Source organism: Ailuropoda melanoleuca, chromosome 4, assembly GCF_002007445.2.
Source record: "Ailuropoda melanoleuca isolate Jingjing chromosome 4, ASM200744v2, whole genome shotgun sequence".
NCBI classification, from domain to species: domain Eukaryota; kingdom Metazoa; phylum Chordata; class Mammalia; order Carnivora; family Ursidae; genus Ailuropoda; species Ailuropoda melanoleuca.
Window position 1 is genome coordinate 7,359,717 of NC_048221.1, and position 133,344 is coordinate 7,493,060.

The 133,344-nt window shown below is 55.3% G+C and overlaps 12 protein-coding genes and 1 long non-coding RNA gene across 30 annotated transcripts in view; 5 read left to right on the forward strand and 8 right to left on the reverse strand.

The window, feature by feature from the left end:
• Positions 1-11,750: 11,750 nt before the first annotated feature.
• On the reverse strand, positions 11,751-19,300 carry S1PR2 (sphingosine-1-phosphate receptor 2). The gene is made up of 2 exons (XM_011227658.3): positions 19,147-19,300; positions 11,751-14,278 (listed from the first exon to the last, which is right to left on the reverse strand). The coding sequence occupies exon 2, from the start codon at positions 14,234-14,236 to the stop codon at positions 13,178-13,180; it is 1,059 nt and encodes a 352-aa protein (XP_011225960.1). The 5' UTR covers positions 14,237-14,278; positions 19,147-19,300; the 3' UTR covers positions 11,751-13,177.
• Positions 19,301-29,824: 10,524 nt separating this feature from the next.
• MRPL4 (mitochondrial ribosomal protein L4) lies at positions 29,825-36,898 on the forward strand. 4 transcript variants are annotated; one of them, XM_034657755.1, is made up of 11 exons: positions 29,825-30,053; positions 30,184-30,250; positions 30,337-30,487; positions 32,428-32,479; positions 33,476-33,593; positions 34,493-34,599; positions 34,704-34,813; positions 34,893-34,969; positions 35,085-35,152; positions 35,269-35,422; positions 35,873-36,028. In XM_034657755.1, exons 1-11 carry the CDS (start codon positions 30,042-30,044, stop codon positions 35,887-35,889), a joined length of 933 nt encoding a protein of 310 aa, XP_034513646.1. In that variant the 5' UTR covers positions 29,825-30,041; the 3' UTR covers positions 35,890-36,028. The 4 variants fall into 4 exon arrangements, with proteins under 4 accessions (XP_034513646.1, XP_034513645.1, XP_019657490.1 ...); XM_034657754.1 differs by having other exon boundaries at positions 29,831-30,098; positions 35,873-36,026; XM_019801931.2 differs by lacking the exon at positions 35,269-35,422 and having other exon boundaries at positions 29,833-30,098; positions 35,873-36,049.
• An 845-nt stretch (positions 36,899-37,743) lies between these two features.
• On the reverse strand, positions 37,744-45,010 carry LOC117801848. Of its 3 annotated transcripts, XM_034657753.1 has the most exons (4): positions 44,843-45,010; positions 43,447-44,636; positions 40,370-40,501; positions 37,744-38,531 (listed from the first exon to the last, which is right to left on the reverse strand). In XM_034657753.1, exons 2-4 carry the CDS (start codon positions 43,995-43,997, stop codon positions 38,120-38,122), a joined length of 1,095 nt encoding a protein of 364 aa, XP_034513644.1. In that variant the 5' UTR covers positions 43,998-44,636; positions 44,843-45,010; the 3' UTR covers positions 37,744-38,119. The 3 variants fall into 3 exon arrangements, 2 of the variants coding, with proteins under 2 accessions (XP_034513644.1, XP_034513643.1); XM_034657752.1 differs by having other exon boundaries at positions 43,447-45,010; XR_004624596.1 differs by lacking the exons at positions 37,744-38,531; positions 40,370-40,501 and adding an exon at positions 41,613-41,643 and having other exon boundaries at positions 43,447-45,010.
• Positions 45,011-45,145: 135 nt separating this feature from the next.
• On the forward strand, positions 45,146-53,916 carry ICAM1 (intercellular adhesion molecule 1). Its single transcript, XM_019801930.2, has 7 exons — positions 45,146-45,301; positions 46,911-47,168; positions 50,679-50,984; positions 51,342-51,629; positions 51,710-51,964; positions 52,156-52,404; positions 52,487-53,916. The coding sequence occupies exons 1-7, from the start codon at positions 45,235-45,237 to the stop codon at positions 52,657-52,659; spliced, it is 1,596 nt and encodes a 531-aa protein (XP_019657489.2). The 5' UTR covers positions 45,146-45,234; the 3' UTR covers positions 52,660-53,916.
• A 90-nt stretch (positions 53,917-54,006) lies between these two features.
• Positions 54,007-55,283, forward strand: ICAM4 (intercellular adhesion molecule 4 (Landsteiner-Wiener blood group)). Its single transcript, XM_034657756.1, has 3 exons — positions 54,007-54,520; positions 54,637-54,942; positions 55,062-55,283. Exons 1-3 carry the CDS (start codon positions 54,127-54,129, stop codon positions 55,244-55,246), a joined length of 885 nt encoding a protein of 294 aa, XP_034513647.1. The 5' UTR covers positions 54,007-54,126; the 3' UTR covers positions 55,247-55,283.
• A 127-nt stretch (positions 55,284-55,410) lies between these two features.
• Positions 55,411-63,425, forward strand: ICAM5 (intercellular adhesion molecule 5). Of its 4 annotated transcripts, XM_034657748.1 has the most exons (12): positions 55,709-55,723; positions 56,678-56,919; positions 57,860-58,129; positions 58,323-58,643; positions 58,868-59,155; positions 59,559-59,813; positions 59,948-60,196; positions 60,660-60,902; positions 60,991-61,269; positions 61,352-61,591; positions 62,004-62,270; positions 62,984-63,419. In XM_034657748.1, exons 2-12 carry the CDS (start codon positions 56,838-56,840, stop codon positions 63,256-63,258), a joined length of 2,769 nt encoding a protein of 922 aa, XP_034513639.1. In that variant the 5' UTR covers positions 55,709-55,723; positions 56,678-56,837; the 3' UTR covers positions 63,259-63,419. The 4 variants fall into 4 exon arrangements, with proteins under 4 accessions (XP_034513640.1, XP_034513641.1, XP_034513642.1 ...); XM_034657749.1 differs by having other exon boundaries at positions 55,411-56,919; positions 63,378-63,425; XM_034657750.1 differs by lacking the exon at positions 57,860-58,129 and having other exon boundaries at positions 55,411-56,919.
• A 2,913-nt stretch (positions 63,426-66,338) lies between these two features.
• On the reverse strand, positions 66,339-68,831 carry ZGLP1 (zinc finger GATA like protein 1). Its single transcript, XM_019801887.2, has 6 exons — positions 68,695-68,831; positions 68,081-68,455; positions 67,367-67,452; positions 66,924-67,017; positions 66,649-66,774; positions 66,339-66,501 (listed from the first exon to the last, which is right to left on the reverse strand). The coding sequence occupies exons 1-6, from the start codon at positions 68,829-68,831 to the stop codon at positions 66,372-66,374; spliced, it is 948 nt and encodes a 315-aa protein (XP_019657446.1). The 3' UTR covers positions 66,339-66,371.
• Positions 68,832-69,348: 517 nt separating this feature from the next.
• Positions 69,349-73,555, reverse strand: FDX2 (ferredoxin 2). The gene is made up of 5 exons (XM_002921375.4): positions 73,162-73,555; positions 73,021-73,075; positions 72,716-72,822; positions 70,033-70,120; positions 69,349-69,763 (listed from the first exon to the last, which is right to left on the reverse strand). Exons 1-5 carry the CDS (start codon positions 73,514-73,516, stop codon positions 69,607-69,609), a joined length of 762 nt encoding a protein of 253 aa, XP_002921421.2. The 5' UTR covers positions 73,517-73,555; the 3' UTR covers positions 69,349-69,606.
• Positions 73,556-74,045: 490 nt separating this feature from the next.
• RAVER1 (ribonucleoprotein, PTB binding 1) lies at positions 74,046-87,700 on the reverse strand. Of its 5 annotated transcripts, XM_002921374.4 has the most exons (14): positions 87,456-87,700; positions 85,860-85,926; positions 83,107-83,576; positions 79,566-79,757; positions 79,267-79,396; positions 78,831-78,925; positions 77,872-77,959; positions 77,365-77,576; positions 77,174-77,267; positions 76,962-77,098; positions 76,129-76,203; positions 75,496-75,636; positions 75,017-75,100; positions 74,046-74,920 (listed from the first exon to the last, which is right to left on the reverse strand). In XM_002921374.4, the coding sequence occupies exons 1-14, from the start codon at positions 87,672-87,674 to the stop codon at positions 74,774-74,776; spliced, it is 2,151 nt and encodes a 716-aa protein (XP_002921420.2). In that variant the 5' UTR covers positions 87,675-87,700; the 3' UTR covers positions 74,046-74,773. The 5 variants fall into 5 exon arrangements, with proteins under 5 accessions (XP_002921420.2, XP_011225954.2, XP_034513649.1 ...); XM_011227652.3 differs by having other exon boundaries at positions 76,962-77,267; XM_034657758.1 differs by lacking the exons at positions 75,496-75,636; positions 76,962-77,098.
• Positions 87,701-87,939: 239 nt separating this feature from the next.
• ICAM3 (intercellular adhesion molecule 3) lies at positions 87,940-96,050 on the reverse strand. 5 transcript variants are annotated; one of them, XM_034657762.1, is made up of 10 exons: positions 96,024-96,050; positions 95,150-95,235; positions 94,391-94,482; positions 93,588-93,854; positions 92,581-92,709; positions 89,873-90,178; positions 89,269-89,550; positions 88,675-88,932; positions 88,317-88,565; positions 87,940-88,222 (listed from the first exon to the last, which is right to left on the reverse strand). In XM_034657762.1, the coding sequence occupies exons 1-10, from the start codon at positions 96,033-96,035 to the stop codon at positions 88,029-88,031; spliced, it is 1,875 nt and encodes a 624-aa protein (XP_034513653.1). In that variant the 5' UTR covers positions 96,036-96,050; the 3' UTR covers positions 87,940-88,028. The 5 variants fall into 5 exon arrangements, with proteins under 5 accessions (XP_034513653.1, XP_034513651.1, XP_034513652.1 ...); XM_034657760.1 differs by lacking the exon at positions 96,024-96,050 and adding an exon at positions 95,964-95,981; XM_034657761.1 differs by lacking the exon at positions 96,024-96,050 and adding an exon at positions 95,372-95,440.
• Positions 94,371-100,244, forward strand: LOC105238564. 2 transcript variants are annotated; one of them, XR_004624601.1, is made up of 3 exons: positions 94,371-94,508; positions 95,689-96,162; positions 98,041-100,244. It is a non-coding gene; the product is annotated as an uncharacterized LOC105238564 (long non-coding RNA). The 2 variants fall into 2 exon arrangements; XR_002143146.2 differs by lacking the exon at positions 98,041-100,244 and having other exon boundaries at positions 95,689-95,913; positions 96,009-96,162.
• A 260-nt stretch (positions 100,245-100,504) lies between these two features.
• TYK2 (tyrosine kinase 2) lies at positions 100,505-118,823 on the reverse strand. Its single transcript, XM_011227650.3, is given in 26 exon segments — positions 100,505-101,408; positions 101,491-101,601; positions 102,464-102,581; positions 102,792-102,964; positions 103,280-103,398; positions 103,724-103,916; positions 104,156-104,253; positions 104,696-104,846; positions 105,569-105,723; positions 105,808-105,943; positions 106,822-106,949; positions 107,872-107,959; positions 108,042-108,224; positions 108,320-108,423; positions 108,522-108,711; positions 108,798-108,906; positions 110,559-110,716; positions 110,805-111,005; positions 111,460-111,792; positions 111,794-111,827; positions 113,429-113,592; positions 113,943-114,090; positions 114,220-114,343; positions 117,271-117,486; positions 117,709-117,876; positions 118,700-118,823. Coding segments are annotated over 24 exon segments (3,549 nt in total). The 5' UTR covers positions 117,467-117,486; positions 117,709-117,876; positions 118,700-118,823; the 3' UTR covers positions 100,505-101,273.
• A 7,741-nt stretch (positions 118,824-126,564) lies between these two features.
• Positions 126,565-133,344, reverse strand: part of CDC37 (cell division cycle 37, HSP90 cochaperone) — a 9,042-nt gene continuing 2,262 nt past the window's right edge. Inside the window, exons 2-8 of the mRNA XM_002921372.4 lie at positions 129,966-130,247; positions 129,539-129,647; positions 129,316-129,431; positions 129,108-129,230; positions 128,423-128,605; positions 128,248-128,319; positions 126,565-127,149 (exon numbers count right to left, since the gene is read on the reverse strand). Coding sequence (XP_002921418.1) covers positions 126,994-127,149; positions 128,248-128,319; positions 128,423-128,605; positions 129,108-129,230; positions 129,316-129,431; positions 129,539-129,647; positions 129,966-130,247 — 1,041 coding nt within the window. The 3' untranslated portion in view covers positions 126,565-126,993. The remainder of the gene's footprint in view (positions 127,150-128,247; positions 128,320-128,422; positions 128,606-129,107; positions 129,231-129,315; positions 129,432-129,538; positions 129,648-129,965; positions 130,248-133,344) is intronic.

The window sequence follows — 133,344 nt, forward strand, 5'->3', positions numbered from 1 at the left end:
TTGGTACCAAGCCCAGCAGGTTTTTCCTTCAAACAGCCCTTGAATCAGTTTGCTGTTCTACCCCTCCAAGGATACCACCCCAACCTAGATCATCCTCACCTCTTTCCCAGATGACCGGCCCAGCCTCCTTCCTGGGCTGCCATTCAGGCCTCTCACCACATACCCAGCTATTGAATCCCATGGCAGTGGAAGGAATCTTCTCAGAATCCGTCTGATCAGGTCACCTCCTCCCTAACCCATTGAATGAGCCTGAATGGCTTCTCAGTGCTCTTAAAGTAAACCCAACCCTTAAGCGCTTAGCCCCACCCACATCAGCTGTTGCCATCACTCCTTTGCTTATCCCAGTTGAGCCCCTTCCTGGTCATTCCTGGCCCTTTCATGCCTAAGGCCTGTGGTAGCCAGCCTCCAAGAGGCCCCCAACCTTCTTTGCCTTTTGGTATTCATCCCCTTGTGGGGTCTTCTCCCACTTGGAACCAGGGCCAAAGGAATACGGTAGAAGTGAAAGTGCAGGATTTCCGAAGCTAGATTATAAAAGACATCACACCTTGCTTTTGTGGGGGAAGCTACAGCCATATTGTGAGGATGCTCAAGCAGCCAGGTGGTGAGGTCCAGGGCAAGAGGAACCAATCTGCCAGCCATGTGAGTGAGCCACTTTGGAAGTGGCTCTTCCAGCCCCAGCCAAGCTTTCTGACAGCTGCAGCCCTAGCCAATACCTGACTGTAATATATGAGAGACCCTCAAGCTGGAATTGCTCACTTTGTTCCTCAATTCCCAACTCACAGCAACAATGAGGCATAATACATGGGAGTTGTTCTAAGCCACCAGACTTTGGGTTTTTTGGTTCTATAACCACAGGTAATTGTTGCAAGGTTTCCACATTTGCTGTTGCCTTAGCCTGGAAAGCCCTGCTGCCTTACACACCCATTTCTCCTGCTTGGAAAATCTTTAATCCATTCTTTCTATTTTGACTCAACCATCACCTCCGTCAAGGAGACTTTCCTGATCTCCCCCAGCCCAACAGGTGTGTCATACCTCCCCATGCCCAACATCTAGTAAAGTGCCTGGATACAGTTGGCACACAATAAAGACTCATGGAGGGACACCTGGTTGGTTCAGGCAGTAGAGTATGTGACTCAATCTTGGGGTAAGCTCAAGCCCCATGTTGGGCATAGGGATTACTTTTTTAAAAGTTGGGGGGGGACGGGTGCCTGGGTGGGCAGTCAGTTGAGTATCTGACTTCGGCTCAGGTAATGGTCTCAGGGTCCTCATGGTCTCAGGATCGAGCCCTGTGTCTGGATCCCACTCAGCGTGAAGTCTACTTGTCCCCTTCCCCCTTCCCCTTCCCCTCACCCTCCCCCCATTCATGCACATGCACTCTTTCTCTTTCAAATAAAAATAAAATCTTAAAAAGAAGACAATGACAACTCATGGAACCCTGCATAGGTGAGGCTGTGATGCCTGTTCCTCCCCCTCCCAGCATTAAATGTTCAGTCCACAAACATTCATCAAAATGACAAATGCACACGCTCTTATTCAGCTATTCTACTTCCAGAAATCTCATAAGATTCAGTCATGCACATGTGCAAAATGAGAAGTGGACACAGCTATTCACTAAGTTTTGTCTGTAGCAAAAGACTGGAAAGAATCTAGTTCTCCATCAGTGAGATTTAGCTAAAGAAAGTGTATTTCAGTCACATAGTGACAGATCTCACAGTAACAAAAAACAAAAGGGTATTTTTCCATATAATACCTTAGAGGTTTATTTTTATTTATTTATTTTTAAAGATTTTATTTATTTATTTGACAGAGAGAGAGACAGCCAGCGAGAGAAGGAACACAGGCAGGGGGAGTGGGAGAGGAAGCAGCAGGCTCCCAGCGGAGGAGCCTGATGTGGGGCTCGATCCCAGGACTCTGGGATCACACCCTGAGCCGAATGCAGCCACTTAATGACTGAGCCACCCACGTGCCCCTTAGAGGTTTATTTTTAATTGCTAGTAGGAAACAAAGCAAGATGTAGAACGGAATGCATAGTAGGATACAGCTTATGTGGGAAAAAAAGGGGGGGGAGAATTCTGGGTATTTACTTGTTTATACATAAAGCCTTGGGAAAGAAACAAGAAATGGTTAACTTCCTGGAGATAAGGAATGTTAACTAGAGGGTAGGAGCTTTGGGCAGGAAGAGGAGTTTTTCGGAAGATTTCTTTGCCTTTTTGGAATGCTGATGCTGGAGCATGTGATTATTTATGTCAAACAAAAACAACTGGCAGAGCAGCAAGAAAAGCCTGGTCTTTTCAATAAATGATGCTGGGCCCATTGTATGGCTATACGGAAGAAGGTAAATCTTGATCTCTACCTCACACCATATACAAAACTCAATTCCCAGAGGTCTTCCACATTTAAATGTGAAAGCAAAGTCAAGAAAGCTTTTAAAATAAAATATACAACATCTTTGTGACTTTAGGATAAGCAATTGTTTCTTTAACAGGACCTAAAGCACATTAATCATAAAGGAAAATGTTAGGTTGTATTAAGAGGATTTTTTTTTATCAAAAGATACCACTAAAAGACAAGCCATAGATATATGTCCACTGACCAAGGACTCATATCTACAATACGCAATGAATGCCTTCAAATTAATAGAGAATTATCTGTCTCTTTAAGTGGACAAGAGTTGAACAGGTACTTCACAAAAGAGGATATCCAAATGGCCAAAACTCCTATGAAAAGCTGCTTAACATTAGTCATCAAGGAAATGCAAAGTGAAACCTCAGTGCAATATCAGCTTACACACGTGCATACACACACACACACACACACACACACACACACACACACCCTGGGATGGCTAAAATGAAAAAAGAAAAATTTGCAAGTGCTAAAAAAAAAAATGCAAGTGTTAGCAACACCAGAACACTCCTGGAGAAGTCCAAAATGGCATGGCCACTTTGGAAAATGATTTGACAATGTCCAAAGCTAAATGTACCCCTGCCCTAATGACCCAGTAACTCTACTCCTGCAATGAGTGCTTCTATCCACCAAAGGACATGTACAAAAATATTCATAGCAGCTTTGTTCACAATAGCCAGTAACTGAAGACCACGCAACGTCTAACAACAATGAAACAAATAATTACATATTCATACAATGGAATACTAAACCTAGAGGTCACAGGCTTTTTTCTGGGAAAGGTCACATAATAAATATTTCAGGACACGTGGGCCATATTCTCTGTCACAACAATTCTACTGTGCAGTTGTAAAGTGAAAACAGCCATAGATAATTATGTAACTGAGTGGACACAGCTGTGTTCCAATAAAACTTTATTAGTGGACACTGAAATTTGAATCATCTCATACTATTTTCACACGTCCCAAAATGTTGTTTCCCCCCAACAATTAAGACGTGTAAAAACCTTTCTTAACTTGTAGTTCCTACAAAAGCAGGCTGCGAGGTGAATTTGGCCTTCAAACTATAGCTTACAGAACCCTGCTATTCAGTATTGAGAATAAGCACTGTATGTTGGCTAATTGAATTTAAATTTTTGAAAAAAGCACTCTGTAACTCCATGCAAAAATACACACAAATCTCAAAAACATTAGGCCATGTGGAAGAATCCAGGCATAGAGGAGGACCAACCACATGATTCCGTTTATGTAAATCACCAGAGTACTTCTCCCCACTTCTCTAACCCACTTCAAGCTTGGGCCTCCTTCCTTCCTTCCTTAAGACACTTAAGTCCTGTCTTGCCTCGCTCAGCCCACCCCAGGCTTCCTCGGTGTGCCTGAGTCCTGTGGCCACCACCCATTGTAGCCCCCGCCCCCCACCCTAAAGGAAAACAGTGGACGACCCCGGGGAATCACCCACCTCGCACAAAGCGAAAACACACAGCATCCGCTCCGGAACTGCAAAGAAAACCTGCCTCACCACACTGAGCAGGAATGAGAAGTGGGCCTTCCTTGGCCATTAAATCGGAGGGACTTCACGTGAAGCACCTCCTTCCCGGAAGTGACCACTAATTAACCACAACTGCCTCTCCAAAGGCAATCACAAGTTATTAAAAGTACCTGGCAAAGAGACGCGACCTGACAATCTCTGATGAGGGCATTGGGGATGCCTCTAGAAGTTCCTCACACTCCCGACTGTGCCTAGGAGTCCTGAACCAGTCGATCAGGTGGAAGGAGCCAGGAGGGCACACGGGGCTGTACCTCCACCTGGGCAATGCTGACATTTGGGGCCCAATAGTCCTTGATCACGGGGGACTGTCATCTGCAGGGCACGATGATCAGCCCCATCCCATCTCCACCTGCAGGTGAGGCAACCAAAAATGTCTCCAGACATTGCCAAACATCCCCCCGAGGGTGTGGATCACCCTGGATGAGAACGATTTCTACGTAGACGGGACAAAGCAATGGCCTTGTCCGAGCCAGTATCTTACAGACTAAAATCAGCCCCAAGCCAGCACTCTGAAAATTCTAAGTAACGGATGGGTCACATTAGGAGCAGCTCAGAGTAAAGATGCAGAGTCCTGGGCTGGGCATCAGATTCTGTCAGCCCTGGTAGGGTCCAGGAAGCTGTACTCTTCACAAGCTCCCCACTTCTGGAAGTTTCAGAAGCATTATCCCCAGCTTCATTGAGGTGTAATCAGCAATTAAAAGCTGCATGTAGGGGCGCCTGGGTGGCTCAGTTGTTAAGCGTCTACCTTCAGCTCAGGTCATGATCCCGGGGGTCCTGGGATCGAGCCCCACATCGGGCTTCCTGCTCAGTGAGCCTGCTTCTCCCTATCCCTCTGCCTGCTGCTCCCCCTGCTGTGCTCTCTCTCTCTGTCAAATAAATAAATAAAATCTTAAAAAAAAAAGATTTATTTATTTGAGAGAGAGAGAGAGAGCAAGTTGTGGGGAGGGGCAGAGGGAGAGAGAGAAAGTCTTCAGCAGGCTCTGTACCTGGCGCAGAGCCCAACGTGGGGCTTGATCTCAAGACCCTGAGATCACGACCTAAGCTGAAAACCAGGAGTCAGACGTTGAACCAACTGCACCACCCAGGCACCCAGAACTTACTCATCTTGGAGCGCCTGGGTGGCACAGCGGTTAAGCGTCTGCCTTTGGCTCAGGGCGTGATCCCGGCGTTATGGGATCGAGCCCCACATCAGGCTCCTCCACTATGAGCCTGCTTCTTCCTCTCCCACTCCCCCTGCTTGTGTTCCCTCTCTCGCTGGCTGTCTCCATCTCTGTCGAATAAATAAATAAAATCTTTAAAAAAAAAAAAAGAATCTTAAAAAAAAAGAACTTACTCATCTTATAACTGAAAGTTATGTACCCTTTGACCAACATCTCCCCATTTTCCCCACTTCCCAGCCCCTGGAAACCACCATTCCACTTTCTGCTTCTGTGAGTTCCATTTTTTTAGATTCCACATATAAGCAAAATTGTATAGTATTTGCCTGTGTCTGGTTTATTTCACCCAGCATTGTGTCCTCCAGGTTCATCCGTATTGTTGCAAATGGCAGGATTCTCTTCTTTATGGCTGAATAATATTCCATTGTGATTACATATATGTGCATCTCTCTCACACATTTTGTTATATATGTAATTTATAAGTATATATGTAGTACATATATATGTATACAAACATTATATATATCTCACGTTTTCTTTATTCATTCATCCTTTGATGAACACTTGGGTTGTTTTGGTATCTTGGCTACTATGAATAATGCTACAACGAACATGGGAGCACAGATATCTCTTCAAGATACTGATTTTTTTTTCAAGTAGGCTCTACGCCCAGCATGGACCCCACCGTGGGCTTGAACTCATGACCCTGAGATTAAGACCTAAGAGGAGATCAAGAGTCAGACACTTAACTGACTGAGCCACCCAGGCTCCCCCAGGATACTGATTTCATTTCCCTTGGATATATACCCAGAACTGGGGTTAATAGATCATATGGTAGTTCTATTTTTACTCTTATAAGGAACCTGGGTACTGTTTCTCCATGATGGAAACTTCCTAACACTGTATTATATATTTATTTTTATAGACTGTCTCCCCTACTAGAATGTAAGATCTCTGAGGGTAGGAATCAAATAGAGCACTCATATGTATTTAGAGAAGTTGGGTTTCTTTTTTAATAAGCTTATTAAAGTAAAATTTACATGCCATAAAATTTTCACCCGTTAAGTATAAATCAATGGTTTTTAGTAAATTTACCAACTTGTTCAACTATCATCACAATCCACATGATTTTAGAATATTTCCATCACCCCAATAACAGCCCTCATGCCTGCTCACAGTTAATCCCTATCCCTACCTCTAGCCCCAGGCAACCACTAAGCTACTTTCTGTCTCTAAATATTTGCCTCTTATGGACAATAGAACCATATAATATGGGATCTTTTGTGTCTGGCTTCATTCACTTAGCACAATTATTTTGAGTTTCATCATGCTGTTGTGTATATCAGTATATATGTAATATATACCTCTTTTTTTTTTCTTTGCTGAGTCATATTCCATTGTATGGATGTAACACATTTTGTTTCTCCATTCACCAGCTGATGGACATTTAAGTGGTTTCCACCTTGGGGCTATTAGACAAATGCTGTAATGAACATTGACATACAAGTCTTTTTGTGGACCTAGGTTTTCATTTCTCCTGGGTAGATACCTGGAGTCAAATTGCTGGGTCATACGGTAAGTTTACATTTGCCTTTGTAAGAAACCACCAGACCTGTTTTCCGAAGCGGCAGTACCATTGTACATCTGAGGTTGGAATTATTAACATATCCATTTTACAGATGAAGAAACCAGCTGAAGTTTGTCAGACGGCTCGCCCAAGGTTGGCTTGCGTTGTTGACTATTGGATTGGAGAGTCAGGTCAGCTTTGTCAGACTTTCTAGTTTGCACCTTTAACACACACCACAGTCACCACGAAAAATGAATCATCCACCCAAGTTCATTTCCTTTTTTTTTTACAGATTTGACTTTTCCAGACAAGACATTCGGGGAAATGTGGTGAACATCAGATGTTTGAATTTTGGGAGAGTATATTTGCTTCGTAGACAAATGAGACAAAAGAGCCAGGATGTGGAGATGGGGAGGTGGACCAGAAATCCTTTGGAAACAATGGATCCAGTCAACGGTTGTCCATGGATGACCAGACCATTAGGAATAGTTGGATGGGGAATTTATCAAGGTGGGATTAGGCTGACGGCATCTGAACGTCCTGATCAGTTTTAGTCACCAGCAAGAGAGAGAGACAGCCAGACTTCATGTCCTCCTGATGGAAGTTTCCAGCACTACCTATCAAGAATTGAAGCCAAAAATACCAATCTTGAATCTGACAGGGGACCTGTTAAATGACCCCTTCGGGTTGCCATCAACCAATACCAAACTATGGAAAATTCTCCAGGACAAACAACCCGGTTTCTTCAACAAATGAGTTAGGACAGAAAGGAGGGAGAGAGGAGGAAGGAAGGAAGGAAGAGGAAGGGGAGAAAACTGTTTAACCTCATTAAACAAGGCTAAATAGGTTTCACAAGAAAAGTTTGTTAAACAGTACTTCAGAAGGGGGCCTGGGTGGCTCAGTCGTTAAGCATCTGCCTTTGGCTCAGGGCGTGATCCCAGGGTCCTGGGATGGAGCCCCACATCAGGCTCCTACGCTGGGAGCCTGCTTCTTCCTCTCCCACTCCCCCTGCTTGTGTTCCCTCTCTCGCTGGCTGTTTCTCTCTCTATCAAATAAATAAATAAAATATTAAAAAAAAAAACAGTACTTCAGAAGGGGGCCTGGGTAGCTCAGCCAGTTAAGCGTCTGCCTTTGGCTCAGGTCATGATCCTGGGGTCCTGGGATTGAGCCCTGTGTTAAGCTCCCTGCTAAGCAGGGAGTCTGCTTCTCCCTCTCCCTCTGCCCTTCCCCCCACCTTCCATCATGCTTTCTCTGTCTCTTTCAAGTAAATAAATAGAATCTTTTTTTTTTTTAAAGATTCTATTTATTTATTCATGTGAGACAGAGAGAGAGAGACAGAGGCAGTCTGAGCAGGGAGCCCCCACTGAGCAGGGAGCCCGATGTGGGGCTTGATCCCAGCACCCTGGGATCATAACCTGAGCTGAAGGCAGATGCTTAACAGACTGAGCCCCCCGGCACCCCATAAATAAAATCTTCAATAAAAACAAAATTTAAATACCTCAGAGATTCATTAACTAAATGCCACGAGAAGGCCTTGTTTGGATTCTGGGTCACACAAGTCAAATGTTAAAAAAGAAAATAGAGTCAGATGGGGAAATTTTAACACTGATTGATCCTTTTGATAAGTATGATCATGGTATTGTGGTTAAGTTTTAAAAAAAGTGTCACTTTCTTCTAAAAATAAAAAGTGGAAGAAAATGATCTGATATCCTCTGATTTTCTTAAAAAAATTCAGTGAGTAATAATTGGTTCTGACAAGAATAGATGCTAAACGACCAAAAATTTGATAAGTAACAGGATATTTACAGAGTCTCAGAGTACCTCCCCACAAGCTACTTAATAATTACGAAGGAGGAAATGGTAACTTTCAAGTGGAGAGATTTGGCAAATGCCACGAGTGATCAAAGTGCCAGCAATGGGACTGACTGAGAAAAACACATTACTTCTGTGGTATTTGTGCCAAAAATGCATAACCTGAATCTAATGATGAGGAAACATGACACAAACCCAACTTGAAGGACATTCTGCCAAATTACTGACCTATATTTTTAAAAAATGTCAAGGTCACGAAAGACAAAGAAAGGTTCAGAAACTGTTCCGATTAAAGGAAACTAACAAGACAACTGACTGCCACGAGTGATCTGGGATTTTCTTCTGCTCTAAAGGTCAGTAATAAGACAATTGGTGAAATCTGATGTAAGTTTATAGATTCTTGATTTTGATAATTTTGCTAAGGTTATGGAAGAGAATGCCTTGTTCTTAGGAAACACAGTGAGGTATTTAGGTAGGCAGATGGATGGTGGATGGAGGGATGGGTGGAGAGAGAGGAGGAGGGAGAGAGAGGAGATCAAGGTACATAGGATAGGAGCCTGGACCGCTGATAACTAGGCGTCTGTCCTTATCCAGGACCAATTTCCTCTGGAACCGTTTTATAGGAGACAAATCAATTTCTCTCTCTTAAGTTACTTATACTCTGTGTTTTCTGTCATCTGCCACTGAGCCTAATCTTGATGTCATAATTAAAAGAAATATTCCCAAAATCATGAAATAATAAGTGGAAGCTACAGTGTCATTCATAATAATTATGGTGGTAAGACTTAATGAATTTTTGTTGAAATGATGGCATAATGCCAAGAGGGTTCGGTTGCTCAGAGGCGGTGGAAACCAGATCCGGAATCTAGAATCGTGCTGTCAGTACTGTAGCCAATGGCCACATGTGGCTATTTACTTTTAAATTAATTAAGATTAAAATTCAGCTCCTGCATCACACTAGCCACAATTCACGTGCTAGACGCTTAAGGATCTGCATTTTACCAGGTTGTTCCAGGTGATTCTGATGCTCCCTGATGGCCAACAGCCTCGGTAGGTAAAGTCACTGTGCATCCCTGGGGGCTGGTCTGCTCCATTCTAGGCTCCGAGATTTGAGAGATGTCAGCAAATTAGATCCTCAGGCCAGGAAACTAAGGACCATCAGATGTGACTACAGTTTTCAACCAAGGGGTTCAAATCCTTGCCCCTCCACTCACGTGCTGTGTGACCTTGGTCAGATTACTTGACTTCTCTGGTGCCTCAGTTTTGTTTTGTTTTGTTTTTTTTGTTTTTTTTTTCAAAGATTTTATTTATTTATCTGACAGAGATAGAGACAGCCAGCGAGAGAGGGAACACAAGCAGGGGGAGTGGGAAGAGGAAGAAGCAGGCTCATAGCAGAAGAGCCTGATGTGGCTCGATCCCATAACGCCAGGATCACGCCCTGAGCCGAAGGCAGACGCTTAACCACTGTGCCACCCAGGCGCCCCTGTTTTGTTTTTTAAACTGTCAGAGTGCCAATAATAGAGTCTACAGAGTCCCCCAAACTGTTGCTTTCTCTATTTTATTTTCTTCACAGGAAATAAACTTAACACTCACTGAGAAGGCCAGCATGTGCTTTTGCTTTAATTCACTTGACGAACATTTATTGAGCACCTGCTGTGTCCTCACCACTGTTCCGAGCACTGGGGCCAAGCCGTGAACAGGACAGACACAAACCCCTGCTGTCACCAAACTGGCATTCCAAAGGGAGAGGTAGAAAATAATCAGGTTTTTATCCTGCGAAATGTTCTGCATATAAGAGAGTAGCAAGGTAAGCAGATAGGACCAGAGATGTACGCATGGACAGAGGCCTCACCCAGGGTAATACTTTATTGTAGGCCAGAGGGAGCAGAGAGGAAGCACAGGGGAAGCACAGGCACACGTGGGGGAAGATTGTTCCAGGCAGAGGGAACAGCACGTGCAAAGTCCCTGCAGTGGGAACACGCCAAGTACTATTTAAGATGCTAGAGGCACAGTGGTAAGACAGATGCCGTCCTGTCTTCAAGGTGCTTACAGTTTAGTGGAGGAGAGGAGGCAGATAAACTGACCCATAATATCCTCCCGGATGATGAGTAAGAGAGGGACTCAGTGGAGGCGGAGCAGACGATGGTCAAGGCAGGCCCCTCTGAGGAGGTGATCATTGAGCAAAGGCCCAGAAGGAGGCGGTAGAGAAAGCAGGTGTGTATCTGGGGGAAATCTATTGACTCTGGTCTGGCCAGTATCTCCTCTGTTCCTTCCACTCAGCCGGGACTCGGGTTTCCAGAGGCTGTCCGGGAGCTGCTGAGGAGGGGGATTCTAAAGGGCAGGGCAGATCTCTCAGCCTCTGGCTGCTGCTGGTGCCACTCCTCTCACTGGCTGCTCAGGTGTTTGCGTTGGTGTGCTGGGTGGGGCTCTAGCTTAGGGGACTGGGTTCTCCATCAAAGCCCCAGATCTACCTTCAAAGGAACCTCTGGGCCCTGTGCCTCTGGGCAGGAGGCAGTGTCACCCTGGAGCTGAGCTAGGAACCCACCCCCCAGCTGTGTCCCATCTGGGTTTCTCCTGGTTCTGGATGGGGTCTGGCTGCTCACACTGCCCACTCCTTCCACGGCAAAGAGTGGGTGGAGGATACTCTCTGGCCCTGTGATGGAGCTGGCGGGAGTCAGCCCAGTGAAATGTTGAAATCCCTTGTACCGGGTTGTAAATTGTTCCTGCCTGAGTTCATATCCAGACAGGCGCTTGCCCCAACTCGCTGTGTGACCCTGAGCGGCTCACTTACCTTCTCTGAACCCACATCTCCACGATAGTTCATAGTAACTCCCACCTTCTGGGATTCACGTCTTGGGAAGTACTTGATGAAAGTTACCCATTCCTTTGGGGAATACTGAGCCCTGGATGGTTATCTGGGCCCACGTCCCCCAAAACCATGTCCCAGGGAGGAACATGTACGTGAGTGAGATGAGATGAAATAGGGGACCTCCCCACACCCTCCAGGCTATCTTTGAAGGGAAGCAGGGAGGCCTAGAGTCTAATCACTGGGAAGGGCCAGACAGATGCCCTAGGGGAAAGGTCAGCATTTACCCTGTTCTCTCAGAGCCCACTGCAATCCTGGCTTGGGCGGGGTTGGGGCACAAAATAGGAAGGCTGGCAAAGTATGAGTGGCTTGGGCAGCAGCCACCCTCCCCATCCCGTCCACCCTCCAGCCACCGGCTGCTACTTAGGGCAACGGCCGCCTTAAGCCCCAAAGACAACAAACACCGGAACAAGGGATTGAACCGTTTATTGGCCTGGGCCCAGGTCTCAGGCATGGGGGGCATCTGGGGAGCTGTATGGGGGGAGACAAGCCCCCAACTGGCTCCTTGCCCCCCAAGACCCCCTCCCCCAGCCTTTGCATTCACAAGAAATCGCTTTGAGGCATGAGGTTTCCTTCCCCAAGGCGAGCTGTACCCCAGCTCTCAAACGGGGAGATGAGCCAGCAGTAAGAGAGGAGTCTGTGTGGGGGCCGGACCCCTCTTTGGCAGCTTGAACACAACGTGAGACGACAACAGCATCCACTCTGGGGGAGCACGGTGGGGACAGATCACACGCATCACACGCACGCGCACACAGACACACATAAATATACATTTGTACCGCAATGTCCCTTCCATCTATCCATGGAATTTAGCCAAGTCCTTCTGGGGCAGTCCTTCTGGGGGAGCGATCACCCCACAAGCATCGTCCGTGGCCTCCCCACCCCCATGCTTCTCCAAACAATACAACTCAAAAGGAGGCACAGCGGGCTCAAGGCTGCCCTGCCTCAGGAGATCTGGTTACCTTGGCTGGGCTGGAGGTGGGAGTAGCTTGGGGGGGGGTGGTTTTTAGGAGTGGGGGTCCTGTGCCAACAGCTCCCCTAGAACTTTCTCAAGTTCCACCCTTTTCCACCAGGAGGCCCAGAGCCCTCCTCAGCCCCCCAGACCAGTTTTTCCAGCCCTTGGTGACTCTTCTGTGCCCCACATAGTGCAATTGGCCAATGAGGTCTGAGAATGGCATCCAGCCTAGCCCCCTCCGCCATGGTTTCCCAGCATCTCGTGGAGAGACAGAGGAAAGGGAAGAGGCAGCCAAAGTGGCAGCTGGTATAATTTGGGGAAGCTGTGGATTTGGGCCTTGCAACTGTCAGCCGGGGCCGCCCAGGACAGTCAGGGAGGAGGCCTCCAGCCCTTTGGGACAGTACTTCTGGGGAAGTGGCCTAAAGTTGCCAGGAAAAGGTGACGGAGGGCTGGATTCAGAGAAGGAAGTTCCATACAGGGCAGAGGGTCAGACAGTCGTGAAATGTTGAAACCCCTTGTACCGGGTTTTAAATTGTTCCTGCCCTGAGCTCCCCCCGAGTGCTTGCCTGCTGTGTCACCTGAGTGCCTGCCGGCTATCACCCAGGCCCCTTCCAGGTCCCCCGGGCCTCCCCATGACCAGTTCTGAAGGGGGTCACATCAGTTACTGCACTAGCCTCTGACCCACTGCAGCTCTGCCGTCCGACGGGTCGGTGTCTCAGCTGGCCATGCCCAGGGTGAAATATTATCAATATCACCCAGGTCTGTGGCATGGGGGCCTCTTGCTCAGCAGCCCCCCATCTCTGTCTGAGGTCAACTGGCGCCTCTCCACGGAGCCCTCTGCCATGGCCTGGTGGCCCACTTGCCCCTCAGACCATCGTGTTGCCCTCCAGAAACGTGGGCGACGTAGGCATGTGCGCGCCCCTCTCCAGAGAGCTGGAGCTGCGGAGGGGCAGGAGCCGATGGCCCGGGGTCCCACCCCGCCGTCCTTGAAGCCCCGCTGCCCGCCGGCAGCACTGCAGCGGCCGCAGCACTTCCCGCCGCAGGTCCCGGCTGCGCCACGTGTAGATGACGGGGTTGAGCAGTGAGTTCAGGGTGGCGAAGGCAAAGAAGTAGTGGGCCTTGTAGAGGACAGGGCAGGAGCGGACGGGGCAGGCGTAGTCCAGGAGCAGGATGCTGAAGGCCGGCAGCCAGCAGACGATGAAGACACCCAGCACGATGGTGACCGTCTTGAGCAGGGCCAGCGTCTGGGGGCCAGCCACGTCGGCATGGCTGGAGCGGACCACGCAGTAGATGCGGACATACAGAGCAACGATGGCCAATAAAATGACGGAGAAGATGGTGACCACGCAGAGCACGTAGTGCTTGGTGTAAAGCGGCAGAACAGTGGAACAGGCCTCAAGATGGCCCAGGCAGTTCCAGCCGAGGATGGGCAGGCCGCCGAGAGCAAGTGAGATGAGCCACGAGGCCGCGATCAGCAGCAGCATGCGGCAGCTCTTGTCGCTGCCATAGAGCTTGACCTTGGCAATGGCCACGTGCCGCTCGATGGCGATGGCCAGGAGGCTGAAGACAGAGGCAGAGAGCGTGATGAAGGCGGAGCCCTCTCGCGCAAACCACTGCACGGGTGTCAGCCCCAGCGTGACAGGGCCCGAGAGCAAGGTATTGGCTACGAAGGCCACTCCCGCCAGCAGGTCCGAGGCGGCCAGGTTGCCCAGGAACAGGTACATGGCTGAGTGGAACTTGCTGTTGCGAGCGACCGCGATTAGCACCAGCAGATTCTCCACCACGATGGCGAAACAGAGCAGGACGATGAGGGCCACGGCCACCTGGCGGGAGGGCGTCTCCTGAGTGTCCAGCGTCTCCTTGGTGTAATTATAGTGTTCCCGGACCTTGCTGGGGCTTAGGTACTCTGAGTACAGGCCGCCCATGGTGGGGCTCAGCGGCCGGCTAGGTCCATGGGGCTGTCAGAGCTGCAGAGACAGAAGGCGGACAGACAGGTCAGTGCTGCGGCTGCTCCCTGGGCTCTGACGTTGGATGGGTGTGGCTTGAGTCCCTGTTCCCTCACTCCTCGCTGAGGGGCCACAAGAAGTCAGAAGTATCATCATCCCTGCTTTACCAATGGGAAACCCAGAGAGGTCAATTCACTTGCTATGAGTCTCAAAGCTAGGAAGTGGCAGAGCCAGAGAACCCCTCCAAAGCCTCCATAATCTCTAGGCTGCACTGTCTTTCAAAAAGAACAGAAGCTCCCCTAAACAGCATGAGGGACATGGAGTAAACTTCCAGAACTCTTGCTCACCTACCCAGAGAATGAGCCTTGGGCAGGGCCTGGAGGGCTCATCTCCCTTCTGGAATACACTAGAGGCTGGGGCCTCATGCCACCTGCCAACCCGGGTCAGCAAGAGGCTGGCTGCTGATAGCACCATCCCCTGCTCATTACCACCCACTGCCCTGGATATCAGGCTGGGTCTAAGCCTTGCAGCCCTGGGTGCTCCCAAGATAAGGTCTTGGGGAGACACCAGGGCGGCCCTGTTAAGCATCTCAGAGGTCATGGCATCTTCAAGGACAAAGACCTTGGAGGCCATCCAGGGTTCAACCGCACTCCACTGACATGCTGTGGGACTTTGGGCAAGTCACTCAATACTCAGCCTCTCGGCCCCAATGTCTTCATCCGCGCAATGAGAAGAAAGCCCACTTCATAATGGTACATGAGGCCCACTCCATAAGGATAATAGTACATGAGGCACCCTTGGCGCATAGCAAGCACTCAGTAACTATTAACCAATATATTAGCTCCCCTCTTCCTGCCACACACACAGCTGGGGCCTAGGTGCCCTCCAGCCAATATTGGAGGAGGGGGTGTAGACTGAGCTAGCCCCGCAAGATTCCCAACATCCTGTTCTCATCAGTACCATCTAGCCCTGCGGTGGGACAGAGGGGTCCCAGCGGGGTGGGCAGGGCGCTGGCACCCCCCTCCCCAGCCAGGATGAAATCCAGATGTGAGGCCCCTGGAACAAACAGGGTGGAGTCCTCGCTTCCCAGTCACATCCGGTGTGGGAAAGGCTGGGAGGGGGTGATGGGATGGGGGAGCCACAGGAGACCAGTCTGGGAGGTCCTGGCTGGGAGGATGGGGCAGCTGCTGCAAGCGCTTAAGTCATGTGAGCCGAAGAGGGGGCGAGCAGCACCGCCGAGAGGGGGTTGAGGGGAGGTGGGGGACGGCATTTGTTTCCATGAAAGCCTGAGTCACCCCCCTCTCAAGGAAAACTGAGCCGTGGGGGGAGGGGGCGGGAAGAAGCGTGGGCAGAGAGGCTGAGAGGCCAACATCGTGGCCTCCTCCCAGCTTGGGGGGGCGGCTATTTCAGAGGAGCTGGTGCAGTGTCTGTCTTTCGCAAGGGGAGCCAGGAGGAAGCTCCAGCCTTTCGCTAAGGGGGAAGGGCGCGGGAAGAGCCCTCCCTAGGTGCCTGGAAACCTGCCTGGCGAGGACCACGTGCGCTCCAGGAGTACCGTTCCAGAAAAGGCTGGTTAGGCCGGTTCCTAGGGAGCCTGGGAATTATGGGGGGCTTCCGGGGTCACCCAAGCCATCTCACGCCCCCGACGCCCCCTCAGAGGGGCGCCCTGGCCCGGGGCCTGACAGAGGCAGCTGCTCCCCCCGGGGTGAAGGAGCATCCGTCCTAGTTTGGAAACAGAGAAGGGCTTGTGCGCATCCCCGGAGACTGCCGCCCCGCCCAGATCGCCACACAGAGGCCCCTTGTTCCCCTGCCGGCCCCGGCCCTGGGCGCCCCGATGCCCTCTGCCCGTTGCAGGCTGCAGCCGGCCGGTAGCTAGCCTGGCCCTGGCCTGGGCCTTACTGGACCGGCCTTCGGGGCAGACACAGCCCGCGCCCTGATTGGCTTGTTTTCAATCCCAGGGCCTTGAGAGATTCGCCCATTGGCCCGAGCTTTCCGTCCTCGGCATTTGATTGGCCCAGTTGGGGGCGCTCTAAGGAAGGCGCTAGTGATCGGGCCTTCACAGGCCGACCACTGCTTTCAGAGAACCGAGTTAGGGCTGTGTGAATGTCCCGGGGGAGACTGTAAACTGCGGCCTGACCGCCGGGTCACGCCGACCAGACGCCCCCAGGCTGCCCTGGCCTACTGGGCCCCTCCTGGGGTTCATGACTGAGAATCAGGGGCCCGTTGCAGGCCTGGGAAGCACGCCTGCTGGTGGGTGAAAAGCCCAGGCTGTGTCCCATGGCCACCCCCTTCACCCCTTCCTCACATGGGGCCACCAACCTTCTGGTCTGGCAGCCAAGAGGAAGACTTATGGAGGCTTCCTGGAGAAATAAGAATTGGGTTCAGTTCTCACACCCCAGAGACCCACCGAAAAGTCTGTCTTCTTCCCTGGGGAGGAGGTGGGGGAGACTGGGAGCTTGCACACTCACTTTCTGCAGCCCTTGGAGGCTGTCAAGGCATCCGCAAAAGAGGGGTAGCTCGCCTAGTTAGAAAAGGGGAAACTGAGGCCCGCACTGCTTCCCTCTTCTCATCTTCCCCACTAGGACTTTGCTGAAGACAGGGCTTAAGTCAGGCTCATGCTTCCCAGAAAGAGGAAGCAGGGCCTGGAGATTAGGGCTGACAGAAGAGGCACCCCCAAGCAGACACAGGCCTTGGCTGTTTCCCTTCCCTGTGTCAGGCTCCCAGACCTGGCTAAACACAGGGCCTGTCTCCTGCCCACCTTCACCAAGGCCATCCTAACTTCTTTCCAGAGGCTCAGTAAGAGGTCACTGGGCTCAGAATTGGGGAATGGCCAAGCCTGAAATGGAATGAGGGACGAGTGACAGGGTTTGGAGGGAAGGGAAGATAGACCAAGACTGTTCAGGGGGAGATTAGAAGAGAGGAAGGACAGGGGAAGCCTCAGCGGCTTCCAAGAACCCCTCTTCCAAGTCCACTGAGGCAGGTCTTCTGCTTGTCACTCACTGATCCATGCCACTCGCCCTAAGGCAGAGCCCTCACCCCCTTTCTTTTGGTTTCCCTTCCTCTGTCAGGCCCGCCCTACACTGCCGTTCTCCATGCAGCAGCCAGGGGGAGCTATTTAAATCACAAGGCCAGGACAGTGTGTCACTCCCTCAGCTCCAAATTCTTCCATGGCTCCCCACTGCCCAAAATGGCCTGGCCCCTGCCCATCTAGCCTCCTCCCACTCTCCCCCAGGGCCTCTCAACGCCAACCACACTGGCCTCCTAGGTGCCACTCCATCCCTATCTCAGAGATTTGCTCTTGTTCTTCCACCTGGCATGCCCTTCCCTCAAATCGGGGAATGACTGTTTTCTCCTCTTTCAGGTTTCGGTTTTAAAGTCACTGGCTCAGAGGGGTCTCCTCTGACCATCAGTCTATCATAGCCACCTTCCCCAGGGCCTTTCCATTACAGCATCCTGCTTTATTAGCTTCACACAACTTGCCATTCTGAGAGATTATTATTGTAGTCTCTTGCTTTCTGTCTGGCTTCAGTGGTAGAATATGAGTGTTGGCGGCCAGCGACCAAGTCCGTTTTCAGCCCCTTTGGCATGATGCCTGCCATACAGAAGGTGCTCCGAAAACGCCTGTGATGGATGGATGGCTGGCTGGCTGGCTGGCTGGATGGATGGCTGGCTGAACGGATGAACGAACGAATGAACGAAGCCCCGTGGGCCCCCGAGGGCAGAGGCACCTAAACTCAGCCTAGCCCCCAAACCACAGCAAAGGCTGGGGACACCTCAGGTCGCTGGCAGCCCCCTGACCGGGCAAAGCCCAGCGCGTCTCCGTGGAGACAGCGGCAGGACCCGCCCCCGCCCTCGGGCTGCAGTCTAGGCCTCCTTATCTGGCGGTGGAATGCGCGGTATCCACACTCGCCGCTGCTGGGGCCGCGCCTCCTCTCTCGCGACAGCCACACGCGAGGAACCCCTACATCTCCCGTGGGGGTGGGGGACACCTCTGCGTCCCGCCAGGGGCTTCGCCCCAGTATTCCCAAAGGAGTTAGGGGCGGGAGTTTTTTTGGGGGGTGTGATAATAGCAGCAGCCGCACCGCCAATTCCAAACCGCCGTCGCGCCACGCGGGGGGACCGTGGGCCCAGCGCGTGGCGCCTGGAGCATCTGACTAGGGCTGAGTCGGGGGAGGGCATGGAAATCCCCGGGTGAGTCAACTCGTGCCGGAGGAGGGGGCGAGGTTCCGACGCTCTGCTGGGCCGGGACCACACGGGGTCCGCGCCACGGGTGACTGCACCCCCGCCCCGTCCCTGGGCCCCAGGTGAAAGGAGAGACGCGGGAGTCACGCACTCACATTCCCTTTCCTTCCAGAACAAAGCCACGCCCCCAAGGGGGTGACTGAAGAAGACGAACTACTCGGGGAAACTGAGGCACAGAGGCAGACCTGCAGGCGGTGGGGCAGACGGCCTTCCCTGGGGACCCTGCCCCTTGGCTTAGAAGCTCCGCAGCGCGCTGCACCTTTCGGTCTCGCCCAGCCCGAGTCGCCGGCGGGAGGGCCCTCCCCCTCATACACACTCCCCAAACCACCCCCGCCCCGGTCCCGGACCACACCGTTCTGCCTCCCAGTCCCTAGCCGAAAGCGCTCGGATCCGCCTTCTCTTCGGCGCCAACTTCCTGCCGCCGGGGAAGGCGGGGAGCTCAGTCTGGGGGTTCGCGGCCGAGGCTATAGGGGCCGCCTGGAGTCGTGGAGAGGGCGCACAGTGACCACTCCCTCCGTGCAGCAGGAGCACGGGCGGCGCGTGCGCGCCCTGGTGCGCCCCCAACCCCTGGCCTGGCTCCCCAGCTGCGATCCTAGACTTAGGGAACCCGGGCCCGTCCCTTCTGCCTTCCCCTAGTCCCGCACACTCACCTGGCTGGGCCGGCCTGGGTCCCTGCCCTGGCCGGAGGGGCTCTGGTGTCTGCGTCCCCGGGACGGCATCGGCAGGGGCTGGGGCTGCCGGCCGGGCTGGGACTGCGTCCCGGGGCTCGGGACCGGGGACAGAGGGGGGCGGGGAGAGACACCGCCTAGGCCCCCTACTCGCCCCGCCCTCCTCCCCTCCCCTTTCCGGCGGCGGCTGCAATGAATTCCAGATGTGGCCGGTCGGCCCAGGCGCGCGCGCTGGGGACGGCGGGGGAGGCGCGCGGGGTCCCTTTGTCCGCACCCCCCCTCGCCCTGCGCCTCCCAGCCCCCACGCGTGAGAAGCTGCCGGCGCATGACGTCATGCGGCTTCGTGACGTCACTCCTCTCCTGGCCAGGTGGCCTCAACCTGAAACAACTGCCTCCAATTGTAGATACACTCTGGGCTCATCCCTGGGACCCCGGAATTGGAGGAGAACATGGGATCCCCCTTATACTCAACAAGAAGCCACCGAAGCACCTATGTGTCAACACAGCAAACAGGCACGAAGGGCCTCCTATGAGTTCCTCCAACAAAAAATCAAGTTCCTACGATGTGCCACGCCCTGCCCCAAAGACAGGATTAGTTTTTGCCTTGATAAGACTTCAGAACTCAAAAAAGACCCTTAGAAAAGAGGGAGAACCCAGAAGTCTACCCTGCCTCTGCGAAAGGATCGCTGTCCCGTCCTTGCTGTGGTCAACCAGACAAGAAGGCCCAGGTTCATCCTGCCTTCCAAGCTGGGGCCCAAACTTCTATACAGTTCTTTGATTTCCCTCTTTTCCCCTTTCAGCTTTTCCTGGGCGACTCTGTGGGCCTAGCCGTTGAGATGGAAGGACACCTTTATTTACTGATGTGCACACGTATGTGTGTGTGAGAAATCAGCAGCTAGACAACCTGATAGGAGAGCCCCTCATTCCTGCAATAAATATTTTCGGTACACCTCCTGGGCACAGCAGTGAACAAAACAGGAAAAAAACTCCTCACCCTCAAGGAGCTTACGTTCAGGTGCAAGAGACAGCCTTTTAGGAGGGCACTATTTGTGAAGATGCATACATAACCTTCTTCTATGTCAATTTACCAGATACATTAACACCTGCTGTGTGCCAGGCAGCATCCTAAATGGCTGGGGTATATCAGGAACCAAATGGACAAAATTCTCTGTCCCTGTGGAGCTGACGTTCTACCACATGTGCTCAGAATATACAGAATATTGCAGAAAGAAGAAACTAGTGAATTCCCTGGGAGCAGAAGGGACAGATAGGGACAGGGCACGGGAGGGAGGGTGCTTTCATTCTATGAACCCTCTCCTACCTTTTGATTTTTGTAACATGTGCAAGTGTCTCTTATGCCAATAATAAATTAAATTGAAAATTGACTGCTGGAGACCTAGATGGTGCAATAACAAGGAGAGAGAGGTTCAGTGCACTTTTCTGTATGTGTTTCATACTTCAGTCAAGAATGTTGAAATGCAAAACAACGAAAAAGGGTACCTGCACTCCCATGTTCATCGCAGCATTATTCACAATAGCCAAGATATGTAAATAACCTAAGTGTTCATCAGTGGAGGAATGGATAAAGAAAATGTGGTATGAGGCACCTGGGTGGCTCAGTCGGTTAAGTGTCTGCTTTGGCTTAGGTCATGTTCCCAGGGTCTTGGGATAGAGTCCCGAGATGGGCTCCCTGTTCACCAGGGAGTCCGCTTCTCTGCCTGCTGCCCCTCCCCCCTTGTGCTCTCTCTCTCGCTCTCTCAAATAAATAAAACCTTTAAAAAATTATTTAAAAAAGAAAATATGATACACACGCACAATGGACTATTATTCACCCATGAAAAAGAAGAAAATCCTGCCATTTTCAACAGCGTGGATGAACCCGGAGAAATTATACAAAGTGAAATAAGCCAAGCAGAGAAAGACAAATACTCATTGGTATCGCTTATATGTGAAATCTAAACAAACAAAACAAGGTCAAACTCAGAGAAACAGAGAGGAGGAAAGTGGTGATTGTCAGGGGCTGCGGCCGGCAGGGGAAAGGGAGAGTTGGGTAAAAGGGTGAAAAACTGCAGCTGTAAGATGAATAAGGTCTGAGGATCTCGCGGGGGCTGTCCTTGCTGACACTGTGCTGTATAATTCCAATTTGCAGAGAGAGTGGAACTTAAATGTTCTGATACACACAAAACATAAATATGTGAGATGATGAGCGTGTTAATTCGCTGTGTACCCTTTCATGGCGTGTACATATATCAAATCAACACGATGTACACTTTAAACATCTCACGGTTTTATATGTCAACGATGTCTCAAGAAAGCTGAAATTAAAAAAAAAAAATTAAGGCGGCTTGATACCCAGACAATGCAACCAAGAGATGGGAGAGCTTGGTGCAGGCTTCTGTATGTATATTCTACTTCATAAAGAGTGCTGAAAAACAAAAGAATACAAAAAGAAATTAAAATTGATCCATTTATGCCTATTAAAAAGTGAAAATGGATTAGTCTTGGTGTGAAACTGTCTTCAACCTGTTAAGTTGAAAACAAGCACAATGCAGATCAGTTTGCATTGCTTGCCTGCATTTCTGGGTGTATTTATAAGGGCTGTATAAATACACACACATTTGCCTGTCGGCTCACCGGCCACCTCCGGGAGAAGGCACAAGACACCAGTCACAGCGGTTACCCTCTGGGAGGGGAACTGGGGGCAGGGGAACAGGTGAGAGGGGGCCAGATTTTTATGGTGTACCCTGGGGGACGGTTGGAAATTTTTAGCTCATATTACCAATTTAAAAAATTGACACATGAAAAATCAGAGGCACCTGGGTGGCTTAGTCGTTAAGCATCTGCCTTTGGCTCAGGTCGTGATCCCAGGACCCTGAGATCAAGCCTCGCATCTGGCTCCCTGCTCAGCGGGAAGCCTGCTTCTCCCTCTCCCACTCCCCCTGCTTGTGCTCCCCCCTCTCTGTTAAATAAATTAAAAAAATCAAAAAAAAGACATGAAAAATCAAATAATAGGTAACAAATCACCAGACTTCTAGTCATAAAAGTGTTCTTGTAATAAAACGAATAATGAATATTATCCATAATATAAACAATAACATGGCTAATAAACATACTGATATTATTCAACATATTGCTATTAAATAAATTTACATTAATAATAAACATACTTAAAAAATAAACATATTAAAGAGAATAAACATGTCTAAAAAATACATTTATATTAATAATAAACATACTTTTAAAAAAGAATAAGCATTTAAACAAAAAAGAATAAAAAGAAATGCACATTAAGAATCAATATACTGGCGGACCCGGCTGGCTCAGTGGGTAGAGCATGCAACTCTTGATCTCAGGGTCATGAGTTCAAGCCCCACATCGGGTGTTGGGCGGAGAGCTTAGTTTAAAAAAAGAAAGAAAACAAATCAATATATTAATGCTGCCTATATGTACACAGCATATATATTCATATAGTTCTCGGTGCTAGCACGGGTCGTGCTTCGTTGGTTTCGGCCATCCAAAACTGACAGTCCGATGGAGGGGACAGAGAAGAAACGAGATCATTCTAACACAGGTAGCCCGGCTTTGATGGGGAGATAGAGAAAAGTCACACAATGACTTTGCTCCTTTTCCTGAGCCAGATTTCACCGTCCACTCAGCTCCAGGCCAGATCTTGGGGTCCGACTGGACATCGGCAAAAACTCACCGAAACCTCGGCCAAGTGAAGTGTTGTCTGGACAACCTCTAGAAACCAGGTGTTCAACCCACGGGGTACAAAGCACAAAGCAAACTGGGTCCTCCCCTCACCCGGGAGCTATCGGAGCGGAAATCTCAGCCTTCTGTGGGGACCTGAAGGCTGGGGAGGAAGTCCCCCCCCCACTTGCCCCGGCTGGCTCAGCAGTTTGCCACCCCCCCCAGGGACCTGGGGGTGGGGGTGACATCAAGGCCACAGACATATCCGGGCCGTCTGTAGGGGGACCGTGGCTCCTAGACAAAGGTGATGTCCCCAGAGACACACAGATACACCAACAGACGACTTCCGCCTCCCCCCACCCCACCCCCACCTCCTACTTCTGGGTCAACCCGAGGTCTTGGCGGTCAGCTGAGGGGATGGGTTGGAAAAAGAACTGGAAAACACTGCAGGCCTAGACTTCCTGATGGTCTGGGAGGTCAAGGGGAAAGCTGAGCCCTGCCTAGGGGGGCCCCTGAATGAGAGAACAGTGGAAGAGGAAGGAAACGGGGCCCTTTTCTTGGGGAGCTCCCAGGCAGGGGGAAAGAGGAGAAGGAAGAGGCTTGGACCAGCCTCCACTAATTACAGGGCCACCAACAATGGCTAACGCTCCCACAACACAGACAGGGCTGGGCGCGACTCTGTGATTCCTCACGACTCTGGCGGGGGGGGGGGGGGGGGCATTATTATTATCATCATCCCATTATTTTTAATAGACCTCAGTTTTTAGAACAATTTTAGGTTCACAGCAAAACTGAGCGGGAAGTACAGAGAGTTCCCGTATACCTTCTGCCCCCCCCCAGGCATAGCTGTCGCTATCAAATTCCCACCAGAGGGGTGCATTTGTTACAGGGGATGAACGACTAGGCACCCAGAGCCCATACTTTACTTTGGGGTTCACTCCTGGCGTACATTCTATGGGTTTGGAGGACGAATGTATAATGAATGACCCACCATTATCACACTGAGTAGTTTCACTGCCCTAAAAACCCTCTCTGCTCCACCAATTCATCCCTCCCTCCCCCCAATCCCTGGCACCCCTCATCTGTTTACTTCTCCATAGTTTTCCTTTTTCTTCATCACCCCATTTTAAAGATGAGGAAACCAGAGCACGCGGTCGTGATGGGACTTGAACTAGTCCTGAGGCAGTGACCCCCATCCCCGTCCCAGGGGGTCGGAACAGAAGGGCAGTTTGTTCACCACTCAGGACCACATCCATCCCTGGTGAGATATGGAACATTCTTCTCCTTAATCCCTCCATCGTCCCTGGGCCTCCGCTGTCCTCCCCAGCCCCCAGCTCTTGGCTTTTGGCAGGGGGGACTGCGTGAAGAGAAGTGTCTGAGACAGGTCCCAAGTTTCTCGTCATCATCGAAGCGCTGGGGGAAGGGGCCCCAACTGTGGAGAAGCTTTCCAGATGCTGATCTTGGCAGGCGGTGGAGCTGCAGTCTGTCTCCTCCGTAGGCTAGGCTCGTAGGCTCGGGGGCCCACTCTCCGCTTCAGGGCTGGGCGGGAAGGCTGCCGGTGGAGGCCAATCCCTGCACATCTGCAGCTGATACAGTCTCGGCCCTTCCAGAGCTTTCTCTGGATGAGGGAGGCAGCAGTTAGGGGAGCGGGGCACGTCAGAGGCCCACTTCTCAGCAAGCTCACCCCAGCATAAATAATAACAGCTGACTCATATGTAACGCGCTGGTTACTGTCAGAAGCTGTCAGGAGCTCCCTCAACTAGAGCATGGATAGACAAACGGCAGGGCACCCTCACACAGAAGACCATGCGGATATAATATCAGTGACCCCGAGTTCCAAAAGTAAGGCGCTAGTGACGTGGATGAATCCCCAACGCATTGTAAGGAGGGAAAGTAACCAGACACAAAAGGCTACGTACTGGATGATTCCATTTCTATGACATTCTAGAAAAGGCCAAACTAGAGGGATGGTGAACAGACCAGTGGACAGAGGGAGGAACTGACTCTGAAGGACACAGCGAGCAGTAGATTTTTAGTGATGAAATAATTCTATATCTTGATTGTGGTGGTGGTTACATGACCATGTATGTTGGCAAGAGCTTGCAGAACTGTACCCAGAAAAGGGAAGACTTTATATTATTTAAATTGTATCTTAAAAAAATAAATTATGGGGGGCACCTGAGTGGCTCAGTCGTTAAGCGTCTGCCTTTGGCTCAGGGCGTGATCCCAGCGTTCTGGGATCGAGCCCCACATCAGGCTTCTCCGCTGGGAGCCTGCTTCTTCCTCTCCCACCCCCCCTGCTTATGTTCCCTCTCTCACTGGCTGTCTCTCTCTGTCAAATAAATAAATAAATAAAATCTTTTAAAAAATAAAATAAATTATATCTTAAAGCAAACAAAACACAAATGCCTCCCAGCTACCTTACAGCAGTCAGGGTCTACACCGGGAAATCCACATGTCTCCAACAGAGGAGATTTAGGGCAGGGGTTGGTTACATAGATGAGAAACCGAAGTTGGGGAAGGGGTTACTTAGACTATTAAAAAATTAGCAAATAGGGAGGCCATGCCCGGTGGGAGATGTTGCCAGAGCAGATGGAAATACCCTAGCTCCCCCTATTTTCCTGCCCTCCAGTCGGCCTTCAGTGCCTGTCATTGGCTAAATTTGGGCAGAAGCCAGCGGGCAAGAGGATGGCCCATGCAAGGGTCAGTCCCTCGCCATGGGGCAGGGTGGAGCACGGAATGGATCCTCAGAAGGTACCTAGGCCCAAGGCAGACACAAACCATGTGAGGGCAGGGTAATTATACTCCCATTTTACAGAGGAGGAAACTGAGGCCTGGGGAGCCCATGTGCCCTGCCCTAGGGGGTTCAAGCCCTTTTTTCTGCTCTACTCCCCATCTGGGCTGAACTGAAGGGAACTAAAGGGAATGGAAATGTCTATGTAAATCAGGCTCACCCCCAGGGGCCCTGGGGGCTGATGCAATGGGAGACTCCTCGTCCTCATGCTTGGTGAACAGAGCTGCAAACAAATACAAGCAGATGTTTTGTCAGGGATGAGGGAGCAGCTCTCCCCAGTAGGTCAGTGCCCCTGGTTAAGCCTGCACCCACGCCCTGTACCTCGTATCTGAGGGCTGTCCCCAATATTCCATCCTTGACCTCTGGCCTTTGTGAAAACCCTTGCACAGTGATGAGGGACTAGAAAAGGCCAGACGTTGGGGGGTCCTCCAGCTTCCGATGTCTCCTCCCTAAATTGCTATCATGCCCATGGTCGGCAGAGATCTTCTCTGGGCTGCAAGGCTGACATTTGTCACACACCACTGGGGACAGAGGTCACCTGTGATTGAGCCTTTGATCCACAGGAGAGGGGTAGACACATCAACCTTTGAACTCCACCCTGGCTTGGGCCAAAATGGTCAAACTTTGAGCCTTTCAGTATGCAGGTCTCAAGGTCATTACCTCCCTTTCATTAAGGCTCGCTGGCAATCAATATGCTGGTGGAGGAGTCCTGGGCAAACTTCTTTCTCTTCATCCCATTGGTTCAATTACTATGTACTGAGAACCTACTGGGTGCCTGGCAAGGGATCCCAGCGAGAAATAAAGACCCCGTCCTCTAGGAGCTGATGTTCTAGTAAACGTGCTAGAAACAATGATTCCAGGAAGGCATATGAAGAATATGGGATAGGAAGGGAACAGTGACTTTAGACCCAGTGTCAGCTGAGAAGCTGACATTTGAATGAAGACCTGAAGGAGGTGAGGGAGTGAGTCATGCAGATACTTAAGGGGGAGAGGTCCAGGCAGAGAGAAGCACCAGTGCAAAGGCCCTGACACTGACATGGGATTGACCAGTGCTGGTGAGAAGACCAGTGTGGCCTGACCACAGAGTAATAAAGGCAGAAGGTGGGAGGAGGTGAAGACGGGCCTCGCAAGGCCTTGTGGGCTCCAGTGAGGACTTTGGCTTTTGCTCAGAGTGAAATGACAGGCACGGAGGGTTCTGAGCAGAGGAGGGATGTGATCTGACTCAGGTGTTTACAGGCTCTTTCCGTGGAGGGAAAAAGACTGTGGGGGAGTGAAGATGGAAGGAAAAGAGAACTCTGATCCTTCACTAAGCTCAGTAGGGGAGGGTTCATGTATGTCCCACTTACACGGATAGGGAGACCAGACTGAAAGTGCTAATCGGTTGTCCAGGGATACCGAGCCACTTAGCGGCACCCCCACGATTTGAACACGTGTCTATGTTACTACACCATCATTGGGCAAATCATCATCATCTTCTTTTTTTTTTTTTTTTTTTTTTAAATTTATGTGCCCGTGACATCAGGGGGCTAGAGATCTTGAGACCCAGGAGACAAAGGGAGGGCTTTCTCTCTTTCTGGTAATACCCCTGCAACAGGATGATGAGCAAAGGAATTCACTCCAGAAACATGTATTGAGTCCCTACTGTGTTATAGTCGCTATCCTGGGTACTCAAGCTACAGCAGGGAAGGAGACTGAGCAAATTTCTGTCCTGGGGGAGTTTATATTCTAATGGGGGAGACAGACAAAAAGCATCAAAAACCAGGAAATTACATAGGATGTTAGAAGATAAATACTGGGGCACCTGGGTGGTTTGGTGGGTTGAGCATCTGCCTTCGGCTCAGGTCATGATCCCAGAGTCCTGGGATCCAGTCCCCTGTTGGGCTTCCTGCTCAGTGGGGGGAGTCTGCTTCGCCCTCTGCCCTTCCCCCTGCTCGTGCTTGTTCTCTCTCTCTCTCTCTCAAAAATAAATTAATAAAATCTTTAAAAAAAAAAAAAAGAAGATAAATACTGATGGGGGGAAGACAGGATAAGCGGGTCAGAAGGGCCAGGAGTGGGGATTGCAATTTTGAATAGGGTGGTCAGGACAGGTCAGGAGGTGACAATTTGAACAAAGAATTGAAGGAGGTGAGACATAGAGCCACGTGGAGCTCTGGGAAAAGTATGTTCCAGGCAGAAGAAACAACAGTGCAAAGGCCCTGAGGTGGTTTAACTTAAACAAATGAGTTGCCATCAGGAAAGTCCAGCCGCTCCTGATTCCTGGCGCTCTCTCCCCACTTCTGGCCTTTGCAACTCTGTTCTCAGTCTGAAACACCTTTTCTCCTCTGAACAAACTCCTGATGGACCTTCAAACCTTAGTTCTCAAGTTACAGCCTCAGGGAAGTCACCTCTGAGACCCCTGCCCTTAGAGGTTAAGAGTTCTTCCCCTGGGTTCCCACATACACTGTAGGCCTCCCTTCCCCTAATTATTTTTTTTCTTTTTTAAGATTTTATTTATCTTTTTTTTTTTAAGATTTTATTTATCTATTTGTCAGAAAGAGAGAAAGCATGCTGGGGAGCACAAGCAGGGGGAGCAGCAGGTAGAAGGAGAAGCAGGCTCCCCACTGAGCAAGGAGTCCGATGCTGTATTCCATTCCAGGACACTGGGATCCTGACCTGAGCCGAAGACAGACTGAGCCACCCAGGCGCCCCCTTTCCCCTAATCTGACTGCTCAACCTTCTGCACTGCACTGTGAGTATCTCAATGTTGTCTGCTGGATTTACCTATGCAGGACCAGTAGGTGCCTAATAAATCATTAAGCAAGTGCTGTTCCATCATTTGCTGCATGATATCCAAACTTCCTGGCACAGGACAGACTTGTAAATCTGCCTATAAAATCATAAACTGGTTCTGGGAGGAGACGCATAACTGGTTGTTGTGGTGGCTTTTGGGAGGCAAACAGGGAGGGGCAGGATCAGAGACTGGAGGAGACACTTCAATCCAGTTTATACTTTTGTAGTTGAAATTTTCTTTACCGGGTGTGTGAATTACCTACACAAACATAAAATGAATAAATAAAATTCTGCAACATAAAGGATTGAAAGACCTTTCTACATTGCAGATTGGGTGGGGTTTAAATACCATCCACAATTATTCTAGCAGGGATAGAATACACAATGAAATACACTGTAAATTTTTATTAATATTACACAAAAATATCCATGTTATATATCAGATGCAAAAAAAAAAAAAAAAGGCGCCCACATCTTTAGTAGGTATTCAAGTCCTCCAGGGTTCACCCCTTCCCTGCCTCGGCTCTTGACTTGTTTTGATGACAAAACTCACCTTCAGTAACAATAATAACAATAACAATAATAATAATACCACTAAAGTGTTCACTTTGTGCTAGGCATGACTTCTCACGATCTCTCCATTTTCCAGTTGAGGAAACTGAGGTTGGCTCCCAGACCACGTCCTAGGTCACTAAACTCCTGGTCCAGGCCAGCCAGGTGATCAGGCTCGGCGAGGCAGCGTAGGTTGCTATGGGTTCATGACGCCCTCTGGAGGCCGCGCGGGGAACGTGGCAAATAACCTAACAAGGAATATTTGGATTTCAGTTCTAAGGGTGCGAAAGAGGGAGGCAACCCAGGGTCTGGGGACTCCCCACTTTGCACTGTTTTCGGCGAGCGGTCTGAGAGGGGACAGGACCCTGTCTAGGAGGCGAAGAAGACACAGACCTACTCTGTGGTTTGAGGGGAAACATAGCCTCTGCCTTGGGGGATCTGAAAGGCACGGTCCCACAGGCTCAGTACTAAGGACTTTCTGCAGGAGACGAGGCCCTGCACGTAAACAAACACACAAAACCACCTTATCGGAAACCGAAAAACCACCGCGGAGGGTCTAAGAAGCCAGATGGTGAGGGAGCGGGGCATGGGGGCGTGACCGACACCAAAAGCGTAACAGATGTTGGTCATATTCTCTTAGTGCCCGCCCCAGAACCGCCCAGCCATAGGCCGGCCACTTTTCCAGACTTAACGCTCATTGGCTGAACGAGGAGCGTGCCCTACCGCCATGGAGGTCTCATTGGCTGGATTCCAGCATAGGCTCTTTGGGGGCGGGACCCAGAAAAAAAAGCAGGGTCTAAGGAAGGGGCGCGGTTTCTTGCGGCAAGGTTGCGTGTTTCCAGGTGTCGCAGGGGGTCCTTTTGGCCGGGCGTGAAATTTGGAGCCGAGGGATTAGTTTTGGGGCGGAGATGGAGGCACTCTGGGCCAGGCTCCGCCGACTTCTCTCTTGCACACTCAGCTTTCCAGCGCCGATCCGAGTGGGGTGGGCGGTGTCGCGGGCGTGATGTCATCGCTAGGCGCCGCGCAGAGCCCCAAGGAGCCTTGACCTCTCCGCGTGAGGAGCTGCGCGACAATGCTGCAGCTAGTACGGGCTGGGGTGCGGGCCTGGCTTCGGCCCACGGGCTGCCGGGTGAGGCCGGGGACTGGGGACGGGACCGGAGGAAAAAGGTTGGAGGTTTCGGGGGTCGTTTCTCACTCTCGTCCACCGTTTATAGGGCTTGAACGCGCTGACGGAAGAGGCAGTACCCCAGGCGGCGAAGCCAGAGTCAGTAGCTAGCGCTGGTGAGGTTGCCAGGGTCGCTGTAGGAGGGGCGGCAACTGGGAGCCCTGACGCTCGGCCCTGACCCTCGATCTCCCGATCGCTTCAGGTCCCCGGGCGCCCGTGCTGCGCAGGTGCGAGCTCCCGGTCCCCGCGCCGCGGCGTCCGGTGCAGGCCTGGGTGGAGTCGCTGCGGGGCTACGAGCAGGAGCGCGTGGGTCTGGCCGAGCTGCACCCTGAAGTTTTCTCCATAGCGCCCAGGTGAGTGGGAGTGAAATGGTGAACTGAGTGCCAGAGGGAGGAGGAGCGGGCTTACGGAATCAGGATGACCTGGGCTTCAGCCTCAGCTTCTTCACCTGCCAAACGGGGTTGATGGTTTTCCCTGCTCCAGGGTTATGTGAGGTTGAGATCCAAGAGTAAACATCCTCCAAGAGTTAAGGACGCCAAACTCTGGAGCCTGAGTGATCGAGTTCAAACCCTGCCTTCCCTCTTGTGTCTCCTTTTTTTTTTTTTTTAAGATTTTATTTATTTGACAGAGATAGAGACAGCCAGCGAGAGAGGGAACACAAGCAGGGGGAGTGAGAGAGGAAGAAGCAGACTCATAGCGGAGGAGCCTGATGTGGGGCTCGATCCCACAACGCCGGGATCACGCCCTGAGCCGAAGGCAGACGCTTAACCGCTGTGCCACCCAGGCGCCCCCCTCTTGTGTCTCCATTCTGTCAAACCTCAAGAGGTTGCTGTGTTGATGAAATGAGTTAATTCTGACACCTAATAAGTTCTGTAGATATGTTGATTATGGTTGCTATTACTGAGTTTTGAAAAAATAAGCACTAACAATGGTTCAGCCCTCACTTTGTGCCTGGCATAGCCTAGCCTATTTGCCTTTTGGTTAAGTAAATCCTTATAGCAACCCTAGGATAGGGTTTAGTTATTTTTGCTTTGTAGATAAAGAAACTGAGCACAGATAGGTTACGAAATTTGCTCAAGGTCACACAGCTCGTAAGCTTTAGAGCCAGGATCTCAACCTTATGTGGGCCAACTCCGTGGGCTGGCTTACCGCTTGCCAAGGCATATGATGCCCCTCAGGTGCATCGTGTCTGGCACATAAAAAGTGCTGTTAATTTATTACTATTACTGATACTGGTATGGTTTGCCCACTGCTTTTACTAGTCCCAATCTTGTAGAGAGTGACAAAAGAAATTTAAAGCAACATATTTTGTTTATTCTGTAAATAACTTACGAAGCATCTGCCACGTACCAGATTCCATTCTAGGTGTTGGGAATTCAGCAGTGAATGAGCACCAAGGTTGCTGATGTTGCTTACAGTCTAGAGCAGGGGTCTGCAAACCTTCTGTAAAGGGCCAGAGAGTAAATATTTTAGGCTTTACAGGCTATCATGTCGCCATGGCAACTACTCCTCTCTGCTGATGTAGGCAGTCTGTAAGCAAAAACACGGTTGTGTCCCAGTAAAACATATTTACAGAAACAGGAAGCAGGCCAGATTTGGCCTGCTAGCCGTAGTAGCTTGCCAACCCCTGGCAAGCTACCCGGCAGGCATGTCCAACATAGCCATATAATGTGAATCATGTGTATAATTTACATTGTGCTAGTAGCCAGGTTTAAAAAAAAAAAAAAAAGTAGGAAGAAACAATCTGTTTTATTTAACCTGATATATCTAAAACAGTGTCATTTCAACATGGGGCACTGGCCACATTTCAGGTGTTCAACAGCCACACATGTGGCCGGTGTCTCCCGACTAGGAGGGTAGTGCAGGGCTAGAGAGGCAAACCAGCCCGTGAAGAAGGTGGCAAGGAGTAAGTTTGTAACGGTAGGAAGAGAGTAAGGTGCCGTGAGAAGGAGGAAGAGGTGGCTCTCTTCTTAGCAAGGAGGCTCTCTTCTTAGCAAGGAGGCTCCTCTCGGAGGTGTTGTTTGGGGCTGAGAGCTGCTGGCTGAGGAGGAACCAGCCGGGGGAGGGCGTTTCAGGCAGAGGGAACAGTGAGCACAAAGGCATGGAGGCTGGACCCTGTTTCACAGCATGGAAATGGAGTGGGCATGCCAGTGGTATGAGATGGGGCAGAGAAGTGGGGGGCAGATCAGACAGGGCCCTGGAACTGGACGGGAGGAGCCCCTGTTTTCATATGGTGAGGTGGAGAGGGCTTCAGTTGGACATAGGCCTTTCACGGCCTTTTCTTTCTCCGTAGGTTGGATATCTTGCACCAGGTTGTCACCTGGCAGAAGAACTTTAAGAGAATTGTGAGTATCCGAGGGGAGTGAGGTTGGCAGAAGGAGGCAGAGAAGGCTACTCAGTTTGTTTTCTCTGGACTGCTCGGCTCGGGCCTTATCTTCTCTCTTCTGAACCGTTCACTGATGGGTGACTTGCCAGGTGTTTTCTGAACGCCCGCCTTGCATTAGGCATTGTGCTAGCAGACAAGACAGGCAAGATCCCTGCCCTTAGGAAGCTCGCACTCTAGGTGGAGAGGTGAACATGAATCAAGTAGGCAAGCCTGTAAATGCATGACTGGGGGAGTTGTCCCAGAGAAAAAGAGACATTTAACCTCAGGTGTGTAGTAGGTGCTACTAGGCTAAGGGGGCAGTGGGGCTAGGGTAGAGGTGGTAGGAACAGCACATGCAAAGGTCCTGTGGCAGGGACAACAGGGAGCCTAATGTGACCACAGAGGTCAGCAGGTGCAGTGGTGAGTAGTTTAGATTTTTTGCCAAGTGCATCGAAGAAGCCATTATCAATCGGGGTCTCTCTGCTTTCCATCTGCTTACCTCAGAAGTCCAGTGAGTCCTCCCCTAGCTCACACCCTCCCTGGCTTACCACGGTCCTAGGAATGAAATCTTCAGCCTGGCATGGGAAGTCCGTCATCATCTCCACACTCCATTTTCTCTAGCCTCTACACACGTTTCCCCACACAACACTTTCCTTTCCATTGCCACCACATTAAAATCATTCAAAAAAATACTGAGTGCCTACTCTGTGCCAGGCAGCAGAGCCCCTGCCTTTCTGAGGCTGATGTTCTGGAGTGGACAAGGGAACTCTCGATTTCTTTATCCTTCTCTCCCTCCCACAGTGCTGCGTGGTTGTCCCGCTGGAGCCCTAATCTCTGTGCCTCCTGTTGTCGGGCTCCACAGTGGCAAGTGCCCACTGCCCAGCTCACTGCTGTATTCCCAGGCCTGGGCCCTTTCAGCCGTGACAGCGTCTGCCTCGGGAACCCGACCGTCCATCTCCTCCCTTTGTACCCGCAGAGCTATGCCAAGACCAAGACTAGGGCCGAGGTACGGGGTGGAGGCCGGAAGCCTTGGCCACAGAAAGGCAGTGGGCGTTCCAGGCATGGCAGCATCCGCTCCCCGATCTGGAGAGGAGGTGAGTGAGGAAGGGAGGGAGGGGTCCTGGGGGTGTCTTCACACCCATCTGGTGTGATAGCTCGTCAGCCCCATTTCTTCTACCTGGGCAGGGGCAGCAGGACTCTGGCCCCCAGACCTCACTACCTATGTGCGGGTCCGAGATTGGAGAGTCGTCCACTTTCCCAGCCCCCGCCAGCTCTGGCCTTAGCCTCTCTCATCGGACTGTGGCTGCAGCCCCTTTTGGCCCTGACTCCCGTCTCACCTTTCCTGGACCACCCTTCACACAGCGCCCAGAGTGCTTTTCCTAAGCCTCCGGGCAGCTCCTACAGGCTTTTTGGGAAGTCTGAGCTCCTTACCTTGGCATTCCAGGCAGTGGTGCCTACAGACCGCCACCCCCTTGTTTCTCCACATCCTCTCTGACCAGACAGCTGATTCAGTGTCCTCTCCCTGGCTAACTCTTCTCATCCTTAGCATGTGTTTGGGCTGTGCCTCCTCCAGGAAACTCTCCCTGACCTCCTCTGGGTCCCCAGCCCCTAACAACTCCTTGTGCCACCCCAAAAAGACAGCCCTGATCTCCTCTGCAGTTGAACCTCTGTCTGAATATGAATGACATGAGGGCAGGAATCCTGCCCGTCTTGTTCCCTGCTGCAGCCCCAGGGCCCAGCGCAGGGTGGACACGCAGGTAGACGGTCCTCGCTCAGGGTTTGACGGCCGAGGACATTGAGGCCCAGTGAGGCAAAGACACCGTCCTGGGGAATGCTGGGTCCAGCGTCCCTTCTCTGTCCCTCCCCGAGGCCCTGTCCTCTTTGCTGATTCACTTTCCCTGCTGACAGCCTCTGTACACCAGCCACTGTGACAAATTTCTGATCCCTACACCAGCTGGGGTCCTCAGCTGTCCACACACCTCTGTCTCTGCAGGAGGCATTGCCCATGGCCCCCGGGGCCCCACGAGCTACTACTACATGCTCCCCATGAAAGTGAGGGTGCAGGGCCTCAAGGTGGCGCTGACCGTCAAGCTGGCCCAGGTACAGGCCTGATCCGGCATCGGGGGTGTGGGCTGTGGGGGCTGGAGAGCCCAGGCAGCTCCTGGGGGCCGTTGGGGGCTCAGACTGTCCTTTCTTCCTAATAGGATGACCTGCACATTGTAGACTCCCTGGAGCTGCCAACCTCTGACCCCCAGTACCTGACCGAGCTGGCCCGCTACCGCCGCTGGGGCGACTCCGTGCTCCTTGTGGACTTGTGAGGGCGCGGGGCAGAGCAGGGGTGGGGGGGCTGGGTGCCGTCCTCCGCGGTGTTCACCTCCTGGCCTCCGTTCCAGAGCCCACGACGACATGCCTCAGAACATCGTGGCAGCCGCCTCCGGGCTCAAGACCTTCAACCTTATCCCGGCTGTCGGTGAGCAGAGGGCCCCGGTTCTCCCCCCAGGTCCCCAACAGTCCATGGGCCAGTTCAAATTCTATACCTGCCACTCGGTACCCTCCTCAACGCAACCCTCGGCTTGCCCAAACAGAGCATCGGGAAAATGCCATCCTTGAAGAAAGGCTCTGTCCAAGCTCGGGTCTCAGTGCTGGGCACGGAGTGAGTGGAAGGGCTGCTGGCTGCCCTCATCTGGCTCCCCACTTAGAGAGGCTGGGAGGTGGGATCCAGCCTGGCTTGGGCATGTCACACCCATCACCACATTGACTAATCCCTAGAGCTCTTTCTCGGCTCCTGATTGCACGACTGACTTCCTCCGGACAGCTGTACCTGGGGGTCTCAGGGGCACCTTGGCACCTCAGAACACCTTCCTTCCTGTGGCTCAGGCCCCAGACCATGCTCTCACCCTCCACTCGTCTGTTAGCTCACCCCGTAAGCTCTGACTTTAAACATATCGGGAACCGCCCCCGCACCCCCACCTCCCTCCTGCCCCTGGCTCCTGCTCTATTCCGCAGTCTGTTCTCCCCACCATGGCCACCAGAGGGCGCGCGTGAGCACACGCACCCCAGCGTGTCCCTCCTCTGCCCACAGCCCTCTGCAGTTCCCACCTCCCTCTGAGTCAAAGCCCATGTTCTTCCTGAAGCCCACAAGATCCTGCACACCCGGCCCCATCCTCTCCCTGCGCTCACCGCCTCCTCCTGTCCCGCTTGCTCGCTAACTGCAGCCACAGGCATCCTGCAGCACATTCATGCCTCTGCTCTGCCTAGGGGCTGTCTGTCCCCCAGGAGTGGGAGGTGGGAATCCGAGCCCCAGCGCAGGGCAGAGCCAGCCACGCAGGAGGCTGTCAGTCAGGAGCTGAGCTGAGGATCGTCCCTTCCCCAGGGTCTTGGCATCAGTGAACAGCTGAGCCGGGGTTTGAACCTAGCCTGCAAGATCCGTGAGCCCATGCCGGACCAGTGTCTCTCTAGTAGGGGAATACGGGGAGGGTGTTGCTTCCTCGAGGAGGAAAAGGGGCCCCAGATAAGGTAGGCAGCCCGGCTGGACTGGCTTTCACCCCACCCCCAGGCCTGAACGTGTACAGCATGCTCAAACACCAGACCCTGGTCCTGACCCTGCAGACCGTCGCCTTCCTGGAGCAGAAGCTGCTCTGGCATGACTCGCGCTACACGCCCCTCTACCCCCTCCGCCTACCCTACCGCGACTTCCCCTGAGCCCCAGTCGTCCTCTACCTGGACCCCTCTGTGCTGGGTGCCTGCGCAGAGCCAGGCCGAGCCCCCGATGGGCTCAGGAGGCTCGCGCCCATCCTGTGAGGGCAGAGCGGCACTGCCGAACCCCCTCATCTCCGTGTGGCCGCACACAGAGTGGCCGAGCAGGCGTCACTACCAGGAAGGAGCGACTCAGCAGAGAGCCGGACTGAACTCTGGCCCCCTTTTTCTCTTTCATTTTTTAAGATGAATCTTATTTTTAAATCAAAGAAGAGAAACAGAACAGCTCATTGCCATTTTGTAAATAATTCCACTTAGCAAAGCAAGCTCTTTCCTCAGTGCTAGGTGCTGCTGGGTACCTCTCTTCTCAAGAGGCAACCTCAGGGCTGTTTATAGCAATGACCCACAGTCAGCTTCCCCAGGATGAGTCAGACCCCAGGAGCGTGCAGAGGAGCGGGGGCACCGCTGTCCCTAGGAACCCGCTCCCGGTGCCTCCCCACTGCCAAGCACTGCCCCGAGAATTCACATCCCTGAGGGGCTCGTGTTGCCATTGGCCATGGCCCTGCAGGCCAGGCAGGGGATTCGATTCTACAAACAGGAAGTGTAAACCTGAGCTTTCATCATTATGATTTCCCCTAAGCAGAGTCTGATTCCCTGTGGTCAATAAATGAGCAAATAAACACATTTTTTTAAAACACTGAAATGGTATCCGAATTCTTGAGCCTGCTGATATCCACTCCCCAAGCTAATTTTCTTGTAATAGTCCTAACACAGACTATAATGTGGTCACTATAATGTGGCTTTAAGGAAAAGTCAGCCAGAACTGACATCTGCATGTGTTGGTCTAGCCAAGGCCAGGGGGCCACAGTGACCACCCAGGGGCTAGACTGCCCCTTGCCAAAAACATCTCTGGAATGCGTCTCTGGGGAGTGCCTTCAGAGCTCATAGCACATTCTTGGAAAATCCTCACAGATATAAACTTAACTTTGACCCCTTAAAGCACCAGATTTGACTAAGTAAAAAAGCCATTTGGAGCCTGTAGTAAGAAGGGGTGCAGAGGGTGGGTGGGAAATGTCGCTTGGACTAAAGCCAAACTGTTCCCTACCTCTCCCTGTGCTGCTCACCGGCCACATGGGGACAAAAGGCTTAGAGGAAGACCCAGCCGTTCTGAGCACCCAGACTAGTCCAGATTGTCGTATCTAGAAGTAAGACTGCCTAGTTGTCCACCTCACAGCGGTCAGGAAACAACGAGGCCAACTCCCACAGACTTTACAAAGAAATGTGTTGCAACCTGCTCGACCATACTGGAAACCCGCAGCCAGACCAAGGATGAGAAGAGGCATTAGAAAAAAATGATCTGATGGGCGCCTGGGTGGCTCAGTCGGTTAAGCATCCAACTCTTGATGTAGGCTCGGGTCATGATCTCGGTCATGGGATCGAGTCCTGTGTCAGCACTGTGTTCAGCGGGGAGTCAGCTGAAGATTCTCTCTCTCCCCTTCCCTCTGCTCCTCCCCCCACTCAGGAGCACATACTCTCGCTCTCTCAAATAAATCTTAAAGAAAAGAAAAAGATAATCTGATAACTAGAATGTGCTTTCCAAAATCAGGGGGCGGGGCAGTGTGTGTATGAGTTTCCTAGGGCTGATTCAACCAAGTACAGCAGCCTGGGTGGCTGAAAAACGGAAGTGTATCGTCTCATGGTCCAAGAAGCTAGAACTCAGGATCAAGGTGTTGGCAGGGTTGGTTCCTTCTAAAGCTTCGAGGGAGACTCCGTCCCATCCCTCTCCCCTGGCTTCTGGTGGTTTGCTAGCAATCCTTGGCATTACTGGGCTTGTGGTCACCCCAAGGTATGCCCCCATCTTCGAATGGCAACGTCCCCGTGTACATGCCTGTGTCCAGATTTCCCTTTTCCATAAGGACACCGGTCATGGTGGGTTAGCCGCCTCCCCCACCTGCTCCAATAACCTCATCTTACTCATTCGCAGGGCTGGGGGGTTAGCACTTTTATTTTTTTCTTGCTGGGGGCGGGGGGACCAGTTGATCCCATGACGGTGTAAGAGGAGAGAAGGAACGAGATCAGCCACGAGAACCGTGGAAACTAGCATGTGTGTCTTCATCGTGTATCCTCTGTGCGGTCTGTGTTCGAAATTCTCTATAATAAGCCCTTTTAAAAAGAGAGAGATGAGCAAAGACACTTCTTCAGGGGAGCCGTTGCTACCCACAAGTCCTTCTCCCACCCGCTTGGGACAAGGACTGACCCAGACAGAGCCCAGAGAGGGAAGGCACTTCGCAGTCAGCCATTCAAGGCAGGAGACCCAGGACTTGGGCTGAATCTGGCTGAAGAAAGCGAAAGCAAATCCATCCCCTTGGGCTGGGATGCCACTCGGAGGGTGAGAGGCAGGAGGCTCTGATGGTGGGGCCAAGGTGTCTGCTTACTGGTGGTCAGCGTGGAGGCCCCCTGGGAGGGGCTGAGGGAAGAGCCCCGACCCAGACCAAAGATGCCACCGCTCCAAAGGGTCTCTAGAAAAGAAAGCCTCAGAGCCCCCCAAAACACATATCCACCAAATCTCCCGGGGTGCCACCTTAACGCACTGCCGGGCCATCCAAGCGGGTAAAGCCCTTGCCCGGGAGGAACTGCCCTGTCCCCTGTCCCCTCTTTCCTGTTCTTGGGCAGGAGGGACTCCAAGGCTAGTGCGAGGGGGTAAGGCAGACAGAAAGAAGGTCACCAGCAGAGAGACCAGGCCCTTCCTCTTCATCGACGCCTCTAGCCCGGCGAGGCCTGACCCGGGGCTCCCCTCCAACATCAAGTCAAATTCAGAGACTAGAATATGATACTGACTTGGCCCTGAGTCCTGGGCAGACTTCTCAGCCAGGGGTGGGGCAAGATTCCAGCAGAGAATAAAGGGGTGGAAGGAGAAGCAAAGTTCTGTTTTGACGGTCTCGTAAACCTAGGGGTAGGGTGGCCAGGATGAACGGTGATGCCAGCATGAACCACATCTGTGGGAACACTGAGCAAGTCTGAGGGGGAGATTCTGAGAGCTGGATCCTAGTGAAACAGACAAATCCTGACGACTGCTACCTGCTCTCGCTCTGAGCTTGCCAAGCACCGCACACAAACTAGGTTAGTGACCTCTCACATCCAGCCTTTGAGGTCTGTGTTACCATCCCATTCTTTAGCTGAGACCGTGGAGACGCACCTGGGGTGGGGGGGGATGTGGTTTGCTCGAGATCACAGCTCACGGCGGGGGTTCTCAGCATCCTTGACACCTGCTGTCCCACGCACTCCCTCCCGCCCCCGCCAGCTGCCTCCGCTGCAGGGCTGTGCTGGGCTTGTCTGCTGGGCAGGTCAGAAGGATAGGGGGAGGGGGGCGGGCATCAGGGGCCACAACGACATACCACCCGCTAGGATGGCAATAATAGTAGTAATCATAAAACAGAACATCAGCATTGATGAAGATGTGGAGAAATTGGAAGTCTTCCATGCTTCTACGATGCTGGTGGGAAAGTAAAATGGCACAGCTGCTGTGGAAAACAGTCTAGGGGTGCCTGGGTCGCTCAGTCAGTTAAGCGTCTGTCTTCGGCTCAGGTCCTGGGATCGAGCCCCGCGTCAGGCCCCCTGCTTAGCGGAGAGACTGCTTCTCCCTCTCCCTCTGTTACTCTCCCTGCTTGTGCTCTCTCTCTGTGTCAAATAAATACATAAAATCTGGAAAGAAGAAAGAGAAAGAGGAAAGAAGGAAAGAAGGAAAGAAGGAAAGAAAGAAAGAAAGAAAGAAAGAAAGAAAGAAAGAAAGAAGGAAAGAAGGAAAGAAAGAAAGAGGGGCGCCTGGGTGGCACAGCGATTAAGCGTCTGTCTTCAGCTCAGGGCGTGATCCCGGCGTTATGGGATCGAGCCCCACATCTGGCTCCTCCGCTGTGAGCCTGCTTCTTCCTCTCCCACTCCCCCTGCTTGTGTTCCCTCTCTCGCTAGCTGTCTCTATCTCTGTCAAATAAATAAATAAAATCTTTAAAAAAAAAGAAAGAAAGAAAGAAAGAAAGAAAGAAAGAAAGAAAGAAAGAAAGAAGGAAAGAAAGAAAACAGTCTAGCAGTTCCTCCAAAAGTTCCATCTGGAATTACCATATGACCCAGAGATGCTACTTCTAAGCGTATTCCCAAAAGAACTAAAACATGTTCATACCAACTTCCGTGCACGAATGTGCAGAGCAGGCATGACTCACCGCGGCCAAAAGGAAGAAACAGCCCAGATGTCCCTTGACGGACGGACGGATCCAAGAGATGTCCTATCTGCATACAAGGGAATATCATCCAGCTGTGAAGAGAAATTGAGTACGACCCAAATAACTGAAAACAGGGACTGGAAATAAAAGAAAAAAGAAAACGGACTGGAGCAGACGCCTGTATGCCGGGGTTCTCAGCGGCATTATTCACAATCGCCAAAAGGTGGAAACAACTCACGTGACCATCAGTTGATGAATGGGTAAACAAAATGTGATATATTGTTACAGTGGAATCTTATTCGGCCATAAAAAGGAAAAAGTGCTGAGAGATACTACAACATGGATGAACCTTTTTTTTTTTTTTTTTAAGATTTTATTTATTTTTCTGACAGAGAGAGCAAGCACAGCAGGGGGAGCGGCAGAGGGAGAGGGAAAAGCAGGCTGTCCGTGGAGCAGCGAGCCCGATGCAGGGCTCGATCCCAGGAGCCCAGGATCATGACCTGAGCCGAAGGCAGACGCTTAACCAACGGAGCCACCCAGGCGCCCCCAGAGTCACGATCTTGAAAAGGCATCTACACGCGCACGCCAGTGCAGCATCATTTACAATACCCGGGACAGGGAGCCAACCTGACCATCAGTGGATGAATGGATATATACATACACACAGTGGAATGATATCCGGTCATAAAAAAAGAAGGCCACCTTGGTGCACCCGTGTGGCTCAGTGAGTTAAGTGTCCAACTCTTGATCTCAACTCCGTTCTTGATCTCAGGGTTGTGAGTTCAAGCCCCATGTTGGGCTCCACACCCAGTATGGAGCCTACGTTGAAAAAAAAAAAAAGGAAATCTTGCCATTTGGTACAACTTTGATGGACCTTGAGGTCATTACGCTCAGTGAAATAAATCAGAGAATGACAAATACTGTATGATCTCACTTACATGTGGAATCTTAAAAAAACATCAACACTTGAATTTATAGTTACGGAGAACACTGGCGGTTGCTAGAGGCAGGGGGTGGGGAAATGGGTGAAGGGGGTCAAAGGCACAAACCTCCAGTTATAAGATAACTAGGTCCTGGGATGCCTGGGTGGCTCGGTCGTTAAGGATCTGCCTTCGGGTCAGGTCATGATCCTGGGGTCCTGGGATCAAGTCCTGCATCGGGCTCCTTGCTCAGTGGGGAGCCTGCTTCTCCTCTGCCTGCTCTGCCTGGCGCTCCCCCTGCTTGTGCTCTGTCTCTGACAAATAAATAAAATCTTTTTTAAAAAAAAAAAAGATAAATAGGTCCTGAGGATGTAATGTACAGCCTGGTGACTAAAAACTTTTTAAATAAGTAAATATAAGTAAATGTGAATGAATGAATGAATGAATGAATGAATGAACGAATGAAGTACGTATATACAGGAGCTGACTTTCCTGGAGTAGCCTCTGCCCAGCTAGGCACAGGACTGGCATAGAGTCTACCCACCTCCGAGTTCCTCAGTGAGTCTGAACCTCAGTGACCCCAAAAGGTAACCCCACTAATGCACACCTTTATGGGTGCCTTTCCTGACTCCCCCCCACCCCAGGTGTTTCTTGAGATCACCTCCCAGATAAACTGCCTGAACCCCCAGTTTTGTTTCAGGGTCTACTTTTGGGGAGAACTTATGCTAAAATAGCTGGTAAGCATCAGAGCCTGGATTTAAACCCCAATCTTCTCCTCATCCTGTTACAACCTTGTGGATGCAATGCTCTGAGAACCTTTTATAGAAATGGTGGAACGGAATTCTGGGATAGAGGAACAGCATGTTGCGAATGCTGAGAGACAAAAGAAGTTCATGGAAGCTGCCAGGAAGGGCAGGGCAGCCATGCCAGAGCTCAGACTGGAGGGAGAGCAGGCATGATGCCATAGAGTGGGATGTGGATACTTCTGCCCTGTGTCCACGGCCTCTGGTCTGCAATGGGCCCATTTGTTGGCCTGCCCGAGACTGCCTGGCACCCTGAAGGAAGCTCTGCCCTTCCTGGAAGCTTCAGTGAAGGGCTCAGGAGCATCTGTTTTCCTTTTCCTCAAGGAAACACAAAGGGAGTGTAAGACCAGGAGGTGGGTGCACCTCTTGCCAACCTGTTCCCCATTGCCGCCCCATTTTCATCTCAGGAAATGGCTCTCCATCCTCCCAGGGGCTCAGACCAGGACCAACAAGTCCTCCTTGACTCTGTTCTGTCCTCATGTCCCAGCAAGTGCAGTAGACACTGCCACCGAAATGGATGCCAAATCTGACATCTCCAAATGCCACCGCCCAGTGCAGGCCCCATCGTGACTCACCTGGACTAGAGGAGTCCCCTCTCTGGCTTCCCGGCTTCCACCCTGTCCTCCCTGCCCCCAGAATACAGCTTCTGCAGTCTCAGGAGGGTGCCTGCAAACACCGGAATCAGGGCTGTCCCTCCTCTGCTCAGAACCTTAAATGGCTCCTACTTCACCGGGAGGAAAAGCCAAAGTCCCCTGCAGGCCGACAAGCATGCTCTGCGCTATCTCCTTCCTACCCTCCTTTCCTCCTCCTTTCCTTACTGCACTCTAGCCACACTGGCCCCTGGCTATCCCTACCTCAGGGCCTTTGCACATTCAGTACTCTCTGGCTTATACACTCCCTCCCTGATATTGTCACAGCTCCTGTGGTCTTTGCTCAAATGTCACCTTCTCAGTCTTTCTCAGAGGACTCTATTTAAAAGTTCATCAACCCTCACATTGCCTATTCCCTCCCCTGTTCTATTTCTCCTCGGCACTAATCACAAGCTAACGCCCCATATATTTTTTGTCTCTTGTCTGTCCACCCCCCCCACTAAAACCATCTCTGCACGGTGGCGAAATTTTTGTCTTTTCTGATCATTGCTGTGTCGCTAGCACACCTAGAAGGATTCTTGGTATACAGCAGGTGCTCAATAAACACTGCACAGTAGGTCGGGAGGCGTGAGAAAGATCGGCGCTTTTATGGCTGCAAGGACGACTTGGGCCGCGCGGGGGTGCTCGCGGCCCGCGCGCTTTGGACTAAGGTCAAGGGACCCACCGTGGAGAGCCCGAGAAAAAACAGCCGGGGGCACCTGAGTGGCTCGGTAGGTAGAGCGTCTGCCTTCCAGTTGGGTCGTGATCTTGGGGTCGTAGGATCGAGCTCCTCGATCGGCGGGGAGTCTGCTTCTCCCTCTCCCTGCTCGTGCTCGCGCTCTCTCGCGCGCTCTCAAATAAATAAATAAAATCTTTCTGGCTCTCAAATAAATAAAATCTTAAAAAAAAAAAAAAAGGAAAATCCGCCGGAAAATACTCCCCCCCGCCCGGGATTTTCCCAGGCCCTTCGAGGCGCAGCGCGTCCGCGTTCTCACTCTGCCCCTTTGGCCAGGCAGTTCTGGGCGGGAATTCAGCACCCACCACACCCCGCGTAGAAAGATCCCCGTGGAAATTCCTTAGGAATGATCGGGGCGGGGGAAGGGACGCGTTTCTGGCTGATGAGTGACTCTCAGGCCCATCAGGCCCATTCTCCGGAGGAAGGGCCCGAACGTCCCCGGGGGCCCCCTCCCTTCCCCTTCTGCTGAGCGACCTCCCTGGCCCTTCGGAGGTCTCCATGGCGACGCGGCGCGCGCCCCACAACAGGAAGCCTTGGGCGGCGCGGACTGGCGCTGGGAGACCCCAGGGTCCCTAGCCTCGTCGTGGCAGATGCCAAGTCTTGGGGTCACACGCGCAGGCGAGGCCTTGGCGTGGGGGGGGGGCGTGCAGGCGGTCCAGAGACGACGCTCGCCCCGCCCGGCCCTGACGGAATTAGCGGGTGCAAACCTCCCCGCACGTAGTCAGCGCGGGCACCCAGCGCTCAAGTTTCAGCTGCCGCGCCTACCACTTGGAATTTAACCATCTCTTCTCCCCGCCCCACTTGGGGACCGGGGAGCTGTTTCTCTGAGGAAGGGAAGGGTCCGAGCGCCCCCTTTCCATTCAAGGTTTGCGGCCTCAGTTTCCCCTAGGAGCCTGGGAACGGCAGCGGGGGACTCGGCGCGTCAGGACCACGCGGCTTCCTTCCTTTTTCTGGAAGCCGTGAAGATGTCCCCGCTGCGGAGGCCGAAAGGGGAAGCGAGGCCGCGGGGGTGGAAGCACCCATCAGAGGGGGGATGCAGGGCCCCGGACGTGATGACGCCGCTAGTTCTCACCCCCAGGTTTCGCGGACGCCAGAATGTGCCCGGGCTTGCTCCTGCGGCTTCTCGGGAAATCTGTCGGCTGGGCAGGGACATGTTCCTTGGGGAGGGGCGCCCTTGATAGAGAACGCCCCGAAGGGATTTCTGGGCCCCCATCGAAGCGAGGGACCCTCCACTCGGTTAAAGAGGCCGGCATGCGCTGGGGCGTCAGAATTGAGTCCGAATCCCCTCGCAGCTCGGAGCCCCGATATACCCACTCCGTGGAACGGACGCATTAACAGTCCCTACCGTCCAGGATAGTTGGCGGTATACAGTAAAACGTTTAGCGCAGCGCAAACGCAGAACCACGGTCAGCCGGGACCCGGGACCCGACCCCTAGCGCCAGGAGCGGCCCCCGGGGCCCGCGGGGCCGCTGCGGCCCCCGTTGCTTCAACTCGGAAATTCCAGCGCTCGAGAGGGGGGACAACACGACTTCAGCTCGGTACCCTCTCCATCCGGAAATGCCGGAGCCCTCCTTCCGGAGGGGAAGGCGCGAGGTTTCCGGGAAAGCAGCCCCGCCCCCTCTGTCCCCCCGTGCCCGGCCAGGCCACTATAAAAGCTCCCGCGCGCTCCAGTAGCGCAGTCCGCGCCGCGCGCCTCTGCGCTTCTGCCGCACGTTCTCCGCCCTCCTTTGGCCCGCTATGGCTCCCGGCACCGCCCGTCCCGCGCTGCCAGTGCTCCTGGCCCTGATCGGAGCTCTGCTCCCAGGTGAGTCAGGGGTGGGGGCTGCCGTCGTGCCAACTCCCGGGGTCCAGGCTGCGCCCTGGATGTACTGGGAGGACCGACTCCCGGCCAGCAGGGGATTAGCCCCAATCGTACTTAGGTAGCTGTTTATGGGAAGTTGGGGCTAGAGTCAAAGACAACAGCAGTGGGTTGGAATCCAGACCCTGCGTCAACCCAATGGGTGGCCTCAAGATACAGGTTGAGCCTCCCAGAGCCTCAGTTTCTCAGCTGTAAAATGGAGAACGCAAGAGCCACCACCTTGAAATGGTTGTGTCCAGGCCCAATGCCACACCTGGCTCCAGGACCCAGTCAGACGGTATGGGGACGGGTCCGGCACGAAGTTGAGTAGGCTGGGGACCCCCCCCCCAACACAAACATGCATTCTGTTCCTCATCGCCTACCCCTGGGGAAGTCCGGGACTGCTTCTGCTCAGGGGAATTCCAGGGCTGACTTGCCCAGGGACCAGAGGCTGAGACTGAGACGCCCCAGCACCCCTCCACCAACTCCAGTCTGGAGGGAGGGGAGAAAGGGAGGCAGTGGGTCACACATGGCCGTCAGTGTGGGGAAGCCCGATCCTGGGAAAGGGACACCTGTGCTCACCAGCTCAACAAAGGGTTCTAGTCCAGATGCCAGGCTGGATTCTGCTGCTTTTTAGGTGAGTAACGTCACCTCTCCCAGACTCACCACTTCACTCTGAGAAATGGGGACCATCCCATTACTCTTGGAGAATTCACAGAGCTGCCGTTTTCCCACGCTTTCCCCTCAGATGGAGTAGACCCAAAGCTGAGGACAGGAATCTTTGGAGGAGGGAGAGAAGGGGTGGGCCCAGACAAGACATTTTTTTTCAGCTTCGGAGGCACCAGGGTCTGAGGAAACTAACAACTACAACCCCCCTTCTTCTCCCCTGCAGCCGCTCACTGCTGGCCTGTCCTGTAAGTGTATTGCATTAGCAGGAGCCGGGATGACTATATTCACCCACCTTACAGATGGGGAAATTGAGGCCTGGAGAAGGGGAGACCACTTGCCAGAGGGAGTAGGGAGCCAGCTTAATTGGAACCTCTCCATTCCCGGAGGGCTAGCCCCCTCCACCTTACATCTTAGGAGGGAGAACAACACTGACTTCATGTCCTTTCTCTGCTAAAATCCTCCGTGGCTTCCCATTGCCCTCAGAAGGAAGAACAAGTCCTTGGCATGGCCTGTACCGCCCACACGATCTTGTGACCTCCTTTCTCCCAACTCTTTCTCCTCGCTCACTCTGCTCCAGCCACTGTGCCGCAGGGCCTTTGCACGTGTTCCTTTCGCCTGGAATTAATTTCTCCATTCTCTGAATGGCCAGCCCCTTCTCATCATTCACACATTACCCTGTCGCCAAGGCACTGTCTGTTCTATCACCCTGTTTTGTTTTTGTCAACTCGTATTAACATCAGTTATTAATTATCTTGTTTGCCTGTGAATTTTTCTGTCTCCCACACTGAAGGCAAAGTTTTGTCTTGTTCAAGGCTATGCGCCCAGCACCCAGCACAGGCTGGGCACACGGTAATTGTTGGCGAACCCAATTCGTAATGCCTGTCCCCTCCTCCATCTTTTGTTCTAGGACTTGGAGGTGCGCAAACATCAGCGCACCCCCCAGAAGCCATCATACCCCGAGGAGGCTCTGTCCAGGTGAACTGCAGTACTTCCTGTGACCAGCCCCCCACCTTGGGCCTGGAGACTCAGTTGAGTAAGAAGGAAGTGGCCCATGGGGACCACTGGAAGATCTTTGAACTGAGTGACGTGCAAGAAGATAGCCATCCAATATGTTTTGCAAACTGTCACGCACAGACGACGGCTGCAATGACCCTCACCGTGTATTGTGAGTGACTGGGCCCGGGGGTTGGGACTAGGCAGGCTTGGTGGGGGAGAGGTGGGCGTGTGGGGGTCCCCGCAGGCCAGGACAGCCCTGGTTGCTCGGTGGTGGGGCCTGAGCTGACTCACTGAAGGACTGGTGGGCACATCTTCGGAGAGCCTCATTTTCCTTTGAAACCCCTTCTTGCATTTTCTTGGGTGCCTTTAGCGCGCTACAGAGGTCCAGTACAGTCGAATACTCTAGGCCTCTTTCAACACGTCACAGATCCTAGATGTGACTCTTGAAGAGGCCATTTCAAAGCAGCCGGGAGATGGCATTTTTCACATATTGGCAACAATCAAAAGACTCGCTAGCAGCTGTGCTGGCCAGACTGGGGGGAAGCAGGCAGTCCTGGGCCATCGTGGACAGGGTGGAAGCTTCAAGAAGCACAACCCTGAGCAGGGAAAGGGGTGTCAGTTCTCCAAGTGACACAGGCCCGTGTGCTTGGACATAGAAATCGCACTCCTGGGAGCCGGGCTTCCACGTGGCCCCATCCACGAGGGAGCTGGACGGGGCGTACGATGGGCTTATTCATCGTGGCTTTATTTGGAAGGGCAGACATTTGCAAGCCACTCGGGCGTAGGGGGCGGGGGAGATAAACCGTCGTTTGACCATGTGGTGGAATAGTATGTAGCTGCACACACACACACACACACACACACACACACACACACACACAAAGAGGAAGCTCCTGTGTCCCCCAAAGAGAATGAGCTCCAAGGTGTACTGTCAAGTTTCAGGGAAGGGAGCTACGCCCAGGGTGAGCGGCCTCCATCCCCGGCGTTAAGGAGCAGCACGGCCGGGGCGAGGGACGCCTGTGCTGGCACATGAAGGAGGCGTGAGAGGAAACGCAGGAAGTGATAGTATTAGCTGGCTGTGAGCGCAGAGGCTGGGGGAGGGCAAGGGGCGAGCTGTCCTGATGTGCCTTCTTTTCCTTGGGGCATTTTGCCCCGCGAGAATTACTATTACCGTAGGCCATAAAGAAGGAAAACGCAGATGCGAACAAAACAAAACAAAAAGAACAAGGAAGGAAGAAAATAAAGAGAACTGGCCGACTGGTCTTGGGATCAGCCACCCTCGGGTTCCACTTCCAGCGTGGCCCTGACTAACTGGGCGATGGTGGGGGCCGTGGCTTGTTGAGTGAATTTCCCACAAGCCCTCCTCGCATGGGTACGGTGACCCCGTGAGGCATAAAGAACATTCCACCTTCACGGTGCCCGGGCAAAGGAAGCCTTTGGGAAAATAGCAGCTTTGCTTCTGACCTGGAGCGTGTTTGAGCAGATGCTGGCCAGGTGAGGAGAGTCCCCGAACATTCCCGGTGGCCTGTGAAACCCCAGGCAAACCTCCCTGAAAGACTTCTGCATTTTGGCCTGCTAGCTGAGAGCCCAGTGCTCCAAGTTGGAGTCCTGGCTCTGTGACGTTTCTCCCTCTGTGCCTTTGGGTACCAGACTTTGCCCTCATTTCTCCAGCTCTGTGAAATGGAACAGATGCCCGGCACACAGTAGAGGGGTCCCCTAGGAGGCACACTATCTAGTTCTGTCCTGCCCCAGCCCCAGTATAAGGATGAGCCAGGATCTCTGGGTGGCTGAGCTTTCTCTAGAAAGAATGAAGGTGTTAACTCCTATAGGAGGTGACCCCTAACTGGGCCTTGAAGGTTGAGTAGGAGTTGATAGACAGACACTCAGGACAGAGGGAACAGCCTAGACAAAAATTTGAGTGGGAAAACATGCGGATGGGGGGAGGGGTGTTAGGAGGGGCTGAATACCAACAGATTGGTGTGATTAGAGCTGAGGTAGGCAGGGCCTCAAATGCCAGGTTGAGGAGCTGAGACCTTCTCTGCAGAGTGATAGGGAGCCATGGAGGGTGTGTGAGCAGGCCAGGGTTCTGGATAGCAGAAGGCTTATGGGAAGCCAGAGAGCAGTTGGCTGTGGACCTCGTCCAGACCACATGTGTGGGCAGTGGCTGGGTACAGGAAGGGAGGGCAGACAAATATTTGAAGAGTGAAGTAACCAAGACTGAAGGTTGGGGCTCAGGGAGAGGTCCAAGCAAGACAGACCTCCTCCCCCAGTCTGACCTTAAGGGCAAGGAGCTGGGCTCCGAGATGTGAATTCCATTTCGGCAGGGGGAGGGGGCGTGGCTGAGGTTTGAGGTTTACACCAGCTCTGCAAATTCATGTTTGCAGCAGGTGGTTAGAGGTAAGCACTGGACATCTGAGGGGTTTCTTGCCCTTTTATTTCCTAAAACAGCTTTATTGAGTTATCGTGTACATACCATAAAAGACACCTCTGTGAAGTGTACAGTCCAATTAACGTATTCATAGAGTTGTACAGCCATCACCACGATCTAATTTTAGAACATTTCAGTCACCCTAAAAAGAAACCTCATGCCCATGAACAGTCATTCTCTCTGCCTCTTAAATGGACGAATAAAAGTCTTACCTCCAATCAACCCATTTTACAGCTCAGGAAACTGAGGCTCGATTTCTACAACTATTCCAGAGGTGAAGTCACTCATGTACAGCTCACAGCAGCGAAGCCCCAAAGCTAGGGGTCAGCCCCTGACACTTTAACAGACATTTCAGCGGCTCTTGGCATGGGAATAGTAAACAGCAGTCCTTAAGACCCCTCCCTGGGAAGCCTGGGGTGGGGGGTCTCAGTGCTGAGTCATAGCTCACTGGGCCGCTGCTCTCAATTTTCACCAGCAGTCCAGGCTTGATATTCTGTTACCTCCTGCAGAGCGGAGACCCTGGCAAAAACCAAGCCCACATGTTGTGTTTTCGGGGGATATTCAGAGTTTCATTTTGAGTGTCTGTGGGTTGTTCTTGCATTACCATTTCAGGGGCTCACACGGCACATTTGGGAACTTCTTTCCCTTAAAGGGGGGCTTCTGAAAGCCCTCGAGTCAGTGTGGGTGGCTCAACCTTATTCTTTCTATGAATATAGAGAGCCTACTGTGTACCAGCGGTGCATCAGGGGGCAAAGCAAAGACCCCTGCCCTCCCAGGCTGACCTTCCATGGGGGGGACATAGAGGAGAAACAAGTTAGCTGAGTAAATGTATGTCACCTTCGGATATCAGACGGTGAGAGGTGCTTTGGAGAAAACTAAGGCCAAGAAGAGGAGAAGGGGGAGCAGGGGGCTTTTAAAAACAATCTACTGGACCCAACAGCTTAAATTTCCTGTATTTATTTGACGGGACTCCCGGTGATAGATTTTGAGGTTCTTTTCCACTTTCCACTCTCAGATGATGCAGTGAATAAAGAATTGTTTTTGCCCCCTTCCCAACCACCTGGGGACTTCCCACCGGTTTATCCTGAAGCTCTTAACATTCCTGTCTGGCTTAGGTGGTTTGGGGAGCGTTTGTCAAGAGTGGAGAGTGGTGGGGCTCCTGGGACAGGTGCAGCCGGCGCCCCAGCGCCCCCTGCGGGCGGGCAGCCTGTCATGCTCACACACCACCACCCCCGCCCCCTTAACACCCAGGGTTCCCGGAGCAAGTGGAGCTGTTACCCCTACCCCGCTGGCAGCCCGTGGGCGAAAACTTCACTCTGCGCTGCCAGGTGGCAGGCGGGGCGCCCCGGACCAGCCTCACGGTGGTGCTGCTCCGCGGGGAGGAGGAGCTGAGCCGAAAGCCGGCCTTCGGGGAGCCCGCCGAGATCACGGCCACGGTGCTGGCGGGCAGAGACGATCACCTCGCCAATTTCTCCTGTCGCACGGAACTGGACCTGAGGCCCCGAGGGCTGGGATTGTTCCAGAACAGCTCGGCCCCCAGGCAGCTCCGAACCTTTGGTGAGGCACTGGGAAGCCGCCAGAAAGGATGGGCTCAGGGGGTGTTCCTACTTGGGGTGCGGGGCGGGGAGAGAGGCCTCTGGTCGTGGGGATGCTAAGGTGGTGACCTAGATTACAAAGGCTTCTGGAAAGAGCATGTTCTTGGTCGTTGGCGTGGGGTGGTCTGGGATGGGGTGCCCCAGCTGCAGGATCTTCTGAGAAGACTGTAACCAGGCGTGGGTCCCGGGACAGGGGGTGACCCAGGCCACAGAGTCTCTGGAAACCAGAGGATGTCCCAGATGGGGGAAAGAAAACGCCCCAAAAAGGGGCTTCGGGTTGCCTGTCCCCTTTCTATTCTCACCCACCCTCTCTCCCCAGTCCTGCCAGAGACCCAGCCACGCCTTGCTACCCCCGAGATTGTGGAAGTGGGCACACAGTGGACTGTGAACTGCTCTCTGGATGGGCTGTTCCCAGCTGCGGAGGCCGAAGTCCACCTGACACTGGCAGAACAGAAACTGCACTCTACACCCCTGTACGGCAAGGACTCCGTCTTGGCCACAGCCATTGTCAAGGCGAACGCAGAAGAGGAGGGCACCCAGCAGCTGGCGTGTGTGGTGACACTGGGAGGCCAAGACAGGAAGCGGAAGGATAATGTGATCCTGTACAGTAAGTCAAGACGGGGCGGTGCTTCCAAGGGGTGGGGCCAATACTGGGGGCGGTGCTCACTGTGTGCCCACCCCTCGCAGGCTTCCCCGCACCCAACCTGACCCTAAGTGAGCCAGAGGTCTCAGAAGGGACTGTGGTGACTGTGGATTGTGAGGCCCAGGCTGGAGTCGTGGTGTCACTGAGCGGGCTCCCATCGGGGACTCCAGCACCCAGGGCACAATTCCAACTAAATGCCAGCGCTGCAGACCACAGACGAAGCTTCTCCTGCTCTGCTGCCCTGCTCGTGGCTGGACACCTGCTGCACAAGAACCAGACCCGGGAGCTCCACGTCCTGTGTGAGTGGGGCCACTGGACAATCACCCCTAATCCCCGGGACCCAACTCCTAAGACCCCATGAGCTTCTGCCCTCTGAGCCTCCCCTCCTAGTCCTCTCCCCAGATTCCTCCCCAGGGTCTTCCAGTCCTAGGTGGTGAGGGGTGTCCTCCTGGTCCCTCACCCCCTCCCTCATCTTGCTGTGTTTCTCCAGATGGTCCCCGACTAGACCAGACGGATTGTCCAGGAAACTGGACATGGGAGGAAGGCTCCCAGCAGACCCTGAGGTGCCAAGCTTGGGGGAACCCGGTTCCTGAGCTGAAATGTCACCGGAAGGGGGATGATGCTTTGCTACCCATCGGGGACCTGAGGCCTGTCAAGCGGGAGGTTGCAGGCACTTACCTGTGTCAGGCCCGGAGCCCCCGTGGTGTGGTCACCCGCGAAGTGGTTGTGAACGTGACCTGTGAGTGTTCTGGTGTTTGGGGCTGGGCAGGTCAGGGCCAGTGAGCCTGGCTCAACCCTCATCACACCCTCTGTCCACACAGACTACCAGAGCAACATGCTCATCATCATTCTGGTGGCAGTTGCTGGCATCCTAGGAACTGTGAGCACAGCCGCTTACCTCTATAACCGCCAGCGGAAGATCCAGAAATACAAACTACAGAAGGCCCAGGAGGCAGCTGCCATGAAGCTGAACACACCGGCCACGCCCCCCTGAACGGGGGCCAGGACCCCACCTCCTCCTCAGCCCCCCACACGGTGGCAGCGGTGCCACGTTGAACAAGGGTGGTCGTAGAGAGCCATGCAGCTCTGCCCACCTTCCCAGGATGCCTGAGGACAGGATAGAGGCCTCAGGATACAGACAGCACTTGGGGTCCTGGCACCTCCACACTTAGGATCCCCAGGCCTCCTACCTACCTGACCTGGAGCCACAGGACTGAGCCACAAGGAGGGGGCAGGACTTGGGGCATGACTGTGAGGGATCTCAAAGCCTGACCTGTCTGGGGCGGGGTGTGGCGGGACACTCAACATGGGACGCCCAACTGGGAAACAGTGAAACTCACCCCTGCTGCGTGTGCTGAGGCCCTCCAGTCCTAAGAGAGAAGTAGCCTGCACAGACACAAACCCCACAGAAACACATACCCCCATACTTCCTCTGACAGATGCCAGCTCCAGCCCTGCTGGCCCCAGGCTGTCCCAAAATTTTGATGGTGACATATTTATTTGTTCTTTTACCAGCTATTTATTGGGCGCCTTTTATGTGGGCTAGAATGGTAAAGAAGAGGAACATGAGTCCCTGTCCTCAGGGAGCTCTCAGTCTAACCTCATTCAGGGTTGCCAGGTACAGTCGTACTAGCTGTGCACTGCACAGGAGTACCTGGCAGAAGAGATCAAGTGGGGCTGGAATTTCCCATTCCATTGGCTAAGCTGCTTTCCTCCAGAAGGGGACTGGCAATGGTGATATGGTTTAGTTGGTGACATGCCCAGGGACAACCCACTGAGCCCTGACTCCTCCCCCATCACCGACACTGACCTGTTAGCCCCCTCTCTGCCCATATGCATCTCAGTGCTCACAATGACACCCTGGCAGCTAAACCACGGAGTGCCAGGAAACTATCCCCAACCCGTGTGTCCACCTTGTCCTGTTTCCATCTCAGTGGGCCCATGCAAGAACAGAGCACTCTGGCAGCCCCAGGTTCCTAAAGAGATGAGGGGTACAGGCAGTAGGGAGGAGAGGCCTGGGAAGATCTACTCCCAGCTCTGGAAGCCTCTCTCGTGCTAATAAAGCTTTTTCATATGCGCCTGAGTTGAAGGGAGGTGACCCATCCAGTTGGAACCCTTTCCAGCCCTGTCCTCCCACTTCCTCCCCCAGGAAAAGGCTGCCGGTTCAAGGCCCATCCCTGAGGCTCTAATCCAAATCTGGGGCTTGTTAGGACCTTTTGAGACTCAAGCGAAAATTAAAGATTCTTCTCCAGAAAACTCTCTGACCCTTGCTTTACAAAGGTCTGGAATCTCGTTCTTGAGCTGAGGGAGGGGCTGAGGGGCTTATGTACTGCAGGTTCCTAGGCCCTCTAGGGGCCTCCGTCTCTCTGGGTGGGGCTGCGGGGGCGGGGCTGCAGGCCTCCTTATCTCCAGAGCCAGCCCTGGCTCCCTAGCGCTCGCCCCTCAGTCTGGGCCCTTTGCCATGGGGTCTCTGCTCCCACTCTCGCTGCTGCTTTTGCTGGCGGCCGCCTACCCGGGAGGCGGGAGAGCGCGTCGGCGCCGGGGAGCGCGGGCGCAAGGCCCGGGAGGCAGCTCCCCGGCGCCCTCGGAGACCTCAGCGCCGTTCTGGGTGCGCATAAGCCCCCAGTTCAAGGCGGTGCAGCCGGGGGGCTCAGTGTGGCTCAACTGCAGCACTAGCTGCCCCCTGCCGGAGAATTCCAGCCTCAGCACTCTGCTGCAGCGGGGCCAAACTCTCAGTGGGCCCGGCTGGGTATCCTACCAGCTGTTGGACGTGAGGGCCTGGAGCTCCGAGGTGCGCTGCTTCGTCACCTGCGCTGGAGAAACACGGGGGGCCAAGGCCAAGATCACCGCCTACAGTGAGGGACGCGGGTTCAGGCCTTGTTGGGGTGAGGGGAGGGGGACGGAGGGGGGATTTAACAGTAGCGCTAGGGGGCGCACGCGGCCCTGGCTCAGAGGCCCCCTCTTGCTTTAGAACGGCCGCAAAGCGTGATCCTGGAGCCTCCACTCGTAGTGGGCAATGAGTACACTCTACGCTGCCACGTGACGCACGTATTCCCCGTGGGCTTCCTGGTGGTGACGCTGAGGCGCGGCGGCCGGGTCATCTACTCTGAGAACCTGAAGCGCTACACCGGCTCTGATCTGGCCAACGTGACGCTGACGTACACGTTGCCCGCCAGGCCCCGCGACTTATGGAAACCGGTGACCTGCCACGCACGCCTCAGTCTTGATGGCTTGGTGGTCCGCAGCAGCTCGGCACCCATAACGCCCACAGTCCTCGGTGAGGCACCTTTGTAATCCTGGGCACTGGAGGGGAGGGGCAGCGAGTCAAGCGGGAGCTCCAGGCGGGTGGTCCTGTCTCCCTGTGCTCCGTTCCTAATTCTCAGCTCCCGTCCCCAGCTTGGCGCCCCGCGCCCAAAGCCTTGGCCTCCACCTCCATCGCAGCCTTTGTGGGGATCCTCCTCGTCGTGGGGGCCGCCTACTTGCGAAACCGGCTACTGGTGCAGAACCAGAGTAAAGAGAGGAGGGTCTCTGCCGGCCGAGCTGGAGGAAGAAGGAATCTGGGGCAATTTGGGGAACCCTGACTGATTCAATAAAGTGCTCCTCAGTCAGCCTCTGCCACACGGCCTAAAGGTCCCCCACTAGTGCGCCTCCTCTGAGGAAGTGGTCTTGTTTGGCCTGGCCTCAATCACTTTCTCCAAGCTCCTCGCGTCTCTGAGAGCATCTGAGGTTTCCTCATTCCCATCCACCTGGGGACCCGGGGCCCCCAGTCCCTCTGCGTTCCCAGCCAAGTGTGGTAATACACCTCCCCTGAGGGCATCATCAGTTGGGTGCACATGGGCATAGCTTGGGCACTGGAGGGCTTTGGGCTGTGGAAGGGTTGACTCACATTATGGTCCCCCCCTCCCCGTTGGCTCCGCCGTGGCCACGCAGCAGCTCTGATTGGATGTTAAGTTTCGTTTCCCATCCTCCCCCCGCGCCTCCACTTCAGACTCAGCACTTTCCAGGAGGACAGGGGTGGAGCGAGAACTGACCCCCACAGTTCAGCGTTAGCGCTGGAGGTGAGAGCGCAAATGGACGGGGTCACATGATACACTGAGGGACGTAGATACGAAGAAAAGGTACCCATGTTGTCACTGCGGGGGAGGAACAGATGGCCCACGTGGGGTGTCACAGACTCGCGTTCTGGCGACGTCTTGATAATCACCGGGCCTGGTGGGCACTTTCGGGGGGTGTCAAAGCGTAGGGCCCGGATGCAGGGTCGAAGTGTCATAGTTGGTCTCTCGGTCTCGCGTGGACACAGAAGCCGGGCGGCACTGGATATCTGGGAGGGCCGGTGCGGTCCAGGGCCCCGCCTACCGCGCCGAAAGCGGATTCAAGGGCGCTCCTCCGCGGCTTGCGCTCACACACGCCGCGTAGACACGTGCCCGCTGCACGCTGGGTAAATACAGACCCGGAGCAGAGCCGACCCTAATTTAGACGCCCGCGAACGCTGCGCGCACGCACACGTGTTCCCGACTCGCTGGCACTTTCGTCCCCACCCCCTCTGTCGCGTGCGGGGGCGGAGCCGGAGGGGGACTAGAGGCGTGGCTATAGCCCTCAGCTCCCCGGGTCAAAAGGAGAAAGATCAGTGAGGGAGGCATCCCCACACCCTTTCCTATAATTGTGCCTTCCCCCATTCTGCTTTACAGATCTCTCTTAGCCCTCAAACCTATCCCCGGCCCAAGGGGCGCGGGGGTGGGTTGGGGGAACTAACTATGGGGGCGGAGCTCTGAGTCCAGCTCATTACCACAGCATCCAAGCTAGGGGTAGGGTGGGGGGAGTTGAGAAGGGCAACCCAGAATCCCCCGACCTCGGCTTCGCCGCCGAGGATGACGCGGGAGCGCGCGGCCACCCCCAGAAGGCTCCGGGCGATGGGGCGGGCCTCCACGTAGACCCCGGGGGTCGCTTGCTCCTGCCAGCACGCCTTCGCCGAGGCCGGGAGCCTGGAGCACGCTCGCCCTCCCGCCCCCCAGCCGCCTCTGCCGCCGCCCCCTCCTTGGAAACCAAGTTACCAACGTTAAACCAATCCCGGAACGCAACTCTGCCTCCTCCACAACCCACCCGCCTCGCCGTCCTCTCGCCCAGCTCAGCGCTCGCGCTCTCCTCGCCTCCTGCGCTTCCCCCGCGGCGGCGATGCCAGGGCCCTCGCCAGGGCTGTGCCGGGCGTTGCTCGGCCTCTGGGCTGCCCTGGGCCTGGGGCTCTTCGGCCTCTCAGGTAAGAGCCCGGTCCTGGCTCAGGGTGGACAGGGCGGGGGCGGAGTTCCGGGACCAGATAAGCGGCCACGAGCCCCTCCCGGCTCCGCCCTCGTCTCGCTCTACTCCCACGCTTCTGCCCCACCTTGCTCCCGGGCCTTTCCCTCTATCCCTTTTCCCATCAAAACAGACTGGAGACCCAGCTTCCAGACTCCTCGCTGGCCCAGGTATCTGCCCTACCCTCTTCGAGATCCTGGGTGCTCTTCCGCACCCATCTCATGCCCTGGAGACCCCGTGTCTCCCTTGTCCCTTTCTGGGGTACCTCTCCACCCTCTATTATGCTCCACGGTCCACGGACTGACATCCTCCTCAGTCGTGGTCCGGAAAGACCCGATCTCCCCAACTGCTGTGACTCAGAGGCGCTATTCCCGCTCCATCCGGAGCCCTGGCAACCGAGTACCTCAGCTGTTACCGCGGTTCCTTCCATGAGCCCAGTCTCGAGTCTTCTTTCCGTGTTCTTCTCCCGGGTTTGGGGTCCTCACTTATCCTTGACTCAGCCTCATCTCTCCTTTGCCCTCGCCTCAACCTGTCTCCCCCTCTCTGGCAAGAACCCTGAGAACCAGTTCGTTTTCCTTCCTCCACACGAGGTCCCCTTTTCCCATCATTGCTGTGTGCGTCAAAGACCCCGTCTTTCGTCTCATCCCCCCTCCCAGCATGCTTTCCCATCACTCCGTTGGCACCTTGGAGACCAGGGCTCTCTGCTGCCATGTCCCAGAGACGCCCTCGAGGTTTGAACCCTGGGAGCGCGCCTCCAAACCTGAGGCCGGGGCAGGACGCGGGACTCCTGAGTTCTTCCTTGGCTGTGACCGCCGCTAATTCCCCGGGAATCCCTGACTCGATATAGGGGCACTAAGATCCCAGGAAGGTGGCTCCCTAGGCTGAGCCCACGTTTCCCTGGTCAGCGGTCGCGCAGGAGCCCTTTTGGGCGGACCTGCAGCCCCGCGTGGCGCTCGTGGAGCGCGGGGGATCTTTGTGGCTGAATTGCAGCACCAACTGCCCACGACCTGAGCGCGGTGGCCTGGAGACCTCGCTGCGCCGGAATGGGACCCAGAGGGGTTTGCGCTGGCTGGCGCGGCAGCTGGTGGACATCCGCGAGCCGGAGACCCAGCCGGTCTGCTTCTTCCGCTGCGCGCGGCGCACGCTGCAGGCGCGTGGGCTCATTCGCACTTTCCGTGAGTTCTCAGCGGCCACGCTCTCACTCTACTATTTTCCCTTCCTTGCAAGCCCCGCCCCCTGGGTCACAGGGTCCTCCCCTTCATGCTCCACCCTCTGGATCCCCAAGCTCTCCGCCTCTGGGACCCTGGGTTCCACGCCACGTGCCTCTGAGCCCAGGCGTTTCCAAGAGCTGTAGTTCCCCCGTTTCAGAGCGACCGGATCGTGTAGAGCTGGTACCGCTGCCTGCCTGGCAGCCTGTGGGAGAGAACTTCACCCTGAGCTGTAGGGTCCCAGGCGCAGGGCCTCGTGGGAGCCTCACATTGACCCTGTTGCGGGGCGCCCAGGAGCTCATCCGTCGCAGCTTCGCCGGGGAGCCACCCCGAGCGCGGGGCGCGGTGCTTACGGCTACAGTACTGGCGCGAAGGGAGGACCATGGGGCCAATTTCTCTTGCCGCGCGGAGTTGGACCTGCGGCCGCATGGCCTGGGGCTGTTTTCAAACAGTTCCGCCCCTAGAGAGCTCCGAACGTTCGGTGAGTGGGTGGAGGGAGTAGAAGGGGACGAAAATGGGTCGGGCGAGTGTTTAAGAAGTTTGAAGACAGAGAGCTCTGAATTCCAGTGTTTACTTCGACATACACCAGCTGTAGTTTTCCTCTCTGTGCCTTGAGGATAATACGATAAGATAGTGCAGGTAAAGAGCTTAGTACGTACTGAGTGTTCGATGCATTATATTCAAGCTCTGTTCTTCGACACCCAGCCCTGTCTCCGGACCCCCCGCGCCTCGCTGTCCCCCGGCTCTTGGAAGTGGGCTCAGAAAGACCCGTGAGCTGCACCTTGGACGAGCTGTTTCCAGCCTCGGAGGCTGGGGTCTACCTGGCGCTGGGGGACCACAGGCTGAGTCCCGATATCACCCTGGAGGGGGACGCGCTCGTGGCCACTGCCACAGCCACAGCTAACGAAGAACAGGAGGGCCCCAGGCAGCTGGTCTGCAACGTGACCCTGGGGGACGAGAGCCGCGAGAGCCGAGAGAACGTGACCGTCTACAGTAAGAGGGAGTGAAGCGGGACCGCGGCAGCTCAGGGGTGGAGACAGAGGGACGGGAAGGCCGGGTTATGAGTGGGCGGGGCCTTAGTATGGGAGTAGCCGTGGTCCCAGTGTCCCTAAGGGGTGGGAAAGTTGGAGGACTGAGACTGAATAGTTGTCGAGGCGGAGTCTGCGCCGCCAAGGGAAGGGGAACGTCGCAAACCCAGCGAGGACCCGGTAAAGTTGTGGCCAGACAACCTCAAGGGGGCGGGGAGAGAAGGGGGCGGAGCCTAAGCATCTGGAGAGGCGGAGCGAGGTACCTACAGTTTGGCGGAGGATCCCAGAGAGTTCAGGAAGATAAGGGACAGCCTCGACCCGCAGGAGGGGCGTGGTCAGTGGACTCCCGGCCAATGCCCTGTCCCCAGGCTTCCCCGCTCCAGTCCTGACCCTGAGCGAGCCCAGCACCCCCGAGGGGAAGGTGGTGACAGTAACTTGCGCAGCTGGGTCCGGAGCCCTGGTCACACTGGACGGAATTCCAGCCGTGGTCCCGGGACAGCCCGCCCAGCTTCAGCTAAATGCCACTGAGGACGACGACAGGCGCAGCTTCTTCTGCGACGCCATCCTCGAGGTGGACGGGGAGACCCTAAGCAAGAACAAGAGCGCCGAACTCCGCGTCCTATGTGAGTTGGCCTTTAACCTCTCGCCTCCCTCGTGATTTCCAAGGGCCTGTCCAGTTCCTGGCCGTGTTGTGGAAGTGGGGCTTTTCCTCAAGGACCGTGTCTAGCTTCTCAGTATCCCACGCCCCTGCCTGCAGACGCCCCTCGGCTGGATGATTCGGACTGCCCCAGAAGCTGGACGTGGCCAGAGGGCCCGGAGCAGATGCTGCGCTGCGAGGCCCGCGGAAACCCCGCGCCCTCCGTGCACTGTGAGCGGCCTGACAGCGGGGCAGTGCTGGCGCTGGGCTTGCTGGGTCCCATCACTCGTGCTCTCGCCGGCACTTACCGCTGCACTGCGGTCAACGTCCAGGGCCAGGCAGTCAAGGAAGTGACGCTGACGGTGGAGTGTGAGTGGGGGGTGCACAAGACGCATTTCTGTTTCTCAGGGTCTAGGGTTAACTAGCCTACAGGGTCTGAAGTGTGTCTTTGGGCAGGATTTTGGGAAAGGGAAGAGGCTGGTGAGTGGGGATTAGGGGAAGATCTTGGAGAAGGAGGGAGGGGGAGAGGTGGACATGCCCCTAAGGGTCTGGGGTGTGGCGTGTGGACAGAATCTTGGGAAGTGGGCTTTCCAAGCCGGCTAAGAATTTTTAGGTCAAAGACTTGGGGACGATCCTGTGGGCACTTTGTAGGAATCAGAAAAAAGGACTCAAAACAGCTCACCACTCCACCAGCGTAAAACGTCTTTGGTTTATTGTCTCTGGGCATGGCACAGCCTGCCTAACCCTTTGTGACTGCCCTCATATGGAAAGAGGGTCTAGGGACATGAGGCCAGTCCCCAAACCTCAAACCCAACAACACTCCCTTCTCCAGATGCCCCATCACTGGACAGCATGGGCTGCCCAGAACACATTACATGGCTGGAAGGAACAGAGGTCTCGCTGAGCTGTGTGGCACATGGGGTCCCACCGCCCAGCGTGAGCTGTGTGCGCTCTGGGGAGGCCGAGGTCGTCAAGGGCCTGCTGCATGTGGTCCGGGAGCACGCAGGCACCTACCGCTGCGAAGCCACCAATGCTCGAGGCTCTGCGACCAAAAATGTGGCTGTTTCGGTGGAATGTGAGTGAGGACAATGCAGGGCAAGGTGGGGTATGTCAAGATAACCCTGGCCTGACTTCCAGTCCCTGTGTGACCTTCTGCTCCCCAGATGGCCCCAGTTTTGAGGAGCTGAGCTGCCCCAGCAACTGGACATGGGTGGAAGGATCTGGGCAGCTGTTTTCTTGTGAGGTGGATGGAAAGCCAGAGCCAAGCGTGGAGTGCATCGGCTCAGAGGGCACCAGTGAGGGGATACTGCTGCCGCTGGCATCCCCAGACTCTAGTCCCAGAGTCCCCAGCATCACTAGTGAACTGGCACCTGGTATCTACATCTGCAATGCCACCAACCGGCACGGCTCCATGGTCAAGACAGTCGCCGTGAGCACGGAGTGTGAGCGGGGCCGAGGCTGGCGGGAAGTAGGGGTGCCCCAGGGTTCGGGCCCCTCTCTGACGTCCCCATGGCTGCTTTGCAGCGCCGCCGCAAATGGATGAGTCCACCTGTCCAAGTCACCAGACGTGGCTGGAAGGGGCCGAGGCTGCAGGGCTGGCCTGTGCCGCCCGGGGTCGCCCGTCCCCACAAGTGCGCTGCTCCCGGGAGGGCGTGCCCAGGCCTCAGCGGCTGCGCGTGTCCCGAGAGGATGCGGGTACCTACCGTTGCTTGGCCACCAACATGCATGGCACGGACGCACGGACGGTTACCGTGGGCGTGGAATGTGAGTGGGAGCAGCACCGGTTAGAGGGCACTCGGTTCCCAAAACAGTAACGTGCAGCAGTGGGATTGCCCAGGGCAACTCAAGGGTACCTCCTCCAGTCTCCCTTCCCGGGGACCCGGTTTACCGGTCTAGACCTGAGGGTAATGAAAACTCTAGGGAGCAGGAGCCCGGGCCCCCTCAAATTCTAGGTCGAAAGGGTACTGGTGCAGGTCCCCACCTCCTCTCCTTCAGTGAAGCAGGGCGCAGGATTTCAGTGCTGACTACAGCCCGATAGTCGGGGGAGGTGGCTCTGATGGGAGGCCGGATCCCTGCCCGCGCGTCTGAGGGGCGTGCTCATTGCGGCGCGCGGAAGGGCACTTGGTCAGTGCCTGGCCCGGCTCTGAGGGGCTCCTGCAACTCCTGTCCTTTGCAGACCGGCCGGTGGTGGCCGAGTTGGCAGCCTCGCCCCCCGGAGGCGTGCGGCCAGGCGGGAACTTCACGTTGACCTGCCGCGCGGAGGCCTGGCCCCCAGCCCAGATCAGCTGGCGCGCGCCCCCCGGGGCGCTCAACATCGGCCTGTCGAGCAACAACAGCACGCTGACCGTGGCGGGCGCCATGGGCAGCCACGGCGGCGAGTACGAGTGCGCAGCCACCAACGCGCATGGGCGCCACGCGCGGCGCATCATAGTGCGCGTGGCTGGTAAGTGGCAGCTGGGGGCGGGGCGGGGGAATCTGCAGGGGGCGTGGTCGGCGCCTAGGGGCCCCTGACCCGGTCCTTGCTTCCCTCTGCTTCCCCGCAGATGAGACTCAAGTGGGCCTGGGCAGAAGTCAGGGCACCCTGACGAGTGGGGCACTGATGGTGGGTTGGGGGTGAAAGGTGGAGGAAGAGGGAACGGACTGAAGCTCAAGGGGAGGAACCCTCCGGGGCTGTGACGGCTGTGGGAGGGGCTTAGTAACGCGGTAGGTCGTGTTTGGTAGAAAAGATCCAATTTACCCCGCACTGCGAGGGTGTGGAGAAGAGCTGTTGGAGAGGGACCTGGGGGTGAGGAGGGTCCCACTGAGATCCCCTCCCTCACACTTCGTGTATCTGTGGCGTTTTCCGGGGTGAAGGAATGACCCATTCCCCCCTACCCTCATCCTTTTGCGGGTGAAGAGAGTTGGTTGACTTGTGGGTATCCCTGGGGCTAGGGGCTTCTATCCTCATGTGCTGAGGTGACGAGTAAAATGGGTCTGGGCTCGTACCAGCGCTCGGGGTAGCCTTTGGGGGCTTTCTCCTTTTCCCCACGCCACGCTGTGAGTCCCCTGGGGTTCCCTGCCAGGCCCACGAGGACTGACCTATGGCGAGGGAGCAGAGGTGGGCGGTCTTGGGAGCCTTGAGCTGGTCCACTCTCTTTGAGGGTCTCCACCCCGCAGGTCCGTGGCTGTGGGTCGCCGTGGGCGGCGCGGCGGGGGGCGCGGCCCTATTGGCCGCGGGGGCCGGCCTGGCCTTCTACGTTCAGTCCACCGCTTGCAAGAAGGGCGAGTATAATGTGCAGGAGGCCGAAAGCTCGGGTGAGGCCGTGTGTCTCAACGGCGCAGGCGGTGGCACTGGCGGGGGCACGGGAGCTGAAGGTGGAACCGAGGCTGCGGGCACCGCGGAGGCGCAGGCGGGGGGCGAGGTCTTCGCCATCCAGCTGACGTCGGCGTGAGCGGTTCCCCTCTCCCCGCGGGCCGGGGGACGCCCCCCAGAGGGACACGGGGGCTTACTTATTGTTCTATTTATTTATGTATTTATTTATTTATTCATTCATTATTTATTCAATTTCAGGGGCATCACACCCATTTTCTACCCCCCCCAAATAAAGTTTTTATAAAGGACTCTGGGTCCGTCCACTTCAGTCTCTGCCATGTGGGAGCAACCCAAGGTTCCAGTCCCAGCACCGTGGGTTATTCACACATAAACTATTTTTGCTTGCTTGTTTTTGAGGGCCTACTATGTGTCAGACACACAGCCCAAGCCGCCTTCATGCGGTGTGAGCTGGAGCGTGTTCTCTCCGTGTCCAGTTTCCTGCTCTCAGCCAACCTTGGCCTGGGGTGGGGACGACACTCCTTCCTCCAGCTCCCTGCCCCTTATCTCTTCCGTCCAGCGCTGCCCTCTAACCCCGCTAACTCTTGGGGATGGGAGCTAGGTGATTCCCCCAGGCCTGGTTCCAGGCAGAGCTGAGGCTTCTTTCCCAAGATGGGTGGAGCCCCCTCCCAGGGGTCTGGGCATTGGGCTCCTGTCCTGAGGTCCCGCCAGGATGACTAAATGCAGACAATGGCTGCACTTAGGAGTGAGATGTCCCTCCTATTAAAGGGTGCATCCCCGCCCCACCCTCAATGCCTCCTCCATCCTGTGTCCATCCACTGTGCCTCAGTTTACCCCCAATCTGCCTTTTGACTGCCTATCATGATTCAGAAGAGACACATGGGTATCAGCTGCAACCCCCTCCGCACACCACCATCTCCCTCACCCCCTACAGCATAAGGAGAGAACAGCTGGCCTCCCCCCACCCTTGCAGTCTCAGCCTCCCTCAAAAGCAGGAACAGAGCCTGAGAGAAGGAAGCAGTCCTGGACAGCTCCCACTCCATCAGCTGTCCTAGGCAAACATTTCCTGAGCAAAGGTAAGAGCAGGAAATGGGGGTTGCTGGGAGATTGGGGTGGGAGGAACTAGCAGCCAAGCCAGCATACAGAAGGCAACAGCCCAAGCATGGTGCGGCCCCTCCTGTCACACATACCCTTACCCACCTGCCTCCACTCCCACCAGCCTCCTCGCGGTTCCTTGAATCCCGCCAAGTCCAGCCTGCCACAGGGCCTTTGCTTTTGCCATTCCCTCTGCCTGGACTGTCCTCACCTCTGAAGTCCCACAGCTAGTTCCTTATCATGTCAGAGAGGGCTTGGCTGTCTGTCCTCAGAGAGAACCATCACTGAGGTAGCCTTTATCTCCTTACATACTTCATTTTCTCCTCAGCATCAATCACTACTTGACATTCTTTTTTTTTTTTTTAATGTTATCTATTTATTTGAAAGAGAGTGAGAGAGAGAGACAGAACACAAGCAGGGTGAGGGGCAGAGAGAGAAGCAGACTCCCCGCTGAGCTGGGAGCCTGATGCGGGGCTTGATCCCAGGACCCTGGGACCATGACCTAAGCTGAAGGCAGACACTTAACCAACTAAGCCACCCAGGCGCCCCACTACTTGACATTCTATTAGATATTTAATTGAATATTTGTTTACTGTCACTTTAGAATATTGACTTCGCTAGAGCAGGGATCTTTGTTCTAGTCACCATACAGTGTCCCCATTAGGGCCTGGCACACAGTAGTTGCTCAATAAATGCTGAATAAGTGGGTAAAAACAGCCAGGAGTTCACAGGCACACAGTCTGAGACCTTCATGTGTTCAATGTGCATCCCCAAAGAACTCCATGACAGGCCCTGGGGTGGCCTCTCATGGTCAGGGACAGAGCTGTGGCCTTGGACCCCTGAAGTCATGGTCCAGGTGGGAAGATGAAAGTGCATGAAATAACCCCAGAGCAGTAGAGAACTAAAAATTCTGGTAGGTTCTAAGAAGGGGACCAGTGAGGAACTGAACTACAGCCTGACATAGCATGGGAGTGGGGTATCTATTTTAGACTGGGTGGTCAAGGAAGGCTGCTCTGAATATGTGGTATGGGGGCTCCCCCCCCCAGTAATGAGAATGCAGCAGCTATGGGAGACATGGGGGAGGGTGTTCTGAGCTGAGGAATGGTGGGACTGAAGGAGTCAGGGATCTGAGGGCTGAGGAACTGGGCCCAGGCCTTCCCCACAGGCTCACCCAAGGGAGACAGAAGGGTTTCACAGGGGCTCTCCCTCCTGGGGTATGTGGCTAGGCAGGTCTCACTCACTGCCATGGGGGACCACCCCCACCCTGGCTGTATCCCACCAGTCCTCCCAGTGAGCACTGGTATCCTGTGTGTTCTGGCGACAGCGACAGGGCTCTGGCCAGGGCCCTCTTCTCCTGTGTGGCTTCTGGCTTCAGGCTAGGGACACCCTTTGGTGCGGTTAGAGAGCTCTTGGAAGAGGGGGAGGGGCCACAGAGGGGACTCGTATGTGGAAACATGTAGGAAGGGGACACTCTGCAGGCAGGGGTGGAGCTGACGAATAAAGGGATGGCTGTGTGTGTATCACTGTGTGCCAATGTGTGTGTCACCTCAGTGTATCTTCTGTGTGTTGACCTGTGTATCTGTCATGTGCCCATGGACACACGTGTCCATCAGCAGATGTGTGTCCGTCAACATGGGTTTCTGTCTAGGGTGTGGTCTGTGTCTTGTGTGTGTCAGCACATGCGAGTTTGTCAGTGTGTCTTGCATGTATGTGAATGTGTGTCAGCCCACACACGTATCTTTTTTTTTTTAAGACTTTTTTAAAGATTTTAGGTCATCTCTACACCCAACATGGCGCTCGAACCCACAACCCCGAGATCGAGAGTCGTACCCTGCCCCCACAGAGCCAGCCAGGCGCCCTGTGTCTGTCCTTCTACATGTGTTCTTTGTCTGCACGTGGTGGCTGTTGCCCTACATGGGATGTTGTGGTGAATGTGGCTAATTCTCTGTGGGTGGGCTGGTCCCTGTATATACGAGTGTGTGTGTGTCCCTCAGAATCCTAATGAGAAAACACCTGCCCCCACATTGCTAACGCAGGGGAGAGAGGGGGAAGTGTGCCCGAGGTGGGATCCCCAAGTCACAGTGCTCTTTCTCAGAGTAGTTTTGTTCTTTATTGTTATTGCTGTTCACAGTAGGAGTGTCACTGCTGAGAACATTTTCTGAGGGGAGGCTCAGCCAAACCTGATTGGACCAGGGGCCAGGGAGGGGGACAGTGGCCCCCTGAGACAGGGACTCTGGAGCCTGAGGCCTGGGTCTTCCACCTGGGATCCCTGAATGGGAGGGGGCAGAGAAGAGGCAAGCTGGACCCCTGAAGACCCAAGTTTTTCCCCCATTCCTCCCAGGAGGGCTTCTGCCCATCTCCCCCTCCCCCGAGAAACTGAGTCAGGATGGGCTCAGCTGCGTGAGGAAGGGCTTACCCTTCCTGAGTTGGGCCTTGGTGGGGGCCCAGGGACACCCCACATCTGCCACATAACTTCTTGGGCTGGACACTTTTCCTGGGCACCAGCCAGCACCTGGAGCAGCGGGTGCCGTATTTCTTGTACCTGGGGTGGGGTCACGAGAAACCAACATCAGAATGCAGCAGGGGCCCAGAAACTACCACACAGGAACCATTTTCCCCAAGGGTGAGTGTTTCCCCTCCCAGAACCCCACACTGGCTAAGCATCCAAACTCCTCCCTCCATCCTGAGGACCTGATACCACAGGCATTGCAGAGAGGGGTCCCATCTTCAGCATCTCTCCAGAGTGGGGTCCTTTGGGTCCTACAGGAAGCACAGCACCGGGGCCCTGAAGGGGGAGAGGCCAAAGAGTAAGGGGCAGAGGCCAAGAGTCTGGGCTCAGGAGGCCTGTGCAGGTGGGGCATTTTGTTGGAGTCTCTACGACGGCCCCACCTGGCTCTGGGCCAGCCCTGGGTATTACCAGATCTAAGACAGAGGGAAAGCCAGGAAGGGAGACAGATGGCAAAGCTAAGCAGAGGAGGAAACCGGGGGTGGGGGTGACTCAGCCTGAGTGGAGGGAGGTGCACCATGACTCCTTCTGGATGGGTCTAAATGGGGAAGCAGGATGGGAAGAAAGAGAGGATGGGAAACTGCCCCCCACCCCCAATATTTATAGCTCTTAAGTCACCAGGACTCACCAAGGGCCTCGCTGCCTCCTGAGTTGGCCTCAGGGCCCCCGGCAGGGCCTGTAGAGGGACCCTGAGAGCGGCTACTGCAGGCCAGGCTGGAGAGTAGACAGGGGTTAGCATTGGGATTTGTACCTTGTCCCAGGCAGTGGCCCCTCCATGATGATTTACTATCGGGATTTGAAGCATCCCCCAAGGAGGCATCTGACGTCTGAAAGGCCTGGCCTTGCCCCTTCATTAATCATAATAATGATTATTATGTGAAGAGGTAGGAAGTCTGGGGCCAGCCTGCCAGTGTGAGATCCCATTTCTCCCGAATCCTCACTGCGAGACTCCAGACAAGCGATCGCATCCTCTGCACCTCAGTTTCCAAATCTGTAAAATGGGCTTCACGAACCCATATACATCAAGGGCTACCTGTTCCCGCTCATGGTTGTTGTTCCTGACAGGTGGTGGTCATGATCATTACCGGGAAAAACAATGGTAGCAGCAGCCCTCAGTATGGTCGGGCCCATCTCATAAACAGGACCTATGCTCGGCCCAGGACGTTGCTGGGTCATGGCAGCAGGGCTGGGGCTGGCACCAGCCTGAGGTCTGGCTCAGAGGCTGGGCCGTTTGTAACTACAGCTGGTGTGGGGCATCCGGGAACAGAAGCCTGGAGGCCCCTGCCCCCACCATTATCACTATAACCTGCAAAAGGGCGCCCTCCTCTGGGCCAGCCCCTACCTGTAGCTGGGTACGATTTGTAGGCTGGAATCCGGCTTTATCTGAAACTTCAGGGTCACCCCCTCGAACCGGGGGTCCACTTTCTCAGCGCCTGGGTGGGGCTTTGACTGCTTCCGGGCCCTCCTCTGGGGTAGGGCTGAGGGGGCTGGGGGAGCCTCCGGGGGCCCCAAGCTGCAGCATGGCTGGCTGATTGGGGTCAGCATATTCTTGGCATCCCTTGCCAGAGGCGAGGGTCCCAGATTCTCCAAGGCCTTCAGCTCCCAGCAGGGCCCCAGGGCTTGGGTGTCCTGGGCAGGGATCTGGACCAGCCCCTCTGCTGTTTCTTGGAGGAAACGCAGGGCAGTGACCGAGTCCTGGCGCGCAGGCCAGAAGGACCTGGGGACAAGGGACAGTGTGGTCACCCCCTTCCCTGGGCAGCACCTATGTAGTCCTCAGAGACATGGGGGCATTGCATGGCCTCTGACCCCCATATGACCCCAAGTATCCCTCAGGACCAGAACTTCTTTCTAAGTGCCAGTAACTAACATGTGACCCCTGGATAACCCCAGGAACCAGAGGTCATGACCCTTTGACCACTGGATCAGGTTCGGGGAAGGGGCCGCTGCTTAACGCACCTGCCATTGGATCTGGGGCATCCTGGGGTCCTGGGCGCCTGCTGAGCAGGGGGCGCCCGGGGCGGCTTAGGGTCCAGACACGGCGGCGCCAGCAGCTCTTGCAGCTTCGAGAAGTCTGGGACTGGTTCGGCCTCCATCACGCCCCGGCCCAGCCCCACTTCCCTAATCGCGCCCGGCCCCGCCCACCCGGAGCCCACTCGATGAGCCCCACCTGAGTGGAGCAGGACGTGCCTGCTGGGGGCGCTTTCTGGCAGAGGCTGCGATGAGCCCCACCTGGGCGGGGCGGGGCGAGCGGCGTGAGGCGCCTCTGGCACGCGGCGCCCAGCACCGGGTTCCAAGCCCTCCCTCCCGCCCCCGGGCCTGCCTCAGTCCCACTCTGCCAGCTCTGCTCCGGTGGCCTTCACACCCCGCCAGGCCCGCCTGGATCCCTCCAAATCCCTCCGCGGCTGTGGGGGCGGGGCCTTGCCTCGCGATCCGCGTGTGCTCAGGCCCCGAGCTCTCCAGGCAGAGGGCTTCCAGGTCTCTGCCTCAGTCGTCCCCCCAGCCCCGCGGCCCCATCGCTACTGTGCGAGGGAAGAGTTGGGGGTCCGGAAAATGCAGCTATAGACCTCAGGGCCTGGCCTCCCCCCACCTAGGACACTGAAGACACTGGAGGCCTGTGAGACAGTTTTATTGTTGTTCCAGTCACATTCCACCCCATCTACACACTGATTCTCATGAGCGTGGGGGAGGCCGCCCCCCAAACCAGAGCCTGGACATGGGATCTTTCTGAAGCAGGGGCTTTGGCCTTCTGGTTGCTTCCAACATCTCTCTCGGGCCTGTCCATGCTCTGGGCTGGGCTGGCGACTTGGCTATTTATTCCTCCAGTCCTGGCCGAGGCCCCGGGTGTCCCGGGTGGTGCGGCTGCCTGGGTCAGTGGGGCTTGGGGACATGGCCGTCCACGTAGAAGTTCCTGGTGATCTTTGGCAGCGTGAATTCAGCCCCTTCCAGCTCAGGAGTCAGCACGATCTGGCAGCCCAGCCGGGAGTTCTCCTGAAGAAGGGGGGCCATGTCCAGCATGTCGTCCTCCCTGGAGCAAGAACAGCAGTCATCAGGGGGCACGCTGTCCAGCTGGTGAGGGCCCCACCGGGCAGGGAGGAGGCACCTCTCAGGCCGGGGAGGGGCAGGCTGCCCAAATCCGCCTGGCCGGAGGGGTAGCGTCCCTGCCAGCAGCCACAGTGAGGAGACAGGCTGGGGATGCCTTCTCCTCCCGCCAGACGGGCTTCTGCACCTCGGAGAGGCAGAGACCCGGTGGCCAAGCCCTGCCGCTCAGAGCGGGGAGGGGCTGCCCCCGCTCACCTCTCATCAGGAGGAGGCAGAAGGTCCAGGTGGTCCTCGCTCACGTACACGTGGCAGGTAGAGCACGCCAGGGAAGCTTCACAGGCCCCTGGGGGCAACAAATGAGGAGGTGCCGGTGAGAGGCACGGTCAAGTAGACGCCATGCGGTCAAAGACAGAAGTGGGGAGAGGCCCTTTGTTTCCTGGCGCCCCTCGTCTCTCCTTCCCGGGCCCACACGGAGCGCACCCTTAGCCCAGTCATTGACTCTCAGCTAGCTGTCCCCGAGCTGCGTGCAAGTTCTGCAAAGGGACGTCCAGGGTGTCCCATCTCCCAAGGACTCCCCAGCAGGCTGTGGACCACACTTCGCGCAAGGAACCATGAATGAGCATGGATTTGACTTCAGTGTGGCTGAGAGGGGAAAAGTCAGGCAGGGTCCCTGTAGCCTATAAGCCCTTGCCGGGACCCTGTCACTGTGCTGGGCAAATGGGTTTCCGTCTCCCTCTCGCTCCTGAAGATGGGACCTGCTTCCTTAACACCCAGTGTGGCAGGGGAAGAGACCAGAAAATAAGGGTTGAAAGATACAGAAGCTGGGGTTTCCTGCTTTTCCCCCGGGCGTATTCCCACCCTTTGGATTGATCGCTGAGAACTGTGCTTGCGGGTAACGTCCCTCCTGGTCTAAAACCTTCTGAGGCCTTTTCGCAGCCAGAATAAAACCAAACTCTTCCACTCAATCCTTGAGATCCTCCTGACCCCCTCACTCATTCCACTCCAGCCACACTGGCCCCCCTGCTCAACTCCAATGCACCAAGCTCGTCCCCCACCACAGGTCCTCTGTACTTGCTGTACCCTTGCCCTGGAATGCTCTTCTCTCCACTCTTTTACCATGGCTACGTCCTTCTTGTCTTCAGGGAACTCATCTGTCTTCCAGTTCCTCCATCTCCTGTTTCTTGTCCTCTCTCCACACCCCCACCACCCCCTCCTGGCCTCGGGGACTCTAATTTCTGCACAACATTTACCACAATCTCAAGTTACCATCTGAATCTCTGCGTGTACCTATGCTTCATCAACCTGGCCTCCTCTTTGTACTTGGCACTGAGCCTGGCATGTGGATGATCAAGAGACTTGTGTTATAAGTGAATGGGACAGAATTCTCTCTCTTCCACACATGTTGGATAATGAGGGCAGCCTCCTGACCTGGAAGAACCTCCCAGGGGGACGTGGTGACTTTGCCCCCATCTCCTGGGGATAAAATGTCTGGACCTTGAAGCTCCAGGCAGCCCCCAGGAATCTCTTCCTCGGCCCTGTTTCCCGCCTCATTAGCGTCCTCATCCCATGAGATAGAAATTATGGAACACAATAGTCCCAGCTAGGCACTGCACACTAACCAGACACCAGGCATTCAGCACTACGTATGAGATCTGTTTAATCCTCCGTAACAATGCAATGAGACAGCAACTGAATTATCCCCTTTCATAGATGAGGCATCAGAGGCCCAGAGAGGTAAAGTACCTTGCTCAGAGTCCTAGAGCTGGTAAGAGGCAAAAGATGAACATAGGCCACTTGCCTCTAAAACTCATGTTCCAATCTCTGTCCTAGACTCTGGATTCCAGAACAGAACTTGAGGTAAGTCTGCCATAACCAGCTGCCCAACATCCCCACCCCCGATAATGATTAAATCAGGCTCTGTATTATATTCACCCGACAAATAACCCTGTACATATTTTTTTCCAGACTGCCCATGATATAATTACATGTTTATTCCTGGGATTATGGTCCCTATTAAATTGAAATTGATATGAAATGACAGGGGCCTTGTCTGTTTTGTACATTGCTGCCTGGCACACAGTAGGTGTTCAATATGCATAGAAGGGCAGCACAGATTAGCGGCTAAAACAAGCTGTCTTTGAATCTAGTTTCGCCACTTGGCCTTGGATCAGGTCAACTTACCCTGGGGCTGCTTCCTCGCCTATAAAATGAGATAACAATCTCCCCTATCACATAATCTTGTCATGATGATTCAGTCAATAGGTATTTAATGCACTTAAAGTAATGTCTGCTGTGATTATCTTTTATTCAGCAATTACTGACTTAATACCAGTTACATCTAAATTCCATGACAGGCAATGGATAAGTAGCATCAGGATTTCCGATTTCATTCTGAGGACAGAAGACAAAAAGGAGACAAGAGACTGAGAAGTCTTAGGAAGATAGTAAAGCACACTGAGGTGACAGAGGGACCGGGGGTTGGGGTTTTAGCTGCGCTGAGGGGATGAGATTGTCAGGAAGATGACATTTATGTTGAGACCTGAAGGATGAAATGGAGCCAGAAGATCTGGTGGGAAAGGACTTCAGATGTCTGGAGCAGCAAATGCAAAAGCCCCGAGGCAGGAATGAACTTGGCTTTTTGTTTGAGGAACAGCAAGAAAGCCAGTGTGTCTAGATTAGAGAGAGGAAGGAGGGAGAGAATACAAGCTCCTGGAGGACAGGAATTTTAATGACCTCTAATAAATGCTCAATAAATAGCTGGTGAGAGAGTGAAGGTTTAGAGCTGGTCAGGCTTTGAGACATTGTTGAGGAGTCTGGATTTTAGCCATGTTTGATGGGAAGCCACGGGAGGGTTAAGTAACAGAGAACCGCATCTGATTTGCAGGGTTTTAAAAATAATGACTAAGGACCTCCCCAATTCCCAGTGCGGGGTTCCCACCTTCCAGGTCCACTCCATGGCGCTGGGCCAGGTGGAGAACATTGTCCCCCACTCTGCCGCTCACGGGAATCCGTTGGCCTGACCGGTCTACGAACACCACGTTCACCCTGGGGACAGATGGGGGTGCGGATACCAAACTTGATGGTGGGCGCGGTGGCCAGGTCACGTCTGGACTTAGGGGGCCTTGACGGCCAAGGGAATAGGAAGAGGTAGAAAGGGGACACAGAGATGAGGCTGCAGGGCAAGGTAGGAACCAGAGGAACCCCGTGGGATAAAGAATGGGGGACTCGGCCCCCCACACTCACACGTCCCCGGGCCGCTCGGGGCCGCCAGCTTCTTCTTCCCCTGCCTGGCGCGAGCCTGGAAAACACGGTTGGGTGAGCGGCCGCGGCGCGCCTTGCGGGCGTCCGACGGGTTAACGCTGTCCCCCAAAGCGCCCCAGGTACCTGTCGCTCGGAATCTTCTGGCTGTCACTGGCGTCGCCGCCTCCCCAGACCCCCGAGAGCCCCCAGGCCGGCTCCACCAGGCTCCCCTGGCCGCCCGCAGCAGAAACCCAGCACTCACGCCTCCCCAGGCCACGGAGGCGGCCATGACAGGCATCACGTGACCCGGGACTGGGCATGCCCAGTGGCAGCCACGCGACCAAAAGGCCCGTAATTGCCCCAATACAAGCACTGTTGTTTGAGGGGGGCTCGTGCGAGGTAGGACTCCAGGAAGAGACTGCCAGGGCGGGAGGGAGCCAGGAGGTCTCACCCACACAAAAGATCTGCCGGGCCGTCCCAGACTACCCACCCAGGCCATTTGTCCCAAGAACCAGCCAGCTCTGCTTTCTTTAAAACCATTTACTTACAAACTTTAATTCAGCAAAGGAAGGTCTGTGAGAGAGGATTGGGGAGACGACACCCCCCTGGAGTGGATGTGGACCCCCCAGAGTCAGGGGAGGGAAGCTGGTGGCCCAGCCGGCCAGGGGGAGGGCCCAGGATCTCCTCAGGCCGACAGGTCCTGCTGGTGGGCAGGGGCAGAACTTATCTGCATGAAGCTGCTGGACTGGGCACTGGGCCAACAGGAGGCCAGCTCCAGGTGATCTAGCCTGGGGATGGAGAGGCAGAACTCATCTTCAACATGGGGTGGGGGCGGGGAGACAGCAGAGGCTCAGTGAGATGCACAATACCCGACTCCCACAGACTGACAGCAGGACTGGTTTAAGCTGGCAGAGAAAACCCGTCTCTGCACCTAGGCCTGGGCAAGAGGGATGATGGGGTTGGTTTGCCAAGACCAAGGCTTTGGCCTTCTACTGTCCTCAGAGTGGGGACCCTGGGTGGAGGGGCCCAATCCCCAGGCCAGAGCCATTTGGTCCTGAGTCAAGCTTCCGGAGCTTGGCATCTAAGAGGCTCTGACCGCAGGGCCTGGGACCCGGCTTTAAGGCATCAGAAGGCGAGGGAACTGTGGCAGGGGGCTGGAATTCCCCCAGCTGGAATTCAGGCTGGAGTGGGCAGGCAGGGGCAGGACACAGCCATGCCTGCAGCAGACATGAGAGAAAAAGGGCTGAGCCATTTCAAACCGAAAGGAGTGGAATGAAGGCCCAGACACGCTGGACCTTGAAGGAATCAGAGCTGGGGGTCGTCCTGGATTGTTTAAAAAATAATACAAATTAGAAAAGGAAACAAAAGTCAATTGTCAAAGTTAAAAAAGGGGGACAGTCTCTGATCCTCACGGGAGGTCAGGGGAACCTCCAAGGCACTCGAAAGGCCAAGATATAGGAGTGACGAGGCAGGAGAGGACTCCCAGAGAGACAGACACAGGCAGATACAGGGGAGGGGACAGAGAGCAGGCCAGGCCCCCTCTCTCTTAAGGCTGTAGAGTTTCCATGCCGGGAGCAGGCCAGAGGTGCACAGTGGCCCCCAGACTCCCCCACACTCCTTGGGTTCCGGCTGGTTGGTCAACAAAGTCTTTCAGAGATTTTTCTATTACTGAAAGGGGGAAAAAAAAACAAACAGAACACCAGAAAACCCAGAAGCGATTTGGTGCAGGCCCTTGAGCATCTCTGGCACTGGCCCCTTAGAAAATCCTCTTGCGCTTCAGGTAGGAATCTGCGTAGTGGCCCCCAAGGCCCTGGGAGTGCTGGCCCACGTAGCTGCCTTCTGGGCTGGGTTCGGGTGAGGGCAGCAGGTGGGCAAAGCTGCGTTTCTGGCCACCCAGTGGGGTCTAGAGACAGAAAGGAGGGGGTGGCAAGTCAGGGGCCGTCTGGGGGCCACTGCTCCCCTGCGTGTCCCCGCTGTCCCCCCACTCCCAACCCCATACCTTCAGCAGGTGGCTGTGGCCATTCGGCCCAGGCCCGAGGCCTAGGAGCCCTTCTCCGGAGCCCAGTGGAGAGGAGCCGACCGCCTGAGAGACATGGAAGAGAGATGGAATGGGAGAGGAAGCAGCCCCCAGGGGCAAGGGCTTTCAGGCTCAAATCCTGCCTCTAGCTCTCATCAGCTAGGAGACCGGCAGAACAGGACTTCTTTTTGTCTGAGCCTGTTTCCTCATTTGTCAACCGGGGCTAATACCAACCACACCATAGCCTACAGGAAGGGGAGTAAAAGGTGGCCAGGAAGGCTGGGCAATATTAGGTGCAGGACACACAGGTGTGGGGAGGACAGCCTCTTTGAGCTCAGCCCTGAGCAAGCCGATGCCCGCTCTGCCACCACCTCAGCCGTGGCCTAGGTACCAAAGGTCACAGGGGCTCCTGCATCCTGGCTGTCCCCGGGGAACTGTCCGCAGCTGGGAAAGCTCCTCACCTTGTTAAGGTGGCTCTGCTTGAGGCCAGCCTGCAGGCCACTGGTGAAGTAGGAAGTGGGCGAGCCCGAATAGAAGTGGGAGAGGGGCCCCCCGCCGCCCCCGCCACTCCGTTCTCCAAAACCACTGGGTGGTGGGGACATCTGCAGAGAGGGGGCGGGCCAAGTGAGACGGATTACTGAAGAATCCAACCCCTTTTGTAGACCCTTCCAAATGCCACCCCGGACTTTGTCATGGGACTAGCTTTGCCCAATGGGACAGCAGCATGACGATAAAGGCAGAGGTGTCTAGCCTCCCTGCTTCCTCTTGGGAACCCCGGGACCACCACCGTATGCAGGTCAGCATCACAGGGTGGCCTGCTGGAGAACAAGCTCCATGGGCAGCAGATAAACCATCCCAGCTGAGGTCCCCTCCCTTGCCTAGTAACCGCCGGGTATGTGACTAAAACCCCTGCAGACTGCTGACCCCAGCTGGGCCGCCAGGGTGACTGCAGGGAACTACCTGCCGGCCTCCCCAAGACTGGTGAGAAATCACGTATCTGCTGTTCTGAGCTACCAAGTGGTGGGGCAGCTTGTTATGGGGCAAAAGCTAACTGATACACCCAGGAGGTGAAAGGGACCGGGGGCAGCTCTTACTTTGTGTCGGCTGGGTCTGTGGGGCCCTAGCGCTGGCTCCCGTGGGTGGGAGAAGAGCCGCCGAGGTCCCACATCCTGAAGGAAAGGGGGAGAAGCATGTTGGGCTGGAGTCAGCACCAGCCTCACCCCTGGCTGAGTTCCACGGCACAGCTGTTCCCGGGGAAGTCTGGCCCGTCCAGCAGGGGGCACACTCTACAGTGTGGGGGCAACTTCCAACTGCAGGCTGGGCAGCTGGAATGAGACAGAGTGTGCGCTCCACGGCTCGAGTGGTAGCGGTTCCACGTCGGCCCCGGAGGCGGCTGCTGTGAAGGCGTGTGGCCCCCATGGGGCCACGTGTTCACTGTTTCAAGGCCCACTGGGCATCTGGGTTTTTAGATGTTAGTGCTGACATTTATTTCGTTTTTTTTTTTTAAACGCAGTGTGGGCCAAACACAACATAGGCGGCCTGCAGGTGGACGGGCTGCCACATCTGACCTGGGGGAGGCCGGGACCACAAAGGGACAGCTCTCCAGGAACAGCGACGGGAGTCAGAGAAGGGAGAGAAAGACAAGAGAGACCAACGGGACATCGAGCCTTGTCTCTAAGAGGGAGAAGCACAGCCTAAAGCCTCTTGGGAGAGAAAGACAGACAGGAAGCAGGTCTGATGTGCAGAGACAAACAGACATGAGACAGGGCAGGGCCTGTGTCTGGCACCTTCCCCGCTATCTCCCCAGTGCTCGCCTGGCCATCAGTACTAGAGAAATAATGCTTTGGAGAATGACTTGCTCTAGAGGGACAAAGGGCTACAGTGGTGGCCCTCGGGAGGGCTGACCACACGGCAGCTAGGTACTCACCGAGGGGTAGTCGAAACCATAGCTGTCAGGCAGCCCTGGTTCAGGGGGCAGGCGGGTGCTGGCGAGAGGGCCGAGCAGGCGGGACTTGAGCTGGAAGGCTTTGCTGCTGCCACCGCCTCCACCACCACCTCCAGGGGCTGGGGGGTTAGGCAGGTGGCCCTCAGCCGGGCGGCGGCTTCTCCCTGTGCCTCCCCAGCCCCGAGCCTCCTTACCCGCCAGGTTGCTGGCCGGGAGTAGGCTGTGTAGGTTCAGGTAGGGATTCAGGGGGATCCGGAAGTCCTTTGGGGGTTCCCCCAGCAGTGAGACCTGTGGTAGGAGGGCTGGATTCGTGAGGGCCCCTGGCAGGGGGGGGTCCTGCGGGGCAGGCGGCCGTATGAGCGGTGGGTGCAGGGCGGAGCCTTACCCCAGGGGGTGCTGGCAGAGGTCCACTGTCTTTCTGGAGGCTCCTAAGGCTGGTGCCTCGGAGTCCCACTGGGGCAGGGGGTGGAGTGAGCTGGGCTGCTGGGGGACCCAGGCCTATGGCTTCCCGGTCACCCCCAGAGGGGCCAAGCAGTGGCGGCAGCAGAGGGGGCGGCTTCCCTCGCCGGGGCGGCAGCTCCGGGGGCAGGGCCCCTCCTACAGGGAGAAGGAGGTGTTGGCGCCCAACCACGCAAGACGCGTCTTCCCGGGGCCCTGAGCCTCCGCTTGGATCAGGACCAGCAGGTATGTGCTGGGCACTCTGCAGAGCCCTCTAAGCACATCACCTCCCAGGATGCTCCCGGCTACCCTGGGAGGAGGGGGCCCAACTGACAGATGTGGCCACTGAGACCCAGAGAGATGAGGTCATTTGCCCATGCCCAGTAAGGAAAGGCGCTCAGAAAGGGGATGTGGGATCAGGTCCAGAAAGATGAGGAGAGGCGGGGTCTGTTACCTGCAGACAGCTCCCCAAGGAGGGGGTTGGCCGGCTGGGCCCCAGGCTGAAGGGTGCCCAGGGGAGAGTCTCCCAGGATTCCAGGCTTCTGGAGACAGAGCACAATCAGCTGGAGATGGGCCGTGTGGCCTGGGCAGCACACCCAGGGGTCACCACACCCAGACTCCAGCCCCAGCCAGTCATGGGCAGACACGCAGTGTCCCCCAGTGTCTGCAACATCCCAGCCATCACCCATCTGGCCACCCAGTGACAGAGGGCCTCCTGCATACCAGGCCCTGGGGTGACCCTAGGGACATGCACCATATGCTCAGTGTGTCACGGCCTGTCACCCCACACTGCTAATCACTGTCAGACACACATAAAATGACAGTCCTTTCCGGACACACACTGTCCCACACCCGGTCCCCCTGCTGAACATCATGGAAGCACAGTGTCCAACACAGTGTAACAGCCACACATGGATCCAGTCACTTTTAGCCACAGAAGAGTGGAAAAGGCCCTAATTCCGTCAGTGACTGTCAGACATACCCATGTCACTGACTTGGCTCTAATGAACCATACCGGGTAGGTCAGCGGTGTGTGTCCGTGTGTCTACTGGCATATGTGTGTCCATGCCTCCCTCTGAACGTGCGCTGGGAGCAGTCTATGTCCCTGTGTGCTGCACCTGTGCGTGTGTGTGTGTGTGTGTGTGTATCTTGGTCTGTACGGTGTCCATATATATGCGTTGAAAAAGTAGGAGCAAGACACCAGCGAGCTCCTCCTCTGTGAAGCCTGGACTTTGTCCCCCAGGCTGAGTCACTGCCTGAGTCCTGAGCACCTGCCACAGACACGACCAGATGTCCCATCACCCCACCGACGGCAGGCACCGGCAGACCCGAGTGGGGCGCAGAATGGACCAACAAGGGGCTGGGGCGTGTGCGCGGATGCGGCGGTCCCGGGGCCCAGGACCGTGTGGTTACCTTCTGACTCTGTGTCTGCAGGGCAAGCTGCAGCAGCGCCGTGGACAGCGCAGGCCCGTTGAGCAGCGGCATGGCCGGAGGCGCACCCAGGAGGCCTGGGGGGGATCAGGAAATGAGCACCGGACCCTGGAGGGAAGCGCCTGCCCCTGTTAGGCACAACCCAGGGCCTGAAGCTTCAAGAAAGCAACCGATATACCCCAAAAAAGGGCCCAGGAAGGGGAGTCTGCGGCAGGGAGGGACCGCCCTTTCCGCTCCCGTCTCATGGCAGGTCGATCTGCTCCCCCAGTGAGGGGCGAGGGGCACCAGCTTCCACTGGTGACCGCCGTTCGCATCCCAGCCCCTGCTCATGGGCTCGAGTCACTCAGCGCTTAGATGGGAAAGGAGTCTGGGGAGGCGCTGGGTTCTGAGAGTGCTGGCGACCCCGGCCCCACCTTACCCTGCTTGCCCCCTGCACTGCCGTGGAGCAGGGGGTTCAACAGCAGCTGGAGGGAGGCGGAGGGCCCCAGGTTGCTGAGCAGCTGCAGGATGTTGGGCTCGGGCAGGAGCCCTTTGCCCCGATTGAGGGCCTGCAGAGAGAAACGGAAGAGCAGCTTAGAGCCCCACCTGGCCACAGGGATGCGGGCTCACCCGTCCCTCTTGTCCTGAGTCCAGCTGACAGCCTGACTTTTCAAGAGAGGAGGGCCTGGCCCCTGGTCCCCCCACCCGCAGGGGCACACTTCCCGGGCACACACTCACCGTGGCCTGTGCAGCGATGAGCGCGGCCAGCATGCTGCGGCCAGGGGGCCCCGGGGCACAGAAGGAGACACGCAGGTGGCTGCCCCCCAGCGCCAGGCCGTCCGCCCACTGCTGCGCCTCTTCTGCCATCTCTGCCGTCTCGTACTCCAGCACAGCGAAGCCCTTCAGCTGCCCATCCTGGCCATATGCCAGCTGGGGGGGGGGGGGAGGCAGACATGAGCACCCAAGTGGCATAGCCGCCCTCACGTGAAGTTGCAACAGTGACCAGACTTGGATCCTGATCGTGACACTGGCCTCCCCAGAGGGGGTGGGTTTTTAGCCCTATGCTCTTCTGAGCCCTGTTCTTGCATTAGCTCATCGAATCTTCTCAATGGCCCTAGGAGGCTGCATCCTACCCACTTTTCAGAGCGGACAAGTGAGGTTCAGAGAGGTCACTATGCCCAAGGTCACGCAGCTGGTAGGAGCGCAAAGCTGGGATCCACTTTGCATGGGTCAAGTCCCCTGGGCCTCAGGCCAGCGCCACTTTGGGACTGTGATGGAGACCGTCAAGCAAACAAAGGCACAGGGAGACAGGGTGGCGCACTTGAATTACAGAGCTGGGAAGAGGCGGCACTGGTGGGAGAGATGGGTGGCTCCAAAGCACCGCTCGACTGTGCCTCCGGCTGAAGACACACAGCCAGGGCTGGGAAGGAAGGACACAGCCCAGGGGTGAGACACGCAGCCTCCAAGCTCGGGTTCCAGACTGGACATGTCAGTTGGGAGCGAGGCCCTTCCGCCTCCCCTGACAGCAGCCCTTTGGTACTTTAGGCCCACAGCCCCTTATCCAGACCCTGGGGCCATATGTGTCCCAGGATTGAGACTTTTTGAAGAAAGGGAGGCTGGTACACAGGCTGTATGGCACATGCCCACTGCCCCAGTGGGGTCTGGGGCTCCCGCGCATCAGACATACAAATAGCTCTGCAGCAAGACACAAAGATGAAGGCCACGGATGGCCTGTTGCCAGGTCAGGTCAGGTCAGGTCAGGCTCTGCTACCATGTGAGCCTGCTACCCACTCAGGGAACGAACCTCTTGGTTTTCAGGGCATTGTGGGTGCTGTCCCAGGGCAGGCAGATCCCAGGAGAGAACCCGGTCGGACCCTGCACGCCCATGGGCTGGCTGCTAAGGAGCTGTTTCACCACATTGCAGAGCCAGGCCCGGTCAGCATCCCCACTCTGCAGGGGAGGAAATGGGCTCTGAGAAGGGCAGTCCTTTGCCCAGGCCGCGGAGCTGGAGCGGCGAGCCAATGCCCTTCAAGAATCCAGCCACCTCTGGGGTGCCTGGGTGGCTCAGTCGTTGGGCGTCTGCCTTCGGCTCAGGGCGTGATCCTGGCGTTCTGGGATTGAGCCCCACATCAGGCTCCTCCGCTGAGAGCCTGCTTCTTCCTCTCCCACTCCCCCTGCCTGTGTTCCCTCTCTCGCTGGCTGTCTCTCTCAAANCAAAAAAAAAAAAAAAAAACTTAAAAAAAAAAAAAAAAAAAAGAATCCAGCCACCTGTGTGTCACCATGGCTGTTTCAAGAACCGGTGACGCTCCTCCCGGTCCCCAGTGATGCACAGCGTGGTTTGGAACCAAGACAGTGTCCCTCCACAGAGGACGGCGGAGTCCACGAAACGGAACACGGTGCAGCCCCAACAGCAGTGAAAAAGCTCTCGTGTCTGAGCACGAAAATATGCCCAAGACCAAGGGGAAGAACCAAACGGACGCAGGCACGGCAATATCTGGGTCAGGCAAAGGGGAACACGAGGACATACACACACATCTGTTTGAAATGCGTAATTAAATCTTGCCGGAAGGAGACACCACACCTGGTTTGAGCAGGGGCTGCAGGCAAAGGCGCCTTCACCACTGACCTTTCTGCTCCTGTTGAATTTCCAAGCAGGACTGGGCTGCCCATTCACAAAAATAAATAAAATGGAAAAGGCTTCTTAAAACATCCAAGGCCTGTGATACCTGCTTTATTCGTATCCGCAGCACTGAGCTATTATGGAGACTTGCCTGTGAGTAATGGGCAAAGCGCACCAGAGCGGGCTGCTAGGGCATCTCCCTGATGTTCTCATCTTGGTGATGTTCAGAATGACGCTTCCCACCAGGATGGCCAGCTCCCAGCTCAGCAGCCAGCCTTTGGAAGGTAAGGGTGCCCGCTTAAGAGTGGGGGGCCCCAGGGTCAACGGACGGACCTCGACTCCCAGCCCACCTTACTGGCAGGCTGGTGTGGGCACATCACTGCACGTCCCTGGGGGCAAGAAAGGGTGGTGCTCCAGGTGTGCACCTGCTCTGAGAGTCCGGTAGGGTGGCTCCCGCCGTCAGCCCACCTCTACTGAGCACTTCACCTTCGCCTCTAACCAAGGCCCAGATGCCCATCTTCTAACATGTGCCGCTTACAGAGGAAGAGAGAGAGGAGTCAAAGGGCAATGAAGGCTTCACGGCTCCTACAGAGGGAGATTAAGGCTCAAACCTCCACGTGCCTGACTCCTGAGCCCAGCCTCGGTTCAACCAGGACACCTACCAGAAGTGGAAGCATGAATAAGCAGCCAATCACAAAGCACTGGTAGCCCTATTTCCAGATGGGGAAACTGAGGCTCAGAGCGAGAACTTATAGTTGGTCATGGCCCTGCTGTCCCACCTTCGTCAGGCTGGCCTGGGGCCCGGAAGCCAGGCTGTGGCGTTCCAACCCCAGCCCCGCCACATCCTGGCTATAGAGCCCTGGGCAGGGCACTTGAACTTGTGCTGCCTGAGAATGGGGTAATACCTGCCTCTCTGGGCTATTCTAGGATGGAGGGATGCTAAGGAATGTGCTCACTGGGTGCGGAAGGAACGTCTATGCTGGGGGTCTGTGGGTAAGGCTATCTGGGGGCTGAGGAAAGGGCCTGGCCTGTTCTCACGCCACCGTGCCTGTCACAGGGCCAGACACACACACATAAGTGCATGACACAGGTTGCTCGAATGAACCAGAAACAACGTGTGAGTGTTGAATCCCTTTTTATGGAGGAGGGAAACCAAGACTCAGACAGTGAGCGACTTGCCCGGAGCCACAGAACTGGGCTGGAATCCAGCCAAGCCCAACTTCCTGCCCGCCAGGCTTAAATGGACTGTGGGCTTCTCTGGTCAGCCTCCTCAAGGCCAGGCCTAGGAGCCAGGAGGCCACTCGGCAAACATCTGATGAACACGGAAATGGGAGCGAGAAGTGAGCAAGCCTCACACCAAGCTTTCACAAAGGTGGCCTCACCTGCATTTTATAGGAGGCTCAAGGCCCCCGACGTTAAGCAAGTCGCTAAAGGGCGCACAGGGATCTGAACCCCAGCCATCTGGCTCCGAGCTGGGCTGTCACCCACTATACCACGTGGCCTTTCTAACAAGAACCCCATTCAAAGTGGCACTGCCGCTGCTTTACTGAAAAGGGACCCAGGAGATTAGAAAAGGCAGGTGACTCCAAAGGGCCCCTCTGAGGCGCTCTGGCCCCGGCCCCAGCTCCCCCAGGCCCCTGCACCAGGCCCAGGGCTCACCTGGCAGAAGGTGGGTGCGTGGACTGCCGACAGCGCCCGGCGCAGGGCATCCACATCGCTGAAGCCAGGGGGCAGGTGGTCGACACAGAGGCAGCGGGAGTGGAGCAGCACGGGTGTCAGCTGCCCGGCATCTGTCCAGTGCACGTAGAGGGTGCGCGGGCCCAGCGGCTTGCCCAGCAGGTCCGACTTGGCGCGGGCAGCCGAGTCCTTCTTCATGTACTCCGCGAAGCCGTAGCCCTTGGAGTGGCCGGTGCGCTCGCTGTAGACCAGAAAGCAGCGCTCCAGGCTACCGAAGGGCCGCACCAGCTCCTCGAACTGCTGCTGGGTGAAGCTGGGGGGCAGGTTGGCCACGCACAGCAGGGCGTCCGTGGGCTGCAGCTGCACCGACAGCTCGCGCTCCCGCAGCTGGCTCTGGTGGAAGGCGTTGATGGCAGCCTCGGCCTGCTCCCCGTTCAGCAGGGTCACGAAGGCTACAGTGGGAGGGGGCGCAGGTTCAGTGGGGACCCCGAGGGTGCACCCCCACCTCCCTCTACGCCTTGTGTGACCTCAGAACACCCAACAACCAGGACGTGTCAGGGACCAGCCGAGAGAATGCTCGGCAACCCTGAGCCCCTGCTGCAGGTGTCTCTTGCCTTCCTGAGCCCCGCTTCCTGCCCTCATCCCCGCTCCCCACCCACAGCAGGGCCCACCTACTGTGTGCCTGGCTGGGTCCTACAGGCGACTAACTCGGGTGACGCACAGCAGTGGTTAAGCATGAGGTCGCTGGAGCCTGGGCTTCAATTCCAGCTCCTGAATGGCTCAGTTTCTTCATGGGAAATGAGAATAACTTACTCCTGACAACCACCGTTTGGCCAGCAAGGAAACAGATCCAGAGCAGCACCCCCTGTCCCAGTGGAGGAGCCTGGACTTGAACTCAGGCAGGGAAGCCCCAGTGCCCGGCTCTGCACCCCTCCTTCACCACCTTTCCAGGCCACCAAGACCTCTCATATCCAGTCCCACTGCCACTCCTCGTTTGCTCTCCACCCAGCAGCACAAGGAGCCTTTCAAAAGGATAATCAGATGGCGCCACGTCCTTGTTTAGGGGTTTCTCATTACAGGGGCCAGGGGATCCTGTGTGGCCTGGCCCACTGGCCTTGCTGACCTCCTCTCCCATCTCCTGCTGCTACTTCCTGGACTGTGCCCGGCCCACTGCACCCTGGGCCTTTGCGCCTGCTTTTCCCTGAGCATGGAACCCTGACCTCCATGCTGCTTCACCTGGTGAAACCCCACCCACCCTTCAATCTGCCTGCAAACATCACTTGCCCACAAAATCTAGCCTGACTTCTCCTGTTAAAGATCCCAAGTCTGTGCTCTCACAGGGCTCTGGAGCTTCTGGTCGTGTGTGTGTGTGTGTGTGTGTGTGTGTGTATACAAACCTCCATGTTTGCAGCTGTCTGAATAACACCCTTCTCCGCAGACTAGTCTGTCTCTGTTAACTGGGTTAACAGTTACGTACCCAGTACCCAGCACACAACATTCAGTAAACGTTGCTGGAAGACTGTATGAACGGGAGTGGCAGTTAACCTCTGATTCTTGGCGCCTGGCACATACACATACCTGGTGCTCAGTGAATACTTCTGATTTGTTGCCCCTGACGGTATTTAGTAAGCACCTATCAGGTGCCAGGCACCCACAGCTTTTTAGGTATTTTAAGGTGTTTGGCCTCATAGCTAACCCAAGCAGGCCATGCCCAATTTGCTGGTGAGAAAACTGAGGCTCCAGAGGATAAATCACGTGCCTGCGGCCACAGAGTGAGGCCACACCAGGACTTGAACCCAAGTCCATTTGCCTCCAGGGCCCAAGATCTTAACAACCATCCTAGCCCACCAGGTGGGTTGCGAGGAGTTACCTGTCCTCAGCTCCTTCTCACCCATCTTACAGAGAGCAAGAAAAGGTCCTGGAAGGTTTAATACTGGCAAAATGCATGGCAGGCATGAACACCCACAGAGAGCTTCCTGTGCGGGGGTGTGGGGGCCAGCCATGCAGTGCAGGAGGCAGGTGAGTGAGAAAGCAACAACAGCCCAGCCCAGCGTGACAGTGCTATGATGGGTGGGGCGTTCAGGCCACTATGCAGAGCCGCCTGATGCCACCCAGATGGCACAGTGGGCAGCTAAGAGCACTCGCAGAGGGAATAGCCTGGAATCCAATGGGTGCCTGAGGGGATGGTGAGGCTGGGGCACATCCCTGCAAGGTAGTGTCAGGAGAAGCCTCAGAGAGTTTTGAAGAGAAGGAAGAACAATGAAGGTTAGGACTGGATTTGATCAGATCTGCAACTGGATCAGAGCTGGCTACTGGGGGGAGGGCAAGCAGGCGCATGAAATCACAGAGGCAGACAGGCCAGAGGGACGCTGCCCTTTTTGGCAGAGATGGAGGGGGCATGGATCGGATAGAAGAGGAGGGAATGGAGGGGTGCCAACTATTCTGGAGGACTTGAAGGAGGAGAACAGGCAGGCCTGGGTGACTGGCTGGCTGGGGGGAATGGCATGGGAAGTGTGGAGCCCAATGCCCAGGAATCTGGCTGGGTAGCCCAGGAGAGGAAAACCAAGGCTGCCCCACAATGGGCAGCCAGGATGAGAGAGAGTGGGACAACAAGGGACAAGGCCTAGGGGACAAGGTTGGGCCTGAAGTTCAGTACAGGAAACACTGGGCCTGGACCCTCCCAGTTTCAGGGACTGTCACCTCCTGCCACTAGCCCAACGCACAGCCCCACAAACCTGTCCCTTTGTATTTGTCCACAAAACAGTACTTGAGCTCATAGTCGCTGAGCAGGTCGTGCACTTCCTGCGGAGACAGAAACCAAAGGATACGGAGTCACCAGGGGCTGAAGGGAGCGACCCAGTGCCACCTCCACATGGACCAGCTATGAAGGCAGATCAATTAGCATCCCCATCTTACAAATGAGGAAACACGCAGAGCCAGCATTCAGAGCCTAGCGGCAGACTCCAAGCTTTGAACTAACACAACATACCCTAAGAGTCAGATGGGTCTGAGTTCAAGTCCCAGCTCTGCTGTATGCCCTTAGGGAAATAACTTCAACCCATCTGAACCTCAGTTTGCAAGTATGACTCTTTCCAACATTCCAACAAATTAGGCATTAACCCATTTTGTAGCTGAAGAAACTGAGGCTCAGAGAGACAAAGGAACATGTCCAAGGTCATGCAGTTGGTCAGGGCAGCAGAGGGAATGCCACCCAGAGGGTACCTGATTGGGGTCCCTGTGTACTTAATAAGCCCATAGAGCATGGTTTCACGTGCCTCCCAATTCCCTCCTGCTGACAGGGCCAGCCTCCTGGTAAGCCAGCTTTTCGGGCAAACTCTGGGGCCTGCCACTGCCAGACACACTGTGCACCCTAAAGGAGATAGAGTGTTCCCAGCTGAGATATGGTAGGCACTAGAAAAGCCAGCTCTAGGAAAAAACCAGATCATGCTTAGTGGCACCTAAGGTCTGTCCCCAAGTCTGCCCCTCCCCACACTGTGAGACCCCACCAGCCATGTGCCTACTCATGGGCAGGGAGAGTCAGTGGCAGATGTGCAGGTGGGTCAGAGAGCAGAGATTTCTCAGCAGCAGGGAGAAAGAACCCATCTCCCTGAGGCAGGGCAGGGCAGGGGAACTACACGCAATCTTCCTGGGTCCAAAGAGCACTGGGAAGCCCTGCCCCATGTAGGCCCCAAAGGAAGGGCACCCCTGGCCAGATCAGTCACGGGAGGGGGCACAGAACAGTGCCCCCCCCTTCCTGCAGGTCTGTGAGCTGGGGGCACTAGACTCCATTTTTCCAAATTAATCCAAAGGCTTTTAGAGAAGAAAGACCCCAGGAGCTACTACAACTTCCAGACCTCACAGAGGAGTCGATAAACGCGTGCTACAAAAAGGCAGACTCCAGTCAACCCTGAAACTTCTGGATTCAAGGTCCCGCCGTCCCATGGTAGAGGGGGTGGGGAAAAACACAATCAGCAGGGAGCAACTGGCATCCCTACTTCCACAATCCCAATATAGCAGCCTATTCACAATCCCCCAACAAGGCCAAAGTTGCCCGCCCCCTTCCAGTTCCCCGCCCCCTTCAATCACTTGGTTTCGTCCAAGCCTGTGGTCGCCCCTAGCAACGTCCTCCCTCAGTCCAAAATTGGTTTCTCCCTCCATCATTGCCCACCCCCTCCCCACATCCTGCTCTTGGTTTCTCCCGATCCCTCACTGATCCCGCGCTTGGACTCTCCCGCCGACGCCCCCAAGCGCAGGCCAGCGTTGGTGTCGCCCGGTTCCCCCCGCGCACGCGCAAGGTGGTATTTCCCGCCACGCTTCCCCCCCCCCCATACCTGGTTGGTCACGTCCCCCGGGAGGCCCCGAATCAGTATCTTGCGGCGGTTACGGAACTGGCGCTCGGTATGTTCCAGGCGTTTCCGGATCTCCTCTGGATCTAGCGGTGGCAGTTCTTCTTCAGGCGCCCGGCGCTCCGCGGCATCATCAGCTTCAACCTCTGCCCCAGCCTCCGGGCTCAGCGGGGGCCGGTGAGTAACGGACACGTCGGCCGCCATCTTGGGAAACCCGGCGCCTTCTGGGACCAGCGAGCCTGGGCGGAGCGGCATAGAGCGGCAACGAGGGCGCGCCCGCCGATTGGCCAGGAGAAACCCCACCTCCTTTTCCACCCCCTCAGCCCATTGGCTAAGACCCAGCCCGCCTCTCAGAGTTCAAGCCCTGTGTGGGCGCCACAGGCTCCACCCTTTTCTGCCACAGAGATGTCGCTCAAAGTACGCGAAGTGCAGTGGGTGAGCTCAGCACGCGTGGAATCAAGACACAGACTTCGGATTTTGAGGGTTTTATTGGTGCGGAACCCGAGGATACGGCCAAACCCCCATCGTCCTTGGTCCAGCATTCCCCTAGCTGGAGACTCATAAATTATCCTCCCCCACAGCCTCCTCGGGCTGCTTAGACGTCAGAGGCAACGAAGTGCTCCCCTGGTTCACACGGTAGACGCCACTCCGTTTATGCATATCGAAGACGTACAGTAAGGCCGCGCTGATAGTCACCACGCCCAGGACCACAAACACCCCCAGGACGATGTTGACGGCGCGGGCGTTCCGATCTATGCAGAGAAGCAAGGAATAAATACACACGCTCTGCCGCCCCACCCCCCGCCGGGTTTGCTCATCTAGACCCACGGTCCCGTCTTGGCTCACCCCGAACGTTCATCACCACATTTATAGTGTGTCTGCCTCGTGAGCTGGCCGCCTCGCAGGAGTAGGTACCATTATGCTTTAACCTGACGAGGAATGGGATCCCGATGGGCACCTCCTTCCCGGAGCCTTCCTGGAAACAGTGCAGCTGGGGGTCCGGGTTACCCCGAGCCTGGCACTGCAGGACATGGATAGTCTTATCTTTCCACATCAAGCGCTGAGGACATTTGGCTTGGTCAATCTTGGGACCATCTGTGGATAAGTCAAATGATTAGACACACTCGAGGCACATTGGGGCAAGGGACAGTCTTCCCACCAAACCAGGGGAGCAAGGGTTTAATGAGCAGAGTGACCTACTCACACAGGACACGCAATTGAACGCTGCTGTTTCTGTGTAAGATCTCCCCATCCACCTCGAGGGTGGCATTGCAGAAGAAAATGCGCCTGTCGTCCCTCTCGGTGGCGTTTAGCTGAAACTGGGCAGGCTGTCCAGGGGCCGCAGCTGGAACTCCCTCCAGCGCGACCTGGACTCGGGCTCCGCCAGCCAAGCAAGTCACAGTCACTGCGGTGCCCTCGGGGGCGCTGGGCTCACTCAGGTTTAGGATGGGCCCCTGGAAGCCTAAAGACCGGGCATTGCCCTGGAGTTTACTGACCACGCCCCTCACATCGGACAGTCCCCATCCTCCACTGCCTCTTTCCTCTCGGGGTATCCAGGCCGTGCGGTTATGCTACTCTGTGACCCCACCCCACCCCGCCCCAGTCGGAGTACTCCAGCTATACCCTTCGGGTAGCTTAGGCCCCGCCCACACAACAACCCCTCCCTCTCTCAGGGACCCTCTCAGGTACCACCTCTCCAGTTTAGTCTCCGCCCTATGCATGTGCCGCTCCACGCGAGATACCGAAGCCCCGCCCCTTGCCTCTCCAGGCTTGCTGTCTTGGCTCCGCCCCCTCTTACTGTAGATGGTCAAGTTCTCCCTGGTCTCCCAGCTGTCGCTCCCCAATGTCATGTTGCAGACAATCTCCTGGGCGCCCTCCTGCTCCACGCTTGCTGTGGCTGTGGCTGTGGTCGTGTCCCCGTGGCTCTCGACTGTAGGATTCAGCGTCTGGTTCCCCAGCGCCAGTTGGACCTGGACCTCGGAGGCCGGGAACAGCCCGTCCAGGGTGCAGTTCACGGACCAATTCGTTCCCACCTCCAAGAACCGAGGGACAACGAGGTGTGGAGTGGTCACGGGCAGTGCTGGGGAGAAGGGTAGGCATGAGCAGGAGGAGGTCTCCCGGAGCCATGGGCGCCCCTTTCCCCATGGGACGCTCACCGCCCGGAACCAGGGTCCTTCTTTCCCAGGACACCTTGCGGCCTGGATCACCCCCTTCCCAGAACACACCGTCTTAGGCTTCTCGTTAGTTACCGCGGCCAACTGAGGCTGCACTGTCCTCAGTGGCCAAGGGCATACCTTCCCAGAAGCCCTTGAGGTCCAGTGCACTCCCTAAGATACCTCCCAGCCAGGGCATCCCAACTCTGGCTCAGCTCATTACCCACCCTCTGCAGTCCCTTCCCTCACCAAAGGTTCGAAGTTGCCTGGGGGCCGAGCTGTTCTGGAACAATTCCAGCCCTTGGGGCCTCAGGTCCAGTTCCATGCGACAGGAGAAATTGGCGAGGTGGTCGTCTCTGCCCGCCAGCACCGTGGCCGTGATCTCGGCGGGCTCCCCGAAGGCCGGCTTTCGGCTCAGCTCCTCCTCCCCGCGGAGCAGCACCACCGTGAGGCTGGTCCGGGGCGCCCCGCCTGCCACCTGGCAGCGCAGAGTGAAGTTTTCGCCCACGGGCTGCCAACGGGGTAGGGGTAACAGCTCCACTCGCTCCGGGAACCCTAGGGCGGGGTTAGGGAGGGGAGAATTGTTCTTATCAGCCAGCCCTACAACTCCCACCCCAGGAGCCGAGAGGAGGCTGAGGGTGGCCCAGGGCAGAACTGAACTTTGAGTTAATAAACCCAGAGGGCTTAGTGTTGTGCCTGTAGAAGTGTTTGCTATTGTCCTTAGCTTCATGATTATTATTTCCTGTTTCGTGGGATGCCTTGCCAGGCACTGAAATAAAAGTCAGATTTTCTGTTCCTGAGGAATTCACAGTTAAGGGGGGGGGGAAAGAAGGAAGGAAGGAAGAAAGGAAGGGGACTAAGCTATGACCACTTACAATGTTATTAGGACTCATGAAAGTTCCTGTTTATTTAGAGTTTTCCTTAGATTTTCCAAATGTCATCCACCTTCATGCACACAGCAACCAAGTGAAATCTCTATTATTCTTCTGCTTTACAGATGGGGAAACTGAGGCCCGGAGAGGTGAGAGTGAGGTGATCTACCCAAGGATGAAGAGCCAGAAAGGGTCCCAGCTGGGGTTAGAAGGTGAGTCACCCCAACTCCAGACCCATGTGTGTTCACCTGCCTCCTTGATGTCACATCCAGGGACTCCCATGGCCCCTCCTCCCAGCCTCTGGCCTGGACTCTGGGCTTGGCCTCCTCAGTCAATCCCAGGCGCTCAAGGCTCTTACAGGGCAGCCTCTCAGGGTGCTCTGGCACAGCCCTGAGGGACTGCACACCCCCAGGCTGGGTCTGCTCCCAGTGGCAGCTGCAGTGCCCCTCCCAGGCACGCATACCAAACTCTGGGCCTCCTTTGGGAAGCATCTCATTCCCTCAACAACTCAAGCCTGGACCTCAGCTATCACACTGAGGCCCATGCACTGGCTGCTATGAAAAATAGTTAACATCTTACTGTAGGTATCCCCCCGCTTTCCAGAAGTTCATGATGCCACTTTTGTGAAAGACCTACATTAATTAGTACCTGTTTTTGCTAAGCAGTAGTCCCGAGAGGATTTTCGCTTTTAAGAAAAATGGCCAGGGGCGCCCCAGCGCAGTTGGTTAGGCCTCCGACCCTTGGTTTCGGCTCAGGTCACGATCTCAGGGTCGTGGGATCCAGCCCTGAGTGGGGCTCCACGCTCAGCGCGGACTCAGCTGAAGATTCTCTCTCCCTCTCCCTCTCCCACTTGTGCTCCCTCTCAAATAAATAAATCAACCTTAAAAAAAAATTGGCAAAAGCAAAGATAGCATTCAGCGTTGGTTTTGCAGTGAGACGTTATAGAGGCAGCAGGGACCGCGCCCGGTGAGAGGGGCGCCCAAGCTCCTTCCCTGGGATTACCCTCAGCCACCCGGCAGCAAGCCGCCAGAGCTCTGACCTGTGTCTGTGAGCATTGGTGCTTTACCTCCATTTATTTTGTGCACCCGTTAGCAAGATGTGTCCTAAGGTATCAGAAAAGCTTAGGAGAGGTTCTTTTGGGGGTCTGAGAGTGCTCAGGATTTTTTTCAAGAGAAATTGATTGCTTCTTCGCTGTACATCATTTTGACTCACAAAAGGATTTGCAGGAGTGCTTTACTTCGGGTTAGTAGGAGAAACCTGTTTTTACAATTTTAAAGTATTTACCAAAGAGGCCCCCATCTCAGCCTTGGGCACCACTGGTCAGAGATGCTGGTGTGCTGGCCAATGCTAGTAATGCCTGGGGACTCAGGGATGGGTGGGGTGGGGTAGCCCCCACATGGAGTGTTTGCCGATTTCTGCAGTGTAAATACTCCCACTTCGGCTACTTGGAAGCTACCCAATGTGACGCAGTGTTGGGAGGAAATGAGTACAGTCGGCTCCCATGAGCCAGGACCAACAGGCTTCCACAGAGCGCTGGACAGAGGCATCTGAGAGGCACGCAAATCTACACCTTACATAGAAATGCAGATACCAGGGACGCCTGGGTGGCACAGTGGTTAAGCGTCTGCCTTCGGCTCAGGGCGTGATCCCAGAGTTATGGGATCGAGCCCCACATCAGGCTCCTCTGCTATGAGCCTGCTTCTTCCTCTCCTACTCCCCCTGCTTGTGTTCCCTCTCTCGCTGGCTGGCTCTATCTCTGCCGAATAAATAAATAAAATCTTAAAAAAAAAAAAAAAGAAATGCAGATACCAAGACATAAATGCACAGACGTGTCCTGACACAGACTTCCACACCTGCTCACACACAGAGATACACAAAGGCGCGAATCCTTAGAGCTGCCCACACGCACATTCACTCACATACACACATCACAGGCACACGCAAACATGCAGGCACTAACACCTGCGTACACTCAGCAGACACGCAGAGATGATGACACATACACACACGCGCACACACACAGGCACACAGACAAACAAGGACATTGCCCGCAACAGGAGCTCACGCACGGTCCTGTGCACGTACCACGCTTCTCTATGAAGGCTTCACGAAACCATAGGGACCATGAGTGATGTACTCTATTTTCTGATCTACTGGATTCCTTTAAATGCAGAGAAACTCTGGCAGGAAGCATAAGAAACTGGTCACAGCGGTCTGGGGAGGAAGACTCATTTGTTAGGAGCAAAGACTTGAGAGCAAGACAACCAGCTCCTCCAATCGTGGGCTGTGAGCCCCGACAAGCAACCTCACCCCACTGAGCTCCCTAGTCCTCATCTGCAGAATGAGGCTCCTGAGTGTACCTCCCCGGCCTGGGGCTTTTTTTTTTTTAATTTTATTAACATATTGGGGCGCCTGGGTGGCACAGCGGTTAAGCGTCTGCCTTCGGCTCAGGGTGTGATCCCGGCGTTATGGGATCGAGCCCCACATCAGGCTCCTCCGCTATGACCCTGCTTCTTCCTCTCCCTCTCCCCCTGCTTGTGTTCCCTCTCTCGCTGACTGTTTCTATCTCTGTCAAATAAATAAATAAAATCTTTTTTAAAAAAAAATAAATAAATAAATTTTATTAACATATAATGTATTATTTGTGTCAAGGGTAGCCTGGGGCTTCTTACGGATTGAATGAGCACCCAGTGTCCACACTAAAACATCGCAGCCAGCACTAGGAAATGGAGGTTTGACTTTTATGCCTTTTTATAGTTTCTGATTTGGGAACCACATGCATGAATAATTTCCTGCCATAGGAATAAAAGAAGATAAAAGACAAGAGATGTCATTGAAAAAATGCTTGTAGGGACCCAAGTAAATTGATTTCACAGCTTTTGCCTTGGTGTATGGTTGAGATGCCTCTCTCTCTCTCTCTACACACACACACACACACACACACACACACACACACACATATTCAGGTCCACACTCTGGGTCAGAGCCCTAGTCCGTCTCTGCAAACTCAGGGTTCCCTGCTCGCTCGCGCTACTGGCCATCGGCCCCCACTACTGCCCAGACCGGCCCCACCCCCAGGTTCCATCACTCACGGTACACTATGATGTTAGAGGAGCCTATCATCTGGACCCGATTGCAGAAGCCGGAGCAGAGGACCTGGCTGTCAGTAGTCGCATTGCTGAGCTGGAAGGCCGCCCAGCCCAGGCCATTGCCCACTGGCTCCTTGGATAGGGATGTTTCTAGGGTGATGAGTTCAGGATTGGGGCAATCTGAACTGCAGTTGACCAAGAAGGACCCTCCGGCAGGCACCACAGGGCTCTGGACCTCCGCCCTCAGCTGGAACTGCTGTCCCGGGGCACCTGTGGGAACAGAGGGACACTCTGCTGGTGGTTCTGGAGTGTATACCCACCCACCCGTGGGCCCCACCTTTCAACACCACCTCCCTGCCTTCATGGCGCTTCAGTCCAGTGGGGAAGACAGATGTTGGTCAGGAACTGGGGAGAGCCCAGAGGAAGGCTAGGGGAGACCCTGATCCAGCCTGGAGGAGAATGTGAGTCAGGAAAAGCTTCCTGGAGGAGGGGACAAACGGGGCCAGTTCTGAAGGGAAAGTAGGAGTTATCTGAGTGAAAGGGAAGAGATCCTGGCAGAGGGAAGAGTAGAGACAGAGGTCCGGGGAAGGAGTGGGGGGGGGACAAGTCACATGCAGGGACTAGGTGCCTGTGAGCCCGGGAGGCTGAGGTGAAGAGGTATTCTGTTGAGGCCACCGGGTCAGACGGGAGTTTAAGGAAGTGTTACCGCGGCCAGGCAGCAGGATGGGGGAAGCTCTGCCTCGTCCACTCCCCCCACCTTCGACCAGTCCCCCAGCTCCAGCCCTCCCCAGCCTCACTCGCCTCACCTGGGAGCAGCAGACAGCAGACCAGAAGCAGGGAGATGAGTGGAGTCCCGCAGGCCGCTGGCGGCAGCCCCGAGGGCACCATGGCAGCCAACCTGCATGAGGAAGTCGCCCTAATGAGGTACAGGGCAGTGGGGAGCAGGCGGGGCCCCCAGGGGACGGAAGCCCAGCCACAGCGCTAAAATTGCAGAAGTCCAGGGGCTGCTCTTCAGCCCAGACCTGGGGGAGGGCAGTGGAGATATCCTGTGGCCCAGGGGGTCCAGGGTGGGGGGACCCCAGCGAGGTAGAGGGTCCTGGTGAGTCTTGGATGGGGCAGGCCTGACTGACAGCTCTGGTCCCCAGTGAACCAACAGGAAATGCTAACCCCGTCGGCTTCCTCTGTTCTCTGTACTCGGAAGCTTGGGGTGCGGTGGAGGAGGTGGTGAGACACCTCCTTCCTGCTGAACTTGGGTGAAGGGGGTGCTCGGTTCTCAGAGAGGAACCTGACAGGGGACCTCCAGGCAGGCACTGTCCTTGAGGTGATAAGGTGGGATTGCAAGGCAACATTTCACAAGGACAATGGAGGGACTTCTAGGCGGGCTCTAAAGGCATTAGCGTGGGATCTCGATATTCCTGGGATGAGGCAAACGAGAGATTTGGGAGTGATGATGAGGGACCCCTAAGATGAGTGAAGACATGAAGGTGAGCAGAGCCCACATGGACTGGGCCCTGGCGCCTGGCTCGGCCTTGACTTGTCTGGGTGGCTACCGCGGGGCGCTTTACCTTGGAAGATCTTGGAGGATCCCCCCATTCCCTGTGTGTTGTGCTGAGGTGGGGTGTTGGGAGTACGACCGAATCCTGAGCCACATCTGTGGAAGATGCTCCTTGTAACTGGCCCTTACCCCTGTCCTCACCCGCCCCTTGCCCACTCCTCCAGGCAACTGGCTTCTCCACCCCTAGAAAAGGGACTGGGGGGCCAGGTGGGTACTCCCACTTCCATCTGACCTTCCTCTCGTGCCTCTGATCTGAGCTCCAGAGAGGACGCTTGTTGAGGTCCATGAGGGCCACACCCCTCCCATCTCCACCTGAACGTCTCCCCCCAGTCAGGTGTCTCCCCTGCTGCCCTTCCCCCACCCACCCAATCCATTTCCCACAAAGTCCTGAGAGGGCGACTAAAACCCAAATCAACAGTATTTGTAAATATCACCGGTCTCCCTCCCTTGTCTAAAGTTCCCTTACTCCACTTCGGCTTTTACGAAAGACCTACGTTAGTACCTGTTTTTGTTAACCAAAGGAAATCTGAAGAGAATTTTCCCTTTTAGGAGAAAAGATGAAAAGCGAAAACAGTATTCAGCATTGGTTTTGCAGTGGAAGTTACAGAGGAAGCGCCCACCTGCGCAGTGAGAGGGGTGGCCAAGCTCCTTCCCTAGGATGACACTCAGCGTCCCAGCGCAAGCCCCCCCCGGAGCTCTGACCTGTGCTGCGAGCAGCGGTGCTTTACCCTCATTTATTTTGTGTGCCCGCCCCTTACCAAGATGTGTCCTAAGGTATCAGAAAAGCCTGAGAGAGTTTATTCTTTGGGTCTGGGAACACTAACCATTTTTTTCCATGTGAATTCATGACAATTACTTCTTCGCTTTAGGCCATTTTGACTTACAAAAGGTTTCATAGGAACGCTTGACTTCTGCGTGGCTGGAGACACCTGTATATCTGATAAGGGATTGTATCCAGATTACAGAAATTCCTGGAAGTTTTGAGCGAGATCTCCAGGCAGGCACTGTCCTTGAGGTGATGAGGTAGGATTTCAAGGCAACATTTCAAGAGGACGGTGGGGGAACTTCTAGGCGAGCTCAATATTCTTGGGGGGGGGATGCAGGTAGGAGACAACAACTCAACAAAACAACAACAACAACGATTAAAAAATTGGCAAAGGACTTGAGTAGCCATTTCTTCAAAGAGGCTGTATAAATGGCCCACAAACACACAAAACGATGCTCTACATCACTAATCATTGAGGAAATGCGAATCAAAACCAGAATGAGGGGCACCTGGGTGGCGCAGGCGTTAAGCGTCTGCCTTCGGTTCAGGGCGTGATCCCGGTGCTCTGGGATCGAGCCCCACGTCAGGCTCCTCTGCTGGGAGCCTGCTTCTTCCTCTCCCACTCCCCCTGCTTGTGTTCCCTCTCTCGCTGGCTGTCTCTCTCTGTCAAATAAATAAATAAATAAAATCTTTAAAAAAAAAACAAAAAAAAAACAAANTGTGTTCCCTCTCTCGCTGGCTGTCTCTCTCTCTCTGTCAAATAAATAAATAAAATCTTTAAAAAAAAAAACAAAAACAAAAAAACAAAACCAGAATGAGCTAGCAGTCCACATCTAGTAGGATGGCTGCCATCCAATACATAAATAAATAAACAAAACCAAACCAAAAAACCCCGCAGAAAATAACAGTTGTTGATAAGGATGTGAAGGAGTTGGAGCTCTCCTACGCCGCTGGTGAGAATATCCAATGCCGCACGTACTGGGGAAAACGGTGAGGCAGCTCTTCAAAAAGTTAAATGTCGAATTATAAAACAAACAGACAAACAAACGTAGAATTATATGACCCAGCAATTCCAATCCTAGGTAGATAGATCCAGAAAGGACTCAACAAGTACATAGTACACCAATGCTCAAAGCAGCACTAACCACAAAAGCCAAAAGGTCGGGACGCCTGGGTGGCTCAGTCGGTGAAGCGTCTGCCTTCCACTCAGGTCATGATCCCAGAGTCCGGGGTCGAGTCCTGTGTCAGGCTCCCTGCTCAGCGGGGAGTCTGCTTCTCCCTCCCCCTGCTTGTGCTGTCTCTCTCTCGGACAAATGAACAAATAAAATCTTTAAAAAATAATAAAAGCCAGAAGGTAGAAGTAAGACAAGTGCCCATCAGCAGAGAAACCAAATGTGGTCTCTACATACGGTGTATTATTCAGCCCTAAAAAGGGAAAAAAACCATTCTGACATGTTACAACGTGGATGAACCTTGAAAACCCTATGCCGAGTGAAATAAGCCAGGCACAAAAGGACATACAGTGCAGTCAGAGGAGGCACTTAGAATAGGCAAATTCGTAGAGGAAGTAGAATGGTGGTTACCAGGGGCTGAGGGAGGAGCGAACTGGGAAGTCAGTGTTTAATAGGGACAGTTTGAGAAGATGACAAAGTCCTGTGCATGGTGCTGTTGCTTACACAACTTTGTGAAATGCTCTTAATGCCACTGAACCATACACCTAAAAGAGGTTAAAATGGTAAGAGTTATATTTTGTTTCTTGGGTTTTTTTTTTAAAGATTTTAGTTATTTATTTGAGAGAGGAGTGGGAGGAGCGAGGGGCAGAGGGAGAGGGAGAAGCAGGCTCCCCATTGTGTGCGGGGGGTGCTGGATGCGGGGCTTGATCCAGGACCGTTAACCGACTGAGCCACCCAGCTGCCCCAAGATTTAGATTTTATTTCACCACAGGGTAAAAAAAGAATAAAAGACATAGGCTTACTCTGATTTGTATCCAAAACTTGAGATGGACTGACGGATGGGTAGAGGAATGGATAGATACAGTGTGATCAAGTAAATTTAGCAATTTAGGTAATTGTGGAATCTAAGGGTATTCACTGTATTATTCTTCTTAACTTTTCTGTATGCTCACAATTTTTCAGTAAAAAAAATGTTGGAAAAGAAAAACTGGATCCTTGATGGATCTGAGTGGCTGCTTGAGTCCCAAGAGGAGGGATGAGCCTGACTTTGAGTGCCTCCTGCTGAGAAAGCCCTCCTTGCCGGGAAATGGAAAGGGAGCCTGGCCTTTGGTTGGTCAAGGTGAGGACAGAGGAGCATATTAAATGACACCACATGGGCGACATCGGACTGATAAAGTCTACAGGACAGACAATCCAGTTTCTTCAACAAACGTGTTGCAAGGGGGGAGAAAAGAGGAGCCCAGAACTTAAAGGAGGGCCTTGTCTGCATTTTTATTTGAACCAACTGTAAACAAACACTAAATATTTAAGAAACAACTGGGGGAATCTACACACGCACAGGCTACACAACGACACTGAGGAATTATTGTTAAGCTTTTTAGGTGTGATAATGATGGCACGTATTGTTTCTGGTTCTATCTTTTCAAGATACATACAGGTAACATGCTGTCTGGGACTTGCTTCAGAATTCTCCAGTGAGGAGGTAGGGACAGGGGTCCAACTGACATAAGACTGGCAATGGGTATTGGACACTGACGTTGGCTGTTAAGTTCAGGTTCATTACATTATTCTTCCCTGTTTTGTGTATGTTTTAAATGGTCCATAAGAAAAGGGTTTTTGTTTTGTTTTGTTTTGTTTTGTTTTTTAGTAAGTAGCTACACAAGAATGAACAAGATTGATTTGTTTATTTGAGAGGGAGAGTGGGGGGAGGGGCAGAGAGAGAATCTTCAACCAGACACCCCACTGAGCGTGGAGCCCAAAGCGGGGGCTGATTCCACGACCCATGAGATCACGACCCCAGCCGAAACCAAGAGTCGGACGCTTAACCAACTGGGCCACCCAGGCGCCCCAAGAACAAGCCAGATAATTTGGGGAAGAGGCTGCCCTATCAAATATCAAAATATACTCTAGCGGCAACGTCTTTTACCAGGTGGCTCATTACCAGGCTCAATCCTGCAAGCAGCTGTTCCCATTGAGATCTGCTACAGAGCCTTGAACCTGGGTAAAATGATGTTGCGTGTGGTTACTGTAGCAGCATTGTGAACGTGGCAAAGAACTAGAAATGATCAACGACCCCCAGAAGGGAACAGGTGCTTCCACTTCCGTGATGGGCTAAAACACAACCATGAACTAGGACAAGGCAACACTGCAAGCCTGGAGAGGTGGGACCATCTCAAAGACCTGTCAGCTGAGGGGAAAAAAGAGTTCTGTATAGTAGCACATGGTACTATTTTTTTTTAAGTTTTTTTTTTTTTAAGTAGGTTTCATGTCAACGTGGGGCTTGAACTCATAACCCCAAGATCAAGAGTCGCACGGCCCACCTACTGAGCCAGCCACGCGCTCCACATGCACTATTTTTGCAAAAGATGAGAAAGTACAGTATGTGTACAGATTTCCTTATATCCGGATGAGGTGTCTCTGGAAGCAAAAACAGGAAACCAAATGACATTAGCTGCCTTCAGGGAGATGACAGTAGTGGCTAATAGAGACATTCACTGCTTAGGTCAATATTACCTCCTTCCCCCCAGTTTATAATTATAATGCATATTTAATATGAAAAGTTATAAAAAACAAACATCAATACATTAGCATGGAATTATCTGGATAAGGGGAGCTGCAACGCACAAGGTCTTGAGAAATCCAGCGAGAGAGAAAACTATTTCACTGCCTTTCACAATGTGGCTGACACATATCCTGTCTCAGTACAGCCGTTCAGTGGAAACTGGCAGGGCCGCCTGGGTGGTGCAGTGGGTGAAGCGTTGGATTCTTGGTTTTGGCTCAGGTCCTGATCTCAGGGCCCTGATCTCGGGATCATGAGATCAAGCCCTGTGTTGGGCTCCACACGTGTGGAGTCTGCTTGGGATTGTCTCTCCCTCTGCCCCTCCCGCTCACGCCCTCTCTCTCAAGTGCATAAAACTTTAGGGGGAAAAAAAACAAGCAAAAACTAATCATTTCCTTGAAAAAAATAAAAGAAACACTTTGGCAAACACCGGATTAACAACAATATCAAATGTTTATTAAGTACATTGTTTGCATGTCTCTCTGCTAAGCATCTGACACGAAGAACCTTGTTAGCTATTTACATTAGTCCTCTGAGGTAGCAAGCATGACTACCCCCGGTTCAGAGTTGACAACTAAGGCCCAGAGAGGGAGAGCCATTTGCCCGAAGTCACACAGGGAGGAGAGGGTGAACCTGGCAGGCTACTCTCCCTGGCATAGAGCCCCTCCAAGCCCTCCATCCTTTGTTGATCTACGTGGCGAGTAGTTACTGAGAGCCTTCTGTGCTCCCGGTACCGGCCTGCTAGCTGGTGGTCTGGAGGGGAGCAGAGGTTGAAGAGCTCAGCCTGGCTTCTGCAGCAGCTCGCTCTAGCTGCGGTCCCCAGGACAGCAAACACAGGCTGAAGAAGGGCCCAAGGATCACAGCCTCCAGCAGAGAAAATACGAGTTTATTACCAGCTAGTGGAAATGGTGGGGCCTACTGAAGTGTGGGAGCTGGAGGGGGAGGCAAAAAGATGGGGTTCAGGGGCCTGATTAGGTCCTTGCTTGTCCTGGGTCCCTCAGGGGCCTGGGCCAGGCTCATAACCATGGAAGGTGTGACTGTTTTGAAGGGTTGCGTCCCCTCAAAATGCTCACGTTGAAATCCCAATGCCCGACGTGACGGTATCAGGAGGTGGGCCTTTGGCAGGTGCCAGATCATGAATGTGGCGCCTTCCTAAGTGGTCCTTCAGATCCTGGACATCCAGGACAGTGACGCAGGCTCCTACCGCTGCGTGGCCACCAGCTCCGTGAGCCAGCGCTTCAGCCAGGAGGCCGTACTCCAGAGAGATCCCCAACCCCTTCCCACCCTGTGAGGACACAGCCAGGTGATGTGGGCTATGAACTAAGAAGAGGGCCTTCACCCAAATGTGACTATGCTGGCGCCTGGACCCTGGACCCTGGACTTCCCAGCCTCCAGAACTGTGAGGAACACATTTCTGTTTATAAGCCGCCCCATCTGTGGGGCTGTTACAGCAGCCCAAAGGGAGTGCTATGGAAGGCACGTCAATTCACAGAGGTGGGGTCTCCAGTCAGGAATAAGGCACTGGGGATGGTGAGGCTGACCTCTCCCTGCTGGGTTCCTCTGGGGGCGGGGAGGCAGTCTGGGTGGGCGCCTGCTCCGGTCNCCCCGGCCCCCCCCCCCGAGCCGCTGGTAGGCTTCAGCACACATTGAACACTGAGGCGGCCTGGCCTTGGTATTTCTCCTGGGCGGTCTTGAGAATGGGTATGAGGTTCTGGAAGGTGGGACGGAATGAAGCCTCTGCCTCCCAGCAGTTCTTCATGAGGAGATAGATCTGGGCAGGAAAAAAACTGGGACTGTGGGGGGCTGCTCTCTCCGCAGTCCGACGGCGGGGAGGTGAAAAGGGGGGGTCTCACCTCACAAGGACATCTCTCTGGCCGGGGCAGCCTCTCCCCTCGTTCCAGCAGCTCAGTGAGCCTCAGCACCGTCATCTGCCCCTGGGTGAGGCCTATGAGCTCGATGAATTTCTGCACAAAAACAAGGCCAGCTCTTTTCAGGAGGCGGGTCTACCTAGGTAGAGGTCAGCGGTTCCAGTCCCTCCCCTACCACCTCCTGGTGCATAACTTCAGATTTTTGATCTCATTTCTCTGGGCCTCGGTTTACTCACCTGTAAAACGGGGTGGTAACACCTATCACTGGGTTACTGTGGATGTTAGGTAACTAATGCTCATAGAGTAAGTCTGAACCAGGGGCTTGCTATGAAGCTTCTCAGCAAACTGTTTTCACCAATCGAGAACCTTTTCTCCCCCCTTCTTACACTGGCACTCTGCTCTGGGAATACACTCCTAGCACAGCCTTGGTTCCTCCCCCAGCGCAGGCCTGGCCAATAACCGTGGCTCGTGGCTATACAGTGATTGGCTCCGTGGCGACACAGGAGCCAAGCTGGGCCAATCAGAAAGTCCTCAATTACGGGGGTGGGGGGTAGGAGGCCCTTCGGTCCCCTCTGCTGGGAGGCTGCGTGCCTTAAGAGTTTAGGGTGCCACTGTTGCCACAACAGAGCAGGGGTTGTGGGGGTGGGGGGCCCCTGCCTGAAAGATGCTACCACAGAGAGCAGCTGAGCGGAGATGGAGAAAAAGGGGTCTCCTGCGGACAGCTGAGGATCTAAGTCAAGCGCTGCCTCCCGGGCTGCAAAGGGTTGACCAGGCTGTTCTATCTGAGTGGGTTTCTATCACAGTCAAAGCCCGCCTGCACGGCAAGGGGCCCGTTTTACACAGTGAGACTGTGCTGCCCAGGTGGCTTAAGCACTCCCGACAGTGGGAGGGCTGGGAACCCCACGCTTGTCTTTCTAGCGCCTCCGGTATGGGGTGGGGCCGAGGGCCTGGCTCTCACCGAGGGGGGGCTCTGGCTGGAGTCACAGTAGGTCAGCAGCTCGTACAGGGTGACCCCGAAGGACCAGACGTCGGACGCATAGTAGAACTTACACTCCTTCAGGCACTCTGGGGCATACCTGGGGGGACGGGGCACTCAGGCCATGGGCCAGACCAGGTGGGAGTCCTTACCTGGGGCTGAGGGGCTCTCTCGTCCCAGTCAGGGCCCCATCCTGGGGGGGGGCAGTTTCACCAGGCCCTGTCATCTGAGACCCCAGCATCTAGCTCCTTCACCCTGTGTGCTCCAGGTGACCCTGACACCCCACCAAATCTGGGTCCTGTCTGGTCACCAGAATACGGGGCTGTCCCCGTCCTCGCGCACGCGGTAGTATTCATGGCCCTCAGGCACAGCCTTGGTCAGGCCAAAGTCCCCAAGTTTGACCAGCCTGTCGTTGTCCAGCAGCACGTTGCGGGCAGCCAGGTCTCGGTGCACGTAGTGCTGTCCGTGAAGGTAGGCCATGCCCTGGGGGAAGGGCGATTCAGCATCAGTGGGGCCAGGGAGAGCCCGAGGAGTGAGGAGTGCGGGACCAGAACTGGAAGGGGGGGGCGGGGAGCCGGTCAGGATCGTGAGGACCAGGCAGGCGCAGGCGTGGGCAGGGAGGCAGGTGGGAGCAGAGCTGGCAGCAGGGGTGTGAGGATCGGCGGGGACTGGGCTACTGGAAACTGGGTGGGTTGACGAGCCGGTCCAGAAGCGGGGACTGGTGAGCAGCGGGTATGGGACCATCTGGCTAGGCCAAGGAGGGGGCCGGGCTCGAGGAACAGGAGCCGGCGGGCCCACCTCACAGATCTGCTGAGCGAAGAGAAGCAGCTGCGCGAGTCCAACGCTGTGCCGCGGCAGGTAGTCGCGCAGGCTTCCCAGGGGCACGTACTCCATGACGAGCTGCACCGACTTCTCTCCTGATGCAGGGGAGGGGTGGCCCATGCGGGCGATGGAGGCAGGGGCCAGGGGCCGCCCGTTCTGAGCCCCGCAGCTTCCCTCCTCCCCAAGGTGGGGCCCCGACTCGCCCACACCAGGTCCAGTCCTCAGGCGGGACAGCCCATCCTAAAACCCATCCCCAGATGCCCAGGCGAGAGGGCCTCCAGTACGTTCCGCCCATCCCGGTCCCCGCAGAGGGAGCAGGTGGGAGGGGGGCAGCCCGGCCGCACCCACCCTGGTGCGTCCTCGGGCGGAGGCTGCAGCCAGCAGCTCTAATTGGCCCCAGGCCCTGCCGGCCCCGCCCACCTGGGTCCTCGCAGCAGCCCTTGTACTTGACGATGTGCTTGTGGTAGAGCGTGCGCAGGATGTCGATCTCCCGCCTCCAGCCGGTGCGCAGCTGGGGGCTGCAGTCCGCCTTGAGGGCCTTCACGGCCACCATCTCGCCAGTGCCGTCGTTCGTGGGGTCGTAGCAGTACAGACTGACCTTGCCGAAATGACCCTGGCCCCGGAACACGCAGGCGGGTCGGCCCTACCCCGGCTCCCCAGGCCCCACCTCCAGTCGGGTCTGTTTGGAAAATCCTAGGCCCCACCTACTCCGTGTAAGTGGGCCTCCTTGGGGGCTAGGACTCCTTTCCAAAGCCCCAGGGCCTCCCTTCAGGCTGAGGGTCTTTTAAGCCAGGCCCCACCCATATTTCCAGAATTAACTTCTGGCCTGCCCCAGCCCCCTAGGCCCCTCACCTCGCCCAGATCCCGGATCTTTTTCAAATAGCGCTTGTGGAAAACGGTGGGGTCCGACGCAGGCGAGTCGGGGTTCACAGCCAAGACGTCAGCAAGATCTAGAAGAGCCACAGTAGGTGTCACTGGACCCCTGCCTCTTCCCCAGCAGGCCCACACTTGGGGGCACAGAAAGGGAGCCACCGCTCCCCCAGCATCTGATCTCAAATATAAGGAAACTTTTTTTTTTTTTTTGGCAAGGGCTGGAAAATTCTACATCGGGTCCAAAATGCAGAAGTCGCTGCATCCTAATGGACACCTGGGATGGTCTTAGATCGGGTAAAGGGTATTTTATCACGAGAAAACAAAAGCCAAAAAATCGCAAGGGCCTGATTGTCCAAGGAAGTTGTGGCTCTCCCCAAATAAACCATTAAGGCGAACACAGGCATCGGCAGGCCCGTAAGTGGCTTAGACACTGTCACACTTGACATGAGCCATGGGGCAGAAACCTTGGGGACTCCGGGACAGCATAAGCAGGGGTCCCGGCAATGGGGTAGAGCTCACTCTGGGGCTGCAGTTGAGTGAGGTCACGCAGGATGGTGCGGAAGGAGGGCCGCTGAGCTGGTTCATAGGTCAGGCACTGGCTGGTGAGTGTGGCCAGCTCCGGGCAGGAGGGCTGAGGAAGCCGGTGCTGCTTCTGGTAGAAACACTCTTTCTGCCAGGAAGGGGACCCACAGGAGTCAGCGCCCACTGCCCACCCCCAGTCCCCTTCTCCAAAAGACAGTCAAGCTCCCAGAACAAGCTAGGTCCTTGTTCCGGTCATTCCCATTTTACAGATGACACGACTGAGGCTTGGCGTAGGGAAGCAGACTTGGTCACCACTTCAGAGCCTGGGCTCGATCCCAAGTCCAGCTGACTCTGCTGTGCTCAAGGGCAGCTCGAGTTCGGCCCTTCCTGCCCTGGCTCCTCTGGCTCCAGGAAGCTCCAACCGAAATCTGAATGCACCAAAGCCTCAGGGCCTTTGCACATGCTGTGACCTCCGCCAGGCTGTACTTCCCAGCCTGGGTCACTGCAACATTTCTGTACCTGGATTAAAACCTCCTCTGAGAAGCTTTGCCTGACCCCTCAGCTGGTTCAGGGGAGTCCTCTGGTCCTCCCTCACCCCTACAGCCTGCGGCTTCTCTGATGGCCCTGGTGGCTCTCTCAAAACTGAAGCATGTCACTTACTTGCTGTGTGTCCCAACAACCTTATGAGGTGGAGACTGCTAACCCCAACTGACAGATAACCAGACAGATCCCCAGACAGACGAGGCCACATATACACGGGAAGCCACACAGCGAGAGGGGAGGCAGCTCTGGACCCTGAACGTGCCCTCTAGACTCCTTGGAGGTACCAATCCCCTTTGTAGGAAGGGCCCAGAGATGCCCCGGACATACCTCAGAGGGGCCACGGCCCTGCAGAGGGGCCTCCCCGTCGAAGCAGATCTCCAGGAGTGTGGCACCAAAGCCCCATTTATCGGCTGCGGTGGTTAGGCTGTTGGCTCCACCAGAGAGACACTCGGGGGCTATCCAGGGGATCCGCTCCACCCGCTCTAGGAGCCAGGGCCAAAGGTCAGCAAGGGTGAAAAGAATGCGGGGAAGCCTGTCCCTGTACCCAGCCCTGCCCGGGTTCTCACCCTCCCTGGAAAGGGCGCCCAGGCCCACACCGGGGTCACTCAGCTTGATGAAGGGGCTGGTGCCCTCCGCCAGCCCCAGTCGTGCCAGCAGAATGTTCCGGCCACACACATTACCATGAACCAGGTTCTTGTCTTCCTGTGGTGGAGTGAAAAGGGGGTGTGACCTGTGGGGGGCTGTAGATGCTGCCCCCACTCCCATCCCAGGTGGTCTCCACAGGGACAGCCCACGTGAAAAAAATAATCATGGTCAAACAAGACAAAAACAATCATGGGGATCCGAATACATTGTCATTGTGACTGGGCAGCACTGGGTACCCAGTAGGTCCTTCCTGTCCTCCTGGAGCTGGTGGCCAAAGCTCGTGGTCAGGTCCAACTGCTGTCCTCCAACCATGCCAGGCAAGCTCCTGCCCCAGGGCCTTTGCACTGGCTCTTCCCTCTGCCTGGAATGCACTTTCCAGATACCCACACGGCTCCTTCCTCACCTCCGGGTCACCGTAGTAGGGCCTTCCCCCACCCATCTCTTTAAAACTTCACCTCTTCCCCAGACGGTAGCAACTCCTTATCGCCACCCCTGCTTTTCTCCCACAGCTGTCACTACTTTCTAAAATACTATGTAGAGGAGTTAATTATTATTTGTTTGCCCCTCCCAACTAAAATACCTGCTCCCTAACCACAGAGACTCTTGTTTTGTTCTCTAGTGTGTCCTCAGGGCCTAGGACAGAGCCTGGCACGCAGAGGTGCTCTGGAAACTGGGGTGACTGGCCCAGGAGGCGCTGGGATGAATGGCGAAAGAGAGTGATGGAGGAGCTGAGGCCAGGCCCCTGGGACCCAGAGGGATGAGGTGTTCTTCTCTTGGAGGAGATGGGGCCACAGGGGTGTGTGAGCAGAGGAGGTTCGTGGAAAGATCTCCCAGGCCAGTGTGTAGATGGAGTCCTGTGTTGAGACCTCCACACCCGATGCTGAGGTCACCCTGGTGCACCAAATCGACCCAGGCCCCGCCCGCAGGCCACGCACCAGGTAGCTGAGGGCGCTGGCCAGCTGCTGGGCTACCGCCACCTTCCAGGCCACAGGCGTGTGGCCCTTCTCTCGCCGCAGCCACACATCCAGGGGCCCGTGCTCCACGTACTCCGTCACCATGATGTCTGCAAAGGCCCGGCTGCTGCGGAGGCTGCCCATCGGCCTCCACCCCCCAGGATATGGGGGGCAGGACACAGGGGCTGGGACCGTGGGTGGGGAAGGCGCTGGGGCAGAGACGCGGGGGGCAGCTTGCGAGCGACTCTGGGGTGAGGGGAGATGCAGGAGGGAAGGTGGGCAGTGTGGGTGCAGGGTGAGGCAGAGGTGAAGGCTGCCGTCTGAGGCCGGGGCGTGTCGGGCAAAGCTGACGTGTAAGTGACAAAGGTGAGGACGGAACTGGGTGGAGACGAGTGGAGGTGCAGAGCGTGAGGCTGGGGCGAAGGTGACGTGAGGACCCCACGGGCCTGGGTGCTCGTGGGGTGTTGACCAGTGTTGGAGGGAAAGCAGGCGAGGCAGACCCGTGGGGCTGAGGATCTGGGGGCTACTGGCTGGACAGGGAGTTTTGAGGTACATGCAGAGGAAGTGCAGGGGTGGGTGTAGAGCAGGGGCTGAGATCCGGGAGGACGGGGGTGCCCAACCGCGCTGGTGTCCGCATGGGGTCCCAGTGCCGGTGGGGTCAGAGGGTAGACAGAGGCTGGCTGGCAGGTGTTAGATGGCAGACGGAGCTGGGGATACAGCCGGCAGTCAGGATGTGGGTCAAGGGTGAGGGTGCAGGCAGCACTGAGGTGGAGGTAAGAGTTAAGGCGCAGTCCGGGGAGTACTGGAATACAGCCAGCAGCTGGGGTACAGGTTGAAGGTCGAGTAGTCACGGATTGAGGTGTGTAGTCAGGGATCATGGTATAGGTCAAGGTGGAGCACGGAGTCAGGGGTGAGGAGGGCACAGGCTGAGGGTTGGGGTCCAACCCAGGGCGTGGGCATAAGTGGGGCGTGGCCTGCAAACGGGGATGGGTGTGAGCGGGGGTGCGAGCGGGCATGCGGGGGCTCACTCACTCTCAGAGCCGTGCACGCAGATGCCGTGCACGAAGGCCAGGTGCACGTGGGACACCTGGCTCATGAGGCTGGCTGTCTCGTAGAAGGCCTGTGGGGACAGGGCAGGTAAGGTGGCCACGGACCCTGACCCCTGCACCCCTGCCCCTGGCCCCCCAGCTGTGCTCACTCACCAGGGCGATGTCATGGTGACTGGGGTCCAGCACCTTGAGTACCACTCGGAGCTCTTGCCCACGGTCCCCACTGGGCGTGGGGGGGTCCTCACCGTCTGCCATGCCCTCCTCGGGGCTTCTGCCCCCCACTCGTAAGATGCCCTCATACACATTGGTCCTTGTGCCTTGGCCCAAGTGGGAGAGCTAGAGGAACAGGGCACGGAGCACCTCCATGACCAGTACTCGGGGCTGTCGTCCCCAGTGCCCCCCGGGGCCCAGGGCGCTTGGCCCACACGCACCTGGGTGATGTCATCCCGGCAGACCCGGTGGAAGCTGAGCTGGCTGAGGTTGGGGGGGCCCGTGCTGGCCCGAGGCCCCCGCATGATGATGAGGTTGGAGATCTCTGGGGGGTTGAGGTGACATCACTAAGGGCTGGCTTGGGTTGCGGGGGTGGGGGAAGATGCCACCCCCACCCCCACCCTAGGGTCCCCCACGTCGTACCTCCCGGCCACGGTAGGCAGCAGCGGCGCAGGGAGAAACAGTCATCGCCAGCCCGCAGGGAACAACCCTGCAGGGCGGCTCGCAGCTCGCGCACGCTGGGAAAGGACCGGTCCCAGCCCTCCAGCGTGAAGACCCCCGCCTGCAGCTCAATGGGGAATTTACGCAGGTGCATGTGCTGTGTGCCCGGTGCCTGCGGTGGGGGGCAGGGGGCGGTGAGCAGGGGTCCAGGCAGGGAGCGCGCCCAGCCCCAGCCCAGGACCCCCGCCCCAGGCCCACCTGCTCACGCTGGGCCACGGTGAGGATGAGGCGGTTGAGGTGGCTGGCGCTCCAGTGCACGAGGTAGAGACCATCCTCCGCCCGCAGCTTGGCCAGCACAAACGGCTCCCTGCAGGGGACAGGGGGGCCACTGTCAGGGAATATGGGGTGTACCGCGGGCCCACAGAACCTGCCCGTCGGGGAGCGCTCCCAGCTGGACAAACATCAGACATGGGCACTCGTGTGGTGACGCGGAGTCGAGCACATACACACAGCAGTGGAACGCCGTCGCGCACAGGAAAACAGGATGAAAGCAGTACCAGGACAGGCACACATGTGTGCGGGACGACGGTCAGGCAGTGTCGACAAGGTAACATGCGTGCAGAGACAGGAGACAGCTGTCAGACGCCAGATGGACACACACCTGGCCAGCCACTCTGACACACAGCGGGTAGTCTGTCAAACACGCAGGACAACAACCACAGACGTGGCCGCCTACCCACTGGGACAGGGTGGCATGGGGACGGCGACATCCCAGACCCAGAGGTGACAACTGTCACGAGCACAAACAGGCACGACACGTGAGGCCCAGACACCCACACACGCGGGGGTTCCCGTGCTACTGTCAGCTGAACGTCCGTGTCTCCCCAGAGCTCCGCTGCTGAAAGCTACACCCCAGCGTGATGGGGCGAGGCAGCGGGGCCTCCGGGGGTGAGTAGGTCACGAGGGTGGAAAACCCATGGATAGGATTCGTGCCCTTTTACAACAAGGACTGCAGGGAGCTGCCTGGCCCGCTGGCCCATGTGAGGACCCAGACGGAAGACAGCCATCTGTGGACCAGGAATGGGGGGCTCTCAACCAAACACTGGACCTGCCTGCACCTTGAATTTAGATTTCCAGGTTCCGGAACTGTGAGAAATCGATGTCCGCTGTTTCTGCATCACCCAGTCAACGGCACTGTCACAGCCGCCTGAACAGACGAGGACACAGGCGGACGGCGCCCACAGACACGGCAGGGGGCGCACACTGGTGGGGACCTACCGCCGCCTCGACCTCAAGAGGCGGAACGGCCCCTCCACCCTCTGCTCATGTAGACACCAGGCTCCGAGGGGTCAGACCTCTCAGACACCTCAGCGGCCAGTCCCGGTGTCACAGGTAGGACGGGGGACAGCCAGACACAGGTATGAGGACCACATAAGCTGAGAGTCACGCCACTGACCCAGCAGCGTGCAGGACGGCCACATGCACGTCTGAGAAGCCCTGAAGCCCCACGTGTCTGGACAGAACCGCACAGACAGGGACCTCCAATAACCAGGCAGACACACACCAGCAGGGATGCGAATGCTCATGCGGACGTGCGAATGGCCTCCGACATCTGAGCAACACATGGCTGCACAAAAAGCACCCGTCCCATCACATGCAAGAACGGAGGATGACGGTTTTACGCACGATCATAAAGCAGGGCCACACGCCGGGCGGGCTGTTACACACGCACACGTGCATGGTGACAGTCCCAACCCCATGTACTGTCAGGACATGTGTCCACACCACTGCAGGCGCCCTCTCCCCCCACCCGGTGTGCACATCTGCACGCATGCACACGCAAGTGCGCGCGCTCCCACACGTACACTCACAGCTGAACACACACGCACTCACGTGAACGCATACCAAGGCGTGAGATCACACAAACATGCGCACACGCCTCATTTCTGCCTCACCATGAGCTCTGGGCAGCCACCGCCTCGCCCCGTGTCACCCCCGTGCCCCCCCGCCGGCACTCACAGCAGGGGTCCGTGGATACCCTCCTGGATGCTCATCACCAGCCGCGGAGGAGCCACCTCGTGGCACAGGTAGTGGCTCGAGTCGGCGGTCAGGCGGAAATAGCCGTCCACCAGCGACACCAAGGACAGGGCTGCGGCCCGGGAAGGCAGGGTCAGCTCCTGCAGGCCAAGGGCGGGGGACCTCAGGCAGGCATCATGGGCCACAGGCGCCCCCAGCCCCTGCCAGGCCCCCGGCCCCAGGCCCCACCAGGCTCTTGTTGTCCTGACAGTGGATGCTGACGTGGCGTTCTTTCAGCACCACGTGCGTGATATCCCGGAAGTCGCAGAAGTAGGCCCATGGCGCTTCCCGAGGCCTGTCTGCTGGCTGGTTGACCACCTCTGGGGCCTTGGTTTTCTTCCCAGTTGGGCCAGCATGGGGATTCCTGCTGCTGCCATCGCCTCTGGGACCCTGGAAACCCAGCACGTGGGGCAGGGGATGAAGCAGGGCTATGCCCGTTCAGTCTCCCGCATGTTCTCCCTGGGGAGAGGCGGGAGCTGGGGGGACCAGGGATGCTCCTCGAGTGGCATCCCCGCTCGAGTCTGTGTCACAGATGGGAGGGGACCCTCCCCAAGAGATCCACACGCCAGAAGCCAGAATCTCAGGGAGGAAGAAAGGAAGAGCCGGGCCCTCTCAACCCCAGACACCAGACAGGGGTTCCTCAGAGGGGCAGACCCCAGAAATGAGGTCCCCGGGGGTTAGACAGAGATAGAACACTCCATAAAAAACCACCCCAGGGGGCAGACACATCCCAGAGCCACGCAGGGAAAGGGCTCACTGCAGCCACCGTCGGAGGCCAAGGCCAAGTGGGAGCCCCAGCCCCAGCCCTACCGGGACTGCTGGATGCAAGAACCACTCTGCTCACCTCTGCCTGTACCGGCCGCCACTGGATGCCACCCGTGCCCGTCACCAGCACCTCATGAGTGGGGGGTCCGGGGGCCAAGTCCGGCCCGGGCTCTGGGGGAGCCTGCCCGCCGTCCCGGATGTAGTAGGGCTCCCCACCGGCCTGGGCCGGTAGCTGCAGGCGGCACACGGGCACACGCTCCGTGCCGAAGCGGGGTGCCAGCTGCTCGAGCGTGGCCAGGTACTTGACCATGATGACCTGCTGCGAGACGTGGCCCGGCTGGAAGGCCCGCACGAACCTGCGGAAGATGTTCCGCAAGCGTAGACGCGTCAGCGCGTTGTGCCGCCGGATCTGGCTGCCGGAAGGAGCGCGGGATGCAGTCCTTGAAGCTGGGGGGCAACCAGGAAGGGATGGTCAGGAGCCTGGGGTAGCAGGCCTAGTTGGGTGACGCTGGGCAAGCGGCTTAACCTCTCTGAACCTCAGCTGCCTTGTCTAGAAATCAGGCGGGCTGTCGTGCAGGGCGAAGAGAACACGATAAAGGGCCAGCGCAGGGAGGCTGGGTGGGGTCGGAATTCCAGAGGCGACGAGGGGGCTAAAATCCCAGCTCTTGGACAACTTCCTTAGGCCCTAAAGGGCTCTGCCTTCTCATCCATACGTGCGGTCGGACAGGGCCCAGCTCCAGGGCTGAGACAACTAGGGCTGCTGACTGGCACGTCATAAGGACGAGGTGACCGTCAGAGGCTGTCACTGCGGGAGAAGTCACTATTGCTTTTATCACCGGTGCTATAATTATCAACAGATAATTTCCCTCTGCTCCTCACAAAGCTCCCCCGCACCCCTTCTCTCACTGCCTGCCTGGCACCCAACTACCAGTACAGCTCACGTGCGTTAACAGATCTCTCCGTGTCCCAAGCCCTCTCTCCCATCCTTGACCAGAGGCATCCTAAAGCTCGAGGTTGTAGCTGCCTCTTGCCCTCACTTCCAAGCTTCCTAGGGCTCCCTACAGCCCTCGGAGGAAGGCTCCCTGACTAGAGCCTGGTGGACTCCTGCTCTCAGGCCCTCATATTCCAAGTTCAGATCCCCAAGAAACAGCCTTTGTATATGCTTTTCCCTCTGCCTAGAATCCCTTGCCAATGTATTCCACATCTGGCTAAAGCTGACTCAATCTTCAAGTCTTAAGAGAAATGTCACCTTCCCCAGGAAGCGTTCTCTGCCGTCCAGGCTAGATAGGATACTTCCTCTGGGCTTCCCAACACCCTGGCCTTCACTGTCCCAGCCCGAGTCTTCCAGAGTGATAACACAACAGGGATGGAAAGATATGTGCTTTAAGAAGAACTGCTGGTCCTCAAAGATCCATGTCTCCCACTGCCTCCTCCAGGCAGTGTACCCTGATTACCTGGGCCCTTACAGCAACGGCAGTGCCCACAGCTGGCTCCTAGCTCCCCACACTCCTGTGTCCTTCTCTCCCTGGAATCCTGTGGAATTCTCCAAGCTCACACTGCTGCAGCCACACATCCTCCAAAACATCAGGCAGGCCCCAGGGTCTTTGCACCGGCTGTCCTCTCTGTTCGGAATGCTCTTCTCCCAGATACTCACATGCCTCCCACCTTCACTTCCTTCACACCTTTGAATCTGAATGCTATGTTCTCAGTGAGGAACTCCCGGACCACCCAAGTTGAAATTGTACACCCCTCCCTCTCTGACGCTCCTTTCCTGCTTAATTTTCCCCCTCCGCATTTATCACCGTCGGAAACACTGGACCTTTCACTTCTATATTTTGTTTACTGCCTGTCTCCTTCACCAGATGTGAGCTCCAGGAGGGCGGTGATGGCAGTCTGACTTGTTCACTGCTGGGGCCTCAACACCCAGAACTACTGCTATTACCACAGCAGGTATACAGCAGGTACCAGATAAGTGCTGAATGAAGACACGGCAGTACGCAAGGTCTCTCGTGGCTCCCAAAGACCCGTCCCGCCCCATTCTCAGACACCTGATCTTCTTGGCCACCTTCTCCAGGGGGACGCCATGGCAGAGAGCCAGGTGGCAGAGGTGCAGAAAGGCCATGCCCAGACTCTCGTTCTTAAAATGGTGGATCTCCTCCTCACTCGACAGCTCCCACAGTGATGCCACGTCATTCACAAACTCATGCTTGCCCTGGGGATGGGGGGAGGGATTGGGCAGAAAGGGAGGCATGAGAACCCACTCACTCCCCAGCTTCTGTCCACTTTGGGGATGGGAGGGAACCCCCGTTTTCTGGAAAGGCCAAATACACAGCATGCGTGCCTCCTCTGTCCAACCCTCGGCCTGTGGCAGACATCACGAATTGATCACAGCACTCTTTCCCGTGCAATCCCGTGTCTCAGAACACTTTGGTTCAGGCAGCCAAAGGATCCCAGATGGCATGAGTTGAAATCTATTAGCTTTAGTGAATTGGGGAGAGATGGGGGGCCCAACTACTCCTAAGTCCCTCATGAATAGTCCCACTTCCCCAGCCCTACACACACCTGCTCAAAGAGGTACTCAAAGGAGGCTGGGTCCAGCAATTGCATCCCCTGCTCTGCCTGTTCTGAGGAAGACTTGGCCCCTGGGGGCCCACAGCGGTACACAGCCGGTTCCTGAGGGTTTGTGCCGTGCCAGTTCCGGAAATAAAACCTTCAAGAGGGGAGGGAGTGGTGGCAGCTGGGGCGTAGAATGGATTAGACCAGCTCCAGGAAGGTGGGGTGCAGGGGAGCAAGGGGACAGAACAAAAGGGGACAAGACTCCCAAGGGGCCATCACCCACCTCATGCGGAAATACAACGTCAGGCTCATGTCTCTGGAGATCTCCAAGACATGGTTTGGGGGCAGCCAGACCTGAGCCTGGGCATCGAAGAGAGCAAAGAGATTGAGGCAGGACGGAGTGATACCTGGAACAGAGGAGAAAGAGGGTCAGGAGGCGGCAGCTGCTGCCATCTGCCTTGTGGACCCCCAGACCTGCTGTTTCCCCTCACAGACCCTTCCTCCCTGGGCCTCTGCCTGCCCACAGAGGACAATACAATATGGTGACCATGCAGCAGCTTCACAGACTACATTTCCCGTCCTCCTTTGCATCTGGGATGGGGGCCACAGGACCAGTTTCTGGCCAATGGGATGCTGCTGAAAGGGATCTGCAGATTTCCAGGCCTGGAAATAAACTCTTACCATCTCCTCTGCCTTAGGGATGTTGGAGGCCCCTTGTGCCAAAGTTATGAGACAGAGGTGACTCATCTGGCCTGCATTAGATTTTAGGTAAACCTTCATTGTCTTGACCCAGGAACATTTGGGGGGCTGCTTGTTACTGCAGCAAGAAGCTACCCTAGACCGAGCAGCCCAACTCCACAAACTTTTGGCACGTTGCCTGGTCTCTCTCTGAGTTGCAACCCTGGAGGAATATCCAACTACCTCCTGGCTGTCTCCCCCTGGACATCACAGCCCCCTTAGATGTGCCTTGTCCCAAAGAGACCTCATCCCAGGTCCCCAAACCTGCCTCTCGTCTGCCCGATTCTTCAAGCTAGGACTTGGTCCTTGTCCTCAACTTCGCTTGCAACTCACATCAGATGGGTCACAAGGCCTGCTCTTTCCGCATCCTTCATCTCCGGGATCCTTCAGCTCCAAAGCCCAGTCCTAGCCCAGCCTCTATCCCCCACACCGGCCACCCAAGGCATCCTTTTATACACATTACTTGAAAATTTTACCTAAGACAGTCCGTTCAGAGTAATTTATCATCACCAAAGTACAGCCACAAGACATAAAAGCTGCCCCTGTCTACTTCCACCTCCTCTCCCCTCCCACTGAGTTAACCACACTCCTGAACTAGAGTTTATCATTCTCATATCCTCTATGACCTAGTCTCAAATCTTATAAACTCTCGTTTATGCAATATGACCTTATAGGTGTCCTTCTACAATCTCCTTTCTCGTGTCATAACAGGTTTTAAAACTTCACACACAAGGGGCACCTGGCCAGCTCAGTGGGTAGAACGTGTGATTCTTGATCTTGGGGTCGTGAGTTCAAGCCCCATGTTGGATATAGAGATTACTTTTAAAAAAATTAAAAAAAAAAACCACACAAAAACTTCACATATGTTACTTGTAACTTCGGTTAAATTTCCTTTTTTCCTGATTGTATAGCTTTCCAGCATTCAACCTGACTGCAATTTGCGTGTTCTCCTGTAGAGGGTACTTTGAGATGGTCTCCCATTTTTCATGAAGATAAATGAAGCAGCTCTGAATATTCTCGTATGTGTCTCCTAGAACACGTGAGCTGCGTGTCTGTACGGTGCATATCTAGGAGTGGAACTGTGTGGCCTCAGGGAATGGAGGTTCCAACTCTGTGGGATGATGCCAATGGCTTTCCAAAGTTGCTGGGTCCAAGTACACTGCCCCCCCCCACAGAAGGAGAATGCCTCCTGGAGAGACAACTTCCTAAAGAACCAATCTGACTGTTTCACTCTCTGGCTTAAACCTTCCATGGTTCCCCATTGCCCCGTGAGAAAGCTCAACCCTCTCAGCACAGAATAACCATGACCTGGGATGACCTGGGGGGGCGCCTGGGTGGCTCAGTCGTTTAAACACCTGACTCTTGATTTAGGCTCAGGTCATGATCTCAGGGCCATAAGGTGGAGCCCCAAGTCAGACTTCGCACTCAGAGGGGATTCTCTTTCTCCCTCTCCTTCTGCCCCCCCTCACTAAAATAAATAAATCTTAAAAAAAAAAAAAAAGGTATAACTATGACCTGGACTCTGACAATTATGCTCCACTTCAATTCCTACTTCCCTTTTCAAATTCTTGAAACCGACACTCCAGTTACTCTTAAGGTCTGCTTCCTCAAACAGATCAGGCTTTCTGGGACCTTCACACAAGCTCTTTCTTCTGCTGGGCATGTTTCACACCACCCAGCACACCGGTCTGAGCTCTGGAAGGATCAGCCACCAATGGGAAAGTACAAGGTGTGGTAGAAATCCACCATGAGGCCCCCATCCAGGTGTGGGCAAGGGCGTTTGAGAGGATTTCCTGGAGGAAGGGGCATATCAGCAAGGTCCAATTGCACAGACCTTCTCCTCCTGGGGAAGAAGAAACGAAACTTTCGGTACCTCTCTCTACTATAGGCTCTCTCAGCCATTCCACAGTTCCTTACTGCTCTCAGAAGAAAGTGGAACTCTGAACTCCTCCCTCTGCCATTTAAGTCACCGTAAGATCTGGCCCTGGCTGGCCTCTCCCACTTATCTCCTACCTGGGGGTCACTGCTACCCTGGTCTCCCTGCTCCTACCTTCACCCACCACAGTCTATTCCCCGCATGGCACCCAGAGAGCACCCATGATGCCTGAGTCCAGTCACGTCCCTCCTTTGCTCACAGTCCTCTGTGGCTCCCACCTCACTTGGAGTCAAGAGTCACATGCCCTGCCAACTGAGTGAGCCACGCACTCCTCTCCTGAATTTTTAATTTTTCTCCATCATCTACCTCTGCTCTCCCAGTTTTAAGTGGGGGGGGGCAGAGGGAGAGGGAGAAGCAGACTCCCCACTGAGCAGGGAGCCTGATGTGGGGCTTGATCTCAGGACCCCAAGATCATGACCTGAGCCAAAGGCAGATGCTTAACCGACCGAGCCACCCAGGTGCCTCTCCCACAGTTTTCTTACTCATTGTGTCTCTTGCTGATTTTCCTACTGGAATATCAGCTCTCCAAAGACAGCGATTTGGGGCTGGCACACTGTAGTTGCTCACTCAGTGTCTGCTGAATGGATGGACGGACAGATGGACGGACGGGCCCAGATCCTGTCAGCACCTCCACCCACAGGGCTGATGCCCCAGACTCACCAACTTTTTGTGCAATGTGGATGCAGACCTCCTCTGCGGTCAGTGTGGCTTCGCTGAAGGTGACCCAGGGGTCCCCGCCACCAGGGCCAGCCCAGTGCAGAAGGACCTTCAGGCCTCCCCTGGTGGCCATGGGCTGAGCTCCATCGCCATCAGGCCTGCTGTCCCTGGTGGTGGCACCCCAATGGCACAGAGGCATGCTTTTGACAGCTGGCTTGGCTAGAAAGAGACAGGCCATCAGCCCCCAGACGTTAGGCCTGAGAAGATTCTAGAAACCTCACTGTGTGATTTTAGGCACCCATTTCCCCTCCCTGGGCCCATTTCTACATCTGTTTGATGGAGTTAGGGTACACGTCCACACCTGTTAGATTTGTCATGAACAACACCGAACCCCTTTATTGGATAAAATTGCGCCAATATAAAAACCTGCTTAGAACCCACCTTCCCCAAATCACCAGACAGGCAGGTATGGTCAGACAGACCGCTCTCCCAATGTCAACTCAGGCAAGTCACTTAGCCACACTGGGCCTCAGTTTCCCCATCGGAAAACGAAGATGAGGAGAGCATTGTCACGAAAAGAAGGCTGTGACATCCCCACAGCACCTAGCCCTTAATGCAGGCATGAAAAAATAACAAATATGACAAAAACAAAAAATAAAATCATCATTATTGATTCCATCATCCTGACCGTCTTTCTCTTGCAGGCCAAGATCCCTGCCTCCCACATCTACCCCACGAGTGACCCCAGGCCCTGCTGACTCCCCTGAGCCTAAGAGAGGTTGTGTTTCCACTCTCCCCTCAGTCCAGCTGCGGGACTTTTCGAGAGCCAGGCCCAGGGCTCAGGCCTCCAAGTTCTCCAGTTTCAAGGTAAACAGCGATGGGAAGAAGAGCATGTCCTTATAGCACACTGTCAGATTCCACAGGAATCAGCTCCTCTCTGAGCCGGTTTCCACGTCTGGAAAATGGGCCTATAGCAGTCTCTCCCTCAAAGGGGTGTTGGAAGGATTCAATGAGCTGAGGCAGGGGAAGCACTCAGCACAGGGCCTGGCGTGCAGTTAATAATGCAGTTAAGTTAATAAACGTTCGCTATCATTGTATGTTAACATTTGAGAAAATACGGTGGGGATGGGGTTTGGAAGGTGCCCATTTCCTTCTTCCTCGTCCCCAGTGGGTGCAGAGCCAGCTTTGCAGGTGCGGTAGCAGTGACGTCTGCACCCAGGAGGCCCTCACAGTCGCTCACCCCAACACACCCCCAAAACCTCGAAGCCTCGCTGGCTGGGGCAGAAGCCGCGATGCGCACCCACCAGGCATCGACCAGTCACGAGGCAGCGGGTGTTTCTATCCACCCCCGGCCAAACGCAGCCTCCCCGCCGCGCCTCCCACCGCACTTCCCGCTGCCCTCCAGAGGACCTCCCGGGGGTTCCAGGCTCACCCTTTCCAACCCGGACTGTAGCTCGAACCCGGGACCCCGCCCCGCAGCCGCGGGCAGCCACCGCCGAATCGCCGCCGAGACGCCGCCTGCCATTGGCCGCCTGAAATGGGCAAACTCATTGGCCACCGTTGTGACCCGTCGCACGTAACCATTGGGCCTTTCGTTGCAATAGCGGCGCTCCTATTGGTCCTCAACCTCACTTTTTTTTTTTTACCCTCAACCGCGATTGGCTGGGCCGGCACCTGGATGCGCCGCAGCGTCAGCGATTGGCTGCTGGGGGGAATGGGCGGAGATGCGGAAGGGCTGGCAAGTACGCCGGGTTCAAGAGTGCGGCCTTCAAACGACGCCGCGACATCAATTTCCTACTCGGGCCGTTGGCCCAAGTGACGCTTTCGGACCTGGTGTAAACCTCTTGTCCTCACTTTGGTGATCAAGGCTTCAGCCAGCCGCCCTTCAGTCTTGCAGCCCCCTGCCGTGTGACTCCATTCCATCCTGCCTCGCTTCCCCTGCCTCCGCCTGGCCAGCTCCACGTAGCTGGATGAAGACACCCCCTCACACGACGTCCGGGAGGCATTTCCGGCCCACCTGTTCGGATCCTCTTCCTGATCACTCCGCCAGCCCCGTCCTCTGAGGGTGTCAGAGCAGCAGCTTGAAAGTCCCACCCGATCTGAGTTCTAATCAACACACACCAGCAAGTCGCCGTCCTTTACTGAGAAGGCTATGCAGAGTGTTTTCCTGCAATATCTCATTTGATCCTGGCAGCAGTCCCCTGGGGGCTTATGTTATCCCCATTTCTCCGATCAAGAAACTGAGGTGCGGAGAGGTGACAAAGACCCTCTCCTTGACCACTCTAATCGGAGCCCTCTTCTGGAATAGCTGTTGACCTTGGCCTGAGCCTGTCTTCAGCCTGCTTGGTCCAGTCCGAGGGAGCAAAGAATCCTTTTAAGTCATCCCCCACCTTTAATATCTGATCAAGTTCCTCCCATTTGGTGTCCACAGAAAACTGGAGAGTTGTTTGGCGTGGAAAACCCACAGGGTATCAGAAGTGTTGTAAGTAGAGAAAGTTCTCCCTTACCGTGCATTAAAGAACGCTTTCATGGGCTTCACCTGTGGGCCCAGTTTTAAAGAACAACAGCAATAAACTGACTACCCAGGCCAAGAAATAAACCCTCACCCCACCCCAGAAGCTCCTCCATCTAAATCAGCAAGCCCATCTTTCTGTCTCTTTGCCTGCTGTATTTTTCTCTGCAGTCTTTATGACAACCTGACATTTCCCTGGAAGTTTCTTTGAGCACTGATTTTAATGCCTGTCTTCCCCTCTAAAATGTCAGCTCCTCAAGGGAGGGGTCTGTGTGGCTCTCCACTGTATCCTCAGCGCCTGGAATTATGCCTGTCACCCAGTAGCTGCCTAAAAGGTGCTGGAGCGAATGGCCTGGGGAGCCCTCTGGGCCTGAGCTGCTGTCCTGCTTGCTGCAGAAAGGCTGACCATGGCCTTCCGGCCTCAGCTTCCTCTCTGCCCCTGAGAGTGCAGCAGCAGGAAGTCAAAGTTGCCAGATTCTTCAACAGCCGGCTGGGTGAGGTGGGGCAGCCTCCACTGGACCGGAGGCTGGACCACAGAGCACGGGGTGAGCCTGGGACTGGGTGTCCAGCAACCCAGGGGGACAGGAAGTGGCAGGTGAGTATCATGACTAATAATAATAATGATGCTAATAACCCCAGTAATAAGAATATGATACTAAGTCACAGTGTCCCGGACTGGATGTGCTTAGAATTCGCTGAGCTCTTTCAGTTTCTCTTAAAGTGGGACCAGCACACCCGCCTGACAGCTGAAGAAAAAAGAGACCACAGAGACTGCTGGGAAGGCTAGTGTCCTGCCCCGAGCGCCCAAGGCCTCCTTTGCAAACTCCTCCATCACAGACAGTTTCCAGGACTAGCAGGGGGGCTCCAGGTCACCCCACCAGTCGTTGGGGTTTGCCCAGGATTGAGGGAGATTCCCACAAGGGACTTTTGGGGTTACAAGTGGGACAGTCCTGAGCAAACTGGGACAATTGGCCACCTGTCCCCAGCGGGTTTTCAGGAGGAAGCTAGAATTGGGGGATTCCCCTGGCCCTTCAGGGAGGGACCTCCCAGAGCTCCCACCAGACCAGGCAAAAGCCAAGAGTCAGTGAACTAAAAACAAAACCCCTTTGTGTTCTTTTGAATTGGAGGGTTCATGGAACAGTCAGCCCCTTCCCCAAAACAGCCATGAGGCTGGTCAGTTTCCTGGGAATCCTTCCAAGGAAGTGCCATACCCTGTCGGGCACGTGTATGAATACATGCCTCCAGGAAATTCCCACGAGAATCTTTAAACTGGACATTCCTTGCTGGTCTTGGGAGGAAACAGGAGTGACACGCACGAAGGCTGGAACCAGACGGTCTGCGTTCAAATCCCAGCTCAGCCACTGTGGGATCCTGGGAAGACACTTTACTTCTCCATGCTCAGTCTCCTCCTCCGCAAAATGGGGCTAATTGGAGTCTCAAACTCCGAGATATGCCAGGAACATCAAACAGGGTAATACATGTAAGAGCTTGGAACTGGATGCAGAGTGAGTGCTATTATCTTTTTCATTTAATGATAGTTTTTGGTGCTCTTTCCTTTCCCCTGCAGATAGATGTACTTTGCAGAATTATTTGATCAGGACATGTTTCAGGCACGCAAAAAGGGGTTGGAAATACACAAAAACGTCAGCTAGGCAAAGGCGGAAACAACTCAGGTGTCCACCAATAGATGAATGGATGAACAAAATGTGGAAGAGCCACACGCTGGACTCTCCAGTCATAACAAGGACTGGAGCTCTGACATGTGCCACAACAGGATGAACCCTGAAAACATGTTGGGGCGCCTGGGTAGCTCAGTCAGTTAAGCGTCTTGCCAGGATGTCAGGTCAGGATCAAGCACCATGGCTGGCTCCCTGCTCAGCGGGGAAGCGGCTTCTCCCTCTTCCTCTGCCCCTCCCCCACACATGCTCTGTCTCTCGCTCTCTCTCTCTCTCTCAAATAAATAAAGGGTTTAAAAAATTTTTTAAAAATAGGGGCGCCTGGGTGGCAGAGCGGTTAAGCGTCTGCCTTCGGCTCAGGGCGTGATCCCGGCGTTATGGGATCGAGCCCCACGTCAGGCTCCTCTGCTATGAGCCTGCTTCTTCCTCTCCCACTCCCCCTGCTTGTGTTCCCGCTCTCGCTGGCTGTCTCTATCTCTGTTAAATAAATAAATAAATAAATAATCTTTAAAAAAAAATTTTTTTTAAAAATAGGCTACAATTTGGGGCGCCTGGGTGGCACAGCGGTTAAGCGTCTGCCTTCAGCTCAGGGCGTGATCCCGGTGTTATGGGATCGAGCCCCACATCAGGCTCCTCTGCTGGGAGCCTGCTTCTTCCTCTCCCACTCCCCCTGCTTGTGTTCCCTCTCTCGCTGGCTGTCTCTATCTCTGTCTAATAAATAAATTAAAAATCTTTAAAAAAAAATAGGCTACAATTTATCTGTCTCTTCTCCCATGGATGGACAGTTATGTGGTTTCCCAGTGGTGCAAAGCAACATTCTTATACCATCATTCTTTTTTTTTATTTAAAGAATTACTTAAGTAATTCATTCATTCAACACGGTTCTGAATTGAAAAGGCAAAAAAGGATTTTGAAGACAAGTTCTTATTCTGCTTCTGGGCCCCTGACATTGAATTACTGAATTCAGGATATGTTTATGGTTGAGTGGTTCCTAAAGTTAAATGTACAATTACCATGTAACCCAGCCATTCCACATCTGGGTGTATATGCAAAAGAAAGCAGGACTCAAAGAGATATTTGCACACCCATGTTCACAGCAGTATTATTCACAGTAATGAAGAAGTGGAAGCAATTCAAGTGTCCACTGATGGATGAATGGTAAACAAAATATGGTATATCCTACAATGGAATATTATTCAACTCTAAAAAGGAATGAAATTGATACATGTTACACCATGGATGAACCTTGAAAACATCATGCTAACTGAAATAAACCAGTCACAGAATTACAGGTATTTTATGAATGGGGGATTAAGTGTTTAACGGAACAGTGTCTTGTACTTAAAGCCACTGAATCGCACATCCAAAAATGGTTAAAATGGTTAACTTTATGGCATGTACATTTTACCGCAATTTAAAAACACACACTTTTTGAGTGCCTACTGTGTGCTGTGCTCTAGGATCTGAGGATATAGCCATGAACAAAACACAGGAATCCCTGCCTCCGGGGAGTGAACGTAAACCAGATAAATACTAATAAGTGGGTTTTATGATATCTTGGAAGGTGGTAAGTGGTAGGGAGGGAAGAAGTTGGCCAGGCAAGGGCTATCGGGGGCTGGAGTAACTTGTTCTAGGCTCTGTTCCCAGCACCCAGGATATTTGTTGCCTATGAGCAGCTGTGTTTTGAGGGCTTCCTCCTGTGGCCACAAGAAATCAAAGTGCTTTGCCCAGCTTCCACATCTCTGGCTTCAGGTGGGTTCTGCCAATGGGGAAGCCTGGCCAGAGACCAGCCGTGGGAGACCAAGGAGGGTTATCTATTCCCCTACTCCCTCCCTGCTGGCCGCGGTTTGGGCAGTGGCTCTATCTCTGCAACCACATATTCTGCAAAGAGTGCCTTCTTCATGGCTCCAGATCCCAATGAGTTCTGCTAATTCTGTTTCCTGCCCATGCACCTGAGCCCTGGATGTGGTGCCTCTCTGTGGCAGGCAGAGTAAGAGACCCCCCAAAAATGCCCATGTAGGAATTAATCCCTGGACTCTGTGAATATGTTATGCTTCGTTAGGGAGAAGCATAAAAAGGGAAAATTAAATTTGCAGATGGAGGGATGCTTGGGTGGCTCAGTCGGTTAAGCGTCTGCCTTTGGCTCAGGTCATGATCCCAGGGTCCTGGGATTAAGTCCCATATCCAGCTCTTTGCTCAGCGGAGAGCCTGCTTCTCTTTGCCCCTCCCCCCACTGGTGTTTTCTCTCTCTCTGACAAATAAATAAAATATTTTAAAAAAAGAAATAAATTTGCAGGTGGAAATTGAGGATGCTAATCAGTTGGCCTTAAGGTAAGAAGATTACCCCGTTGGGCTCAAGGTAATCACAAGGATCCTTAAAACTGGAAGGGGGGACACCTGGGTGGCTCAGTCGGTTGATGGACTGACTCTTGGTTTTGGCTCAGGTTGCGATCTCGCGGTCGTGAGATCGAGCCCCATGTCAGGCTCATGCTCACCATGGAGTCGGCTTCATTTTCTCTCTGTCTCTCTCCCTCTGCCCACTCTCTCTCTCAAATAAAATTAAAAATCTTAATTTAAAAAAAAGTGGAAGGGGGAGGCAGAAAAAGAAGTCAGAGTGATATGATATGAGGGCCTGACTTATCTTTGCCATCTTGAAGATGGAAGAAGGGCCAGGAGCCAAGGAATGTGAGCAGCTTCTAGAAGCTGGGCAAGGCAAGGAAATGGATCCCATCCAGAGCTTCCAGAAGGACTGCAGCTCTGCCAATGTCCTGATTTTGACCCAGTGAGACTCGTGTCAGGCTTCTGAGCTGCAGAACTGCAAAACAATAAATTCGTGTTGAAGGCACTAACTCTGCAGTTGTTACACCAGCTGAAGGAGACAGATACGCTCGACATACTTTTGTTGGTTCTCCAACCCCGCTCACATTCCTGACATCAATCCCTTCATTACAGCTTGTTCTGTGAAACCCTCTTGAGTTGAATTCTCTGTCTCACTTAAGACCCAGCAATCCTGCTTCTGGGAATTTTTCCTACAGGTAGGATGCCTGTGCTCATGGGAAATGATGCACAAGAGTGTTTCTTGCTTGTAAGAAGAGACTGGAAAAACCCCGAATGAAATCAACGCTGAGATAGGCACACCCTGGAGCTTTCCACACGGGATAGAAAGAATGAGGAAGTGCTGATGGACTGATAAAGGAGGGTCTGCAGGTCATATGGCTCAGTGAAAAAAAAAAAAGCAAAATGCATTTCGGACCGTAGAACAGGCTGTGTTTTAGGTAAAGGAGGGGGGATGAGAACACGTTCAATTAAAAACAAAATAACACATTCAATTTTACAAAAAAAACTTTGGAAGGAGTCACAAGAAAACGTGGACAGTGGGTTCCCACGGCCTCCCGCTATCGGGGGGCGGGGAAGCACCTGGTTGGAGGAGCTGGTTCCCCGAGTGTCTCTTAATAGCATTTGATGTCTTAAATCCTCTGTTTTAGGAGAGCTGACACTAGGGTGAGGGAGGTGAGGCATGAAAGCAAAGAGGGCGCCAAAAAGCTCAGTAACCAAGATAAATACTTTAATGCAATATTTTTTAAAAAGCACAATTAATGTGAAAAAAAAAACACCCATGAACAAAATATTGAAATTTTAAGTAGAGAATCAGTAACAGTGCTGTTATATTAGAGCCTGAGGCAAAAGGAAAAACCAGTAATGTGTATTCCATCTTTTAAAGTGTTCACAGTAAATAAGTTGCCAATCCTAGATGGATCCTGGACGGGCGAGGTTTACCCATGGCCTTTCCTCCCCAAGCCCTCCAGATCCGCCCCTGCCGTTCCCACCGCATTAAAGCTTTAGGGGAATGCCATCAGGGTCTGCAGCTCACCACTGCCCCCTGGTGGCAACCAGCCTGCACACAACAGCATCTACGGGCTCTTCGCTTTAGCGGAGGTTTATGGAGTACCCATTGAGGGCCAAGACCCCTCCAGGGCACTGTGAGCACCTCAGGATAACGGAAGACTCAGTGTGTGCCCTGGTGGTGCTCACAGCACGAGGGAGAGGACAGCACACAGTGGGCAAAGCTTGGCACATGGCAGGTGAGGCAAGCTGCCTGGCTGGGTGTGAGGGGCAACTCAGGTGAGCCAAGGAGGGCCCTGGGGAAGAGGTGGCACTGAGCTCTGGTCTGACAGACAAGCAGTTGGCAGGGGTGGGGTCTCCTGGAAGGGGCAGGCAGAGGGCCTCCCTGCTTGGCTTCATCCTAAACTGATGTCCTTGTAAATCGTACTATTCTTTAGGCCCTGTTCTGTGGCCCAAATATTTCTCTTTAAAGAGCCCCACAAAGGCTGCAGGGAAGGGTGTTTAGGGAGAGGGACAGGCACATGCCAAGGCCCACATTTGAGCATCTAAGTGCCAGGTGCCCTGCTTGCCTGTGGCATGATCTCATTTTAGCACTAGGCCCAGGAGAAAGGCACTAACATTACTCATTGTGCAGAGGGGCAGGCACACAGAGGCTGAGTAAGTTGCCCAAGGTCACACTGAGAGATTTAAAGTGCTCAAGGACCTGCAAGGAGGGAGCGGGAGAGAGGGCGAGAAGAGGGGAAGATGCAGAGACCAGGGCAGGGGGCGCAGGCCTTTTGTGAGCTGCAGACAGGACTTTGGGCTTTTGCTCTCAGGGAGGGATGTGCCTCGACTCACGTGTTCATCGCTACCCTCTGGCCACTGCCTGTTGGGGTCTGATGGGGGGGGGACACAGGGAAGAGACAGGGAGGGTTGCAGACCAGAGGGGATGGGGATCTGGGCCAGGGTGGAGGCCATGGATGCCATGGAGGCCAAGGCAGTGGTCAGAAATGCAGGATGGTCCTGAATGGGTGGTGGCAGGGAGGCTTGGGGGACAAGCCAAAGAGTGGGGGGTGGGGCCAAGAACTTCGATGTAAAGGAATGCTGGGGAAGAATGTTCTAGGCAGTGGAATAGTATGAGCAAGAGCCTGGAATCAGAGTAGAGGGAGCTGCCCGGACAGCTGGAGGATAAAGCCTGAGGTGCCACAGGCCAGGCCTCCGACACTCACTGGGGTCCCCTCCCACTCCAAGAGAAGAGCTGTGTCAACAGCCCTCGAGACGCCCCCCTGAGCATCTGAAATCCTTTATTGGAAGATCATTGCTGTTTACCATATAGAAGACTCGACAGCAGATGAACAGTGAAAACAGAGCCCATAGTGACTGGAGCAGGCCTCTGGGCTGGGGACCCTCCCCCACCCCATGGACCAGCCTAGCGACCTCCGCCCCTCCCTGGACCCCCAGGCCTTTGGCATAATGCTGATTGGGGGGGGGTGGGTAGCGTCCTGCAGGCAGTGAAGCCCCTTGACTCAAAGCAGAGACTTGGATGAGCACTGGAGGTGGGGGCGATGGGGGTGGGGACAGGCCCTCTCCTGGCCCAGGCTGGGCGGGAGCAGCGAAAGTGGAGGAGGCCAGGAGCTGGGGAGATGGCATCTATTTTTGTTTTCTGAAAAGGGGCACACAGGGGCCTGCAGGCAGGTAGGCAGCAGCTGGGGCGAGTCAGGCGCTGACGTCCTTCTTGTCGCCTGGCTTGGGGCCGGCTTCCAGCAAGGGGTCCCCGGGGCCCGCCTCCTCCCCATCCTTGGCCTCGCTGGACTTGGAGTTGGGAACCCAGAGGCCGGAGTCGATGCAGCGCTGCATGTGGTACTTCGCATCCTGTGGGGAGAAGGATGGCGAGTGAGGCCGGGCTGCCCTCCCCCCGGGGGGCCCACCTATCCCCTGCACATCCTTAAACCCGCACACTGCTTCTTCTAGACCAGAGATGTCCAGAGGACTCCGCAATGATGGGAATGGTCTGTAACCTGCATCGTCGGACATGGCAGCCACCAGGCACACGTGGCTGCCAAGTACTTCAAACGTGGCTAGTGCAGGTGAGGAACAGAACTTTACATTTCACTTAACTCAAGTGTAAATAGCGTATGTCCAAAATAAAAGCTGCATTCCATTAACACTTTACTTTTAAAGACAGGCAGTGAGCTTGTGAACCACAGTGCGAAGACCCTTGGTCTAGATATCCTTTTTCATGGAAACTTCTAGAAATTCTGGACCAGGTCCTGCAACTAGACCCATTTCACAGATGAGCAAACTAGTGTGGCCAACCAGTGAGCCAAGTGGCAGGAATGGGGTCAAACCAAGGTCTATTAAGACACAAAGTCCTGTCTACAAGCACGATCACTGCTCCTAATAGTAACAACAGCTCAGGGCGCCTGGCTGGCTCAGTCAGTAGAGCATGTGACTCTTGATCTTGGGGTCCTGAGTTCAAGCCCCGTGTCGGGCAGAGCGCTAACTTTAAAATATACACATACACACAACGGCAGCTGACATTCACCATGGGCTAAGCACCCCCACGCAGTTCAGTATCCACAGAAACCGTGGTTTGATGGGGTAACCAAGGCTAGGGAGGAGCACCCCTTCCTTGGACAAAGGTGAGGTCAACCTGGTGTGCCCATCAGGCTCATAAATGGCCCACAGGGGCAGTGACACTCAGCAGCAGGGGACACGCTGAAAATTCCGTGCTCACTGCTGGGTGCAGTCACACAGCAGGTGCTTGACACGTGTAAACAAGTGTGTGGATGCAAGTCTGGCTGCCTCGTGCACTGCCCCACGGTGACATGACCTTCCCTGCTCCTCCGTGAAGCCCACAAGGGACGCTTCTCCCAGCAAAGTGGGGAGCAGGGCTGGACGGGGCAGGAGGACACGTCGCTTGCCTGGGCTGCGCGGCCTGGCGGGCAGGCGTGGGGCCCCGTTACTCACGGTGGGGTCCATCTTGCTGATGGCATCTTGGAGCATCTGCACGTCCTTCACGTCGAAGCATTTCTGGAGTTCCTGCGGGTGCAGACGGGCCAGGACTCAGGGCCTGGGTCCCGTGGGGGGCCCGCCTACAGCCCACCTGCTGCCCCCCCTCCGCCTCGGGGCAGGGAAGCCTCACCTCAGGGAGAGACTCATAGACTTCAACGGGGTCCAAGCCACCGGGGCCCAGCCGCTTCTTGCGCTCCTCCTCCTCGTACTCCTTCATGGCCTTCTCGATACGCAGCTTGGCGCGGCCCCGCACGCGCTCCTTGAAGGCCTCGAGTTCATCGTTGAAGCCCTCCATGTACTGGCGGTCGGCTGTCTGCAGGGTGGGGGCCGAGAACCGTTCGGACACGGGACCAGCCCGCTGCAGGCGCTCAGAGGCCCAGGTGGCCTCCTCCAGCTGGTTCCACCATCTGTGTGCTAACGACCGCCTGCCTGCCTCCTGCCCCACAACCGGCGACGCTCACCTCCTCCTCTGCCTAGGGGGGCCTGCAAGCACCTCACACTCAACATGGCTCACTTGAGCTCTGGATCGCTCCGCACGTGCTGCCGACTTCAGCACGGGTAGCTCTGTTCTTCCAGATGCTCAACTGAGGAACCCCGAGAGGTCAACTCTGTCCCTTGCCCCATGTTGGGGCTGTCAGGACACCCTGTCTTTCAAACTCTGTCTGGGAGCCGACCACCGGCCCCTCCCGATACAGGAGGCTCTGATCCCACGGCCATGCGTCTGAGGGGACACGCGTCCACCCCTCCCGTAGACTGAGGCTGGTGCCCTGGAGAGGCCCGCACCCCACCCCACCCCGGCTCCTCCAGGACACTACCTTGATCTTAGTGAAGAACTGCCGAAAGCAGGCCCGGGGATCCACCTTCAGGCTCTTGGCCAGCTCCAGGATGAACTGCATCACAATGGTCTGGTGGGCCACCTGCTCCATGAGTGCACATTTCTGTCGAGAGAATAGAGGCAGGATGTCACCAAGTGGCGGCCTCGGAGCAGAGCTTCTCCCCAGTCCCAGGGCAGGCTCCACTCACCTCCTCCACCTCTAGGTCAATGCACCAGATGACCAGGTAGTTGGCCGTCTCCTCACACACCAGATGGACATTGTCTGATAGGTACTTCTGGCTGTCGTCCCAGCGGCGGAGCATGCCTACAAGAAAGGGTTGGCAAGGTGCTGAAGGGCCCTGGAGGCAGAGGGCCAGCCCCTGTCATAGGCAGCCCCCGCAGCGGGCCCCCTCCACCCTGTGCCCAACTCACCGAAGTGCTTGATCTGTTTCTCGTATTTCTCCACGAAGGTTTTGTGTTTCTGCTCCCTCACCTCCTCTGACTCCTCCTCCGCCTGCTCTGGCTTGGTATTGACCATGCTCTGTGATGGGGCGAGAGGAGGAGTGGGCTGGGGCGAGGCCGCAGAGCGCCTCCAGCACGGCCGGGTGGGCCGAGGCCGCAGAGCCCATCCCTTCCATGGCGGAGGTGGTGACGGTGTCATGAGCATCAGTGTGGCGGGAGCGTGGGTGTGGCAGGTGTGGCCTCGGACTAGGGCCTTCGGGCAGATCAGAGGGGGGGTACCAGTGGGGTGCTTCATCCGCTTGGCCCACACACCTGTCCCGCCAGTCCCTCCTCCCACCCTGACCTGCAGAAGCCTGATCCCCCCACCTACCCCTGACCACCAAGCACCCCCCCACACCTTGCTGAAGCCGTCTTTGCTGAGCGTGTCCACATTCCAGGGCATGCTCTTCTCCTTCTTGCGCATCTCCTCCAGTTTCTGCTCCCAGCTCCGCTCCTCCTTGCGCAGCTGCTGAGCCTCAGCCTGCAGCCGCTCCAGCTCCACCTTGCTGCCCTCGCCCTCGGCCACCTCCAGCTCCTTCAGCTTCCGCTGACATTCGGCTACCTTGCGCCGGCACTCGCGGCAGCCCCTGTCCAGCTCCTCCTTCTCCTTCTGGAACTGCTCCATGCGCTCCACCCGGGCCTGTGCAGACACAGCCCTTCATTCCGGGGAAGCGCCTGTCCCTTGACCTCAGCCCCACCCCACCCAGGGCTCCCACCCACTGCACCTGCGATGGCCCAGGGAATGTCTGCACCACCCTCTGTGGCCCGGACGGCCAGCTTCCACCCCACCAGTACACCTGCACACACCCGAGCCCCTGAACATCCCCCTGCACCCCACACTACTCAGAACCCTCTGTGGCATCCACATCGCTCAGCAAAAGCCCAAGACCTATCCATGACTCACAAGGCCCTGCGTGATCTGCCCCCTCCCTCCAGCCACACTGGCTGCCTCACCTTTTCTCGAACCCTCTTCCAACTTCAGGGCCTTTGCACTGGCTGGTCCCTCAGCCCAGAAAGCTGTCTCTCCAGATTCTCCCCACCCCCCATACTGCTTACTCCCTCGCATCCTTACCATCTTGGCTAAACCGTTACTTTAGAGATGAGGCCCTCCCCTGGCCCCCTGCTGAGGATGGCGACTTCCCCTGACTCTTGGCTTGTGTCACCTTCCTCCTCAGCACTCATTACCAGCTTACGTCTGCGGACGAGTGTTTACTGTTTTGAATGCTGTCCCGCTCCAAGGATACTGGCTCCATGGAGGTGGGGGTCTGCTTTCTTGTGTCTCACACACAAGCGCGCAGTGAAGACTGAGGAAACGCTTGTTGGATGAATAAAGTGATGAAATGCTGGATGGGGGTCTCAGGCTCCCCCCCCCCAGAGCTGCCCTCAGTGACATTCGGGTGCCCTCGCCTGCGCAGCCACCTCCTCCAGCCACCTCTGCCCCCCCCCCCCCCCCCCCCCCCGCCCCCCCCCGCCCCCCCCCCCCCCCCCCCCCCCCCCCCCCCCCCCCCCCGCTGAGGCCTGCTCCCTGGCCCTGTCCTTCCCTCCCCCTCTGCTACCTGGTCCTGACTGCTTTCACTTCTAGATGTCTCTCCAGTTCACTCCACCCACATTGCTCCCTGACCGCTGCCCAAGCCCCCTTCAGCTCTGTCTCCAGGCCGGCACCCCTCCTTGAGCCTCAGCTCAGTGCCCACAGACCTCCTGTCCCCCATACCCTAGCTGGTGCTCCGCAGACCTCCTCTTCTGCTGTACCCCAAGCTCAGATGGTGCCCCTTCTCATTCCCCCTCTTGCTCAGGTCCCCACTGGACCCCCAGGCACAGGCATGGCCCTGCCTATTCACCAGCCCTGCCTGCCTCCATCAGCTCCCTGGCTCTCAGCAGTGCTTGCTCAATCCAGAGCCACGACTGAGCCCTGAGAGGTGCCACCACCTTCCATCGCTGCTCCCCCCAAACTAGACTCAGAAGCTGCCGTCTCTGAAATATGCACATCTGCCTGCAGCCCTCCCTGCCACCCCAACCTGGAGTGTCTGGGTTCAGAAGGGAACACTGACCCTTGCCCCAAGCTGCCCAGATGGCACCAAGGCCCCATCGTTGGCCCTCATGGTTCCCCAAATGCACCAGCTTGCTCTTGACTCGTGGCCTTTGCACAGGCTGTTCCTTCCACCTGGAACTCCCTTCCCCTCACTCCACCTACTTTGCCCCCTGGGTCTCAGCTTTTGACAGAGCCTTCCCCAAGTGCCCCCATGCCGCATCACTGCACCCCGAAGGCCCCTTTCATGATCCCCAGATGACATGGTAAGATGCTGGAGGACAGCCTCAGGGCCTCAAATGTGGGGTCATAACCCACGGCCACCAAGTAAAGGCTGGGTGTCCTTGGGTCAATACCCTAACCTCTAGGGACCCCCATTTCCTCATCTGTCAAAGGTGGACAACAGTACCAACCTCACAGGGTGGCACCAGAAGCAAAGGAGATGAGAAGTTAAAGTCGACAGTCCAGAGCCAGAATGGACGCTTGGCAAGCGCCATTCCCATGCTAGTGACTGTCATTTCCATCCAAGGAGATAATCTCTCCCCCTCTCTCTCTGGGGACCATTCTGGGGTTCAAACAAGAAAATGTACTTCAAGTGTTTACATCGATTTGCAGTCCAGAGTAAATGCTCAATAACTGGGAGCGGCTGTTACTGCATGGTCACGTCGCACAGCTCTGCCATTTATTGGCAGTGTGACCTTGCCTAAGACCCTTAAAACTCTCCCAGCCCTGCCGTTCCTCTTTGGGAAACGGGGCCTCAGGAGTTACTCCCAGGAAACTGCTTGCAACCCCGTACTCAGTACCGAACATGTTCCACTGTTATCACCATTGTCATGGCCGCTGCCACCGGAATGGTCTCCCAACTCACTTCTGGGCCTTCTTTGAGGCCGTATCTCCAGGTTCTGGCACAGACCCAGGCCCGCGGTGCGTGGGAATCGGAGAACCTGGAGCCTTCTCTCATGCCCCACAGGACTGCCTCAGTCAATCCCGAGTCTCACTTTCCCCATGTGGATAAAGGTTGAGAAGGCCCTTGCCTAGTAGAGAGACAAGAGAAAGCAGCCCTGGGCCCTGCCACTTCCCCTTCTCCACGATGGGCCTGTGTTGCCCTGGAGGCTCTCTGCTGCCTTGTGAGGGGCTCTCTAGGGTTGGCATTACCGCTGGCCTCAGGTGGCAGCAGGAACCTACCACCCAACCTACCAGCAGGTTCCTGCTGGGCGGCCACCGAGCTCCTCTCGGTGTCCTCTGAGCGGCCGCCAGGGAGACTGAAGCTAAATAAAGGCCTCCCAGAGCCAGTGGGGGCGGCAGCCTGCCCGGCTTGGGCTTTACACCTCCAGGAGGGGGTGGAGCAGGCTGGCCAGGGTAGACAGCACGGTGGGGGCGCAGGCTGCAGGTGTCACCACCCTCCTGCCTTACAGACAGAAAACCTGAGGCTCTCAGAACCTCAGTGCCACACAGTCATGAAAGGAGTCAGAAGAAAGGAGTAACAGTAGCTGTATCGGGACAAGGGAGTGGGGAGACTCCCTTGTCCCTTTCTGGCACCTGTGGAATTTTTCTTTCCCAGAAGCACGAATTACCTGAATAATAACAATGATGACATGGGCTAAAATTTACAGAGAGCTTATCACATGCCAGAAGCTATCTATCCCAAGGACATCACACACATTAAATAAATGGGATAACCCCTCCTAACGACCACCCTATCAGGTGGATA

Excerpts from the sequence above, each read along its gene's own strand:
- S1PR2 (XM_011227658.3), bottom strand. The coding sequence starts at position 14,236 with ATGGGCGGCCTGTACTCAGAGTACCTAAGCCCCAGCAAGGTCCGGGAA.
- MRPL4 (XM_034657754.1), top strand. The coding sequence starts at position 30,042 with ATGCTGCAGCTAGTACGGGCTGGGGTGCGGGCCTGGCTTCGGCCCACG. Across the intron at positions 30,488-32,427 it reads GTTTTCTCCATAGCGCCCAG|GTTGGATATCTTGCACCAGG; the intron begins GTGAGTGGGAGT and ends CTTTCTCCGTAG. Across the intron at positions 33,594-34,492 it reads CTCCCCGATCTGGAGAGGAG|GAGGCATTGCCCATGGCCCC; the intron begins GTGAGTGAGGAA and ends CTGTCTCTGCAG.
- LOC117801848 (XM_034657753.1), bottom strand. The coding sequence starts at position 43,997 with ATGGAGACCTCCGAAGGGCCAGGGAGGTCGCTCAGCAGAAGGGGAAGG. Across the intron at positions 40,502-43,446 it reads TTTTTCTCGGGCTCTCCACG|CTGGATGATATTCCCTTGTA; the intron begins GTGGGTCCCTTG and ends TTCTCTTCACAG. Across the intron at positions 38,532-40,369 it reads ACATTCGTGCACGGAAGTTG|CCAGATTCAGCCCAAGTCCT; the intron begins GTATGAACATGT and ends CGCTTTCTTCAG.
- ICAM1 (XM_019801930.2), top strand. The coding sequence starts at position 45,235 with ATGGCTCCCGGCACCGCCCGTCCCGCGCTGCCAGTGCTCCTGGCCCTG. Across the intron at positions 45,302-46,910 it reads GATCGGAGCTCTGCTCCCAG|GACTTGGAGGTGCGCAAACA; the intron begins GTGAGTCAGGGG and ends CTTTTGTTCTAG. Across the intron at positions 47,169-50,678 it reads AATGACCCTCACCGTGTATT|GGTTCCCGGAGCAAGTGGAG; the intron begins GTGAGTGACTGG and ends CTTAACACCCAG.
- ICAM4 (XM_034657756.1), top strand. The coding sequence starts at position 54,127 with ATGGGGTCTCTGCTCCCACTCTCGCTGCTGCTTTTGCTGGCGGCCGCC. Across the intron at positions 54,521-54,636 it reads GGCCAAGATCACCGCCTACA|AACGGCCGCAAAGCGTGATC; the intron begins GTGAGGGACGCG and ends CTCTTGCTTTAG. Across the intron at positions 54,943-55,061 it reads CATAACGCCCACAGTCCTCG|CTTGGCGCCCCGCGCCCAAA; the intron begins GTGAGGCACCTT and ends TCCCGTCCCCAG.
- ICAM5 (XM_034657748.1), top strand. The coding sequence starts at position 56,838 with ATGCCAGGGCCCTCGCCAGGGCTGTGCCGGGCGTTGCTCGGCCTCTGG. Across the intron at positions 56,920-57,859 it reads GGGGCTCTTCGGCCTCTCAG|CGGTCGCGCAGGAGCCCTTT; the intron begins GTAAGAGCCCGG and ends TTCCCTGGTCAG. Across the intron at positions 62,271-62,983 it reads CATCATAGTGCGCGTGGCTG|GTCCGTGGCTGTGGGTCGCC; the intron begins GTAAGTGGCAGC and ends TCCACCCCGCAG.
- ZGLP1 (XM_019801887.2), bottom strand. The coding sequence starts at position 68,831 with ATGGAGGCCGAACCAGTCCCAGACTTCTCGAAGCTGCAAGAGCTGCTG. Across the intron at positions 67,018-67,366 it reads AGGAGGCAGCGAGGCCCTTG|GGCCCCGGTGCTGTGCTTCC; the intron begins GTGAGTCCTGGT and ends CTCCCCCTTCAG. Across the intron at positions 66,775-66,923 it reads TGCAATGCCTGTGGTATCAG|GTACAAGAAATACGGCACCC; the intron begins GTCCTCAGGATG and ends ACCCCACCCCAG.
- FDX2 (XM_002921375.4), bottom strand. The coding sequence starts at position 73,516 with ATGGCCTGGGTGGGTAGTCTGGGACGGCCCGGCAGATCTTTTGTGTGG. Across the intron at positions 72,823-73,020 it reads CCCGAGCGGCCCGGGGACGT|GGTGAACGTGGTGTTCGTAG; the intron begins GTGAGTGTGGGG and ends ATCTGTCCCCAG. Across the intron at positions 69,764-70,032 it reads CTGCCTCCTCCTGATGAGAG|GGAGGACGACATGCTGGACA; the intron begins GTGAGCGGGGGC and ends TTCTTGCTCCAG.
- RAVER1 (XM_011227652.3), bottom strand. The coding sequence starts at position 87,674 with ATGGCGGCCGACGTGTCCGTTACTCACCGGCCCCCGCTGAGCCCGGAG. Across the intron at positions 79,758-83,106 it reads ACGCACCCACCTTCTGCCAG|CTGGCATATGGCCAGGATGG; the intron begins GTGAGCCCTGGG and ends CCCCCCCCCCAG. Across the intron at positions 77,960-78,830 it reads TGCAGACACAGAGTCAGAAG|AAGCCTGGAATCCTGGGAGA; the intron begins GTAACCACACGG and ends CTCTGTCTCCAG.
- ICAM3 (XM_034657761.1), bottom strand. The coding sequence starts at position 95,425 with ATGGACCTCAACAAGCGTCCTCTCTGGAGCTCAGATCAGAGGCACGAG. Across the intron at positions 92,710-93,587 it reads CTCTAACATCATAGTGTACC|ACCGCTGTGACCAGTTTCTT; the intron begins GTGAGTGATGGA and ends CTTCCTCCCCAG. Across the intron at positions 89,551-89,872 it reads CAGGCAACTTCGAACCTTTG|CACTGCCCGTGACCACTCCA; the intron begins GTGAGGGAAGGG and ends CCTTCTCCCCAG.